Consider the following 144,179-nt stretch of genomic DNA (forward strand, 5'->3'; position numbering starts at 1 on the left):
ATGTACTTTTTATGTGATAATATCCTATACATACATCAGAGTTGAACCAGGGAGGTGGTAAGTGCTCCCGGGTACGTTGAATTTTAACTTATCGCTCTTAACAATGTGCCTTGGATGCCATATGCGTATGTCTTCAAACAATGAGGAAGATAAATGTGATAAGGGGCTGCAGTGGAGGATGATGGATGGAAAGGGCGACCCCTTCCGTTGAGTTTCATTCAATGTTAATAACAGAGAGTCTTTGACCAGCACGGAGGAGAGATAGAGAGAGAGAGAGAGAGAGAGAGAGAGAGGGGGGGAGAGAGAGACATCGCTTTACAAAAACAAGGAATCTCGTTCGGAGTCATGAAGTATAAGTTTTCAATAACGCAAGAAAAATTGACACATAAAAGCTATAGATGATGATGATGATGAGAAAGACTTAAGGAGAAGAAGAATTAAGTAGAAGTAGAAGTAGAAGTAGATGATGAGGATAATAAAGAAAACACACACTTCAGATCACAATTTTTGACCTAGGCCTGTAGGCCTATACTATACTACGTAGGCCCTAATGGCTAAAGTAAACTTTGACTAACAACTTCAAGGAGATATTAGACTGCAATGATACAGTATTCAGTAATTTTCAGAAACAATCATGATTTCTCTTTATACATTGTACACCCAAAGCAAGCAAACAAAAACAAACAAATGAACAAAACACACACACACACACACACACACACACACACACACACACACACACACACACACACAGAAACAAGAGAAACCAAAATGTTACATGTCTTCATAAATATGTTATTCATGTCAGATTTCAATCTATTCAGGGCCAGCGCCACGTTTTTAAAAAGTTTATATTTCTGGTGCCACTTCCGGGTTTCATCAGCTGACAAGCAAAAAAACAAAAAACAAAACAAAAAAAAACAAAAACAAAAAGTTCGGGTGGGGCGAGCTAGCCTCCCCCACCCCCCACCCCCACCCCCCCCCCCCCCCCCGGTTGCGCCGACCCTGCTACTAAGAGCTTACCATCAAAGATGTTCATAATGTCAATGAGCAATGAATAATTTACCATAATTTCTCATATAACATGTAATCATGACACAGATATACTAGTAATAAGGAAAACAAAATACAGTCAAACCTGTCTACAGCGACCACCGTCTATAGCGGCCACCTGCCGTATGCGACCACTAAACACAATTACCCCAGAAAAAAAAGCCTTGTTAATGACCTTGCCTGTAGCGACCACCTGTCTACAGCGGTCACTTTTCGCTTCCCTTGGGTGGTCACAATAAACAGGTTTAACTGTATTTGGTCTAAATAGAAACAACACCAACGACAGAGGCTCTATTCGCTGGTTTCCGTGTGGTGAGCGTGTCGCCCGCACACATAAACCCCCACCGTCGATCGAGTCTGCCATCGCCACCGCCAACACAACATAACAGTACAGAGGGGGATCGTACGCGTACGGTACATAAAAAGGAGAGATGCACGCCGCTGCTGGATTGAAAATAAACGAGAGAAAAACAATCGTACGTAGTTGCTCGGCTAGCTAATAGCGCGGACGTATTTTGGTGGAGCTGCATCGTTACGAAAAAGTTATTTCTTTTCTATGTGAACTCGGACATGATTTTTCATCCCCATAATTAACCTGTTGCAAAAAGCGGATCTTTCGCTACTCTAAAATTTGTTCTATTCATCTACAACTCCATCTTGAAGAAATTGCACCACACCGGCGCGGCAGCGACGCAGCAGGTCTTATCATCGCCGGTACGCTTACCTCTCCCGGGCCGCTGCCTAGGGCGAGGCGCTAGGCTGTGGCCGTCTGTGGTACTCCAGCCACCTGGCAGCTGAGTGTTCAGCAGTTCGCGATTTGTTTTGGATTAGTTTTGAAGTTGAAGGAATCATATTTACCACTTCTATCTTCTAGCTTGGATTTGCAGGTACGAAACGATGGCCAGCAGAGGAACGTTCGGAATTTTAGTCGGACTTTTTTGCCTCGCGATGAAAGGTAGGACTTTAACAGGAGTGATTTGCCCCTTTTTTATTGTTTCATCTTTGCCCTGACTTCAATTAAGCTATTGCTAAGGTGTGATGTGGAATGTCAGTATGGTGTTTGATCTATTGACATAATTGATATGTTCGCTCTTGTGCGTACCACCGCCTTTCTTCCTGGAAAGAATGAGAGAAAAAAGTGGTTCAATCTCACTATCAAAATGAACCCTTCATACTGTAGATGATTATGATGATCATTCGTAGATTTGTGTTTTATTCTGTTCCTTCAAACTTCCCAAAATTGGCAAAAGTGGCTGGATTACATCCTGGTTAGCTGGTGTAGTGACAGAAATTCATTATTGATATTTGAATGGCTTAATATTTCTCCAGCATATAATCAAATGCTATCTCAAATTGTGTCCACTTTTAAGGCATTTCTGATATCAGTGACAGTGTGAGGATGTTGATACTATTCTATATGTAGTGGACTTGTACACTATGTAGGCCCTACACGTATATAGTATAGAATTGTAAATTTATGAACAAATTTGTAAGCTCAGACTCTGAATCTTACATCAACAGCAAACATTATAAGTTTTCTGTTTTTCCTTAAAATTCAACAAGACAACCAGAATCAGTAGAAGTTTTGTGTCCTAAATTGTCATCTGGATGTTGACTGTATACGTAAGTCGTAACCATGTCCATGATCAAACTCGCAGAGATGTAAAAAATGACAAGCATTTGTAGTCCTGAGTATCACACAAGCAATGTCACAATACACTTCAAGATGTCCCCAGGACACCCTCTGCCTCTGGACTTGGCATTGAGAATGGTTGTTTAATATGCTCTTAAATTTCTGTTGTATTTAGTCAACCTTGCAGTGATCTGATAAGGTGTGACTTTTGTCGTTGAATAAGAGGGTATGGTCCTCTTTCAGACCTGGGGACCCCACTGGGGGAGCCATTCTCCCTGGGTGTGTTATGAGACGGGGGTCTTTGAGGAAGCTTTACCTTACTACTTATTGATGAATCATGGTGGTTCTCTTTTTATTTTATCTCTGAATTGCTCTTGTCACTTTTTCTTCTTTTTTTTTTCTTTTTCTCGTGTTTGCTGATTGATGATTATTTGTAAATATTGTGATTTTATGTGATTTCGAAATAAAACAAATAAAAAAAAAAAAACCTTGCAGTGATGTGCTGATGGTACCATGTTGTTCTCTGTCAAAATGACTTTATGGTATTCAAATTAGGCTAGAGAAGTTTTCTCAAGAGTGAGTAACCGTATTTGGCAGCAGAGAAATTGTGTATTGATTGTGTTATATTAACATATTATAGGCATAGGTGTGAATTTATAGTTTTCCTGTCAAATGACAAATTCCCTGTAACATGAAACAATACAGCAAAATTGATCATTTTTTTTTTCAATTGTTTTTTCTTTGTAAATTTATGTGCTCTTAAATGTTTTGATACGATCATTGAGTAAATAGCAGAAGGAAGTTGATAGCAATGCAAACTATTATACTCCTATTTGTTTTACATGTTGGAAATGGTATCATTGTTTGTCTTTTAGATTCAGATTTACCCACGTATGAACAAGAAGAGGAACACACAATGGTATACTGCAACCACGCACACAAACAATATTTACACACAATGTGGATAACGACACTGAGCTACTTTACCAATGATAACGTTTGGTTAAAATGAGATTTGTACAGTACATTGTACAAATGTTCTTATACAATAGATTGCCATTTTACAAGAATGATAATAAATGAATGCTGTTTATCAAAATTTGCATCCTGTACCACCAAAGGTGATAAGGCTGCAGTTTGATCCAGTATCTCACCATACTTGCAGGATGTTCAGTGGTAGTCTTCTTAACATACAACCATTTGTGGTTAGGTATTTTTCAAGAATGATGTTGCTCTAGGGTATGAATAATAGCATACAATGTTGATAAAGTCGTACACTACTCTTGACCGAATAATAACCATAGGCATGCACCAGCTCAAGACCGGTGCTTCTGCCATTGATCAGTGAGTGCTGCTGCTTTACAATGAAAAGTACCGGTACCGTATGTTTAACAAATCAGCTGAAAGATCATTATCTTTTTGGAAGATGAGATGAAAACAAAACCAAGCTAGTGAATATTCCTCAACATGATTTCTAATGATAAGATGATATCAACTAGGCAATGGACAATGTGGGCCTCTTCAGTCCAGACTGACCAGTGACTGTGTGCATTACATGCAAGTCACAAATTAATTACCCGCATCCACTTGCTAGGTTGTATTGATTAGTATCTGGAAATGCATGAAAACCTGACAGTGCTGGCTTAATACGTAACTCCCTGGCATTCAGTGCTGACTACTGAAATGAGAGCTCTGTGTCAGTGGAGTCATATAGACTGGTAACTGATCTCATTAGGGATCACAGTTCTTGTATAGTATCCCATTGGTACATAGGACAGGAGGAGGAGGAGGAAGAGGAGGAGCTGAGAGGAGTGAACACAGGTCTACCAGACCCATGTCACAGCAGTGTACACATTCTACACAAGTCAATCACGATAGGAGGCAATATCATTTCATCTCGGCCTCTGATCTCCTGGCATTTGTTCCATTTGATCAAGTACCCGTGCGCCCTTCTGCACTCTACCCACGATCTCTATCTCTGACAGGCATTAAAAAAAAAAAATTCACATTTACTTTGTACTTCACTGTATATGCTATCAAATTTGTGCTGGCAGACATGCTAACATAATTTGCGAAGGAGGCCGGAACTTGAGGATGTAGACTTGCATCAGCTGTGTGAAAAAGGGGGAAAAAATCACTGAATGGATGAAATAAAATGCATTGTGCCTTTTAGGCTCCAAGACAGATACAGGAAGTAAATTGACATGTGTGCATGCATTGTTGTTCAAGACAACAATAATTAATTGCTGAGCACTGACATTTTATCAGTTGAGAGTGTAGACATTGATTACATTGTAGTTAATAAAAGAAAAGAAATTAATCTTGTCCTTTCCTAAATATGATACATTCCTGCTTTTCATAAGTTTTCAATGTTATTCTTTTATTTACCGATATTGTTTTGATACAAATTACAGTAATATAGATATCTTTTTCTCCAGTCCACTGTTTATTTGTGTAAACAGTGAATTTTTGTACAACAAAGTGCTGTGCATTTTTCTGTTTGGTTATTCAGTGTCCACAAATTATTCATTTGAGAGTCAATACTTTGTAGATGGGATCTACTAAGGTGAAATAAACAAAACTCTAATTAATCCAGACTGCCTTTTTAATGCGGTGGTGTGTACTCGAAGTACTATGACTGTTTGATTCATGCTCCTTTGATTTATAGTTCATGACATCCTCCGTCAGTTCGCTCCTTCCTCAAGGCCCCTTCGCCTCTCGGCAGTGATCCATCCAGTAACGTCTGATTACTCACCTTTCTCTGAAATTACAGCGGGCCACTCCATGATGGCAAGAGCCACAATTATCTCCGCTGGCTGAGGTGATTGCCGCCATTACGTGTGTGTGTGGGTCTCCAAGATTCCCCCCTCCCCGCAGTTTTACGCAAAGAAATTGCGCCTCGTCAGTGATGTGTTTGTGTGATGATACAACCATTGACAACGCATCACTATGAAGTTTGAAGAGGTTTTTTTTTTTTTTTTTTGGGGGGGGGGATGGGTTGGGGTGATATTCCTCAAGTAAAGAGTGTGTGATGCACAGTGATGAATGTTTCGTCACATTGATGTATGTTGCTATTACATCATCATGTTACATTGTACTGAGAGAGAGAGGGTAAACTTTTCCTGACAAAGACTCATACAAGTGAGTCAGGTACGTGAGTCACACTCTCTGTAGGACGAGCACTTTCCTTCAAGTGTAATCATCAACCTCAATGTTATCCTTCTATACAAGCATTGTTTGCATTTTAAAGCTCACAGTTTACTTATAGCCTTCCTGATGAATGAATCTTGAATTATCATATGTATGGGGAGGGAGCAGTATTGGGAAGGGGGCAGGGTTAAAAGGAGAAGAGCTATGGTGTCCAAATTGAAGGGATGGGGACTTCCTGCTGTTGTTGAAAATGGAGGGAACTTACAAGAATGAAAATCTTATAATTTAAAAAGAATTTACAATTAGATGTTGATACAAAGTTTATTGCAAAACTGAAGTCTAGGTTTCAACTAATTTGAAACAAAATTCCAGATTTTATGAAATGTTCACTGTACAATGTAGTTTGTTAAAATTGAAAATCACCTTCCCGTCGCTTTTGCCCAGGCACGGAAACTCGGGTCCGAAGCAAAAATGTTTGAAATTATGTTACAAACTGCTCAGGTGCCGAATAAGTCTCCCCACCAACAGCAAATTGTAAATGACGTCCCATACAGCAGCTGTGTATCAAATGCCATGACCTGTCAATCAAAATATGTGTTCCCTGTACTGTAGATTCCCAGTACACTTACAGTGTACTTGAAAGTGTACCCTTCATGCATGCGTACACTGTACACATCCTAGAGTAAAGAGTGTATGTTCGCAAAAGCGAATGTACAGTACCGGTATGTTAAAGCAAAGCTCTGCCCCATACAAGTCAAATAGAGGTCCAACCTCTTGAACTACAAAAATACACACCCAGATTTAGGCAGTGGTCTGGAAACAGAAATCCATATTTGTTGTTTGCTGTCAGACACATACACTGTACGAAACTCCATTTATGGAACACGCTTCTTAACATATTTATCAACAAGTTACAGCTTGCCTGTTTGGCTCAATTGTACTTACATGTAAAATGATTAAGTGTGAGAGTACTGAGTGGATACATGAAAATCATGTGGATACATGAAAATCATGAATATACATTGTGGTGTATGGGCAAGTGGGAAAGATAGAATTATTATATCAAATGGAAGGAACGGGACTGATCTATCAGACATGAAATACTTGTGCTTCCATGACACTTGAATTTTGTTCTGTTTTCATTTCTTTCAGTTTGGGTAATACAGGAAGGAATAAGAGATATCTATGACTTCCTGTTCATAGTCTCAGCTTACTTCTTGGGTAAATTATCTTGTTTTGCTGCTTGATCTCAGGCAAATATTGCAAAATCATCTATTCTAGGGGTCTCACAGCTCACTTTTATTTTCTTTATAGTTGTGTGCCTGTGTAGTTGCCTTAGAGTTAAAGATATGATTTGCCAAATGAATGATTTTATGGACTCCTTCTCATGTGTATTATTATAGCAAGAGATATTATGAAATAGATTACTTGTGTTGGTCTTTCATTTAAAATAGAGTTTTAAAAAATGATCAATGAAATGATACCTCACTTTGTGAATTGCATTTCAGGACTGAGTAACAACTATGCTTTTTTGTACTGAATGGTTGGAAGATTAGCAATGTGATAGTGAAATCCCCAAATAGCTTGTAGATGTTAGAAGAAGTGTGTGCGTGATAAAGGTATCCTGTTCCTGGTGCAGCTTAAAAAGCTGGGTGCAGCCGTGCTCTTGAATTGACAGGTTCAATAACTGGCCGACTGATAATCAAAATGGAGGCTGTGTGAGACGGAGGGAGGGGCGACCCCATCAATGTCGCTCTGCAAAGTTGACACTGATTTTTGAGCTCCCGCTCTGTGGCACACACACAGCGAGCATTCTCAGCATTGTTTCCTCGTCTCACTTGAGAGTCTTGGGGCATCCGTGGAGTTCTGCAGCGATGAGATATTTCCAGTTCTGATGGGATTCAGGAAATCTGATCCTGGATGAGAGGAGTTTCACATTTACTGGGAATCATGTTTGTAAACATTTTCTAGACATACTTTTGCGTTGTAAACATGTTTAGAAGCACATTTCATTGCAATTGAGTACAGGGGAACTTTGTAATAACAAGCCACTTGGAAGCACTGAAATTTCCTCATATCAGGAATCTTGTATCAAGGATAAAAAGTAAAGAATATAAAGAAGATTGGGACATGCCAAATCATCTTGTTATATCAGGTACATGTATATATCTGGCTTTTTGTGCGACCTCATCATAATGAGGTTCCACTGTAATTACTCATACAAATCTGAAGGCAAAGCTGAATCACATTTCTACCAAACAAGTGTTTCTCAAATCAAATTTTGCCAATTGTGGTTAGGGTGTGAGATGTTTTCCAGTCAAGTTTTGCTGAGTCTGGATGAATGTTTATCTTCACAGAGTAACCTGCAGTGAATGGTTGCCAAGGCAACTCATTTCTTTGTCTAAACACTTGCAAGTCAAAAATGCTTTATGAATAACAAAGGTTTCAGAAACATGATTGGGCAGACAAATTCATCCGCCAGTCAGAAACCCCTCCCACTGAGTCTAATCCACACGGAGGGAGAGATTTTATCGTCTAGGAAATGTCACTCGGGGCAGGTTTATATCACTGGCTTTGTTTTGGAACCAGCTCTCCACAAACCCTCCAGAGAATCAAATGGATGGGACTGGGGAAGTTCTATCAGGAATTTTGTCTGGCATTATCATCTTGAAGGATGAATGATCTGTTTTTAGACCTCTATGTGCTTGCTGTATTAAAAGACTTTGATTTACAGTGTATTTGTAGCTTTGCGTTATAGATAAAGGATGCACTAACTGAGGTGCAGGTATCAGTACCTAAAATAGTTATTCAGGGGAAAACTGCAGAAGATGAGACCCATACAGAACAGTGTCTAACTTGCATCAGCTAACAAAATATGGAAATATGTGGCAGTGAAAAAGAAAGGAAAAAAGAATAAAATCTGGGTTTTTTTTTCTGAATTAAATCCTGGCCAGTCACTTTCTTCAAAAGATTCCTTTCGACTTGAGAAATGACAGTGACAGCAGCTGAATGGTAGAATCAGCATGTAAAGATGCATCCTTGTTGTCTAGATGTTTTGATTAAATGTACCAAATATCTTAATGTGTCTGACTTTGAAGGATAAGAATTTCCATTCTGTAATCATGTGAAATGTGAGGTGATGACACTGCTATGCATGTCATTGTGTATACATATCATAAAATGTGCATAATGCCATTGCACTGTTACCAAAATCATGGTATTGTTATCAGCGTGAGACTTTAAAGTTCACACGACTTTCTTATTTCTTATGCAAGATTTTTAATGAAACTTTAGTTCCCCCTTTTTGGAGAAATACATTTGTACTCCATTAGAATTGTACTTCTAAACAAGTACTGACATTTCACCATGTAAATGCAGGTGCCATCACCTTTGCAATTTGCAAATATGATGTTTGAGGCTGTGCTATGCAAAACCTCCCCCTGCATGTTATCTTGAGAAACTGTATCTTAAACTCTCTTTGTTTTTCCATCATATTAATTTATTACATAATTCATGATCCTCCCTCTTACATTATGGGAGTTTTGACATTTGGCTCGTATGGCTTGGACCTTCCCAATCTCATCTCAAATCCTCTGGGGAATTATCTTCCTAATGCCCATAAGTCTTCTGTCTATTAAAGACAAATCTGTCTGCCTTCCCACTAATTCCCTTCAGCCAATTACATCTGACTCTGAATACCAGTGATGCGGCTCCCCATCAATTTGGGGGCAGCGAGAGTGTCTGAAGTGCATTCATTGGTCTGGTTTATCGGTGCCCTTCCGCGCGAATCCTCTGCCCCTCAAAGTTTTGAAAGAGAGTGTATCACGTGCCTTGAGAAAGTGAAGTCTCATGAACAATGAATTGATTAGTATAATCAAAATGAATAAAGTATCAAACATACATATAAAATGCAGGATGGTGATGGTATAAATTGTTTGATATTAGCAATACATTACCAGCTAAATACATTTGATAAATTTCATGATTGCTCAATTTACATTCTGAAGATGTTAATAATTATGTGACATACATGCAGAATGTACTCTCTTAATTTCTAGGACTTAAATTTTAAATCTTTCTTACGACTTAAAATATTTTAAGTCTTTAAGACTTATTTTAGGTGGCTTCGATTAAAAGTTGAGTGTCGAAGCTGTTCGCAATCTAAATCTAACAAGGACTTAAACTTTCAGCCAATCAGATGACTTGTAAATGACGTCATGCGCTATCTTGAACCGCCTAAAACCGGAATTGGCGCTGGCCGTCATATCATGCGATGCTAGATAGCGTAGTCATACACACACATTCAGTGCACAATATGTGTATGTACAATTGTACTTGTACCTACCATGTTTGCAAACAAACGCTATTGACTACTCGAACAGTTGAGTTGGTCTTGAAGGCAGAAGTCATGCAGGCCGGAGTTTTTTGAGGGCATGATCTGACGGAAGCTTGACCAAGTTGCTTAAAGGTGAGCATATTACTGTATGAATGCTTAAGAATGTGTTTGATAACTCTGGGACTCAGTAACCAAAGATAAAAGATGTTCAGATGTGCACTAACCGCCCTACATTTTTGGCGAGTTTGAGCCTTGCCGCTGTATACAGCGCTGTCCATCCCTGAAGCGCCAGTGCTAACGTTAGCTGTTCATGGCTAATTAGTAATGTGTCTATCCAAACATTGTAACAAGTTACATGAAGGCTAACGTTATACTAGTATTGTGGGGGCTCTATTTCGGTGAAACTGCAAGTACAAGTGTAATAATACAGGGACTCTTATAAAGCGCCCACTCTACCTAATGATTTACGATGTTGGTGTCTTGACTGAAAGGTAAAGCTATGGCCTATGGGCATAACAGGCTACTGTAGCGTAGGCCTAACTGTCGTCTAACACTGAGTAACAGTAACAAGTTAGTGTCAGTTCACCCCTTCCTACACTCTTGTAAGGTTTAATTTATCAATTTCTACGTAGAAAGGCACAGTTCTAGGCCTTATCATGCCCTATGCTGTGATAAAATGTAGGGCATATGCTGTTAGATGGGTTTTATTTTTAACGTTGTGTTTAGGCCACCAATAGTACGTAGACCCTATATGGGCGCTACAATAGAACTGCGACCAGCCCAAACACGAAGCCCCTAGATGTGTGATGAGCGCCCTAGGGTTTAGGGCGCCAATGTTGCAATGCCAGTGCAGTGGCGTCAAGCTCTGAACTTTAAAAACTTCTATCGCATGGGCCATATTGGCTGACATCACCAATTTCTATTGACTCCCATATTAAAATAGGGGGTCTACAATTAATAAACAGTTTCTGTTCCACTGCATGACTAGGTCTACTGAGTCTGATGTCACAATGAACAATTACCTTTGGCGTGTGCACTCAACACTCTTACTATCAAGCGTGCATCATGTCACTCATTTTACTGGAATAATCAACTTCAATGCTACTTGCACTCGGCTGCGTACATGTGTATGTAATGTGAATGTGCTACTGATTTGCATTCCATGAAAATACTTCTACTATTATTACTACCACTCAGTAGTACAGTAGGCCTGGACACCTAGGCCTTATGGTTGCCATTTCTGCACTGAATTCAAGACTCTTTCTTGAACTAGTAAGTCTGTTAGTGTTATTGTTGAAGGCGTTGTATGAAACAAATAATGTATGGAATTAACTCGTGCAATGGAACAAGATTTCGCACCTGGATAAAGGTAATCTACTCCAGTCTTTCTCTTTGTAGCATAATCAATGTGGTGATCTGTGTTTGAGTAGAAGGATCTAGACTTAAAAATTCTACAGATCTACACTTCTGGCTGAGATGTATGCATTAAGCATCACATACACCAGTGAGAGAATGTAGTGAAGTTTTACAATATATGAGGCCTTTTTTTATTTTTTACTTTTAATATTTTTTAAGATAAAGGGAATGCAAATTACCTGTTATTTGTATAATTTGTACTCCAAGGAGTACTCTGTCAGGACTATCCCTTCTTGGTGTTTAGATATGCAAGACATCCCTGGTATTTCTAAAAATTGATTTTAACGATAACATCTGAAACAAAAATCAGAGATATCGGTCTCATTTTTTCCTCCAGCATGAAATACAACCCTCGAGACCAATAAGAAATAATCAATTACATAAAAATCTAGAAGTGTGGCTATGACGACCGTTTATACCCCGAAGCATATTTGTTTTCTTCCTTTTTTTTTGTCAAGCGTTTCTGTTTTTCATTTTCCACTTCCTTATCACTGATATTTCACAGTTTTTGTGTTTATTTTCAGATCAATGCGGACTTTGCCCAGTTGTACCGAGAAAAGTGCAGGAGATGGTGAACAGATGGGGGCCATTTTATGTCAATAGAATCTTGCACTTGCCAAGCGAAACCACCCTTAGTTGCAAGACATCGTAAGAAGATGTGAAGACATGGATGGAGACAGTAAGTCCTTCCGCCAATCCTCATAGATCTTGTGGCATTGATTATAATTACTGGAACAATTTCTGTCCAAAGTGTAAGAGGAAAACTTACTCATTTGTTTATGCTTCATTGCTATTACACATTTCAGGAAAGTGAATGTGCACGAGTTTGCTCTTCATAGACTGATATTGATAATAAGTCGAAAACTGAATGTTAGGGATTGTCAGAGCTGATACAATACATCATATCTAATATGTTAAAGAGAATGGGTGAAATACTTAAAGTTGAAAAAAAAAATTGTATTGTGTTCCATTCTATAGGAATTTTGTGGAATGTCACTACTTGCAGCGATTCTTCACAGACCCAACATCCCCATGTAGAAGAAAGGGAGAGGACCTCTCATGCTCCCGAGGATGCCCAGCAGTACCTGGTGCAGAATGACTATGTGCCTGTAAGTACAGTATATGCTTAATGTTTATAGACTTGAAATCAGTTCATGATCAAATCACTGAGCTTCCAATTTTGAGAATTATCAATATGCATGTTTCATTGGGCTTTTAAGTACCAGCTCATGTTTAGAGAAGAATATTTGAGCTTCGTATCTTACAAAGCAAGACTCGTGTAGAATCTGCATGTACTCAGTAACAGGTGGAATTTAAAAATCTGAATTTCTCATGCTGTCGTGAGAAATGCAAAGTTTTCTTCTCTGATATATCAGTGTTTTTGAAGCGATTCTTCTCAAACAAACTTTAGAACATTCAGCAATGAGTATTGTGAAGGGGTATCTACCGTGTTTTGACAGTTTTCTTTTAAATTCATTAAATTACGGATTAAAAATGCATGCTGACTTCTATTGATTTGTAATAATATGTACATCAAATATCTTATGACTCTGGAACATGTAAATATCAAGAAGGCCCCACCCCGATGATGGCAAAAAGTAATCTGATTTCTGGGAATTTTTTTCAAGGCTTTGAGGTTTACCAGATCAGTGAGACAAAATGTTTTAAAATAATATGTTCCGAAATATATCAGAAATATTTACTTGTACATCACAAACTAAAAGTTATGTGATGAATATGTTATTAGTACATTGTATTTAAGATCAATATGTAAAATTACATTTTAATTTTTTTCCCTCCAGAGTGCCCTCTCACTGAGAACTTAACTTCCCTCTATGTGATGCAAAGTTTATTTGATAATAATTGCAGCCTTTGTCATTTGCTCAAACGATTCAAGTGAAATTTAGTTCGAAATATCAGTACTGCTATACATGTTTAATCTCTTTTCAGGTAGGAACCAATGTTCATGGCATTGCTGATGCAGAGACTCCATCCCCAGCCCCAAGCATCTTCTGATCTGGAGATTCTCCCACCTGAAAGCCCTAACAAACGGGAAACGCCAAGTTGATCCGCGCGAAACATATACATCACGAGCGAGAAGCGCAAAGTTCAGTGATGCTAAAGATGCCACCTTCAGCCAGCCCTGCTTAGTCAGATAAGGGAGTGACTAGACGTACATCCAGTATTTTCTCATCCTGGACAAGACCATACTAAGTCCAGGCTGGAGATGACCGGAAGCAAGAATTTGACAGACTCTTTAAAGCCCACTGTGTCTTCATCGTCAAATATGCTTGGGTGCTTGAAGCATTCTTTGATTTTGTGGCGGCATATTCATGTACTGCTACAATCCCGAGTGAGGGCTTCGTTCTGGGCATTAGCCACGAACTTCAAGAACACGTCAGTGTATGATGCTAGTAAGATTTTCCGACATTGTGCCACAAACCCATGCACACAAGAAGCATAAATCTGACTTGCCCTGATGTGCAGCAAAGTTTTCTTAATTTTCGGTGAATTCTTAAATCAAAGTAACACAGGTAAAATGCTGCAATGTTTCCTTTGAAGATACTATCATGCATAATGTTTGACTCATGGATATTGAGTTATGTTATGTGTGCCTCACTTTTCCATTTATATTGAGCTACAAATCCATGCACACAAGAAGCATGTCTGTCATGCCCTGGTTGTAGTAAAGTTTCCTTGTAATTTTTTTTTGTGTGCATTTTGAAATGAAAATAACACAATAAGGAAAGTTAATGCCGCAATGTTTCCTTTAGAGGTGCTATCATGTATGTGTGTGCCTCACTTTTGCATTTGCATTGCTACGTGAACATTTAAACAATATTTCAAGTTTTTATACATGTCCAGTTTCAATTTATTTATTGTTCATCTTTGGCTTGTTTTCTGTATATTATGTCTGGTTGATGATGAAAAAAAAAAAAAGTAATGCCAGATCCGCATTGATTTAAATTGAAAGAAGAAAGTTTAAGTTCCCCTGAACAATTTTGTAATTATTCAACGATTACCTAATTTTCATCACTCCCACAGTGTTGTTGAGCCATTGTCCATCACATTTATTGAGCGCTGATTTGTTGCTATTTTCATTATGACATTGTGGCTAAACACTTTAATATGAAACTCTCTATTTATAAAGAAATAAACTTTGGTTTTCCAGCCAAAGTATGTGCTTGAACCCACGAGGAAGGATAGATTCAGTGCAGATGGGCACCTTAAACAAATTTAGAGCATTTGACTTGAAATTTGGCACACATGACCACTATGGTATATAGATATGGAAACAATGTGGTGAGCAATGCGTTGCCATGGTAACAGCTTTTTTTAAACCAAAAAACATACAAAAATATTGTGGATTCAGCTAACTTCCTTTAGTCTTCGAGCATTTAGCTAGAAATTTGGCACAAAAGACCACTGTGGTATGTAGATGTGTAAACGTATTCTTTCGTAAGTGTCGATCAATGTGTTGCCATGGTAACGGCATATTTTGAATGAAAATCATACAAAAATATTGTGGATTCAGTTAACTCCCTCACTCTTTGAGTAATTGGCTTGACATTTGGCACATGCAACAACTTTAGCATATAGATGTGCAAACTTAATCTTTCATCAACGGTGAACAATGCGTTGCCATGGTAACAGCATCTTTTCACTAAAATGCTTACAAAGATATTGTGGATTCATGTAACAACCTCAGTCTTTGAGCATTTAGCTTGAAATTTGGCACACCTGACCACTATGGTACGTACATGTGCAAACTTAACCTTTCGTCATTGTTGATCATTGTGTTGCCATGGTAACAACATAGTTTGAATGAAAATCATACAAAAATATTTTGGATTCAGGTAACTCCCTCAGTCTTTGAGCATTTGGCTTGAAATTTGGCACATGCAACCATTGTAGTTCAGAAATATGCAAACTTCATATTTCATCATTAAACAATCTGTTGCCATGGTAACAGTGCATTTTCCATGAAAATCATACAAACATTTCGATTCTCCTGTCTCTGTTTAGAGCATTTTGGCTTCAAATTTGGCACATGTTACCTCTACATTACCTAGATGTGCAAAAAATCTTTTGTCAGTGTGGAAAATGTGTTGCCATGGTAACAGTATATTTTGCATGAAAATGATACACTAATGTGAATTCAACTAAACCCCTCACCCTTTTAGCATTTAGCTTGAAATTTGGCACGTATGACGGCTATGATATAGGGCCTATAGTTGTGCAAACTTCATTTTTTTCTTAATGTCCAACATTGTGTTGCCATGGTTACACAATTTTTAGTAAAAACCATAGAAATCGTCAGTTTATCTATCTTGCTCACTCAGTTTTTGAGCAATTGATTTGAGAGGTGGAACAGTGCATTGCCATGGTATTTTTTTTTCTTTATTAAAAAGTAAGAAAAAATAATCCTGGTTGAGCTAATTCCCTCAATTGTGGGTGGGGGTATATTAATCACAATGAGTGATAATTCTAGTTAAAAATTCAGATTGCATCACTTCAACATAGTGCTTTGTTACGAGATATGACATCAAAGTAATTAAGAAACTAGTGGTCCATCTCACTTGAACAGTCTCTTGAGATGGTTCCCTGTCATCAGTTGAGATTGATTCTTAAATATCAATAGATTAAGCAGGAATTTGTATATTCTTTTGTCAAACATTTTGTCTACCAAAATGCAGTATGGAAATGTACTTATGTAAATCCATTTCAGACAATCGATATTCAAGGAATTTTAGAAGTAAGTTTAGAATGTTAACTGTTATTTGAGCTTCTTAATGTTTTAAGGTGAATTTACTTCAGAGTTTACATAAATCTTGCTCCCTACTGTTATATGCAATACAGTTTGGATTCAATTGTAAATTTTCCCTACGGAATAGTGGAAAAATTAGGGAAGTCTGGTAAGAAATAAGGAAATGTAACACGTTTTCAGAAAACATTTCTTGACTAGTCCGTATGAATATGCAAATACATGCAGGTGAAAAGTGTAAAAATTTTGAAGGAATGACATCAATTCCCTCATTTGGACGTTCATAAAGACTGGACAAGATCTGTTTTCTGGAAATGTGTGAAATTGAAAAGAGGCATATCTTCCTTATTTCGTAGCTGATTTTCATAGTCTTTACACCATTCTGTGTAGGGAAATTTCTTCTCTTTTCTAATTTGATTACACTAATTTTGGCCTTTACTTCCCTCTTGATTAAATTTATACTATGCATCATTCCAAAAAATCAAATAATTCTTTAAATTGCATGCATGGGACGTACAAAGCGTGTAAATCTAAACGTCAACTTAATGGAGGCTGTATTGTTTATTACACAGCATCATTTCTAAAATTTAAGTTATTAGAATTCATATATAATCTTACATTTGTTCATAGTTTCCATCTTACGACTTAAAGGGACTGTACAGTACTGGTTGAGGTAGGGATTCATGTTTTGAACATTGCTAAGTGAGATAATGAAAAGCCTCTTATGAAATATGAAAGAGCATGTGATTTTAAGAAGGATTCAACGTTTATTTGATGAAAATTGGTTTTCAAATGGCTGAGATATCCAAAAAAGTGCTAATAATAAAAGGCGACATGCCCCAACTTTATTAGTATCTCTTTGTTTCACCTTGTTTTTGGATATCTCAGCCATTTCAAAACCGATTTTCATCGAATAAACTTTTGATACCCCTTAGAACTGCATGCTCTTTAACATCTCATAGAGTGGTTTCTGAATATCTCACAAAACGTTAAAAGCTAAATCTTCACCTCGACCAGAACTGTACACACCCTTTAACGATGCTCACCAGGGAAAGAAATACATAAAATGAAAGTGAATCAAGTCGTATGGAGTCATCTTGCAAGATTTAAAAAAAAAAAAAGTGAAAAAAGTAATCTATTTGGCAATGAAGGTTCCAGTCGTCTAGTAACTTGTTTACAGAACACAGTGAAAGAAGCATCAGTAACATGAATGTGAAGATGTGACCATCTGAGACTATTGCAAAATATGCTCTGTTTTCATCATGTCGTATTTCATTTTTTCTGGAGCCTACATGTGTATGACAATCATCTCTATATTTTGTAACTTATCGATGTTTGTGAAAAATGCATCAGTTTGATTTTGTTAAAATAAATAGACCTTTACATGTGAAGAAAGTGCATCAATTGGCTGTCATTTTCAGTAGTCTGAGTTTAAATCCATGATGGATTTATTTGAAATAAATCCAAGGAAGGCTTAAAATAAGTCTTTTATCGTTTAAATCCAAGCTGGATTTATTCTAAAAACAAGTCTAAGAAAGATTTAAATGTAATCTAATAAGACTTAAAAAATAAATCCTATAGACTTGAAATTTAAGTCGAACATAGACTTAAATTTTTAAATCCTAGCTAAGACTTACTTTTAAGTCCTAAGGTTTTGTCCGTATCTACAGTCCGCTAGGACTTAAAGAAATAAATCCTTAGGACTTAAAAATAAATCCTAGAAATTAAGAGAGTATAAACTTAAGGGCAAGACTACAAGTTGTATGTTAATTTGCACACCAGTTCTTTCTCCATCATGTTAATTTGACAACCATGGTTTGAGAAAATATTCAGATTTCCTTGAAATTTGATATCATTCCTGGAGTTTGGTCCTTTCACCAATTTAACACATTTGAATTTCTCCACCATTAAGATAAAAATAGAACTTCACTTGCCATTTTCATAAATACTATTCTAGAGCTGTGTTACAGCTACTAGAGTGTATAGGGATTACTTCATCAAGATTTAAGACTTCAGGAAGCAGGGGAGTAATAATTGGCCCATAGTACTATTATCAAGTTGTAGGAATGTGCACTTTTCTTACAAAGATTATCTTTTAAAAAATCTCTTTTATTTTGTTTATATCACTACCATATACTACCCAGCAATGATGGCACAGGGAATCAACAAAAACTTCGACATTCATAACTTCAAATGGATTGTATGATTTTCTTGAAACTCACTAGTGTGTACTAGATAAAAAGTTGTTTTCATTGAATCCCCCGGGAAAATGCTTACCAATTGGTATAGATGCTACGCTGTAAACACTTGTATATATGTTGCTGATATGATTCAGGTTACATCCATATTTGTACCTCAGACCGTAGAACCTAAAGTTGATGATTACATAATATACAATATATCACAACACATCAGGGCTCATCCACAAATACAATGTAGGTTGAGAGTTAGGGTTAATGTCAGTACATGGAGGACATTCATTGCAAATCTTTAAGTACTACATCTACTGTACATGAACAGGCATGCTTTATCCATGGCTATGAATGCTTCTTTCTTTCTCAATCATAATGGAAATTGATATGTCCTGGATATTCATCACATATTTTCACAAATATTGCAACACGACGTGTGTAGCAAAGACACATGGATGTATTATGGACAGGACTGTAATTAGGTTTTGTTGTGATGGAAATTAAAAAAAAAAATGAATTAATTTCAAACAACCCAAGCTTAAATGTCATGTGTATAATATGTATATCTCTCATAGGGATTTATAAATTACCTCATATCGAATCAGATGAGGTTCATGCAGTACACAGTATGCAAAGTTAGTACAATAATCAGCATAACTTTCTGCTTTCTTTAAATGACAGTCATTTGTGTTCAAGTTTTGCATTCTTAATTATTGCTGGTAATGTTGTCATTGGTGTCCATTATCAAAGACATTCATATTCTGTCTTTTAAGACTTTACACACACAATACTGACATTTGTTGTTGTTGTTATTGCTGTTACATTTGCTCGCATGCAATTGACAGGCAGCTTTACAGTGCCAGATGTCAGACCTGTTTACGATTGAGAATATTGTGCAAAGTCTATAATGTGCATGTCTACTATGTATTGTGGTATGCGTATAGCATTATACGTATTTGTACTTAAAGGCACTCCTGCAAGCAGGGTTTATGGCATGTGAAATCAAACATGTGGGTGTGTGTTTGTATGGGCCCTACCTGTTCATTTCAATATCCTTTTGTCCAGCACAATACAATGTGGAGGGAGATAGAAAAGGAAAGAAAGATAGAGACAAAGAGAGAGAGAAGGAAAGAAGAAAAAGAGAGGGAGAGATGGTAGAGAGGAAGAAAGAGTATTGATTTGAAGTAGTCTCAAAAAATATCAACTGCTATTCAGAACCCTTTAGTGGTGTCATGGTGAATATTAAAATTCAGTGTGTTATTTTCCACAGCACTTTCAAAGGATTATTTCTTCCAAGTATGAGCTCAGAGGAGATCGCTTTTTATGGTAATTTTTTTGTTGTTGTTGTTGTTGAGGGAAATGTTTTTTGTCAATGAAAAGGAGATCAGGTTGACCCAAAGACGACAAAGCGTGGCCAGACGAAATACAGACTTGCGGTATATGCCCCAGGTGTGTGGTATGCCTCCTGCCGAGATATTCCTTACTTGCGGTTTCAATAAAAAATTGTTCTTCAGCCACAAGTATTTTCCTGACCTCATTTTATATGCATCTTCACAGAATATCTCCAAACAGACAGACAGACTGTGTTCTGCGTGTCATCAGATTCATTTATTTTCTATTTTCACTCGTGAAATGGTTTAGAGCAACAGCATAATAAGCGCAGTGTAGTATATATCCAAAATGCAATGAGATTTAGTTTTGCTGAAAAATAGAATATATATGTGCCATAAACACATTCCTCATGTAGCCTTATTCCAAAATAACTTTTGATATTGTCAAGTCTGTTAGGCATGATGAAAGTTGAAAATGACACATTTTATTGTTTGATCAATTTGATTAACTTTTCACCCATTGAGGACGGGCTGATTTTGCTACAATGTGCATTTTCCATAGACACCTCAGGACTCGTCCTCAACAGGATGATATAAAAGATATGCTAGTGTAAACAATCCAAGAAAGTCATTATGCCCACTACAAAGGTGGAGCAGTATACCTTTTAAAGGCAGAAGCTCTCTTCGATATACTGAGTATAGTGTGGGAGGATCAAACAAGCATCAGACTGAATGTGTTCCACAACTCTTGTCGATAACCAGCATCGAGCTCATGGTTACCGTGAGGTCTACAATTGTATATTTATCTGAAAAATCAAGGCCCACTTTTCTTCTTGTGACTAAGTCATTTCTATATGAAAGCATTGAGCCTTTATGTGCTTACTCTGCAGACACTTAGCTTAAAGGGATGATGTACATACATGTATGTAGTTCTGGTTGAGGTAGAGATTCAGGGTTCACTTTTTGTGTTATAATTAGACATTACTTTATGAAATACTAAAGGGCACACAACTCCAAGAGCAATGAAAAGTTTATTCGATGAAAATCAAATTTGAAATGACTGAGATACATCCAAAAACAAAGTTTTTAAGAAAGCAAAATGTTTCTAAATATGTGGGATCCACCTTTTATTAGGACCACTTTGGTTTTGGACATCTCAGCTATTTCTACAAGTAAGTCAATTTTCATCAAATAAACTTGTAATTGCTCTTAGAATTGTATGCTCCTCAATATATTTCATGTAGGTGTTTTCTAATTATCTCACAAAAAGTTAAGACCTGAATCCTCAACTCAACCAATACTATACCATCCTTTTAACTTACCAAACTTTTTCATCAGCATTCACTGAATAGTGATCCATCCAAATTTGGCCTACTTACAGTGTAGCTTGTGGATTAGCAAGCCCACTCACAGGAGTGGCAGAGTGCCTCTGTCAAAACATTCTTATTCAGGACATGGTGACACGATAAGGATTAAGGGTATTATGCATGTCCCAGTAGGTAATATCTATCCACTGACAAATTTGTTTTCAGACATCTATGACAATCTGTGAAGATAGCTTTCCAGTATGTGTGCAAATTGGAGAATGTAAGGCAGCAGGGGTTTACCAAGAATAAAAGGATTGATGATAGAATTGGTATGTAAATTATTTCCTGACAGTAAAGGAATTTATAAGATAAGTGATACATGTACATAAAAAAAAACAAGAAAAAATGCGAATCATGATTGATTTTCTCATTGCGATGTGTATTGCAGGAGTTAATAATGTTTTCTGTGTTTCTGTGCAAGAATTAATGGCTTTCGCATCATATTACATAAAGTCAAGTTTCAAAAACCTGTAATTTACTAAATGTGTGTGAAGGGGACTTCTGTCTCCCATGAGTCTGTGACATCCCTAATTAGCTTTCAAGAGGATTCAAGAAGATGACTGATTTCAAGAAGATGACTGATTTAGATTTTAAGAATTTTTAATAGAGAAAAGTAATTCTGAATCACATTCCACCAAAACTATTTCTCAGATCGTGTGTAGAGAAATCAACATATGTGGGTGGTTTCTGATTAATGCTTTCTTGAATACCTAGGTGTGCAATGATTATAGTCTGAATAGATTGACCTATAAAATAGAACCATGAGGGCAGATCTTGGCTGAACTTGGAGTCACTTTTGCTATTAAGGGCATGCATATTCTTTGTGTACAATTGCATGTAAACTATATGTAAAAAATGTGTATTTTGAATGGTAGGCCATGATGTTTATGACTCAGTTTGTGATTAGAATGTCATATGCATAACTCCTAAATTCATTTCAAATTATATTTCAGAAACATGATTGCGATGTTTCCCTTTAAGTCAGAAACCCCTTGTTGTCACATGACCAAGATACACATGATTATGTACCTCTGCATTTTCTACAAGCCTTCAGCAGGATGTTAACTTTTGTGCTGATATTAGTCAGTTGGTCATAATTATGTATTGTTTGGGTTTGCTCAGATTTTTACCAATCTGTTGCTTTTAACAAGACACCTGCCACTCCAGATACACTAACAGTCTCCTCAGAACTGGTTGAAGTTTCCTTTAATCCTCCCATCTTCAGCAAGAAGTAATAGACTGATTAAATTCTTTCCCAGTTGGCAGTGAGAATTGCGGCCCGGGGCAGCGATGCAGCGAAATCTTGCCCTGAAAAATAATCTCAAATCTGCCCACACGTAGAACTGTGTAGTTGTTCAAAAGATAAAGTCAGAGGTAATTTGACGGAGACCGATGCTTGCATCTTGCCAATTTGGAAAATTGGTGTGCTCGATTAGATAGTACAGTGCTCACTATCAGCCAATAGCAATTGCTCAGTTCTGACAGGTCTTCTTTCTCGCACTTTCTAAAAAAAAAAAGAAAAAAGAAATACTGTGAATTCAGGTCTCGATATCATTTTGGAGAAAAGGCTTGGAAATATCTTGTGTTTCATGAGCCCACAATGTTGTAGTGGGCGTAGTGCACATGAAGAACATGCAGATACGCATTGTTAGCAGCAAGTGTGTCAATTTCACCGAGGGGAAGAGCTACCAAAGGTCATAAATTTCGGAGCAACGATGGGGCAGAGCAATTACAAGTAGCTTCGGTCCTGACAGAATGATGTGTATCCCATCAAGCACGGTCTACTTCCTGAATCCTGACGGCTCCCGCGGGAATATTCGGGCTGGTATGCAATTTCTGACTAGATTGGGGAGGCGCAAAGTTCAGAATCGGTCAGGATCAATGCCGGGTGCACAGGTATGCCGATATCTTTTTTGGGGGGACCCTGCTGCAATTCACGGACAGACTGCTCAATTGAAACTCCCCACGTGTCTATGGCAACCAACTTCTGGAATTCCACCTGCACCCATTTCAAAGTCAAAGACAAAGAAAAAAAAATGAAATAGAATATGGCCTTACCCTTGAGAGTGAATACATGAGGTCATGCATCTCGGGTACTCAAATTCCAGCCGTATTGTGTACACACATTGTGCAATGACTTCCACTGGAGTAACAGTAGCAGACAACTTCTCCAGATTTGTTACTCATATTGAAAACTTTCGGTCATCTGCGAAGCCGCGCTTCCGCGCGAACGCTACAACACGTAAAACGGGTCAAAAATCGACGCATTTTCCCACAAAATCTGCCATAACTTTTAAACTATTTAAGAAGCAAACTTGGGGCGCCCGGATTCTGAAAGTGGACACTTTAGGGATTATCTATGTGTATATATCATTATTGTAACATTTGTAGCAGTGACGCAAATTTGATCAGAAAAGTACCTTATGAGTAGAATTGTCTATGGCGAACAGTCCAAATTTGACGAATTTGAGCATATTTTGCCGTCTTGCAATTCTTCCAGACGGGATATCTCGAGAACGAAAGGTCGCACAAACTTGGGGCGCACGGTTTCAGAAAGTAGAGATTCTGCCCATTTTTGTGATATAAGAATCTTGTTCATTGGTTGAGCAGTCCTGACGCAAATTTGCAGTAAAGCTAGACTACCCAGTCACAATTGCTGTCATAGGGAACGTGTACAACCCATACAGAACTATCACGTAACGAGACTACCAACGAAAATTTGAGCCGTTGACCTTCACTGTCTGCCGTCGTCAGCAGTGTAAATTCCTGTGATTTCAAGCTTTTGTTTCTCGCCAAATATCATTTTCAACGCAATATCCAGATACAGTTGTATGTGAGACATTATCTACATACGTAGCAGCCTTATTAACAACATAACTGTTAAGTTAGGGAGCAAAAAACAACCAAATATATTCCACATTCCGTCTCATTTTTCGATGATGGCTCTAGTCGGACTGGTGCATTTCCTTCGGAGGTGGTAATAATGTAAGTAGTTGCAATGGTCGCTTGCCACCGGGCATGCTGTCTGCAATCGGGCGCTTATATACATGTGTTGTACAGAGGTAATCAGCTGAAATAATGTTGTAAAGGAATGATAAGGCCATAGACTATATCATAATCAACTGTAGATTTAACCTGATTTCTGTCGCCTACACACACACAACACACTACGCGTGAAATTATGTGAACATGATGTCCCTCCACGCACGGTGCTGCAGGCCACCCCCATTTAACGTGTCGACTAGCCACGCGCCCCACACGCACTCACTTTCGCCAGCGTCTGCTACCTCGGATTTTCTGCGTGAATTAGGGCGAACGTTTTCAATATGCATGCTGTAACATTAACTCTGTGAAAGTAGGAATTCATGCTGAGCTACAACTGTTCATACTAGCAATAAGTTTCATGCAAAGTGTATCCAGATGTATGCAGTAACAATATGGGAGATGCATGGTTTTCAAATTCAGAAATCAATTAAAGAAAATAATCGAGATCATTGAAAATTACTGAAATCATTTACAGTCTGCCAAATGTATCGACTAGCCTTTAGTTACGTTCAGACGGGAGCCCTTAACCTCAAAGTTAGGAAACTTCGAGGTTAGAGCTTGTAGTTAGGGACCGTGAAGATGCACTCGTAGTTAGCAAACCTCGAGGTTTGCTCGATGTTTCGAGCCACGAGAAATCTTATGGTTAGCGCTCTAACCACGAGCCGCGGGGGGTCCCCACTCGTAGTTGAGCACCGTGTGGACACAAAAAACAACGGACTCGAAGTTAAGAGTGACCTCGCTGTAAACTCCAGCCCCCACAATTTCCCTCTGCTTCCAGGTCAACCTCCCAAACGTACACCACAAATACACTACACGTGAAAAACATATGACGCACGACACAACAACATCATCTTTTCTTCCCATGCGCTTGATCTCTGAAACTGAACACGTCGAACTGGCTACATGTATTCTATATTTTTCCCCGACGCTAAAAAAAAATGTTTTCCACGAATGTCTTCATAAAGGCATAAAGTCATCAGTGCAGTGCTATCTCTGCATACCATGACAGAGAACAAGAGTACCTGTAAGCGAGTCCGACAGGGTTGGACTAAAGAATAAATAGACGTCTTGTTAGCAGTGTGGGCTGAAACTTCCGGTTTTGTGATCGCGTGGGACCCACTCGTAGTTACGGGGGGGCAGAAGCTTTACCTCGAGGTTTCGTAACCTCGAGGTTAAGATTCGTCGTGTGGACACACGTCGTAGTTAGGGGGCAAGAGCTAAACCTTGAGGTTTCCTAACCTCGAGGTTAGGGCCTGCCGTCTGAACGTAACTAATATCAAGTCTTTCTGTGTCAGTCAAAAAAGAAGTTGTGATCCTTGGATCATTGTGTGTTACCTCCCATACTGTATTTCAGAAGACATTGAATAACATTTTATATTTTGTACTTTAATGTATGTTGCATGTTTGACTGCTTTTTGAAAATACAGCTCAGTTTTCAGGATAATTAAAAGGCAAGAGAAACATCACATGAGACATATAGGCCTATGCAAACAAATGCATAATGAGAAAATCACAAAGGGAGCAGTATCTAGTAACAGATTGCTTTTCCATAAAATGTAGCAGATTGCAAATTATCAAAATCATTTGACCACGACGACATTACTACAAACATGTTTGCATGCACTCTCAAAGCAAAGTAATATCTAACTTTTCTCTTACCTTTTGTCTTGTGTGTGTGTGCATGTGTGTGTGTGTGCGCGCACTTTTTCTCATTGAGAATAGAAGAAAACTTACACAATAGACCATTCAAAACAAATTGCGCCAGTCTCTCTTGGGGGGGAAAAAAAAATTGTTTGGCCAGTGAAACAAGACCGAGGCTTTAAAGGGTGCAAGTGCAGTAGCAGTCTTATTAAAGGCATTGGGATATTAAAGGGAGTAGCCTCAGACAGACGTTCAATCACAATGCAGTTTTGCTCTTCAAAACTGTGGAATCAAAGCATTAAGTAACCCAGGGATGTGATATTTGTTTATGCTGTTGATGCTCAATGCAGTGAAACTTCCCTTGTTATGAAGAGGTTGGATATAACAATACCCTCTTATAACAAGATGATTTTGTGGGCCCCAACTCTCTATATTTCTTTGTTTTTGTGCCCTGATAGAGTGAGAAACTTAACCCGTTCTATACTGAACTCTGAAATCCCCATAGTCTTAATACACAGGCCACCAGGTTCAAGTATGGAACGGGGTTAACAAGAAATTGGCATGGTTTTTACATCCTCATTGCAATGAGGTTCAACTATATAAAAAAGTGACAAGTGAGTGAAAGTGTGAACAGACAGACATGGAGAGAATGTTGACCATGAGAATGTTGGATGTGAATGGGTCAATATAGAGCAGATTTCATATGGGCACTTTGGATGGATGGTCTTAGACATGTGACCATGGCTTGTATTTTACAAGCTTACCGTCACTTGATCGGTACCTAAAATATCGCAAATGGTATGTTTTCTAGACGGATACATTTTTGTCATGACACCCCTCAAGACGTGGGAAGAACCAGAACCCAATTAACCCATTGAGGACGTGTCCCAAGCATACTCGGGCAGGTGTCTATGGGAAATGCTGTTGTAGCAAAATCAGTCTGTCCTCAATGGGTTAAAACATCCAAGAAGATCAATGCAGATTTTATTCATCTTATTTTTGAAACACACTTCTTTTCAGTGATGGAAATTCACCTTCAGTACAACAGTCAATATCTGTGAATCAAAATGTTCCACTTTAGTTTGATACTTTATAGTTGTGCATGCTGGGAATATGCCTTTGATATTGTGTAGAAACAACAATTCTGGGAAAAGAAGAAGAGTTAAGTAAAGGCAAAAGTTCGCTTGCATAGTTTGTAAACATTGAGCTGTTTGGAGTGTATTTCTATGTCAAAATATTCAAATTGAACATGTCATTGCCCGTGTTAAAGACAGAAGAACCTGTATTTAACACACCAGAAAAGTTACCGGGCTCTTGTATGTGTGAAATTGACTGATATTCTACACGTCGGAATTCACAAACACACCACCCGCCAAGAGAGGTTTGTGTACATATTTGTTCTTTACGGGGACACTGTTGTCATATTTACTTCTGTAGTGTTAGATTCCATGTCAATTCATAGCTCATCTACCTGGTCATCTGTCAGATAACATGGATTTTAGAACTAGCCAAACAAAAATAAACCAACATTTAGTGCTTATTGATTGATACCCTTGCTTCCGATCTGTAGACTTCATGCCCTATAACTAGGCAGGCTCTGTAAAAGTTCAGTCAGTATTTGCCAATCTGGAGGAAAAAAAAAAGATTTTCCCCTTTACAATGTGACTGTTTTGGGGGGAGGGGACATGTAGGTAGGCATGACCAGCTAAATGTATATGATTTGATAGTCTCCTTCCAGACTTCTCATAAATGTATGTGCTTGAATAGTCTCCTTCCAGACTACTCATGAATGTATGTGATTGAATAGTCTCCTTCCAGACTGACATTTTTCCCTCCTGGAATTAACGTCCAAGTGGAGGGGAAAAGAATATCAGCATGGTAGCCAGTCTATTATGTGAGCTGATGATATCACCACACTAATGTTCTTTGGGTATGCCATCCACAAAATTTTATTATCACTCTTTTATGGCAGTTTGACAGGTTCTGATGATAGCAACACACTTCTGCAATGATTGCTGATGATTAACCTGATTACAAGTATTGAATGAGAAGTCATGGGATAGACGTTGATGTCACAACATGCTGGGTGGCATGCAGTTGTGCATTCTGTGGCTGGAGTAATACGAAACTCATGATAAGTAGCAAAGTGTTATGTGTCTATGCAAGCATCATAGCTGTCGTGGCAACCGACTCCATAATGGAACCCATATTTCTTGATTGTTTTGTTCACAGTATGCATTACATGTAGAGACCAGAGCATTTTGATTCAGTGATAGAAAGTGCCGATCCGTCAGTTTTCTTTGTTTCCATTATAAACAAGCCCCTTCGAAACTTCAAGTCTCGGTGTTTAATTACCGAGTGGACAAAAGCTATGAATATGATCTCAGCCCTCATCCACAAACACTCCGTCAGATTAATCCTTTCAGTACTAGGGGCCACTTGTCTGCATGCAATCCTAATGGTTATGTGTTGAGGTGATGGTCTTGAGGGGTTAATATCCTTCAGGATACCATGTTACAAAACAACAACATGAAAGCTTAAATTCATGGACTGATATATATATATATATATATATGCCTTTTTGAAATTATTTAAAGTGTAGTTATCATCAAGTATAGAAAAAAAAAATCAAGGATGCTTCACTAGTTACAACAAGAAATATTTTTGAATATGTTAGAATTGCAAAATTATCATATACATTCTGATTACATTCTTTATTTTTCTGCAAATTTATCAAATTGCAATGTTTTCATCAATATATTGGTTTTTGCATTTGAACTATTCATTTCATCATCATCATCATCATCAAATTTTTGAGCTTCGACCACCCAACCGAGCCCATTCAAGTGTGAATTTGTGAACTGTGTCAAATCTTAAATTCCACTATTGTGTAAAAAACATTTTCTTCCAATTTTACAAGTGGAAGTATAGATACTAAAACCATTGAGATTTGTCAGTATACTTTCCCGTCTGAATGATCCGTGTCTCGTTTGACTCCGCTGAGAGTGAAAACTGAGCTGGCATCGGTGTGATTGACTCTGACTCATTCCACAAGGGATTGTTGAATGGATAATTGCTTACAGAGCCAATCTTCCTAGGAGACCAATTTCAAAGAAGTCTGATTTGTATATTTCTGTCCCCCCAAAAAAGGGGGAAAATGGGACAAAGGCAGAGAAGAAACTTGTGGAGTGATGAAATTTATTGATATTATTTTTGTGTGTGGGGAAATGATTGAGGAGGTTTAAGCCAGCTCTGTACAAACCAGACAGGAGATTTTCATCCTGTGTTTGAGCGTACAATAACCCTTCTCCTGGTTTTTGACATCGGAAGGGCATATCAAATTCCACCGCAGTTGAAAGTATTCAAAATGAACATGAAGCTGGAGGCAGGGGTTGCTATAAATGGGAAAAAAAATGACAAAAAGTTGATTATTAGCCTGTCAAAGTTCCTCAATGAAAATCAATCGGTATTTTGCCTTCCCATCATAAAATGTTTTAGCTATGCATGCACTTTTCCTTCATAGTACATCAGTGGAACTTTTCAGTTTAGGTTAAAGTTCCACCATTGAATGGGAACTTCTGTGCTGTCTTTATTTGTGCAATAACACTCACAAAGGAATTTTTTTCAGACTTTAAATTGTGCCTTTTGGCAAATTTCTCATGTTTCTGTTTGACGCGTGACAGAAGGTTTTCGCCAAAATACCTCTCTGCCTGTTGTTTTTTTATATATATATCATAATGCGTGACCACTCATATTTTAACTACACATGTAACTTGATAGCATGATTGCTCAGTGTCCATATTTTGTGTAGAAATATTTTAGCCTTAAATTCCAATTTTTCTCTATTGCGCAGTTCATGCAATTGGCATTGACCCGTCACTCGAGGTGGACTTGATTGAGGGAGTCTACATGACTGCGATGAATTCGCCTGAAGCCACACAGGTCTCCGGTCACCCCCACGGCTCTGGGCCGGCATTTTATTTCGAAGGTGAGTAAAAGCAAGACTAGCTTCTTCTCACACACAGTGCGAATCCTGCAACTACCGAACTTGTATCCCTGGCGGCAGCCGGATTCCACATAGAATATGTACAATAAAAGTCATCAAATCCTGTGTTGTTTTCACATTTTTGACATTCTCAAAACTAGTTAACAGACCTCAAAGAATGGGTATCCCCTCTGTTAAAAAGCCCACCCACTCTGCACCCAAGTTTGTCTATAGTAACGCTTCCCTCAGAATACTGTGGAAGTACACCCGACCCATTTGTTGCTGGGAAATGTGTTCTGAAGATTTAAAAAAAAAAAAAAAAATTCCTATTACCTACTTAAAACATTCACAACACCCTCCAGTCACTTGGGATATTTTCCCATGAATATGAAATGGAGAATTGTATTTTGTGAACCTTGACTTTAAAGGGATAGTATAGTATTTGTTGAGGTGAGGATTCAGCTTTTATCTTTTTGCGAGATACTTTAAGTTACCACTGTATGAAATGTTAAAGAGCATACAATTCTAAAAGGAATTCAAAGTTTATTTGATGCAAATCAGTTTTGTTATCCAAAAACAAAGTAAAAAAAAAAGAAATCCTAATAAAAGGTGGCTCCCACTTTTTATTAGCCCGTTGAGGACGGACTAATTTTGCTACAACACGCATTTCCCATGGACACTTGCCCAAATATACTCGGGACTCATCCTCAATGGGTTAAGATTGCTTTGTTTTGGATATCTCAGCCATTTCAAATCCAATTTTCATCAAATAAACTCTGATTTTCCTCTTAGAATTACATGCCCTTTGATATTTCATGAGAGGTTTCTCACTATCTCAAAAAATCATCAGATCAAAAAACGTTGAAAGCCTGAAGCCCCATCTCAATTGAAACTGTACCATCCCTTTAATCTATGATGAAACTACCAGCACTGTGTCTGCGTGCCATAGTTCTCATAGGGATGTCTGGAGTATATGAAAGGCAGTCTGTCTTCTTTGACAGCATTGCGTGACTAGTGTAGCTAATGTCTTGATTTCTGCTGGTACAGTTGTCTAGAAGATAATAAAACAAAGAATCTTCATTACCTTTGGTCTTGGCACAGGTATTTTGTGGATTATCTCCACATGGATATGTTCAGTCCCTTACACAAAAACGCTGTATATACTGAACATAATGAACATCAGAAAAATGATGTTTGAAATTAAATGATGCTGCAAAAAGATGCAGAAAATCTTGTATTCGACAATCAATGGTTTTAAGAGTGTTTTAAACGTTATTTTTTTCCCCATTTGAACTCTTCAGATTAAAGAATTTAAAAACTGTGATGGAGTTTTCGGTTGTTCATTCTCTTTTGGTCACGATTCTAAGTTTTACTTTTGACAAACTAAACAACAACAACAACAACAACAACAACAACAACAACAACAACCACAACAACAACAACAACAACAACAAAGAAACAAACCAAGAATGTGTATAATGAACAAACAAGGCGTATTTGTCTTTTGTGTGCTCTGAATAGGAGAAACAAGAATGATAGAGGTCAATGAGCAGACATACCAGAAGTTAAAAAACCTGCTGTCAAGTCCGATGCCGGAGTTCACTTTCATCGCCACAGTGAAGCAAGGAAGGAGAAATAGTGGGAGCATTCTGTCCATCACTGTGGGTAGATCACGGTAAGTGTTGTGTGTTTGTGCTTGGTTTTAAGTGTAGACCCTACATATGAAACAGTAGAGCAGTGATAAAACAAGGGCTTGATCCTAACTTTATTATCTAGCAACCCGTTTGGGACACTTAAATCTTTTAGTTTGAAAATTTGGTGGCCTGAAAAAAGAGATTTAGTTGCTCAAAATAAAAGGAAGTACACAAATTAATATAGAATTTTAGCTGCCCGATTGGGCCACCAAAAGATAGCCTTTTGGAAATTTGGTGGCCCGACATCGATTTTTAGTGGCCCCAGGGCCACTGCCAACATCTAACCCTGGTGATGCATTGAATTAATGGGTACTGTAAAACCAGAAATATTTGCGGCATTTTTTAGCAGGATGAATTTTTTGCAAATCGCCACTGGCATTTATTCAACGAATATAGTGTAGACAAGAACTTTGGCGTGCATGTGAATTTCGCGAATCTTGGCTTGGGAAATTTGAGAAATTAAGATTCATGCAAACATTTGTGGTTTTACAGTAATCTGCTGTCTTTGGTGGCAAGCTCAAGAGTGAGATTTGAACAGAGGAAAGATCATTTTCTTCAGGATGCACAGGGTGGTGTAGAGTTGAGTGTTAGTGTAAGTGTGACAAAGGACATACTAAGGGTAGGTTATGTTGAGGATAGTATGCTTGTATTGATTTTTGTGTGTGTGTGAAATGTGAACGATACTATTAAGGGCAGGTTATGTTGAGGATAACATGCTTGTCTAGATTGTTTGTGTATGATGTGATATCAGTACTCAAAGAATAATTTTCTTGGTATCGCATAGCAATTCGCTATGCATTTTGGTGTGACTGCTATACAAAATGTAATTTGCATAGCAGTTTCATTACATAGACTTGTATACCATTTTGTTGAAAATGTATGTCCATTGACAAAAATTGCTTTTCAATTTCGAGAAGGAAATTATTCCCTGGTACTTGTAGTAGTGTCCAACACAACTTGCAATGTATGGTCAGTGTGTGTATACCAGTGTAATTGAAGTTAAGGTGTCAGATTGCAGTTAATTACAAGTCTGTACCTGCAGTAAGTATTATGTAATACATGTACTTGTTATAACATGCTATTATACTTGGTCAATGCCCAACTAATAGTACTATTACATCAGCAAGTCATGAGTGTAATGAACCATACAATGATTGAATACTGAAGAGAGAAATGGCATACCAAAAGTAGGGTCTTGTGCCTTTGACACAACTACTGATGGGTATGGTAGCTCTACTGTACATCGACCACCCTTTTTTAAACTGACAGCGTAGTTTTGGCACACAGAATGCTTAGTACGCACTGCACTGCGCGCAGAGCACATAAAAAAGGATTGGTTTTGACCGTTGATGAGGATGTGTGGGAAAACGCGAAAATTCACTGTTCATTAATGGTTTTAATCAAGGACAAAATTTCGAATGAATATTTTAACCGAATCGTAATGTAATGTCAGTGCATTTTCTAGAAAGCTTCGTACAACATGCAATTCAACTCGGTTTGTGTGCATTGTCAATGCAAAAACAGTGATCGATCTCAATAAGGAGCGGCATCGCGGGGAGCTGAAACGAGGCCATGCAAGTTCGATAGCGATATTTTTGCACTGAAACTTCGAATTGAAAAGGGAACAACAGCATTTGATAGTGCTGGATTTTCTCAATCGCTTAGGTCAAGTTTTTACGTGAATTTCAGGGTTGAATATTCTTATCAAGCAAATAAAAACTAGGTGGTCGATGAGTAGTAGGTCCAACCATACAGAAAAAGCACTACACTTCTCAACATGTGTAAAGCCATATCACATGTTTCAATTTTACCCCTGTATCAAATGGATGCAGGTATATTAAAATGAAAGCAAGTGGTTCCGGTTTAAATAACTTGATTGTACAAGATGGTGTCCTTTGTGATTTTCAGAAACAGGCAGGTGAAGTTGTGGCATTTATGCTTTTGTGTGTGTGTGTGTGTGTGTGTGTGCGCACCCCCTTCCTTTCATTGTCATTTTGTTTTCGTATGGCAAATATAGTAAACTATACATGTAGGCTAGGTCACACAGAGATAAAATAGAGAGAGCGATAGAGATTCATTCTGTATGATGCAAACATAAACTATGTTCTTTTTGTCTCATTCTTTTGATAACTTTTTATAGGCTTTGTTTGTGTGTGTGTGTTTTTTCTTAAGGATTGTATTCCTAAGAATTTTGTGTGACTTTTAGCACTATCGACCATAGAAATGCTTATTTTCTTTGATGAGAGCAAGAGGAAGCTTTGTGAAAAAAGATGATTGGTCGTTTCATAGGATGATCTTTATACAGGGATGGTATCATTTTAGTTGAGATGAGGCTTCTGGTTTCGAACTTTTTTTTTGTAAGATAATGAGAAACCTCCTATGAAATATTCAAGAGCATACAATTTGAAGAGGAATTCAAAGATTATTTGATGAAAAGTGATTTTGAAATGACTGAGATGTGCACAAAGAAAGAGATCCTAATAAAGGGTGGAATCCACCTTTTGTTACGACCACTTTGTATTACTTTGTCTTTGGCTATATCTCTCATTTCAGAACTGATTTTCAGCACTTAGATTTTGAATTCCTCATATAATTACATGCTATTTCATAAGTGGTTCTAATCATCTTGCAAAAAGTTGAAATTTGAATCTTCCATCTCAACCAAAACTAAACCATCCCTTTAAAGATCAAGTTGCCATTTTCACCCACGTTTATCTATCCAGCATGTTTTGCTATGGAATTTGCAACAGGACAGGATTCACATCATAAAAGTGCTTGTGGACAAGAAGCATGTGTATAATTGATACCCGTGAGAATTTGCCGAGACCTAATTGGTGATCACATGACTTTGTGAAGCCTACTCAGTACTCACACAGCTGCAAGATAAGGAACCGTTTCACATTGGCAAAGATCTCGTTTGTGAACGTGTTTACAAACATGTTATCTTTCTCCCAAGCATCTTTCTCATATCATGTGTGGTCAATCATGATCAGGTCTATACCAATCACACTCTGCTCTTCGATTATTTGGGTGTGTGTTTGATAATATGAACTGTTTGACCTGGAAAACATAATAGATTGGGTGGAGTCTAGCTTGACCTTGTATTCACAGTTTTACATTGGCCCATGTGTGCCTATATAGCAATAGTATACAGTTTGATTATGTAGGTAACCATCATTGTACCAGAGCGTATGTTACGCAGATGTTGTATTGAATGTCATTTGCTGATAGTGTGGATGGCAAAGAGACCAATCAAATGGCCTAACACTCTGTAATTCTAAACCTGATTAGAAATGTGTTTCTGAGACATGATTACAAACGAGTTCCTGTATCAGTGTGAAAGCCCATCAAAGTTTTTCATTCTCTACTCATTTGCAAGATTGTTGATCATAATACTCCAAGATGTAGGCTTATCAAAGTCGGTTTTATAACTCTGTGTTTTGCAAATTTTTCAAATTTTGACTTGGTTTCTTTGTTTGTGTTTTGCAAGTAGAATGTTTTGTGTCAAGTGGCAAGATACTAATTTTTTGCTTTACAGGAAAGTCAAGAAAACTAGTGAGTAGTATTTAAAGCACAGGGTGTCAGTCTGAGGTGCTTATGACTGGATGCTTAAAGGCCATAAATTGTGATGTCACAAATACGAGTTGAATTTCTGTGTCGATGGCATTTGTAGACCGAGTACAATGATGCACACGTGCCAGGATCACATTTGCAGCAGCTCTTCATCACTCAATTTCTTGAGTTTCTATGATCTATCTTCTTGAAGACATTCTACAGATCAAAGCCTGGGATGACTCATCTCACCAATTAATAGGCTGATTCACTGAGCCTGTGATATCATTCTATGCATTGAGTAGAATCAAGCTGAAAAGAATATACATTTCATCATGGCAACGGGCCTTAATAAATAGCAGACAATGAATACGTATAACACATCATTTTCAGGCGTTTTAAATGATATTCTGAATTTGAAAAATAAGCAAGTACTCTTAGAGTACAGTGATGTACACAGAGTTGATTATGATTGTGACACCAAAGAGAAGGAGAGATAAAATGAAGAATAGGATGGAGGGAAGTCGAAGGGAAGAGCAAGGTAGTGATGGGAAGAATGTATGGAAAAGATGAAAGGATGGAAGAACACTCAGTCAAAAATGGCGATGGGCACATGATGCAATATTGTAGAAGTGGATATTTTTGTCAGACAGATTTTTTGCACTTGACTGGGTTAGAAGAATTTTGTTTGTTTTTAAAGGGACTGTACAGTACTGGTTTAGGTGAGGATTCAGGTTTATAACTTTTTTTGGTGAGATAGTGAGAAACCTCATATGAAATATTAAAGAGCATGTAATTTCAAGAAGGATTCAATGTTTATTTGATGATTATTGGCCTTGAAAGGGCAGAGATATCAAAAAAAGCGATGCTAATAAAATTGACAGGCCACGACTTTTATTAGGATCTCTTTGTTTTACCTTGTTTATAGATATCTCAGTCATTTCAAAGCCAATTTTCATCAAATAAACTTGTGATTCCCCTTAGAATTGTATGTTCTTTAACATTTCATAGAGTGGTTACTAAATATCTCGCAAAATGTTACAGGCTGAATCCTCACCTCAACCAGTACTATACAATCCCTTTAATTACGCGGAATGAAGACACCAAGGACAGGAACATATGGCAAGCAAAAATATTTGCATGCTTTTATTTTCGCGCTGGTTTTTGGTTGCGCGAAATGCAGTACTGACTACTGAAATTTGGCAGTGCATGACATCAAAATTTATAGAGTTGATAGATTAGTTCCCTTTCGTAGGGAAAAAGGGGACAAATTTGCAAGAATATGAATATGTATTTTTGTATACTATAAAACCAGAAATGTTTGCAGCATGAAATTTTTGCGAATTGGAGCTGACGGCCTTTTTCGTGGCATGAAATTTTCGCAAAATGCTACTGGCATTCATTGCATATAGTGTAGAGTATAAAGGACTTCCACATGCATTTTTTTTTTGTTGTTGCAAATCTTGACTCCTCGCAAAATTCACAAAAATTTTATGCACGCAAAAACTTCTGGATTTATGGTATATATGGTCAACCAGTGTTTCATCTCGTTACTGTGTGCATTTTTGCCTTGAATGGTCATCACACATGGCCTGGTTTCGGTTTTCTGTGACGAGCCATTTTAGCACGACCTTATCGTATTGCCTTCATTAGCCTGTGGTGTTTTTCCTGTCTCTCTTCCTGGTCTGCTCGGAGATTTTTTTTTTTTAAATTTTAATTAAAAAAAAAAAAAAGAACAGGAAGAGAAAGGGGATAAAAACCAACAACACTGGTACTAAAATCTGTGACGTGGGTGGACCAGCCTCCAGTGTGAATCCCAATTATCTAATTGATGATGTATATCAGGAGTTTCTGTCTGATAATCTGTAAGAGCGATAAAACAAAACAAAACCAAACTGGATCTTGAAAGGGGAGCAATTTGAATAGGGTATTGGTGTGTGAAAGTGCAATTTTTGCAAATGGCTGTCATAAATCTCTTGCAAAATGATTGCATTAATAATTCAATCCACTTAAAGGCAGTGGGATCCCAGAGCTGCTCGGGTTGGGAGTAGAAAAGCTTTCCGTCGATCTGTGTGTGCGTGTGTGAGGGAGGTGCATGCTGTTTGTTGACTTGTCATATATTTTTATGTATGTCATCGACACTAAGCACAAAAGCAAGATTGCACATTTGTATCACATTTGTTGGATATTAGGTGGTGTTTTTTTTTTTATTCGCTGAATACCCGCAGGTAACCTTTTTAATGGGCTGTTTAACCTGCATGATCAAATATTAGTGATCGGCGAATACTTTGATCTACATTTGTTGTATACCGACACTACACACGGAAGTGGGACAACAAGTGCCTGTTTAAAGATAGCGTATTGATAATGTACAATCACAGTTCATACAACACGGGTAAAGTGTCCATCTGAAATGCCCCTATGTAGAAAGGAAGTCTAAAATTACTGAGCAGATCTCTCTCCCCCAACCCCCATTTCCACTCTCTCTCCCTTTTCTATTCTTGCAAACTATTTCTTTCCCCAGGTTCTTTTTCTTTCCTCTTCTTTTTTCTCTCCTTCCCCATCCCTCCTATCTTTTATTTTTTCCCACTCTTATCTTCTTACAATACCTCTCTGTTTACCAGTATCTGTTCATCTTTATATCTCTGCAAATATTGATCTATCTCTCTTTGGTTTTTTACTTTATTCTCTCATGAATTCCCTGCCACCTGTGGCTGTAGCAGTAATCTTTTGTCAAAAGAGTGTTGATACTCTTGTTGCATCGATCAACACCTTGAATGAATCATCAAGTACTCTTTGCTCCACGTTTTCAAAGAATGTACAGGCACTTCAGGCAGCTCCAAAAGGAGACTTTGAGTTGAGACCTATCAGTTGAAAAAAAAAAGTCACAGTCCAAAAATAAAACTAGAACAAAATAGAATGTCCTTATGGAATAAGTGCTTTAATACTACAATGTTTTTTCTCAATCAAACCCTCTGTCTTGTTTTGTTTTTAAAGTTAGGTCTAGTTAGACGAACAAAATGATTAAATTTATGAAATTACTAAATTTACAATTGAGAACTGCAAGGGTGTTGCCAACGAAAAAAATATCTTGTAGGCAGTACCTGTACACAGTGCTTTCATGTATTGGTTGACATCGATTTTGCAAATGTCAATCATTTTGTGAATTACTTGAAATTGAGATTACAGCAAAACATATGGTGCATTATCTGTTTTTTAGACATACAGTGGATGTATGGGTGCGAGAGATTATGTCCAGCAAGAATTGCTGTTGAATTTGTACCCACTCAATAGTTTTTTGGTTTTTTGTTGTTGTTGTTGTTGGTTTTTTTTATACCCCCGCCAAACGAAGTTTGAAGGGGGTATATAGGAATCAGCGGACGGTCGGGCGGTCGGTCGGTCGGGCGGTCGGTCGGGCGGTCGGTCGGGCGGTCGGGCGGTCGGGCGGTCGGTCCGTTGCAAATCTTGCGTCGCGAACTACTTCCTCAGTTTTCAACCGATTCCCATAAAACTTGGCACAGATGTGTGCCTTGGGTTGTAGATGTGCAAGACGTATTTTTTGACAGTACCCAAAAGTACGTTGCCATGGTAACGGCATATTATGGGCAAAAATGGGTACAAATCTTGCGTCGCGAACTCCTCCCACAGTTTTTGATCAATTTTTATGAAATTAGGTACAGATGTTCATCTGAATATGTTAATGTGCAAGACACATATTTCCGCAGTGGCAAAAAGTGCGTTGCCATGGTAACGGCATGTTATTGGTAAAATGTAGGGCAAAATGCTTCATGGCAAAACTGCTTCATCAGTGTTCTTCCAATTCTCATGGAATTCATATTGAATGTTTGTCTTAGGATATAGGTCAGCATGACACATTTCTTGACAGTGACAAAAAGTATGTTGCCATGGTAACAGCTCACATATTATGAGCCAAAATGATGGAAAATTTTGTGTTGCAAACTACTTCCTCAGTTTTTGCCCAATTTCCATGAAACTTGGTACAGATGTGTGCCTTTGGTTGTAGATGTGCAAGACGCATTTTTCGACAGTACCCGAAAGTACGTTGCCATGGTAACGGCATATTAATGGCAGAAGATCAAGGAAAGATCTTGCGGATTTAACTACTTCCTCAGTTTTTTGACCAAAGCTTATGAAATGTTGTTTTGACCAAAGCTTATGAAATGTTGTTTTGCGGGGGTATAACCAGTCGCTGTAGCGACATTTCTAGTTTTTTTTGTTTCCAAAAGCAGAAGGGACATGAAATAGTCATCTTTAATATGTTATGACTGGTTTCTGACCAGACTCGGTGACAAGTATTGCGTCAAAAAAAAAAAAAAAAAAAAAAAATGCATAAAATTCACAGGTTTATGATTTTATGTTAGGCAAGGAATCGCTACTTAAGAGAGCAGCTCCATGGATGTGTGGTTTCAATTAAAAACTCAATACCACTTGGATTTGATCTCCCATGTGAATAAACAGCTGTTTGCTACGTCAGAAAGGATTAGAATGTCAGCGAGATTAATTGATTGGTAGGATTTGCATTCTGCTTAAAGTACTTAATCCCATTAGCGGTTCTCCGAATTTCAGTCTGTTTATGAGGAAATATCTGTAAATATTTCATGTCCTAATCGGGGCAGGAAACTTCAGAAAGATGATACATTGTATGTGGGCCTATACTTGTTTTGTTGTTGTTGGGTTTGTTGTTTTTTGTTTTTAGCTGCAATGATGCGCATAATATCAAATTATTTACTACTCCCAAGCAAGTTTTCAAAAAAAACCCCAAAAAAACTTGAATTGAATTGTGAATGTAAATTTTATGTTCATATGAAATGTGAGTAGGCCTATGCTGTGGTGAATGATATGATTGTAGGTATGGGAAAAAAAAAAACATTCTGCACGTATGAATTGCAAAGTTGATGGCAGTAATGGGCAAATTCTGTGTCAATTCTGCACTTTGAAAGGTACCTGGAGGTGTTCACCAGTACAAGGAATGGGGAGTTCCGCTTCTACTACACCCACGACGGTCACATCCAGATGGAATCAATACCATACCCATTCGTGGCTGACCAGTGGTTCAAGATAGCCGTGTCGGTCAGCGGGCCACAGCTGAAACTGTCCATCGACTGCCAGGAGAACACCACCAGGCAGATCAGGATCCCAGACCTGGACTTCAGCAAGCCTGGACTGACCTTCTATATCGGTCAGCGTGCAGACCGCACTTACTTCAAAGTAAGCATGAAAGAAGTGTGCCTTAAAGGAGAAATCCACCTTGAACATCAGCGTATCGAAAGTGAAGAGAAGGGGTGTAATGAGAGGAACAAGTCATTGAAAGTTTTAGCAGTTCTGATGAAAAGTAAAAAAGTTATGATTTTTTGAAGTTATGATCGATCAGGCATTTATATAGAATTGACAACTCCATGATGTAGCCTGTGAGCTCATCATGTATTTGCCCTGTGCATAAAATTCAATGAAATTTCTTTTTTTTTTCAGTTTTTGATGATGGATTATAGATGCAAAAGGTAGGTAGAAAAATATTTACCATGATTATATTGAAAGTGAATGTATGACTGGAAATTTACCCAAGTAGAAGTTTACTCGATTAGAAAACAGACATTTCTTACAAAGGTTTTCTTTTTTTCTGTTACTCTCTGTGAATAAAGATTGTGTGCTCTATCTGTATCATTGTCAACACCACGTGGGAAAAAAGGAACTAGCCTGGGATTTGAACCTGCATCACCTACATGTCCTACTATTTACCAGGCAGTGGCACTACCACTGAGTTGATGAAGCCAGTTCATGGCAGTGACACGATGATACTTGAACAAATACCCAATGCCTCTGTTCCATTTACTGTTTGTCCTACTGGAGGCTAAACTGAATTATGAAAAAGACCAAGAGAGCTCTGGTGTCATGAAAGTACTGTAAGTCTGTATAGATGAATACATAGCACAGATATATCACTTTGAGCATAATTGTGTTATGCAACTGCATTCTCATGAATGCTAATTGCACCCAACCTTAAGAATTGATTACTCTGTCCCCCCCTCCCCCCTTCCCCCACCCCGTTGCCGCAGGGCACCCTCCAAGACGTGAAGCTGATCTCCACGGCCCAAGGCTACATCGCCCAGTGTCCCATGATGGGGCGGTCGTGTCCCACGTGCGCCCAGTACCACACCATGGTCGACACCATCACCAGGCTAGAGAACAGACTGCACCAGATGGAGCTCAAGGTAAGCAGTAGTCTGTTTTGTCTGTTTCCCTGTCTGTCTCCCATCTGTCTGTTTGTCTTGTCTTTATGTCTGTCCATGGAGCTACTGTAGCTCCATGGTCTGTCTTTTTGTTGTTTTCAGTCATTGTGTATGTATGTGTGTGTGTGTGTGTGTGTGTGTGTGTGTGTGTGTGTGTGTGCATCCCCATTTGTCTGTCTCCCTGTCTGTATTTCTTTGTCTGTCTGTCTCTATAATTGTTTGTATGTGTGTGTGTTTGCCTGTCTGTCTACCTGTCTGTATTTCTGTGTCTGTCTGTCAATCTGCATGTCTTTTCTCTTTTTCTACTTTTGTTGAATATCTTTTATGAACTTACGACAGCGTCGTGCTTGCCATGAATGGAAGGTGCTTGCTTTGTATGGTACTTGAGACAGTACTTGAGATGTCTTTGCGTGGTCAATGATGTGATTTTGTCTGTCATGTCAAGTGCTATCTTAACCTTCGGCAAGAAGCTCTCAAGTGAGAGTCTGCCTCCCCCAGCCGGTAATGTCCCAGAAGATAACAGCAACCAATTTTTGCAGATGAGGTGAAACAACATTGTAAGAAATAGCAACAAACTGTTACCAGGTAAACAGACAGTAGATTCAGTAATGGAACCTCCAAAAGTGCAATAAAATGGAAAGAGGAAGAAGACACAATTGACCATTTGGCTGTTGAGGCTTAATAACGAGGAAGCATAATATTAGTCTTGAGGCCAAAGAAGCCAAAAATGGAGCACTGTTGACACTATCTAACATAATCACCATTGCAGACAAATCACAGGAGACACTGTGTGATGCACAGATGACAAGTAACCGACAGCGTGCTGCTACACAGAGCTCTGATTAAAGTTGTGCTGCATTTGAAGATGGGGATTATGTATAACTCAAAATGTTTGGTAGTATTTGATCATTCCTGGAAAAGAAGGAAAAGAGAAGACCCAAAGGATAGGGACGATGTGAGTAAAGAAGATGAGATTACGTATACCCCTTCAAAATCTTCAAGCTGTCCTTACCCCAGTGGAGATGTATCAGTTAGAATGGGCAAAAAAATGAGGAAGTCTTCTGGCACTCGCTGGAGAGCAACTTTTATAGTTCCCTTCCCCAGCACCCATGGCTCATGTATTGGAAGACCAAAAGTGGGTTGAACGAAGGCGAACAATTCTTACCCCATTAAGACACGAGTATTAAAATTTCAAGTAAATGTAAAGGTGGCTATTGTCATATGAACCTAGGTGACTACCAAGTAGCTCTGAGTTTTTCATCTCGTGTTGCTATGGCAACAACAGATTTATTTTTTGCCCAGTGATTGCAGTTCTTTAAATGTAAAGATAAAATCTTAATTCAAAATCTGTCAATGGTCATGAGAGAGCGAGATTTACTGTCTCTACGCTCGTGGGTCGACGATAAAATCGTGTACATGTGACGCTCCATTGACACAAATATGTCTCACAGCAACCATAATGGTTGGGAGCTGTAGACAATGTGATGTCACAACCGCTTCATCGCTATATTTCTTATATTTTCTTACAGATCACAACCACAAGACTAGCATTTGCTCAAAATGTTGTTTTTGTTGTTGTTGTTCATATAGCTGACATTATTGTGGATGGAACCCCTCTGATAAATTTACTTTGTAAAGTGCCATTGCAATTTAGAAAGAGAAAAAAAACATTGTTCAGCCGACACAGTGAAAATCATCTTCGCAGTCCTGCACCCACCTAGTTTCCTCTTTGCAGTTTGTCCAGAGTACGTTCATTTGAACATATGACACGCTTTTGTTCTTGGCACAGAAAGTACAAGGTTAACTGTTTTTCATGCAGCTATCATGCTAGCCTACTGCCCAGACCCTGGTATTTTATCTCCCCCCCCCCCCCCCAATCTCCATCCTCCTCCTTACGGTTGATGAGGGCATCAGCCTTGGAAGAGACTATTGGTAGTCCCTATCACAAGTCATGTCTATCTACAGAGGAAATCCACCTGTACAAAGAGAGAATTTCAATTTATTGACGGCATTCACTTTTAGCAAAATACCATGTACATTGAAAAGCGTGACCTATACAACCTGTAAACAAGACTATAAATATAATACAGTGGCCATCCCTAATTATATCAGGATGTAGAGTAATTTTGTGCCTGCCTGTGGGCGGTTCTGATGTCACTCTTTGTGAAGGCCATGTAAAGTTTGTTTGTTTGTTTCTTGTGAAAAGTTCTTTTTGACCCCTATCACTTAAAATTGTTTTAACCTCAAATATGAATTTAAAGGGATTAGTGAATAACATGTGTGTATCAATCATCACGTTTGTGTGTGTGTGTGTGTATGTGTCTGTCTGTCTGTCTGTTGGCCATGACCATGACACGAGTATCTTTCATTGTGTCCATAAAAATCAAATGAAGGTGAAGTGCATGCATGCTATTGCTGCATTACCCTTTTTAATTTCATGACATGTAATAGAAACGTTGAAGGAAGTACTGATGAGTTATTTATTATAGCATTAATGCAGGTTTCATGCTCTTGAGGGATAAATTATGGAAAATGCTGGCATAACAGTATACTGTTTGTATTGGCAGTATAAAGACAGAAACACTCAAAATACTTTCTGAAAAGTACACGTTGGAGTTCATAAGCATTTGATTAACCCTTTGTGTCCTTTGAGTGTCTGTTGGTGCAGAAAATTCTATAGCATTTCTGTATACACTGTCCAAATTTTCTTGCACAGAAAGGGTTAGTGTTTCATCATGGGCAAAGGATGATTATGTCTCAATAGGGAAGTGACTGTAGACAATAGAATTATAAGCAGCTGAAAATAAAAGTGAGATGCGAAACTAAACATCCTTGGTTTGTTGCTGTGGCACGCCGTGCAATGCTTCTTCCTTTTGATTTCCAGTTGGCTGTCAGGAAATAGGAATCTTTATTAGTGTTAATTCTGCTGGACGTAATTACAATTTAGAGGTCAAACAGTGGACTTTGGAGGACAGTCTTTTCTTTTAAAGTTGATTGATTACAGGAAGGATAAGCTACATTACATATATACCAAATGGCTGGAGAGGGAAGCCTATGGAGAGAACATACAGAATAATCGCAGAGAACGATTTGACATGATCAAACTTTATAACCAGAAACATTTGCAGCATGGAACTTTTGCGTATCGTAGCCCACGACCTTTTTCATGGCATGAAACTTGTTAATCGTCACTGGTGTTCAATGCTTTGTGTAGACAAACACTAATGGTTTTTCATTTTACTTTTGCGAATCATGGATTCTTGCAAACTTCATGAAAGTTTCTGGTTTTGCAGTGTTGAGGGAAGTTACAAGTTCCCAAGACATGATCGGAGGACTTTTTATACTTCCCTGACATAGCATTTCAGACCCTGCGATTGCAACATCTCGAATATTCCAGACAACAATAGTCATCATCTGTTATTGCACTGAAAAGTCATAACTACTTTGAGAGTAATGTACGCTTTCAATTGGAATTTTCTGTGGTATCCAGTGTCATTGATGATATGAGGGGGCGTTTCATAAAACTTGTCATTAGTGAGGACTGCCACATTTCTGTGACCAAATTTGCTCTCAGCCAATCAGCTGCAAGGATTTCAGTAGCTTGTCACATCTATGACAACTTGTCACTGATGACAAGTTTTATGAAACAGGCCCCAGATCAACAACCAGCCCACAGCTACACCATATGCACAATGGTTGAAAATCGGTGTCTTCGTAATGCATGAATGCACAGCACAAAACAAATTTGCATATTCAAAGTCATTACACTGCTTTCCACAATCACATTTCCATGTGCTGCAGCGCTAGTCACGGTATGCTCAGTTTTCAGCATTATGTGGAATTCCAAAGAAAAAAATACAGACAAACAATGTATTATATCGATGAAGCTATAAATATCTTTCCGTGGTATGGTATTGTTTGCCATTTGTTAACATATTCTATCCTTGAAAAGTGGTCCACAATCTTCACATTTTCATGTTTGACAGTATGTCCAGTCAATGACTGGTATTTGACTAACTTATAAAATGTGTATTAATTTGTAGATGATATGAAGTTTATACAAGTGTAATATATGTTCAGATAAAAGCTGATAGACCCTTAGTTTTATCAGTAGATCATGGAGGGGGTTTTCCTCCCTTGTGGCGTATAAATCAACGGCAGTGTATTGTCTGCAGCTATTAAATTGAGTAGGCGGAAATCAAACTGAGTTGCATAAATCATCAGTCACATATTTCCTGGTTTGACTATAGGTAAATACTTGCTTTGAAGTGGTAGAAGAGGACAATTTGTAAGTTTGAGGGAGAGGTGAGAGATTAAAGTTATACATTGAAACTTACAGAAAACAAAAACCAAAACAGACAGGCAGAGAGAGAGAGAGATATCAAGTGACTAGACAAGGGATTCTTTCCTTGTAGCTCATCAACTGCATTATGTAATTATTATTATCATTATTATTGTTATTGTTGTTGTTGTTATTACTATAATTATTAGTATTATTGTTGTTGTTATTATTACTTTTATCTCTATTATTATTATTATTATTATCATCATTATTATTGTTATTGTTGTTGTTGTTATTACTATAATTATTAGTATTATTGTTGTTGTTATTATTACTTTTATCTCTATTATTATTATTATTATCATAATAATTATTATTATTATTATTATCATCATTATTATTGTCATCATTATTAGAGACAAGCAGACGAACCAAAAGAGTGAAGGGGATAGAATGATAGTGAGGAGACAAACAGCTAAACAGAAATACTGACAGACCAACCAACAGACAGAACCATTGAGAGTTACAATGTACATAGCAGACAGACAGACAAACATATAACCCAACATACTGAGGAAGTGTACAGACAGACGTGTAATCTAACATATCATGACAAAATATACGGACAAATTAGGGAGATGTAGCAAACAGACAGACATTGATCCAAGGTACCAACAAAATATACAGAGAGAGAGAGAGAGAGAGGGAGAGAAGAGCAACAACAAGGGGGAGAGACAGGGTGAGAGAAGGAGAGAGGGAGAGGGAGAGGGGACAGTGATCGAACATCTCAAATTAATGTGTTGCATTGGTGAATTAGTTTAATGGTGATGTGTGGTGGTTGTGTGCTATGTGGGTGTGAATTGCTCTGGGCACACTCTTCTAAAAGGAGTTTAAAGGTATTTATCATGTTTACCAAGATCTTCTATCAAGGTCCTATCCTATCCAGCAACTTTGATATCCAGTGCATGGGAAAAACGAAAGTCAAAGTTGACAATGCAATTGTGAAATTACTTCAAATGGACTTAATTGAAGTGACCATCTCCTTATGTGTATTCTGCCAGTTTTCTTTAAATCTCATCTGTCCCTATCTGCTTTTTATGTAAAATTTTTCTTTTGTTTGTCTGTCAGGTGATATTTGTAGTTTGATGTATTGACTGGAGAACTAATATCACAAACATAATCAGGGGCCATGGAAGAATTTTTACCTGGTCAAAAAAGAAAAAACAAAGAAGAAGCAAAAACTTGGGGTACCATTCACCTTGACCCTCTTCCTGGGCCCACAGTCCCTTTCCTCGACCGCTGATGATTTGCCTTCAGAGGTACCCTTGATGATCTCCTTGTAGGCAGTGATTGTCAAAACTGAATCATTGTTGTTTTGATATTGACATTTATGAAATTAAATGAAGTGCAGAGTGAAATGAAATGAAATGAAAATGAATTTAAATGTGAGGCAAAGTTTGATATTGAAAAAAGGAGAATTAAATTGCTGTGAAAATGTGAAAAATGCAATGGAATTTGAATTGAAATGAAGTGGAATGAAATGAATTGGCAAATTAAATAGAATTGAAAGGGTATGACAATAATCAATATCACACGAAATTGGAATGGAATGGTGGTGAAAAAAAAATAATGTTCCTCTCTCTTGCAGTTCCAGGTAGCTAAAGCAATAAAATTAAAAACAAATTTGAGAAATTAAATGAAAGGAAAATGAATTTAAATGTGAAACAAAGTTTGATATTGAAAAAAGGGGAATAAATTGCTGTGAAAATGTAGTGAAAAATGCAATGGAATTTGAATTGATATGAAGTGGAATGAAATGAACTGGCAAATTAAATAGAATTGAAAGGGCAAGACAAGAATCAATATTACATAAAATTGGAATGGAATGGTGGTGAAAAAATAATGTTCCTCTTTTGCAGTTCCAGGTAGCTGATGCAATAAAATGAAAAACAAATTGAGAATTTAAAAAAGTGGAATGAAATGAAATTGAAATGATATGAATTGAAATTGATATGGAATGGGTGTGTGAAGTCACTTTGTTCTCTCTTGCAGTTTTAAGTGGCTGAGGTAGTTAAATGAAGAAAAAATCAAGAACTTAAAACATGTGGAATGGAATGAAATGAAATGAAATGAAATGAAATGAAATGAAATGAAATGAAATGAAATGAAATGAAATGAAATGAAATGAAATGAAATGAAATGAAATGAAATGAAATGACATGGAAAGGAATGGGTGTATAAAGTTACTGTTCTCTCTCTTGCAGTATCAAGTAGCTGAGGCAAGGATCAATGAGCTGGAGACATGTCACTGTCAGAAGGACTGCTTTGACAATGGACAAACCTACACGGACGGCCAGACGTGGGAAGACAATTGTATGACATGCACCTGCTCGGTAAGTAAACAGCAGAACATATGTAATTATGTAAAGTCTTTAACTGCCCTTTGGGGGTATTCAAAGTAATTTAAAAAAATTTCAGAAAGTGATTCAGTCTCTTCATAACTGCATTTGCATTGCAATGTACTCGATGACTTGAATGCTTTGTTTTTGTGATTATCATATGAATATATGATTTATTGATTGAAAGGAATTCCAATGCAGGTATGTTCTTACAAATTTGCATTCTGTTATTAAATTGTATGGTGGGTATCTGCCACATATATCTTTCTGACAAACAATGCAAACAGTTTAGATTTAGGTCAAAACCATAGTGACTTTAAGCTTTAACGTTTTTTGGGTGAGGACCCTTCAATGAAATCAGTCTACTGCGTTGCAACTTCTGCAGTTGTCAAATTTCCAAATAAGAGCAAAAGAAAAATGAAGATACTTCTGAGAAGTTCTCACTTTGGTATGGAAAAAAAAGCAACAAATAAACAAACTAACAGAAGTAGATACCAGTAAGAAACAAACTAACAAAGAGCGGTGAAAGTGTCATGGGATAGATGGCTGCCTGACGTGCGTTGGCGTGTTCATCAAGTAAAGTTAGTGTGGAAGACATTGAGAAGAGAGTGAATGTAGAATGCAAATTTTAAAATCAATGCTCTGAAAGTGTGCCGGATTTCCACCCAGTCTTGGGCAAGCGTACAACTCCTTACGGTGGGGAGCGATGATGATGCACACATACGAGAGGTGTGATGGGAGAACAAGGTCTGACAAGCCATATTCCTGTTTTTGCCAGCGATGCTCCAAACTCCTCGAACATCAGATATATACCAGCCGTACATCTTTTCTTTATCTCCTTTTTTTTCTGTTTGTTTTTTAATCTAAGGGAGAATGAGAAGGGAGTGGGTGTTCATTAAGGGAAGGAGAAACGCCGTTGGCACGCTCAAATCAATCTCGGTTTGCACGGCGTCATTAGGCTCCTGAGAACAACAAATAAGCCCCGTGGGATATAATTCACCCCCACAGAGTCGGGAGTGCACCTGCTAAATGGCACCAGGTATGCCGCTCGTCCCGGAGGGAGGAGTAAATTTCAGGAGCTAACGCCCACATTTTTCTCCCTCAAGTTACAGCCAGTCTTCGACTTGCTCTTATGCTCGACAGTGAGAGTGTGTTGTGATCTTTTGTATCTTTTTTTTCCCCTTTTAATCTGCTCCTGCATATTATTCAATTACGTATGTGTACAGGAGTCGTATATTTTTTCGCCATCCTTGTATATTTATTTGATGCATGAAGAAGATGCGGGGGTTCGACCAAGGAGCTTCAATTTGAAGCTCCTTGGTTCGACCTACAAATTACAAACAATGCATAAATGTTGGACTGTGGATCGAGCTTTACCTCAAGTTTTAGATCAGAGATCACATGGCATGGTAGGGTTTGAAAGTCGTACTCAATGTTATCCATACTTGGCTGTTTGTCAAAAAAAAAAAGACCCCCAAATTATGCGTTCGCAGAACAGCTGTCACCTCTTGGCCTGCCTGCAGTTCATGAAAGCCAAGGCTGTCATGAACTCAACATCTAGGGCAAAAGAGTGTTGGGGGGGGGGGGGGAGAAAATAGGGTGAGAAATAGCAAGAGAAAGGACTTTTTTTTATAATGTGTGCTAAAGGGTAAGCAAAGGGGGACTGTGTGCCCATGTCCCTATAGCAGAGCTCCAAAGTTTGACATTCTGGGCTTCAGTGAAGTTTATCATGAACTGTTTCAGTCACTTTCATGCAGCAATTGTTTTCCCAGAGCCAATAGGTTATAGTTAAATAAATAAAAGTGGACAAAGGCCATTGTATAGTTCTGAGTGAATACATTAGATTTTAAAAGAATCATCCTCTTGATTGTGATTTTTCAGCTTTCTTTCTGCAGAGAATAATTCCTTGTTTGTGCCAGCTTAGTATCTCAGCTACCTTGCCAAGAAATTTTGGCCCTAGTTATACAAATTTGAGCGTAATAGTGGAAGTGCACCCAAAGAAATAGGAATACAGGAAACATTCAATTAGCCTGTCATATGTAGTGTCAGGCATATAAACATGATCCTAGAATGTAACTTGATCAATACAAAACGTGAGAATGAGTCAGTTAAAACCCAAATGTTGAGGAGACTGTCATTAAAGCATGCAAAATGAGTATATTACATTGTAATTTCAAACATCTTGGTTCTTAGTAGAGCAAATTAACACTTTACTATGCAAGCCTTAATGATATCAAATTATTTATTTTCCTTGCTTTACTGTAAGCAATGAGAATCCATCCCCATCAAAACTTGCTGCCACCTCACTCACTCCCTTTACCGGGTCTAGGGCAATTACCCCTTGGGTAATTACCTGGACCCTTCCCCTATTAACCCTAAACCTAATCGCAAAGAGCAGGGTGACCCGGTGAAGTGGTCCCACCTCACATCCAACTGGACCCCATGGAAGATATATACCGGTATATATTCAGCCACATATGGTAACCCTCTGCTTTCACACACAAGAAAAGTTTCAGTTACAAAATTAACTTTCATAGACAGATTGCCAATTAAAATAAAAAAAGGGCTGAAAGTGGCAGGTTTTCTCCAAGTCCCTGCACACTCTCTATTCACACACAATTCAAATTGTTCTTTGTCTTCCCAGATATTACTTTCATTGAACTTTCATGGAATGACAAACTAGAGCCTGGTGTATACTTTCACTGTAACTCACTGATAACTTGAGGTACTGCGTACTCAGTTTCCAATCATGTGCGACAGTCACTCCCACGACTCCTCTTAATTTTGTATTAATATGGTAGGTCTGTTTGTAAGCTCTTTGGATTAACATCTATGTCATTCATGTGACAGCATAACCCATTAACCAACACAATTAAATTTCTTGCATACTGTAATATAAATAAAAAAACTTTGCCTGAGTCTTGTCAAAGGTATGCCTCGTATAGCAACAAGTAATATATATGCAATCTGGATTCCAAAGTAGGCCTATTACAAAGCATAAAGTTAGTGCAGGGCTCTATACTAATCTTCTTTTTTTTTTTTTTGTTTATCTAGTGGCCCTTTTGGGTCACTAAAAATTTTTAATCTGAAATTTTTGTGTCCTGCATAGGAAATGAAGTGGCCCGAAATAAGAGCAAACATAGCAATCCATTGTGAATCTTAATTGCCCAATCGGGCCACCAAACGATAACCATTTTCAAAATTTGGTGGCCCGACATGAAATGTTAGTGGCCGCGGGTCACTTGGCCACACCCAATGTTGAGCCATGGTTTATAGATGGTAAAGCTTTCTACTAAGTCTGCTGTGGAAAATATCTATGAATTTGCCTTTATACATTAGCAAACTGGTCATAAATCAAATTACTACTCGTAGCTGCCAATTTAATGGCTATTGAGATGGTCATCCTTACTCTAATGAAACATTATTTTCTTTAATCCATTTTCTTTTTTGACTGACATGTCAGTAGAGAATGTGCTTGAAAGGAATAGTTGATTCAATTGCATGCAGTTAAATGAATGAAATGATATCTGAGTAGCAATAAAGGATAAAAATTAAGCAAGATGAGAACACCATTTAGACACAAATATGAATGACAAAGTGTCATTCAAATAGCCACAGCATGTTTAAGTATTTGTCAGCTCCAAGTCAGATTTTCCGAGATTTTCTCGTCTTCATCAAAATAATTTTCTTGTTATGGTAGATTACTCTTCTAGGTCATTGTGAATGGGTTCACATTTTAAAAATTCACACGCAGACTGACCAGAATTTAATCACCGTATTATGAATTTATGATGAGTCAATAATCTCACCTTGGGTGTGCTTTAACTAAAACTTCCTCCCATTCTCTGTCTATATGAGAACTGGGCAACAATAAATATTTGTCAAGTCATCAGATTCAATTCTTTCCTCTTTGTTTCCTTGTGGCTTCTGTGCTCAATTAAAGCCGGCCAGGACCTGATGTGACCTACTATTGTATTATGTTGTCCTTGCTGTGAAAAGTTAGATATTTTACGGCTTATTTTGTAACATGCTTTTCTTTTTTCACTTCACCCCAATCCCTCCTATTCCCCCCCCCCCCACACACACAGGAGGGTCACGTCAGCTGTGAGCAAATTTCCTGCGCACCAGTGTACTGCAAAAACCCTATCTATGAAGAAGGAGAGTGCTGCCCCGTGTGCCGACGTAAGTTGTCAACCTGATGGAATAGAGAAGTAAACAGACAAATAAAAAACATCATCAATACCTACACGTACACATTTACTTTAACAGTCTTCATGCCCTGGAGTGAATAACACAAATGGAGTATGACAATGTTTGAAGTCACATTATACAAATTAAGTAAGTTACTTTTACAGTGCAATTTTTCAGCATTGATGCTCATGAAAGAAATGCCGCACAAATATGGAAGATGAATAAATTTGGTGGTATCCACTGAAGTGGAATTTTGGCTTTAATCATGCCGTTTTGATTGCCGCATGAACCACAACAAAGATTATAACATGAAATACCAATGGATCCTTCAGGGTATTGTTTACCATTGGGAGCAGTGATTCAGAAATGTTTGATTTATCACATTTGATGTACATGTGTAGGTCAGTTGCATCGCAAAACATCCTACCATATAAAAATTCGCAGTAAAGCCAGAAATATAACGAGATATCACTATTTTTACTCAATAAACTATAACTCTAGACGGCCTATTCTAGAAACAATTATATTATATCTATTGTTCATATTTTATATATTTGACAATACTTAACATTGATTATACTGATAAACATTTTACATCGAGATATCACTATTTTTACTCAATAAACTATAACTGTAGACGGGTCTATTCTAGAAACAATTATATTATATCTATTGTTCATATTTTATATATTTGACAATACTTAACATTGATTATACTGATAAACATTTTACATCGATTGTTTCTATCCCTAACTCACATTTTAGAAATATTTTGAAGCACTAATGCTGGGTTTTTGTTACATCTGCAAATGGTAAATAATGCCTTTAACTGAGTGAGAATTAGACTCCGCTGTGCCTTGTGCCAATTTGGTCTGTTTTCATCTACATTAGAGAAAATAATAAAAAAGTCTGCTGATATTTCTATGGAAAAGAAAAACTGGAACCATTACATGAAATATAGTGACTTTATGATTAATGATAACTCTGCAACCACTGGTAGCCAACAGTGATTTCTTAGCGTTGATTGGCTGTGGGATAATGTTGCTGTGGTGGTTACCATTGATTGCACAGATAGCTTTGATTGTAAAGTTACCATAGATTTATGCAATGAAGACCGTATGATTTTATGCAGAGCAATTTTATGCTGCATACACGTAAGTGATAAAAAAAAAATGATAACTCCTAGTTTCCTGGGGAAGCAAAATCATAACTTACAGCGTGGCTTGATGAAATGCTAAGGACTGAGATGAAACTGTATGTTAATCAGTCAGTCTTTCCCCCACATACACCAGGTAACTGCACTGTATCTGGAGTGACATATCACCATGGGGAAGAATACCAGGAGAAGCTGACCCGTGGGGCTTATGTCATCTGTATCGTCAAGCAGTGCAATGTGAGTTGATTCTAAGGAAGAATAAGCCAGTTTGTAATGTGGTGTAAACCTCGTATACACATTATAGGTACCTTTCTATTTTTCTCAGTTGGTTAGGCACTTCACTCGTTTTCAAAGAGGCATAATGCATAAGCTTGCCTGACATAACAATTTATGGAGTTCATGTTCAAACAAAAAATGAACTTGCGTTTAGACCACATGACCAGAACATAGTTCGTCAGTTGACATTTTAGCAGGCATCCATTTCAATTTTTTGTATTGAGTGCAATGACAACCCTTTTCTTTTGATATTGCCAAATACAAGGCTTGCTGTCAGGTGGATGTATTGGCAAGCACCATTTAGATAAGGATGACAGGGATAATCACATTACAAAAGCTTACCTAAGTGAGTTATGAATCAAAATGCCTGTTGGTACAAATTACCTTTTTCTGCTCATGCACAAAGTGGAATTACGAACTGGTCTATATTGCAAGAATTTGCCAGAAGTGAGATTGCCATCCGTTGTTTTTACCATCCAACAGTCTGCTCAGTGTCTCAATTTATCGATGCACGCTTTGTGGTTGATCAGTCAATCAGAATGTGGCAATTTGTTTTGGCCTGTGGTTACTTTCAAATTGCAACAAACTGTGTAAATTGTTGGAGATGATACTCAGAGGTCTTCTATAAACCTACCTTTCTTTTCATTTGCGTAATGGCCCATTCCATAACATTCAGTAATTACTATAACAATTTCTTTTGAAATGCAGTGACATTACCAAAACTTTGCATGACTTAAAGAATATGTGAAAGATACAAAAAAGTCTAAACAATTTCATTAATATGCTGTAAATTAACAAAGTTGCATTACCACACACACACATGCACACACAAACACAAATATTCTGAAATATCTGGAAATTGTGTACTGTGAAATATATCATGGCATTTATCAACTAAAGTTGCACACACTTTTGTTTGACATAGTAATGTATTTTCCTCTTTGCTTTGGACACAGAATGGGGGCGCTATCACACTTCAGCAGGAACTGGTCAGTAATCTCTGTCCCGACCCAGACTGTCCTGTGTCAGAGAGATTCACTGTCCCTGGAAGCTGTTGTGAATTCTGCTCAGGTAAACTCAAAAGTGACACTATTCTTCATACTGTAGATTTTGTGATACAATAGGTATATGCCGCCTTGGCAAATAAGACACAAGTGTGGAAAAAAAAACCCCAACAACTACAAAACAACAACCCACATGCTTTAAATACTTCATTACTTATACAAATACCGTACTCGTGTATGGACCATTTGCATCATGATCCCACAAGCTTTCCTTTGCTGATAAAAGTGCTGTGACAGCTGAAAATGTACAAGATTTTGTTTACTGGTTTATTTCTGCTTGTGTGTTTGAAGATGTAGATAGGACACACGAAGATAGAAACTGCAGGACAGGACATGTGACTGAAATCATCAAGGTAGTGAATGCTGCAACCGATCAGTGATGAGCAGCAGCAAAAAAAAAAAAACAGAAAAAAAAGGTGTTCATCTATTTTGTGCTGTTCACTATATAGGATTTGTTTTCGTACGGTGATACATGCTGTAATATTTGCATGCTTTACCTGATTTCGGGAACTTATTTCTCCACAGACAGTAATGAATGGATGGACAAAAGAATGACTGTATGAACACAGGAAGGAAAGAATGAAGGAAGAGGAAAAAGAAATCAGTACTGAGACACACAAGTAAAAAAAAAAAAAAAAATAGTATCCACAGAAGATGTAATTTAAGTGTGGTAGAAAGTACCGAGAACATGAAGAGTAGAGATGTTGTTGGATTAGATATCAATGTAATCTAGGATTAGTATATCAGAAGGAATGAAAGGGAATGCTGTTTTTCTATAAGGATAACAACGTGTGAAGATAAAAAGTGCATTGTTAAAACAACAGAAAATGGCTGACAAAATTGCAGCATGTCTTCAAATGTCTATTGTTGCAGGCATCGACTACTGCGACGCTCACGACTGCGTCCCTCCCAAGGTGTGTGTCAGTTCGCCGACCTCCTACCAGTGCTTCTGCCCGACCGGCTTCGTCGAGGAGAACGGAAACTGCACGGACATCAACGAGTGCGCCGTGACGGAGGCCCAGCCGGAGCACCATTGCTATGGTGGCACGGTCTGCGTCAACATGCCAGGAGATTACCGCTGCGACTGTCTCGGCGGCTACGAGAGGATCACAGACACGTCCTGCAGACGTGAGTGAAAACGTTGTCGTTTAACATAAATTTTGGTCTGGGAAGTTACGTCAACTGAGACAGACATTAGACATCAATATATTGTGAAACATGTAACATTTCTTGTAATAATTTTCCCTAGTCTTTTCAACAATTAAAAAAAAAAATCTTTTGTTGTGGCATACTTATGTGATAGTTTATGACGATGAAATTATATACATGTATTGTTTCTTTATAGAAATTGACGAGTGTGCAACTGGCACCCACAACTGTCACGAAGACGCAGACTGTACAGACACAGACGGCAGCTTTACATGCACCTGTCGTAACAGGTACCACGGCGATGGCACGTACTGCTTCCGTGAGTATACTCTCTGTGTGGAATGTCATAGAGATGCTGGGCTAAAATTCCAACAGTTCATGTACATGTACCTGTGATCATTTTGTCATTTGGCATTTTTTTTTTCTTTTTCAACCCATAGCACTCACTTACAGTTTACATACTCTTGCCATATATTTTGCAACCCTATCTTTAGTTGTAGGCCTATATATCATCACTGACATTGCTCATTTGTGCAGTTGTCTTATTTGTTGATGTCACATCTTTGTAATAATTAATTATGATTTTGATTGTGAATGAATATAGGTTATCATCATTATTCCTGCAGTTACTACAATTTCTATGGTAGCAGTCACTGCCGTGAATAATTTGACATTTAACATGCATGTAACAGTTGCTCTTCTTGCTATATGTTTTTTCCATCCACCATTATTGTCAATGTGTGTGTATAAGTGTATTTGATTAATTCTGCTATTTTGGTTATCAGGTGGCTTTCTAGATGTATGTATATAATTGTGTAGTTTTATCTTTTAATCGTAGACTGATTGTATGATTATGTATGTTACCATAAAATGAAATATTACATTGTACAAAATTCTGCAATTCAGCCATGTTCATGGTTGCAAATGAATTTTTTAAAATAAACCATTACCATTACCATTACCATTACCATTGTCGGTTTAATACGACATTGTTTGTTATTAGTTGTGCTCCCTTTCTTTCTCTCTTGCAGCAATCTGCAACAAGGTGTGTCAAAATGGAGGTGTGTGTATCAGCCCCTCGGTGTGTGAATGCCCTCCAGGCTATGAAGGCGATGCATGTGAGCTAGGTGAGTGGTATAGTCACATGTGAGGTGCTGAAAGGTGCTAGGCACATGTATTATCACACATGATGTCTTTATGGTGTGTTGTTTTCTCCTCCACCCGCCGCTACGTGGTAGAGTCAACTTCCATTGTTCAGAGTAGGCCATGCCGCGATGCTGGGTCTAGGCAGATCGTCTTTGCTATTCAAAATCACAAGCAGCTGATACCAAACCATGAAAGTTTTTCTTTAAAAAGATCAGGGTAGTCCTGTCTTTGTATATGCATGTATGTGAATTTCAGGAATTTTGGGATATACAAAGCAAGAATATAGTCATTTTATTTTTGTATAGAACGTCTAGCTAAATGAATTAATGTATTGTGTTGTCAAGAAAAACATAAATCAGTGACATCCTAGAGAAATAAGATTATTCCTACAAAAGATTCAGGGCTGGTTTGGAGAAAAAAAAAAGAGTCGCATTGATGTCAGTAGCATGTAGTTTATCATAGTTTTCCTCTCTATGTTTCCTGCAGACAAGGACGAATGTGCCACAGGAACACATGAATGTGTGGGTATGTCACGCTGCGTGAACCTCCCCGGCAGCTACCACTGTGAGTGTCTGCCTGGGTACGCCAGCCCGACGGTGCACCTTGACTACGGCATCACCTGCGAAGGTAATTAGTTTTATCGCAAAATGAGTAAACTCCATCCTTGCTAATGTCAGATATTTGTGATTAAAACTGCTAAAAAACAAAGAAAATGATAGGAAAATATGGGACATGTGCATGCATAACTTCTGGTATCACTGGAAAGATTTTATTTTGCTCTATCTGATGGTGGACGTACTTTAAAATGTTTAAAAATGGTACTTTGAAGCCCATTTTACAATTAAACTCTTCAGATGTTTAGAACAATTTCAAGGGTTGACTTGTGTGCCGAAGTAAATGTGTCTTTGTGCATTTGTATTTAAAGTGATTGTGTAAATATGATTCATAAATTTCATTTGGAATCAGAAATACAGATTACTGGAAAAATAGTATGTGGGTGTTTGGGCAATCAGTTTAGTTGCATGTTTTGTTTTTGTCTGTTTTGTTTTTTGCAACTCATCTGTTAAATGATGATGTATACTATTTTAAGTAATAATATGCTGAAAGTGAGGATGCCTTTAATACTGTTACTGAATTTTCTGCTGCTGCTGCTCCTGGTGATGATGATAAAAAAAATTATGTTAATATGAATATAGGAATGACGATGATGCTCTTGATAGCAGTGATGGTGGTAGTGATGATGGTGACGATATCGGTGATTGTATGATGATGATGTCAATGTTAATGATGGAGGTAATGCTTTATGATGACACTAATGATGATGATGCTGATGATGGAGATGATGATGATGGTGATGGTGAAGATGAAGATGGTGAGTAATGTTGGTAGTTAAAGTGATGATGGTGATGATGATTGTCATGGTGATATAGATTTTATCAGTGAAGATGATACATCATGGTGATAATGATTTGCATGGTAATGAAACTGATGATGGAATTGATGATGGTAATGATGATGATGATGATGACGATGATGAATGATGATCTGGACAGAGACTCTTGGTGATAAAGGTTACTCTGCATGAGATCTTGATATTGATAATAAAGATACTGATAATGATAGTGACTCCAGCAGACGAATATTTCTATCAGGCCACACTGTCTCAAAGAATGCATCTCTTGTCCTGTTTTCATGCAGATGTCGATGAGTGCAAGACAGCAAACACCTGTCATCGAACCATGCTCTGTGTCAACACGGAGGGATCCTACGAGTGTCGGTGTTCTGCCGCCAATAGCTGCTCCCATGCCTGCAACACCAAGGAGTGGGGCAAGAAGAACAATGGGGCCACGTGGGACACTGGCATGTGTCAAACCTGCACTTGTCAGGTATGGTGTATAGCTCTCCCATTGGGTCTGACTGGTCTTGGTGTACAACAGTGATTCTCTGGCGTAATGTGTGTGACAGTGATTTTGTGGTGTAGTGTTTGACACCAAGTCTTTGGTGTAACATGTGTAACAATGATTTTGTTGGTGTTGGTGTAATGTTTTGACTTAGCATGCTTGACGTGATTTGACCATGTATGCCAAAAGATCAAAAATCCTTCAAAAGTCTATAAAAATTTTCATGTATCACTACCAAAATTTAATCAACTTCTCCTGCAAGTTTCATTTAAATCAGTTTGCAACTTTTTACATTATTTTGCAAACAGACAAACCAATGCCGATGATCACTTATCTCCTTCCTTGATGGAGGTAACTGGTAGATTGGCTGATTAGAGCTTGTAAAGTCATTACTAGAAACTTCATTTCTTCTATGGACTTTACAGAATTTCATAGACTACACCTCATCAGATTGTATGCACATATCGATGGCTGAGAACCAGAAGGGCATTGTTGCGATTTTGGGGGATATTGAGTTAACGGTATCACATTGTAGAGCTTGATCCTCTGCATTGTGGTGTCAATTTCAAATTTATTTTCATTTTCAGTAAAATGTTCAAAATTTAAACCACAAGGGCACTATTTTTTCCCGATATTTGGAACAATGCTTATAATTCTATATACTTTTGACTATGTAAACTTTTTATATCATGAAGATTGTTTTGTTTTTACGTATACTCAAATTTTCGAATGCAATAGCGCCCTTCTGGTTGTCAGCCGACGATATCTGTGCTTGCGTGTGTTCAATATCGGCAGTTGATCACTGCGGGGCTGTGACAAGTACCATCATAGTCCCTCCCCTCCTATTCCAATTATGTAACACCCATTATAATGATTTTACACCAGTCCTTAACATTTGCCCTTTGCCCTCTGACCTTTGCCCTCTACCTGCAGTCGGGTGTGGTGTCCTGCCAGCCCAGGGAGTGTGATTGCAGTAACCCCGAGCTGGACCCAGTCTGTTGTCCTTCCTGCCTGCTGGAGATCCAGCGCTGCTTGCACCAGACCTCAGCCGTCGCCTATGAGAACAGGGAGTGGTGGAGGCATGAATGCCAGGACTGCCAATGTCAGGTGAGCCACAGCCAATAGTATCCTTTCAGCACAAGTGGCCCCCATTCAGGCCCAGAGAAGAGCCCTTGAGGACCCTCAATTGTAAATCAAAAGATCTTCTTCTCATCTGGAAGAATAACAATCGTGCTGTCTCCATTTTATCAACAAGTCCCTTACCCAGTTTTGGGAATTTTAGACCTGAACCTCACTGTACAGTTTTCATGGGGTTGAGTTGTTGTTGTTTTTTTCTAAATATAATGAACATTCACTTTGATGCATGTTGTGGCCACACATCCTCATCACTTTCATGATGAAATTCATCAGCAGCCCTTTGGCTGAGTATAAAAATAATATAATGTTTTAAGATGGAAGATAATCATGTAAACAGGAGAAGAATCAAAATCGGGCCATTACATCTTTTTCTGTTCTTCTAACCTCTACTTTTTTTTTCTGTTTTCAAATATAGGAGGGAAGCATCAGATGTAAAGCCGTGCAGTGCACCCCACCAAACTGTCTCAATACCTACACACCAATCGGAGAATGCTGCCCCCGATGTCAGCCACACAGCGAATGCGACCTCGCAAACCCCGACCCGCGACTCAAAACGACTCCGGCAGACTGCGTAACCAGCTCGGGTAAAGTCTACGCACACAAACAGCGCTGGGTTTTGGCCGATGACCACTGTTCAGAATGCGTTTGCAAGGTGAGTCACCTATTGTGTAGTGAATTCCTCCATTTCTAGGGATGGCCAAGAGTCGCCTCTTCAACATTCGCTGCAGTAGGGGTTTTTAAAGTCTGTATCGTGGGTTTGCTGACCATGAAGTTATGCTGGAAGAAATATCAAGTGATTGAGTGTCATCAATAATAAGTTTTTAGTGAAAGGATTAAGCCAGTTTTTGACAGCTTTTGGGTGGCGGTTGAGAATGCAAATCAAAACGACAGGAAAAGGAAAGTTAGCTAAGGGATAAAAATTGAATTCAGAAAAGAAATGCTATAAAACAACTGATGTAGATAGATCTGAATGAAATGAACCAAAGTTGAGAAGAAGCAGAGATCATTTTTTTTTTTAAAGTTTTGGTAGGTCATCAATTCATAATTCAGTTTTGGGACTGTCCAATAGTCCTACTTGCTTGTATGATAATTATGTCTTTTCAGTGCTGTTTGTCACATTACCTACACTAAAGGACAAAATTATACATGTTTATGATATGATAGCTTGCGTGAAGGAATAAACTTTCCTTTGCGTGAAATTGTATAGGATTATGAAGTTTCTGATGCAGTATATTAAACATGATCATGCAGGGAATCTTTTGGAAAACAAAAAATTTGTACTTGTGTTAGTTTTTTTTTTTTTCTTCTTTTATTTGTCTGTGTACTGAAGTGGAAAGTTTGTCTTTCTGAAATTTGATTGTGATGACATAAAGTATTAGGAAAATCCTGACTAAAGTAACCATTACTTAAAGAAAAAATAATAGATTAGTGCATATCATCACAGTTATTAACAAGCAAGCAAAATCAACCCTCATACTTGAAATATGCATATATGCATCAATTTCCAATAAAACATGGATGGAAGGCTGTATGGAAGTTATTATGAACAGTGCTTCAGGAAAATGTTCATGCAGGTGTGTAGTTGAAAGCAATGATGGAGTGGTACTGTATATTTGCTAACTGTGCATTTTGTTGGGTTACTACATTATTCTTTCTGGGCCTTGTTGCATAAAAGTCAAGATCAAAATAATGTAAGTCAGAAAATCAACTATAAACCTGTGAATACTCAATTCTGATTGGCTAATGAGTGACATATGTTTGATTTTCTGACTTCTGTTTGATTTCATCTTTTTATGCAACAAGGTCCAGAGGTCAGATGTATCGTATTTTGGTTATGCTTTGTTTCTCTCTGCATTACGTATGCTCAACCACATCTTTTTCTCTCTCCTTTGTCCACAGAATGGCAATATCTGCTGTGCATATAACAGCGCATGTGCTCCTTGAGCATCAGACGTCGGGCCAGGAGTGCTCGACTTGTAAATAGTGCAGAGAGAGCTTATATTAACGTGATCCAACAGTCTGTATGCATACCATCTGGAGGTAACTTCCCAACGTTTAACACAAGCTGGGTTGGGATGTTGCCAACAAGTTGACTGAGATTCTTGGAGTTATATATCTGGTGTATGAAATCAGTATGGTGATAAATACAATTTATGGTGAATGTAATTGCTATAGCAGAATGGTGTCAAACTGCACACGGAAATTGAAAAAAAAAATTATATAATTTATTTTGCAGGGGGTAATGATAATCATTAGGCAGTGGTCATCAATCTCAGTATATATAAAGTGCTTTAGTGTGCCATAATGTTTGAATACCCACTAGATATATTTTTCCCACTTCTGCAGAAAGTCACTTTTGTTACTACAGTTCCCTTTCACAAAGTTGTACTTGCTCAAATTTAGATGATCTTGCCACTAATATACCTCATTTGAGTGTTTGTAATTTCTTCATATTTTGCTTCTTGCATAATGCCCTTGTTGAAATAACATTCTTGTGTTTTATTGATACCACAGTAAATCACATGTGGAACTTAGCAGTCCACAGAATATTGCTGCATTAAGAATATGTAGGTTAAGACATTGATTTTTTTCCCCCAAATCCCATTCTTCATCAAAATGCCATGTCCAGGCATTGCAAATAGGGGACAACTCATGTATCTGGATTATACTGTGAAATTATGAATATGAGACTCACAGCGCCAGGTTGTATTGACTCACTTTTCATTGCACAGCAACAGTTTTCACCATATGTCTCAGGGTAAAGAAGTAATCTATGGACCAGTAGATGATATCTGCTGTAGTTGAAGGCTAAAGGAACTAACTTCAAATTTTGCATATGCAAGATGGGGGCTAAAATTATTGTAGGACCTTCGAAAAAGGTTGTAGCTTGAGTAAGTTTTGAAACGATCGTGAAACCATGGTAACTACACTTGGCTGACGATCATTTGTGGCCACTTTTTGGCCTTCCTAAACATTTTCATTATCTGTCAGTTTTTGTGCAGTAATGTCAAGGTCTTTTTTTTTTTAACACTCTGCATGAGATAGAGCTGGAATACACCTTCAATGTGTGTGGAGGTCTAATGTAAAGTCCAAACCATATCCATTTTTAGCAGTCAAAATTATGTGTAACTCAGTGGGCAAACATGAATTAGTAGAAATAAGTCGTGGTATTTTTTGACACCAGAGACCTTCCTGTACTCGTAGCAAATTTTGGATGGCCTTGTCATTTTGTCACTTCATAAAATATGGTCTTTTTTAATGGTAATATGTTTTATATAATTTTTATATGATTCAGGGAAAAGTATGATGTAATGTTTTCACTCAGTCATCCTGACAAAAGTACTCTGTATTTCTACAGTGATCTTTTGGTGCCAATGATATGGAAGTGAGTTAGAAGTAGGAGATTATTAAAAGGAGTTTATGCTGTAGGACATTCCAACACAATGAATTTGACACAAGTCTCAAAAGTCAAAAACCACCTCAATTTATACATCAAACTACATCTATGCATATATGTTGTCTATGTTGGGCTATACAAACTTCGGTCACATGTTGAATTTACTTTGAGACCAAGACACTATAATTATATAATTTAGTCTAGATGCGACCTGTGTCTTTTGACTGCATTGGTTATGCTGTATATAATTTGTCAATGTGCCATTTCTTTTGCTGTGTAGTGCCATTGCGTTCCTGCTGTAAATGTACAATATATTATTTATATCAAAATTGATTAAGGTATTTAAAACATATGTACATGTCTCTATATATATTTGGTTACGAATATATCCATGTATATGCCACTATATGACTTTAAGTATGCAAACACAGGGAGTCATTATGATACCCCTTGCATAGTATGCTAGAGTACTGTAGTACATTTCAGAACAAAGAGTTCTGTTGTGAAGGCAACATATGATAGTAGCAAAAAGGCATCAGTATTGTCGGTATTACAGGAACATTTGTAACTGCATCAACAGCTCATGGCACATCAGTTCTCAAACTGGCATTTTTCAAATCACTTCAGTTGTGTCTGAGCTGTAATTGTGTCTTTTTATCATACTGTAAGTTGTCAAGGGTGTGAATGAAATTCCAGAGAGGATGAAACTTATGATTTTCATTTGGAGAATTAAAAGGGTATCTGACAGAATGCGAGATGACTTGCCAATACTATTGAAGGGATACATGTTTGTTTGTTTTTTCATTTGTCATATCCACTGTTTGCATCATAGACTATCAAGGATATCATGACCAGTTTACTTTTGTATGACTTCATCATGAATTGTAATTCCATTTAAAAAAGAAATAATCTATTGCACAAATTTGAATGGATCTTCTTTTTTTCTTTCTTTTTTTACAACCATGAGTAATTGGAGTGGGAATAAACTCACTTGTAAAGAATTTCATATGTGGCACTCTTTGATTCCTTGGACATGGTGTGGATAAAATCCAGCAATGGTGGAATATGTGTTAGTGTGTTCATACATGGTGTATAGATGAAGGCAGTATTGATGGTCTTTATGTATGTGCACACACATGGTGCAAATGAATTGCAGTTTTGGTGGTCTGTGTGTACGTATGTCGACACATGGTGTACATGAAGGCAGCATTGGTGACGTGTGTGTAGAAAGGAGGGGTGTTTTAATTTGGCATTTAATGGTGCGCAAGTTAGCTAATAGCAGTTTTGATCCCGCAATCCCTCTTTCGTTTAAACCCACTCTTTGTTTTTTCTTCAAATCAGTGCTTACAGTTGAGGGTGCAGCTTTCATGCAGATGTGGCCTATAGTATGACAGTAGGTACAGTTTTTGTGTCTACACGTGGTGTAGATGAAAAGCAGCATTTTTAGTCTGTGTGTATTTGTGTTCAAACATGGTGTAGATAAACAGCAGCATTGTTGGTACCTCTGTGATTGTGGCTATAAATTCTTTGAAGAAAACAAAAACAAACAAACTGTTCCATGACTACAAACCAGCTTAGACTGTATGCAACTCTGAATGTCCTTGGATGCTGAATAGGTGCAATGAGCCAAAGATTGAAAGAGAACACAATAAAACAACACTTCTCCCATGAAGAGGTGTTGGATAGTTCAGGGTATAAATGCACAAAGTGGGTATGAATTTATGAAGTGCACGATCTTTTGTGCAATGTTTGCCCTTTGGATCCCTGGTTTACAGGCAACAGACATACCTCTGTATAGACAGGCATTGTGATGCAGAAAAACCTATGTCATGGACAAGTGAATGTTTAAAGGCCCCTATTATGTCTTGTTAGTATAATGTATGTGTGTGTGTGGGGGGGGGGGGGGGGGGGCAGCTAGCGGTGTGTGTGTGCACATTTGTTTATGGAGTTGGAGCCACACTGATCTACAGAATATCAGATCTAAAATCTACATAAAATTGTGGAAGATTGTGAATGCAAAGGTGGCAGCACAAGTAATCGAATCAAAAGGACAGAAAAAAAAAAATAATGTACAATGTACATGTGAAATTCTTGTCTTTATTAGAAAGTACGATGTGCATTATTGCCTGGGATCAACTAGTACTGGTTTGTGTACAATACATGTGGCAGTATATCAACACAGAATTCTGTAATATTGCACAGGGGAATATATATGATAAATACAATCATATTTAGCCATACTGAAAGAGTGGGGCTTTGTACACATTACAAAACTGTACCTTGTTTTTCACATTTGTTCAGACAAGGCATCACAGTGTCCCATTGTCCAAAATCTGGGCTAAGAACTTTGTTGCATAGTAAATCCAAGGTCTACAGCAATGTAGAGCTGCACATGAATTATGCAAAGAATTCACAAAGGTTTACTCCACGTGCCACAATCTAATATAAAAGTGGGTCAAAGAACACCTGTAAACTGTGTTTTTTTATATACCTCTTATGACTTTAGGGTGTGAATATAGTGATCAGAATATGGTTCATGGCAGGAAAATTAAAATGAAGTTTGGCACAGAGCAGACATTTCTTCTCTACTTTTGACTTGTCAAGATTTTGTTCAACTCAAGGTCTTTCTAGAAAGGGAGATTTCTTTTTAAATACAATATACAAACTATTTACCACTCATCAAAAAAAAAATATATATATACAGTATTACAATAATATCAGTGTACACAATATAGAAATGTTTGCTCACTATCAGACACAGGCAGCCCTGAAATAATGCTTGCCTAACCTATCAACAGCCAACATACTCTACAGGAACAAACTGGTGACAGAAGAAATCTATTGGAAATTGAATGCAGCAAGTTACAAGGTAGTACATCACATGAAATGTCAGTATGAGTTGAAGCTTATTTCCACGTATGTGTCACGACAAATGCATCTAAAGCATCTAGTGATCCCCTTGTCTTATCTATTGCACCTACAAAGGCATCTTAATGAACTTCTACTTCTACTGCACCTACAAAATGCATCTTTAAATGTACTTCTACTTCTATTGCACATTTCTAATGGCCATACGTGTCAACAGGCAGCACCTCTTTAGTACAGATAGATATGCATCAGATATGAACATTCAGGTTTCCTTAAACTATTGCCCCTGGCGATCATTGCCTGCATTTTTCAAATAGTGCTGGTCTTCAGAAACCCACAAACTGCTAGTATTCGGTAACACTTATCAAAATGAACTTTATTTGTTTGTTTTCATATTTATCTGACAAGATGGCTGGATAGCATTAGATTGAAAAGCAGATACTCTACCCATTGAGCCACCTTGCTGCCCTTGTGCAAGAAAGCACATTTGTCAAATGATCCAGTCATAACTAATATATATTATTGTCATTCCCATTCTAGTGTGGTATGAGAAAAGTACCGATATGTATGGGGAATTGAATGTACAGAGCACTATGCATAATGCACTATGCACTAAATCTACCTAAACAAAGTATTTCATTTCCAACCAATATGCAATTGCAAATAGATTGTTGTGACTTTTATGACAAGATTTGGTAAGGGTTGATAAGATTTGGCCTCCATAACGCCAACAATGAACATCTAACCCACCAAGCGTCTGTTCACATGTGGGAACCTACATTATAGTACCAATCAGTAAACATGATTATAAAGTGAAATGGCCAATCAGAAATCTCTTCCAACAACTGTCATGGCAGGCTGACGGTATGGTTAAAACTAGAAATGTCACTATGGCGACTGGTATGCCTCCGCCATAATGCATGGTTCTCCTAATAGGTCTATAGCACAATGTCTTGACAATGTGTGATGACAGTTTCACATAACTGGCAAAATATTAAAATGACAGGTTTGTCACAAATGCATTGAATGTTCACTTTCCTTGAACTAGGTTTAATAAGGGAGTTCACGGTTGCGATTTGCGCATGTGCAAAATAAAGGTCAAATGAGAATGTTTGTGTATTTGCCATTGACTTTCAAATGAAAAGAATCCTCAGGCAAATGAGGATTTGGAATGTTAAGTTGTGTGTTTCACCTTGTTAGAACGCACAGGTGAAAGTGATTCATCAATAATGTTTAACAAAAGCTGCACACACATTTCATTGACATTGATTACAAAGGTGGCATGCTTCAACAAAAACTGCTCTGTCACAGGTCCTTTCCATGTTATTTGAAAGTCTGTGGTGTAGGGGTCAAATGAGACATGCGCTAACCATGAAGTCCCTTATTGGATGAATATGGCTATACTGTCTAAGAGTGTAGGTATTTGGGGATTTGAGGATTTGTACCCAACTTTTGACCCTTTATAAGTTTAAAGAAGACGTGAAATTTAGCACATCCACTTGACCTTTGACCTTTGATCTTTTAACAAGAAACTTCCAAGAGAATCTGTATTGGGTAATACATGTATCATGCATACACTAAGTTTCAAGAAAAAATCCTGCAGGCATTGCATAGATAAGAGGGAAATAATTTTGATGAGTTGACCTTGACATTTGACCCCTGACCTTTGACCCATGACCCCTTAATTCCCTACATGATCACTGCCAGTCAGTACATGCATATATACTAAGTTCCATGAAGATACCTTGAAAAATTTGTGAGATATGGAGAAACTAGATATATCGCTACGGCGACTGATATGCCTCCGCCATAATGCATGGTTCTCCTAATAGGTCTATAGTACAATGTCTTGACAATGTGTGATGACAGTTTCACACAATTGGCAAAATATTAAAATGACAGGTTTGACACAAATGTGCTGAATGTTCACTTTCCTAGAACTAGGTTCAATTGGATGAATGATTAAAATGTCAGAGTGCAGGTATTTGGGGAACTGATGATTTTTACTTGACTTTTGACCCTTTTATAAGTTCATGCATTGAGTAATTTTCAAGGTATTGAGAAAAAGTATAATTTCAGTATCAAATGGGAAAATAGCATATAGCTAAACCTGACCTTTGACCTTTGACCTCACAGTTCCAAACAGAATCACTGTTAGGTTGAACATGCATAAATATGTAAGTTTCATGATGATACCTTGAGTTACTTTTGAGATATGGAGGAAAAAGTGCAATTCAGCACTTTCACTTGACCTTTTGGCAAGAAACTTTCCAAAGTAGTAATATTTTAAGGAGTTGACCTTGACCTTTGACCCCCTGACCTTTGAACCATGACCCCCAACTTCCCTAGACAATCACTGCCCACTGGAACAAGCATATATACTAAATTCCATGAAGATACCGTGAACCATTTGCGAGATATGGAGAAAAACATGAATTTTCAACCTTTTTTTTTCACAAAATAACCTGTGACCTTTGACCCCGTGACCCTAAAATCCAAACAAAGTATTATCCCCCCAGGATATACCCTCATACCAAGTTTGATGTAAAACCACCACATGGTTCAAAAACAAAACGGGACGAACATACGTACGTACGGACGGACGGACGGACGACCCGAAAACATAATGCCTCCGGCCACTTCGTGGGCGGAGGCATAAAAAGTGAAATTTTAACATTTTCACTTGACCTTTGACTTCATGACCCAAACTTTCTCTGGGGAATCTTTATTTGGTATTTCATGTATACACCAAGTTTCAAGAAAATGCATAGATAAAGGTGAAATAGTTAAATTTTGAGCATTTGACCATGACCTTTTGACCCTTGACCTTGAGCATGTGTGCCCAAAAGTTGATAGGCACAACTTCGCCCACTCATACATATACATGCTAAGTTTCATTATGATACCTCTAACATTTTTTTTAGATACGCAGTCCACAAAATTGATTATGGACGGACGGACGGACGGACAACCCGAAAACATAATCCCTCCGGCGACACTTCATGGCGGAGGCATAAAAACATTACTCCACACTAAAATCTGTACATTTTTAGGCCCCTCAAACCATGTAATTATGATCTATCTTAAATTAGGATCTTGCAGTTAACTTAGATCTGATCATGGCCTTGGGCCCAAGACAAATCAAACCTTTGAACCTTTGGTGGAGGAGTTACATCTTGTATCTCGCAGCACTGTTTTAAAGGTGGCGTTTCCTTGCAGAGTTCAAAAACAGTCTTACATTGCAACACATGCACAGGACTGTGTGCTCGTTGAAGAAAGCATCCTCGAGAGTCTAGGGCAGGTATGTATCACCGCCCTGCCTGCACTTCACACAGCAACATGTGACCTCTCCTGGAACCAATCAAGAGCTTGCTCTGACGGAAGACCACAACTGAAGAGGCAGATAGTTCCATACCATCGTCACTGTACATCTCAAATACCTCATACTTTTTGTGAGGAGAAGCTGCATTGTGATCAAACTTGACATGAAGAATCTGGTTAGTATAAAAGAAAGACAGAATGATAAACATTGGGGAGGTTAAGTGAAATATTTTTTTCTGCACTGGTATGCAAATGATCCAGTTAACAAAGAACAATGTAATCCAATAGAAAATGACAACAGAACACGGCATCATCATATACAATGTCTTTTGACTGTCCAAATGATTTTTAACTCTAGATTTTTATCTAAAGATAAAACATATCTGAGGATGTGGGACCAAGTTATGCACTGACCGCAATCTATATCATGTGTTCCCAACGAGCGCAGTCATGTATGATGGTCTAAATAGTGTCAATTGTCCCATCAAACTGAAAACCACAGAATATGCATATTTCACAAGGTAATTTCAATGAATATTTGATTTTTTTCTTTGATAGAAAAATGTTTTGTTGGAGTACTTGATGGTAGAAAATGAATACTAACAGCAAACCTCATGACACATGCTGTTACACATTCTAGGCTCCAAAGCCAAAGACCGCTATTTTCAATATTGACGACTAGCGCCCATCAATACTACAAAGTACTACTCTAGGCAAATGCCTGTATTCTCCAATTCAGAAACACACACGCACAAAGAACATCTGATAAATACACACGACATGATGAAACTCCAGTTTTGATGTTGATTAAGCCAATGAGCTTGTACTGTCTTCCAGGTATGCCAAGTGTTTTGTGCTAGGTATTTTTTTTTTTCTCATGAACATACAATGTAACTAGTTCTGTGAAAATTGCTTGACAAAAAAAAAAGAAAAAAAAAAAGAAGAAAAAAAAAAAAGAAGGTGCTTTTTGTAAGCCCCAGAGTGATAAGTGAACATGTTGAATCAGTCATCAGGTTTTTCACACAATGTCTTAAAGGGAAGATAAACCCCAAGAACAATGTGGATTGAGTGAAAGCAGCAACATTAGTAGAACACATCAGTGAAAGTTTGAAGAAAATCGGACAATCGATGCAAAAGTTATGAATTTTTAAAGTTTTGGTGTTGGAACCGCTGGATGAGGAGACTACTAGAGGTTATGACGTATGAGTGGACTACAATATCAAGATAATATAAAGAAAATACTACAAAAATCCATTTTTCATGAAAATTACAAATTCCATCAACTTGATATTGACATATGTTAAGGGTAGCAATTATTACCCCTGCTTTCTGAAAGCGGTTGGTCCACTGCTCTTTCATAATTCTAGAAAAGTGAATTTTTGTTGAATATCCTCTATATTTTCTTTGTATTGTTGTCCACTCATACGTCATATCCTCTAGTAGTCTCCTCATCCAGCGGTTCCAACACCAAAACTTTACAAATTCATAACTTTTGCATTGATTGTCCGATTTTTCTCAAACTTTCACTGATGTGTTCTACTAATGTTGCTGCTTTCACTCAATCCACATTGCTCTTTGGGTTTACCTTCCCTTTAAGAACCTTCAGGTCTGATATGTCATTTTCCGAAGGTGCTAAAACATATCAATCTTTCCATATAAGAGTCCTTCAAACCTGAAACACTAAGCTTTTAAAGCTGACACTCCGAGTAAGAAGGAAGCCCTTTTAGGAAAGTAGGCACTGCACCTGTGAGGGAGCCTTGTTTCTCCTGTCATCAAGGTGTGACTTCAGCTTGTGAGCGACTGGGTGGCTCGCTGCCCAGAGGTTTCCCCTGCCATCCACAGACACCTTGTCCACTAGAGAACCCAAGTTGATGACCTGGGCAGACTGTCCACAGAAATCAAGACGCCACACAAAAGTTTTGCTCATGGATTTTGAAATCCTACATTTTAAATGAAAACTCAATATTGTGCTTGTTTCATCAAGTTGGACTTCTGTATACACCAAATATTTTGCGAGGCTTTATATTTATTAAAAACACACAAAAATATCGACTCTGATCCCAATATGAATGTGACATACACATATACATTTCTTTGTTGAGTACAGGACTCCATTTGATTTGCGAAAAATTTAGACTTTAAATATATGGCATATACAGTATTAACCCGTTGAGGACGGTTTGATTTTGCTACAACATGCATTTCCCATAGACGCTTGCCCGAGAATACTTGGGACTCGTCCTCAACGGGTTAAGGTATGGAATTTTGAGCATTGCATGTTTTCACAAAACAGTGAAATTGCCTGCAATGACATTAGGATGTGTCACCCTCTAACAGAAACAAGTTCCCCATTTGCTTGCACATTCTCTACTTTCCTTATATATGATGACATATTTACACATGTATGGGAAAGAGATCACTTTCAGGATTTGCATCATCCCATATCATGGAATGGGACTGCACTGGGAAAGTGGCATATTGTTGTTCTTGGCCACAATACATTCCTCTTCACTCTCACTTCCTGATCCTACTTAAATTCTGCTCAAATACAGTATGTGTGAGTACAGGTTACAGTCTGCAAGCAGTATGCACCATGCAAACTGGTTTTGCACATTATGGCCAAACATGGTGATGTCACATAAAAAGATTGGATTAGTTATACCACAGAGGGCAGTATATGCATTTCTCATTGAATGATTGGATAAGGAACACTGAAGTATTGCACAAAGTAAATACTATGAGGAATACTGGGCTCACCTGAGCTGAAAGCAGGTTGTCAGAGGCATCACGAGAATAGATCTGGAGTCCCATGCCATACAGCATAGAAATGTAAATAAACCTGGAGAAGAATAACATATAGTGTGCATAGGTAAAAAAACTCCTTTAAGGGCAGCAGATCATTATCTTTTGTAAGAAGTTTTCAACTGCATTTTATAAAGCAACATCATCTTTACATTTTACAAAGGCATTCTTGTTTTTCTTTTTCTTTTTCTACAAAAGTTATCTTTCTATCAGGTCTTGTATAAAAAAAAAATAACATTGACAGTTGTAGACTTTATTTAGAATATGAAAACAACATCTAGATGTGCGCAAAACTTCCTTTGTTTTCCTACAAAGATATTCACTGCAGGACAAATCATGCTAGAATGAATCTTGAGTAGAACTAAAATGAACAAAGCACTCTGCATATTCTCATATTCGGAGTGAGGTCCTTCAGATTTTGCAACTTGGTGTCTGCCCAGTGAAGTTAGATAACATCATCTTAAGACTTCTTGGAGACAGTTCTTACTTACCGTCCATCCGGTGAGAGTTGGATTCCACTGGGCTCATAGAGAGGGTTGGATACCTGCCTGCACACATCGCCATCACAGTACACCACCCCACCCCAAGGAAACATCATGTAGTGCTCTATTTGATGCATGGGAAAGTCCTTGTGGTAGCCTTCGTTGGTGAAGTAGAACTGTCTCGGTCCTACAGCTTGCACATCACTCATTCTGACAAGGGAGAAAAGAATAAATGATACAAGCATATCACAGAATGTGAAGAACTTCTGTTCTGTAGCACAAATCATGAGAATCAATTATTATTAAAGAAAGTTTCTGCTGAATTTTATTGAGAGTGCACGCATATCTACACCAATAATCACAGTGACATGACATGTAATTTCTCTATCTCACCCCAATATAAGTATCAATCAACAGATAACAGAAAGAGAAAATAAACAGACAAAAATATTTTGTGTTCAAGAGTGTTTCTCAAGACAATTCCCAAACTCATGTAACACCTATGAATTTTATCATTTTCTAATAACTGTATGGATTTCTTGTTGGCACATGGTTCATCATGCCATTGGCTTAGCATACAAACACAAATATAAAGTAATCTTTCTGAAGGCGGAATAAGAAAAAAACCTAAATAGAATAAAAAACCAAACTGACGATTCTCAATTCTGGGCTTACCTTCTCATCTGAAAGTCCTGCATCTGTCTAAGGAATTTCAATTGCAATTTTGATGCATCCTGGTGTAAATCAAAGATTTCAATGGAGTCTTTAAACATGTTCTGGTTGACCACAAACACTTGGGTTTTGCCTGAAGACCACAAGAAAATAGGAAAGGAAAGAGATATTACTGTAAATTTGTTACTTTCTTATTCACTAACCCATACATAAATCTCTCCTACAAAGCCATTTACTGCAGGACAAATCAAACTAGAATGAATTTAGAGTAGAACTGTTCCAAAATGAACAAAGCCGGCTGCATATTCTCATACTTGGTTCCAGTAGTTTCAAATGGAAATATGCAATCAGAAAAGAGACATGAGATCCAAACAGTGCTGCTTTGACATATTTGTTTAAATCTGATGAGAATAAACAAAGATAAACAAAGATTTACTGAAAGTCTGACACACATCATTTTATGGTCATTTGACTACCTGTCTGTACATGATCTAAACGTCTGTTTTTTATCAGGGAGTAGAGCACTGTGTTTAAAGGGCTGACTTATATAATGAAGTAACCAAAAACAACCAAAGTCAAATGTCAAAGAAGTTATTTTGGGATGCCTATATAGTTACTTGTAGGAAACTCTTCAACTTTCCATCAGTTATGCTTCTGTGCAACTTTTGAAATGTTTGCTGATCCAATTATTTTTGTGTTCAAGTCTTCATTGCACATGCAACTTTTACTCCGGAGTTAATAATTTCCTACTCCTATATCTTATTAATTTCATTAATGTGTGTCTACATCTACATTTGTGAATACATGAATGATTCCACATAAGATAAATACATTTTTGATGACAGAATATTCAAAAGTGAATTAAAGATTAAAGAATATTTTCTTCACATAAACAGCAACAGCAGCTATCAAGGATACAAAACCATCTCAATAAAGGGTTCAAGATAACATGCATATAATATTGGCTGGCAATAAGCTGCATCTCGAGTTTGGAGATGAAAAAACAGAAAGAAACGCAAACTCTCAGTGATTTTGCTCTGATCAAAACTTCATCACATTTCTACACTATTTTTTATGAGAAACTTATGTTTTCCTGCATGTCGTAATGATATGTGTTTGTTTTATCTTATGTTTTTCCAAATGATACAAGGTGTATGTCGGGATTTTGAATGATATTTCTTGCGTAGAACCCTAATGTAGCGAATGACCCAGTGTGTGCCCAATAAACATTGTGAGGAAAAAGGCATGCATGTTTGCGTCTTCATGCACACACACTATTCAATAGCCAGGAATGTTTTCATTCACATGTGCTTCTGCTGGCACATAGGACTCACCCCAAATTCACTGCTTTATTTCTATCAAACATAGTGCACCCTTATCGCTGGCAATATTATGGTAATTAACAATACAAACTAAGTACCGGTATGATTGTCACAACTTTCACCTGTAGCCCTGTTGCGGTATTTGCTGAGGCCTATGGGGTGGAACTCTCCCTGAGGTCTGCCAGAGACAGCAACCTTGGTCAGATTTCCTGTTGTAAAGTTATAGGCCCGAATGGAACCAGTACGGCGATTCGTTCTGGAATAGCCCTGCGAAAAGTGCAAACAGGACAGAAATAAAGTCCATGATAAAAGAGATGCAGAAAACTCACAAGAATGCACTGGATTTCAGCAAACATGTTGCAAGGGCCAAAGCAGAAGTAATACCGGAGGAATTTTGACTAATTAATGCATACATACAGGCCACATTATTTAACACAGGTATCTAATCTCTTCAGCGTGAAAACTATTGTCCAAAATGACACTGACTTCGTTATTGGTCACACTGTCAGGTACCAGTTCACAAAACTGGGTCAAGAGGAACATGGAGGGAACAATATCTTGTCTATAAAGGTGAATGCACCAGGTGGGATTAAAATTTGAATCCAGACCCTCTTGTTTAAGAGCCCCGAGTTATATCCACGATACCATATTGCACCAAATTACTCCCATGATTGGTGCACAGACTTCCAAGTACATTCATCTCAATGTATATTACAAATTCTAACAAGATTCAAAGTACATACAAAATGAAACTCTGAATGACTGTGATTCTAGATATGCAGTATTCTCTGAAACTTACCGATGCTACTAAGGCAAAACCATCCAAGAAGACTTCAATGTCCTGCACCCCATTATCTGTATAGGGAGAAGAATATCCGCAAAATGTCAATTGTAATGGACAGCATCTGCACATAGGCCCTACAATTTTCACACCCACTTTCACACTGTTTCTGACACAAGGTAACCTATGTACTACACTTTCTTGCTTTCATATTTCATACTCTCATGTGATAAGGGTTTCTCTACCAGCATGTGTGTAGTAATCACGTATCACAGTTGATAAAACATTAACATGCAAAATAGTACAAAACAGCAAATTAAGTACCGGTAGCCATTACTGAATTAATTTGCATGTTGAATCACACAGATCCATGTACCATAAATTGCAGAAATGTTTTTAAAACACTCTCATCTCCCCCTTTATCTTATGATAAAATCATATGTAAGATAAGTGGTTGCCAGTTAGTGACAGGCTGGGAATTGCTATAGAGAAGAGGCCTATCTTTTGATAATCTAGCTTCGAATGTACTATGCAAAATAGCCTAAAGTCAGGTTAGTTATATGACATGAATTCACAACCAGCTCTATAGATTAATCATGCTTTGCTTGAACATATCTTTGCCAAACACTTGGAAGTCCAGCATGACAATCCAAAATATGTATACTTATGATGGATAGGTATCAACTGCTTCAAAAATATGGTTCTGGTTTTCATCTTCAAATGGTAGGAATGACATTCCTGACGAGAAATTTGTATGAAAGAGCTGCATTAACAGCCTAGAAACTGAGCTGTATAAAAAGGTGACATAAAAGGTGTGCTGTGTGTTTGTTTGGGGTGGGGGGGGGGGGGGAGGTACAATGTATGTGATTCGCTACAGATGTGTTCATCTTACCAATTCCAGCCAGCTTCCTGCAGTTGCCAGGACGGTGTTTGTAAATGTATTTGTGATAGCCCATGATGTACCTACAGATATAGAAGCAATGAAAAAAAAAAAGACAAAAGACAATTAAAGAAATCAAAATTATTTGGCATGCATTCAGTACAATGACTATTGAAATAAACCACTACCTCATCAGATAAACAATGTACACTGCACACTATGGCCAGAATAAAATCAAGCAATTACCAAAATTATACTCTTTCATCTCAAATATGGTGCTAATCAAACTTTGAAATAAACACTGAGCATCTTGATGTACAAATTAGCACATCTCTCGATACCATGCCCCCCCCCCCCACCTTTTCTTTCATTTTCAGGTAACAAATCACAAACACATGTAGCGTCTACCTTGAAATAGGATGTCCTTTGGCTTTGAAATTTGTACTTGTTTCAAAAATTGACAAAATATTGACAACAGTCTCTAGGCCCATTCAATTTTGGTGGTGACCAAGTCACCACCAAAATTGAATGGGCCTAGTGGTGTAGTAGAGTACCAACACTTAAAGTGGTAATCAGACGAGAGGTGATAAATGATATGCTTATACGTCACCCCTTCACAGTCACATTACTGACACCGTTTCGTACACAGAAAAAAAAGGAGATTGTTGTACACGGTATCAAAAGAGAAAAAGAAAATGTGGATTTGTGTCCCATGTGAATGGGACAAGAATTAAAGATGAGGATGACATCATACATCATCACACTACAACACTAAAATTCGGTGAAAACCACTCACTATCTAAATAAGCTATTTGTTTGTAATACACAATTAACGAGCTGTGGAAAACCTAACGTATGAAGTAGTAACAAGCTGAGCAGGACAAAGATCAATGTCAATGGTATCAAGCATCGAAACCCACTGGAGCGGTGGCATTTACCATAGATCTAGGCACAGGAGATAACTAACGGTTAGACAAAGCCTTGCTGATTTTATCACACAGCAAAGACACCTCGTCGGCATCACTGCGCCAGCGCCATCCCATCACGGGTAACACCGCAACAAAGATAAGGTGTGAGTCAGTTCACTTATATTAGTCGCAAATACTCACAAAAACGTTATTAGGTGCTGTCCCACAACCACAAGTAAGAAGGAAATTAGAAGAAACCTCCACATTATTGAGCCTCAAGGATAAGTAACCGTTATAGTCTAGCTGCTCTTCCAGTCTTTCATAGTTCATCTGCAAGGAAGGCAACACAATTCACAACTCCTCCGCTCCACATACTGAGTATACGGTACGCTCCCAGTGCATCGCAGCTGTGTGTTTTGTGTACTGTGAGAGGACAGCTGCGATGTCGTCTGCTTATGAACGTGCGCCTGTGCCCAGTCCCACGTAGTGTAAATAAAGGCATCATTATGGCGAACGAGTGCCAGCCCCACTCCTTGATGGTGACATATGCATGCACAATTTGCTCTTGGGACAGAATTAGTTTTGCATGCTCCCATCTTATCACACTTCTCCGTGGACTTAGGCCTATTCAGGGTTAGTGTTTAGTGTTAGGGTTAGTGTTTAGTCAATTGATGTGACTGGTGGGATCCCACCTCCCTGCTTTGATTGCATGGTGGGAATTACTGTTTCTCTATCCATTCTGGAAATCACATACATTTATGTTTTTTTTTTCTCTTAAATTTACACGATTGAAATTGCCACATTCAGGCGCAGTGAACCCCTCACACACTCTTGGGGTAGTGATGGAAACAATGATCATGTCAAAGAATGAGAGAGGGGTGTATTGTGTGTGTGTGTGTGTGTGTGTGTGTGAATGTGTGAACTGTTGGAGTGGGGATGGAAGGAATTTACGAGAAAGAAAGAGAGGGAGGGGGATGTTCACCAAGTAATACTAGTACATCACTGTGGCTCGGAGCAAAATTTGTGAACTTCAAGCACCTGTGATTGAAAATTCACAACCTCACGAAGTCTGTTATAGGGCCTATAGGAAGCCCATATAAAACTAGAATTTTTATGTGGGTTCAGAATCAGAAAAAAATGGACCACTTCCGGGTTTGATCAGCTGACAAGCCCATCCCCCGCCCCCGCGCCCCGCGGCCTCCCCCCCCCCCCCCCCCCAAAAAAAAGCGTCAGTACAATTTTCTGGTGGCACTATGGCAAGCCACCTTTTACACTCAGCAAAAAAAGAAAGTAAAAACTTTTTCCAGTGAATATTTTTCATAGAATAATTTCGATAAAAATCATTGTGTCATATACGTACTATAAGATGATTAAATTGGCTATCAACCGGGCAGGTTTATACAAAGAGAAACTTTACGCATGAGTGAACACACTCGTTTTTGTCCTCCAAGGCAGAAAAGTAAAAATTGCAGAAATTGACATACAAGTGTATTGAAATTCATTTGCAAATGCCCTCCAAGATAGCAATTATTACAAAAGACCAATTTAATGCAATGAGAGACATGCATAAAACAGCAGAAATAAGTTTCCTTTTCCTTGTTTCAGTTCAGTGGGGAAACTGAAGGTGCAGCGTAACCATGTTCTGTCAATTGAAACTTTAACTGACATAGAGAGTAAGCCGCAAAGGTAATAAAAAATTCATTTTACCTTTTGATTAGGAAATTTAAGAATGCACGAGACAAATTTTCTAGATTTGGAATAACGTTTCAAATTTAACTATCTTTGTAACCATAACTTTTCTGTTATGTCTTTTGACTACGGAGTTGACAGAAGAATCATTTTCGTGCATTATTTTTTGCCTTTCCTTATCTTTGCAAGGTTACAGAGACATTGTAGAGATCATAGGTTATTTTTTGCAAATTAATTTGCATTTCTAATGTTTTGAATTTGTCTTTTGTTCTAATTGTTATATGGAAGAGCACTTACGCTTGAATAACAACTTGTCCATTTTGGCAATTTTTACTTTTGTGCCTTTGAAGAGAAAAACGAATGTGTTCACTCATGCGTAAAATTAACCTTTCCATTGACCTACTAGGTTGATAGCCAATTGAATTACCTTTAACATGGTATATAAAACACCATTATCAGCCAGAGTCTATGAGAAATATGGACTTGAAAATGTGTTTGCTTTATTTTTTACTGAGTGTATTTTTTTCTTTTATTTTCTTTTATTTTTTTTATTTTTATTTTTTGGTTGGGGGGGGGGGGGGCTGCTGGCATAGGGGGGGGGGGGTGAATCCTAAACATCCCCTCCTCCCCTTACTGGCCTGCCCAGCGGAACTGAACAGATTGGAATGATGAAAATTATATTATGCATAGGGCCTATGCAAGCTCATGATTATCAATAGATGACATCAGTCACGACCTGTGCGAGTATATTCACTCGAGGAAGAAGACATAACAAAAACAACAATAGCAACAATTTAAACAACAACAAGAAGCAAACAAACTTTCATCTTCACCAGATGCGCCTTCAAAATTAATGGATGTCTATTACTATAGTTTGTGAGGTTTTGTATAGTAGTAAGGAAAATAACATGTATGCAGTATTCTTCTTTTATTTTTATTTTAATTGATCTCTAGAGAGGTGCGTAGTATCCAAATATATCGATGATATGTTTCTATTGATTAAATTCAATTCAATGTGTCTGCGTAATCATAATTGGATGTGACATCGGTATTTCAGTGGTAGACCTTATATAGGTAAAGGGTTTGTGATTTCAAGATACTGTACATATATATCGTGCGATTAGAAGTCCGTGCACATATTCTATTTTAGGGTGGTGAGTTGGCTCAGTCGGTAGCGCGTCTGCCTCACAATCCTAAGGGCCCGGGTTCGAACCCGAGTCTGGACTGAGCAATATTGTGTGTAATATACCGTCCCCTCTAGCAAGAGGCAACACTGTCTCTCGGATAGGACATAAAATGGAGGTCCCGTGTATGCGAGAGTCACAACTCATGCACGTAAAAGATCCCGCTTCATTCATTCATCGCAAAGAGCAGGGTGTTTAACCTGGTGAAGTGGTCCCACCTCACATCCAACTGGACCCCATGGAAGACCAGCTTAGCGAAGCTGAATATGGGCTATCCAGCCATCTTCTCAGATGGAAAATGAACAACAACACAGTTGAGAAATGTTGTACATAACGTATTTGGCGGCTGCAGTGCATTTATATGCATTCCTGTTTGGTTTGGCTTATAATTAATTGAGACCTATAAAACAATTTAAAACAAATAATTCCGAATACATTTATCTTGAAAATAGACACCGTAAAACAGTACATTGTAACCAGGTATATTAATAAAGAAAGTTGTAAGATTAGAAAACAAACAAACAAACAAACAAACAAACAAAGCTTGTAGCAGGGATTCTCTTCGTTTACGACACTGTGTCTTCATTATGTTTTAATGCAGGCACATACAAATATTCATCAGATTTTACACACATCATTAGTATTGTATATCATGAACTTATTGTTTTCCTGCTGGCAGAAAGTCATTCGAACAGTGTTCACGTTGCACCATGTCTCATGGTTCTTTCGTTTTAGGGGAGCCTATTACATTGTGCCCTGATCATCACTATTATGTGACCAATATCTAAACATATAATCTATGTCATAATCATTATGTTTCATAACAATTTTTTTTTCTATATACTAAAATTCAGATTATTTGGATTCGCAAAAAAAAAAAAAAACCCAACAAAAAACAAAAAACAAAAATTCCAAACCAAGATTTTGTCGGTGATATTATCTGCAAATAATACTGGTATTGTACAAAGTACTATTATGGTTAACAAAAGACAATGGAAAGCACCTTTCCCTAAACTTGACTGAGCATTACTACTAGTAGGCCCTATATTTCCCTTCAAGGTCTTTTTTTTAATCATTTCATAACAAGGGAACATGCAAGTCATGCTTAGTCTATTTATAGTTGCATTCCAATCTCTTTTATTAGTCATAATGCAGTACTTTTAGTATACATAAGCAATTATTATTGACAGATGATGTCTTCATTGACATGCATAATCTTGTTTGGAAGGTGTTTTTTTTTTTGGGGGGGGGGGGGGCAATTAACAAATTCATAGGCTTCTAAATGGCAAGTCATATTTACTATAGTGTTGACAATAGAATGGTGAAGAAACTTGCACTTTCTCCTCATATACAATCAGGTTTCAATGGGTCCATACACATTTGGAATACAGTACTGAGTGAATGGGTAGGCCTATACGTATGTGTATGGTATAGGCGGAACCATAATTACATGTATATAGGTACCTATTATGGCAAGACGTGTAACAATAAATTGGAACGAGGAAGGTTTACTTTGTCTGTATAATAGTGTGCGTGTGAGTGCGTGCTGTTCCATAATGTGTGCGTGTGCATTGCAACTTAAACAGAGAAGTGTAAAAGAGACATAGGCCCAACAAGTGCTGAACGGAAAAGATATACCCATTAAATACCAGGGAGAAAAGACGACCACGCACGTAAGAACCCATAAAGTTTTTGTAGAAAGACAGTCTTTGCAAGTGGTACAATCAAGAGAAGACGCAACGCCGATAATCACAATGATCTTCACATTGTGCGGTCGCACACCCGAACTTGGAAGACTGGAGTGTCATAGACGAATCCTAAACGACCTTCGAGTGATGAAGGGGAGGACGATTCTTCCACTCTCCTGAATGTGAATCGATGCAGGAGACTGGTAAAGAAGACAAACATCTGCTTCCGAGCCACTGACTCTCCAATGCAGATTCGTTTACCTATTGAAAAATAAACAAACAAACAAACAACAACAAGGTTCATTATCAGGAAACTTCTTGTTGGATCTTATATCACAAGTGACATATAAGGACGCTTATGTTTGACACCTCCAGGTTTGGTATCCCTACAGCATCAATAAACGTGACTGATTCCAAAACTTCTGGACCCAGAGTTCTGGACGCGATGTCCTTGATTAAAACTGTCACTGAAACACTTTAAAATCGATTTTTTTTCTTCATCTTTTGGTTCTTTCAATGCCGTGACTTCAGCAAAGAAGAAACCCATTAACTATAAACAAATTTCGATTAATTTTTTCCAAACAAGTCGACGGTACATTTACATCACATTTTGCCATATTCCATCCCACAAAATTTTATAAGGGGAATGATAGGGTCTACGTGTATAGGCTACAAGTGTATTTTCGGTAGTTTCTCGCTGCCGTGATTTTTTCAAATGGGTTAAAAAATGCTGCTGGGATCTGGAAACACTAATGACAAATTTAGAATAAAAAACAGCAACCAACAAGAAAGGTAAAGGCCCACCCACCTGTACAGAATGGAATCAATTCTTCCGGTTTGATGCATTCACCGCTGTCACTGAGGAATCGCTCTGGCTTGAACTCGTCTGGGATGTCCCAAACTCGGCTGTCTCTAGCGACTCTCCACATGTTGGATACAACAAGCGTTCCCGCGCGAATGTCATAGCCATCCACCTTTGTGTCTGCCCCACACCTGTGGGCTACGCCGAGAGGGGATGCTAGTCCCATACGCCGGATCTCCTGTAAGGTTGCTTCTGTGAATGGAAGACTAGGGCGATCGGAGAGCGTCGGAAGTCTGTCTCGACCAACGATTCGATCGAGCTCGTCTTGTACTCGTGTCTGGACGTCTGGATGGGCCACCATGTAGAGTATGCTCCACTTGAGGGAGGCGTTCGTTGTCTCCGTGCTGGCACCGAACATATCGCCGATGCAAACTTTGAGGTTGACCTCATCAAATGATGACGAACTGTCCTATTTAGAGAAGAATTGCATAAAATGCACACTTACTATAATGTTCAAAATGGTGCTTGACTGGCTGAAAATGTCTCAAATTTAGGACATTCTCTGCGTCACTTAGTTAAAGGCAGATGTTCACTATACAGAGATGTTAACTACTAAAAAAAAAAAAAGAGGAAAAGAAAAAGGTTTAACAGAGATCCATGACGATCAACGATTCCTCTAATCGAAACTAATGATGACACGGGTAATTTGAAAATGGAAGGGAAGTAGTGCCCCCACACAAACACACACACACACATCGCACATTATCAAAAGCAAAACAAAACCAAAACAAACAAACAAACAAACAAACAAACAAACAAACATTAGTCAAGAACAAAGCAAAACAAAACAAAGTAGGGTGTATACCTGACTCGTTCTCTGAATCTCTGAAAGGTAGAGATCAATAAAGTCTCCAGGATTCTTGGGTTCGGGCTGGTTCCGATGTTCGCTGACGATCTTCTCAATGACGCGGGTGAAATTCTCGACGCCTTTCTTGATCTTGTTGGCCGGGCTGAAAGGAACTTTCGCTAAGATTGGTATAAAGATGAAAATCCCACCCGACGCAGCTGTGGAGAATGGCAGAGACCAGAAAAATCGATGTTCACTTCTAGATCGCAAATTACACTGTATCATCCATTCGTTACTTTGTTTTTCATTCATATACTAGTAAATAAAAGTCAGCACGTAGAGGGCAAAGTACTACCGACCGCAGCCCGCACGATTGATAGTTCACAATTACCACATTTTGAGAGTATATTTACATCTACAGTGAGAAGTTAGAGTAGGCCTACCCAATGATGGGGAAAAAACAACAGGTGTTGGGTGTTATCGTAACATATTCCTGGATATTGTGTATGTGCGCCTAGTATATGCGTATTTGTGTATTATACGGGATGAAAAAAAAAAATCAGAAGTTGTGGAGTTAGACTTTGTTTCTTTTTGCTAACAATGGCGCAAAAAAAAAAATGAAAGCATAAAAAAAGAAAATGAAGTGCGGCTTTTTCAGACTTTCGTACAGTGATTTCTGCCGTCTTCCTATTGAGCAAGGCCCAAATAGCAGTACATAATGCTGTTATGATAATGGTCGGGCACTATACCCCTTTGAATATTATGATAATTAATATCAAAGGTCAATGGTAGTGACGATATAGAGGTCAAACGAGGTACAATGTGGCAAATATGCGAATGCATGGTTAACCGTGGGAAAAGAATGAAGCGTTTTCAGATCTCAAATGGCATGAAAAAAAAAGAGAGAATAAAAGAAATTGTGTGATTGTCTACTCCTTGGAGGGAGAGTCTTTGTACCTCAAACCCACCTCGAGACAGTAATCATACGGTATAAATAGAGCGAGATCTTCCTTCCCCATGGTCACCCTTAACATCTCTCATGGAGCGAGAAGTTTCTTTTCTTACTGTACAAAATGTGAGTTTAACAAGAAAAATAATAGAAGCATTCGCACATACTGTTTACATTTCCCATCACAGTGGTTTTAACGTTGGGATTTTCATGTATTACACCTTTTGCCTGGCGAATGAATTATACCAACAACTTTTTAACACAACGCATGTTCAAAAGAAAAAAAAAAGGTTCTATTATAATCATCTTACTCGGCGGAGTGATTTATACGATTCACCCTCCACGTACTGGAACAGTTTTAAATGTTTACGAGACTGCAAACAGTATAGATTTGCTCTTCAAATGTCTTAAAACGTAAATTACAGTCATTCCAATTGATTACTTTCTTTTATGTACTTTTACTGCATGTATATAGGCCTACATCTCAAATAATAATCATTCAGATTCCGTGGAGACATGTACACTGTGCAAAGATACCTGCGTACACTGTGTATCATAATGTAGCTACATGTACTTATAGTGTAGCGAGTTACAACGTAATGAATTAATTTCTTCCCCTGAAACATCAGTGTGTGTAAGGGGGGGGGGGGGAGGACTTTTTGGTTTTGGCACACAAATAATGGTTGTCATGGCGGTTTAACAGTAAAAAGTAGCGGTAAATAAAATAATTTTGTTTATGATTGTAACCCTTTTAGGTTGTTTTTTTTTTTCACTGCTATTTACCTTTGAACAGAGATCGTGGCAATATTGGATTTTGCAAATTTGGTCACCACATAGAGTGCCCTCCTTGAACCAAAAAGTGCCTTGCGCCCCCACTATACCTAGCTTGAGGTTTTCGTTGATGATCTCCTGGAGTTGATTGAATGCAGGCTCTGTGTAGTTGAAACTTTTCCCGAACAGCAGCACAGAAATCACGTTGGAAACGGCGCAGTTAAAAAGCTTGTGTGGATTGAGAGGCCGATCCTTCATTAAAATACGAGAGAAAACTAATGTATCAATATTAAACCTAAATTCTTTGGATTTCCCCTAGTCGAAGGTGATAAATCATTATCTTGGCCTATGCATTTTTTTTTTCAAAGTAACCGCACAAATTACAAAAGTAACAGTTCTTGGTTGCTTACCTATCATATAGCTTTGGTTTGTTTTGCGACTAAACAAAGTTTAATGCTGGTCCTAATAAGTACAGTGGCTGTAAATTATCATGACGGCTCTCGAAGTCACGGTAGAGCATACAACTATTATAATATTACTTTCCATTCTTTTGCCAAAAAGCAGGAGAAATTGACCATATCGGCCGGTTTGGTCAGAGAGACGACACTGCGTAAGACAAAAGCGCTTCAGCCATATTCGGCTATTTCAGTTCAAGAACATAAACTCAATGGTGTGCGTAGTGTAACATTTACGTTGCACATCACTCCTTGCTAGTTATTGCATACTTACGCTTCCAAACGAGTGTGGTAAAACGGAGTTCAACGAAAATGCTGATAATGATAATACGATAATGAACAGAATAATAACAATAGCCATCATCGTCATTATGATAAAAATATTAAGAAGAATTTTTGAGATGATCCAGATTATTCATTTCTTTCTATGTATCTATTCATGCATCTATGTATAAGTCACCAGAATTTTGGCCATCTCTCCGAGAAGCGTGTGAGCCTCAGCGTGAATAATATCGTCGATCGTTCGAGGACCACCGTTTAGCTTCCTTAAGGCACTGTGAACAAACTGACGATGATCCTTCCAAACTTTGCCTGAAGAGCCAGCTATGCCTGGCAGAAGGGAGATAGTGAGAAAGACAAGAGCAGTACAGCTGTGAGAAATCAGACAGAACAAAAAATGACAAAGTTAATACTGGTGTTGTTAGTGATAATAACGCAAGTGATACGACAGAATATAGAAATATCTTTAAGTTCAATAGTGCAGTAAAGCTTCCCTCGGAAGACGCTAAAATGAACCTTTCGTGGTCTCCACCTATACGCTAGTGTCAGCTCGAACCTCTTCCTAAAGGTATATACCAATGTCTTGAAAGTGCATGATAACAGTGACTGTCTCTATATTGACATGAGGCTTCTGCGGTTACTGATTTTGCCATTAGCGAGCTTTAATTCTGCGACGCGAATGCTATGACGACGCAGCCTCCATGGTTGAACAATATAAACAGCTATCTCGCGCATGTGCAGGACACCATTTTTTTTTATTTTTTATTTTTTTTGCCTTAATAACGTCGTCGAACTAAAGCTCGCGAATGTTAACTCGTAAACACTTGAATGTGAGAAGAAGGGAATGTGTCGGAATGCACGGGGGAAGAAGAAGAAGAATTAATGGTCATGATGAGGATGATTATCAGTAAAGTTTAAAAGGGCTCCAAACTTTTTTTTTAAAGATTATTAAAAACCTTATTATCTCACCAATATTCCTCCTGTTGAAGAAGTCCTCAATGGGGACGATTCGAGGTCGATCCTGAATGTTTGGATTCTGGAAGGCATCCTTTATCAACTCGTAGCTGTTGAGGATGACGATGTCCGTCGTGAATATGCGCAGCCTGTAGATGTCGCCGTACTTCTCGGCAAGGGCAGTCAGCAAGTTCAGAGGTGACAATTTAGAGCTGCATCACGAAAAGAAAAAAGGAAAACAAACACAAAAATAGGCAAATAAAACAAGTAAACGATGCCACCAAAAGCACATTACATCGTCGTAGTAGCCAGCTTGGTGCACTGACAGAAAAATTGCATTTGGAAGAAGAAAATCAGATTTTATGCACGATAGTATAGATTAAGGATTGTAATATTCAACAAATGATAAGCTCACAATGCCATCTTGACGTGCTTTCCCACTCGCAGTCAGGATTAGTAGCGTTTTATTTAGATTTGCTTCTCGAATCAATTACACATTTATACAATGTATACATTCATACGAGATGATTTGAAGGAGTAGCGTAGATATCCATGATGTCAGATCCTATTCTGAACACCATATCAACATTAATTCTTCTAAAAGACAAACTTGCTACTGCGTGGTTTTCCCTTTTGCGTCATAAAATCTTGCTTTTATTTTAATCTCTTTTACCTTCCATGCGATGTACGGATGAGTGGATTGAAAGCACCATCTGTGTAAGGTGAAGACTAGTCTTCTGCAAGGAATTTCTTTGATAATGATTGTCAATGAGAATAAAACCTGGCAGTTTATATCAAACGGTTTTATCTATTGCACTGTCTTCCCTAGTATACTCTTCAGAAATATTCATAAGGTGCATTATTATTTATATTTTTAAAAAGTGAGTGGTGAGTATAGATGGTGAGTTCATAGTACAAGCATAAACTTCAGCGTGAGCAAAAACTCATTTAGCAGCCTACACAATGTATTCTCCCCCCCCCCCCCAAAAAAAAAAAAATATTATTTACAGCGCTAAATGCATTGATGTATTTTTGGTGAAAATACACGAGCGAATAAAGGGCGATACATCCGATGACATCGTTTTCCCGGACGTTTTATTTTGCCAATCTTTCGGCCTATCTCAGCCTTTATCGCGGCTTTGTTACAATAAACGATGTCCCCATGATAAATCATAATCTAATCATAAATTAGTAAAACATAGCCCCGTCACTGGATGTATCGCATGGGCATCACGGGCGGGGGCTGAATAAACCCAGAAGTGGAATCAGAATAAACCCGAAAGAGAAACGCACCCCCCCCCCCCCCACCTTGAAAAAAGCTGGTGACGCCCCTGTTTCGCCCTTTTTTGCTCCCTTATACTAACGATGCCCATGCATCGTAAGTAAAAAATGATGTTTAGACACCTCACACTTTCTCGCAGTGAATTACCAGGCCTATATGTTTATCATAAGTAGACCTCTACCTAACTAAAGTCGGTATGTTGCCGAGCATGGGCCAGCTGGCAGGCCCGGGAGGTAGATTGACTCGAGTCCATGTCCGGCTGGCCAGAATCCATATTGCTGAGAGGATGACCGCGATGATGGTCAGTAAGAACCACGGGCTCGACGAGAGGGCGGTTGACTCCATGTTGTGTATAGCCTCTTGATAATGTTATGCTATCTGTCATTCATACGGTACAACAGAAACACGAGAGTTGTGAATTAGAGCACTGTCTACGTACGTTACAACCCGTGGTTACAACAGGAAAGCAGGTGCATCAAGAACAAAAAGTGGTATTAAAAACAACAACAACAACAAAGAAATCTGGGAGCTGGGCATGACCCGTGACGTCTGGGCTTGCTCATACTTTGTGACAATGCAATGTAGGGCCTATAGCGAGAGAATACCGAACGTTGAATCTGAAAGACACATGAGTTTTAGTCTCATTTTCTCCCCTGAACAATGAAATCATAAATTATAATTATAAAGGCCGTGTCACACCTTTCTGGGCAAGCCTTGAGTGCGACTTGCGAAGAACAACTTTTACTACCCCGAGGTCCCCGCAGATGACCCGTACATGACAGTACCTAGCACGTATCTCACCCGTAGTCGCTCGGAGGTGCGCACGCAGATCTTTTTACCCGCAACCATGTTTAGGCCCTGTCACACCTTTCCGGGCAAACTACGCGGGCTTGTTGTATGTGGGGATTTTCCAGCATACCGGACAATTATTTCTGAGGGCGGACAAGGATTTGGGCGAGTCAGTGCATATGTCTTACTTGCTGGACGCGTTCTACTTTCTATTGGCGGGCATTCTGTGTGACTTGCGTGCAAGGCGCGTGGGGGCTGACAATTACTCATCAGTGAAGGAATTCCTCTGAAGGAATGGCAGAAGTCCCACAGAATGTCATTATCTCGGCCGCATACGGGAACTGCGAAGTACCTGCGTGGGAGTTGCCTGCGATCGAGGTGCTGCCGCTAAGGGCCTCCTACTGGCGTTCTGCGTGGACCTCTGCGGGCAATCCCTCAGTACTTTGCAGTAAGTCTCGCGTAACAGAAAACGGATCGGTTTCAAAGCTCTCACGCAGGTCACACGGAATACACGCAAGTAGAAGGTAAGTAGCATGCGTCTAGCAGGTAAGACAAATGCAAAGCTCGCAAACTTTCTTGTCCGCCCGCTGAAAATTCTCCTGCGTGCTGGAAAATCCCTACTCGCAACAAGCCCGCGTAGCTTGCCCGGAAAACTATACGCCGTGCGACCTGTCGCGACACAATATGTGTACAGCGACAGGGATGTGTATAGTTGGCAAACAACGTGAAAAGCGCATGAAAGCATAATGATAATGGGGCGGGGGCGTTTTTTTTTTTAAAGACGGCACAGATTGGGGCATGGCGCGTGTTAAACCTATGGGAAAAACGTTGGGTTAGGGTTTATGGTTAAGGTTAGGGTTAGGGTTAGGGTTGGGGTCAGGGTTAGGGTTAGGATTAGGATTAGGGTTAGGTTTAGGGATAGGGTCCCCAATCTGTGCCGTCTAAAAAAGACACGCGGGCGGGGGGGGGGGGGGGCAACGTGGCGTGGTTGAGTAGGCACGTTCATTTTGAAATCTGAAAAAAAAAGCTGGTCAGGTCTAAAACGATATAAGACTACACCACCTGTAACAAACACTGGTATGGTATACAGATGGTTCAAAAGTAAACGAACAACCGGGTATTATTTTTCTAAACACGACGTCTGCACACACCGCCAACGATAATGCAGCGCATGCATGCATTCACGTGTACAGTATTCATTTCCCCCGAATCCCCCGAGACATGGGTACACGATATTTTCTGGAGCGTGCATAATATGCCCCTCGATTGAAACGTGGTCGGAACATTATGGTTTACATTACGACTGAAATGTGAGGTAGTGTTAGTTTAGGCTTCATTTCCCGTCATCCACCCACACATTCTCCTGACTTCTCACCTTTCTAGTGCACATGAATCCCCGTTTTAGACACCTTGGCATGCGGTTGTGTTGTAGCCTTGTAAACGTGCGTTCTCCAAGGCACTGGCAATGATACAACAGAGTGCATGAAACCCATGCAGCTTCAACAGCCAGAAGTAGAGGTTCGGTGAAGCATGGGATGGGTAAAGCAGGGAGGTGTGCTTATGGTGGCCCTGAATGTGTTGGCTGCAAAGGGTGCTCACTGATACCCACAGATTCTCACTTCGTTAGATTCTTGACCACCTGTGTAGAACTTGTGACGTGTGCACCCTTCCATTGCATCCTTCTGCTGCTAGAATCGCGCCACCGCGTCACTTGACACAATGGGGGTGCGTGTCTGGTCCAGGTATACTCGGACTTCAACAACAACAACAACAACAACAACAACAACAACAACAACAACAACAACAACAACAACAACAACAACAACAACAACAACGACAACAGCAGCAGCAGCAGCAGCAGCAGCAGCAACAACAACAACAACAGCAACAACACCAACAACAACAATATATATTTTTTTAATTTCTGTATTTGCTATTTTTCTACGGAGATGTGGCTTGTCATACCAAGGAGGTATGATACCTCATATGCACACTTTCACTTAACTTGAAAATGATCTCGTCACTGCGTATAATCATGATGAAATCCGTATAGGCGCACACATTTACGAAGACAAAAAAATGATGTTGAAAACCAGCATCAGTGACACAGGTTAGGAATGTTTTAACTTGGAGATTATATTATAGTATAGGAGTATTTAGATTTATGCATTAGAATGTTTTGCTTTAATTTTTCGGTAATGAATTGAAATGGATCGAGGGCTTATCCAACCTATCCGGAATTGCAGTCTCATCAAAGAAGAAAAAATAAAACAATGAAAGGAGCGTGTATATCGGATGGTTTCGTAGTTGATTACCGAGGCCAGAAAATATCCATAAGTCCAAATACATAATTATATTCTTCCCTTTTCCACACTCGGGCCTTCACACGGAAATAGTGCACCAGAAGTGTGCTTCCGGAAACGTTGTATACGGCAACAAAAGGGAAGACACTAGTCTGTAGTGTTGTCAGTCATCGTAGGAATGGAGGGGGGGGGGGGTATATAATAATACACTCGTTCCTATCGATATATGATTATGTATGCGGGACCGAAATACTGGAACGATCTGGAACGATCTCCCCCTTTGAACTCACAGGTTGTTTTTCACTATCATCCTTTAAATGCAAATTAAGACAGTATTTATTGAATAATTACATGAATTCAGCTCATTGAAATCTGTTTTGTGCTGTACAGGACTATCCCGCTGTACTGTACTCCAGAGTAGCTGTTTGTGCCCTCAAATTCTGTCACTGTGTTTATGACCTATTGTATATTCTTCCTTCTTTAAGACAGTTGGGCGAGGTAACAGCTGGTATTTTAATTTTCTCTGCCCTGTAACTGGTTGTTGAATGTCTTTTTTTTTGGGGGGGGGGGAATTTGCAGGTGCATTTGTTCCCTCCTTAATACACGCAATGTAGAAATTTCTAATGCTTTCTAAACCATATCATTGTTATTATATATTGAGTCATATTGTTATTATTGCCAGAACGACAATGGTTCATCCGCCTACAGCATGTGGCTTATCCGACCCCAAATCTGCATGAGAGAAGAATTTGCTATATAACTGTATAATTGTACTTGTTTTTTCCTTATGTTTCGGTCATTGTTGTACCCGTGCATGCTCCCCATCTTTAACTCGATCTTAATTGGGACCTACGCTCAACAAGCTCGCTTTTAAGTAGGTTCCTTCATATTTCTTTAGCATTCTTTCACAGATTCCAAACCTCATAGATCGACCGCTATATGTTTTATATATTTGCAATATTTTATGTATGTCTCCAGCTTGATATCATGTACTTCATTTAATTTTGTTATATTTGATGTATTTTTTCATCGAGAAATATGAAAATAAATTGAAATTGAAATTGAAATTGAAATTGATATTTCAGACATGAATAACGTAGTTCAATGAATTTTGTCGTCGTCGTCGTTGTTGTTGTTGTTGATGATGTTGAATTCTTAGTTTCCTGCCTTGAGTTCACAGAAAGAAACAACTTAGCTATGTTGGTAGATCATCACCTTGAATTGAAGGAAGTATTTTTTTTTCCAAACACTTTATATATTTGCGATGGTGTAAACACCTCCGCGGTTTACTACACGTTGGGTTGTTCTGCGCGTCAGTATACTGAATATCTTTAAAGTGTATATACCCTGCCAAACAATAACAAAAAGAGCCATCACCTCTCCCTCCCCCCCCCCCTCTCTCTCTCTACCTATCTATCAATCAATCTTTCGTGGGCAGCTATACATTTCATACCGCGTATAGAGTACCAAAGTATACATGATGTCATAGCCCTTCATCGCCATGGAAACTGGTTTGAAATAACCTCACCAGGTTCGAATGTCGTATTCAGTCGGTGTCAGTTAACACTATTGTTACACACCATTATTCGCACCTGGTTCCAACTCAACCTATAACAAAAGACTGTAACATCATCACCTTGGTACTCTATATAAGATAAATATGCCGTGAAGTTCAGAAATAGGACTGATATTTTCTCAAGTGTTTCCTCCTTGCAAATTTAATATGGCGGAGAATGTGAATATTCTTTCCTTTTTCATAAAACAGGACTGATATTTTCTAACATTGTTGCACCTTGCTATAGTTTTCCCTTCGCGTGTACTACGGCAGAGAGTGTGAATATTCTTTTCTATATCTGTGATGTCAGAAAAGTCTTGGGTTCATGTGTAGGCTACTTGGTATATAGAATAGGCGAAGGTAGACCTAATAATCATAACAACAACAACAACAACAACAACAACAACAACAACAACAACAACAATCAACGACGAGGACAACAAAATACGTTTTGTTTTAATGGATGTAAGTACAGTATTCATTCTTCGTTCAGTCTTCAAAATGACTACGTGATGACTGGTCGATTTTGCTGTTGTTCCAAACTGGTTTCGACAGCGTGTACTTGTAATGACTGCTTCACGACTGCATGTCCAAGGCACATCCGACATGAGTACAAATTCTATCGTGACTCTTTAACCTTTCCACGGTATGATTGTCAATGACTAGCAGCTTACACAATACATCTATATATACTATCAAAACTTAGGGATATAACCTACATTGTACACGGGCAGAACGAATTTCAGCAGATTCTAAATTGAACTGAAAAAGTGAGTGGTTGTTCTTTTGCCTAGTATAACTTGAAATCAACGTACGGGGAGTATGATTATGAATACACTAGAATAAATGCCAAAGCAGAAAATCAGCTTTTGTAAATATAATTATGAATATCAGAACAAATGCCAGAGCCTGAACTCAGGTCATTGCTCACGAAATGCAATAACTTCCATAGCTTTGGAAGAAAGACATTACCAGCTATATACCCTTCGCGATGCATTTCATCTTCCACGTATACTCGAACAATTTTCGTTAAAAAATATCGTCTATATCACTTCAGTCAATTTTCATTACAACATTATTTGTTATCCCAAGGTTCCACAATTATGTTCTCTTTTCAATTTTACTTTGTTTTGATTATGTGACCTTATTCTCTGTTACCAATGAAAGTGAAATGTTTATGTTCTTTTCGAAAAATGAAATAAAGTTTGAATTGAATTGAATTGAATTGAAGAAAAAAAAAAAAGACGATAATCCACCAGGGCCCAGATACTGGAGCGATCTCTCCCCTCGCCCTTTAAACGCAAACTAAAAGATTTTTTTTTTTTTTTTTTACTGAATGCATATCTTGTAGACAATAAAAATTGATTTGCAGCGTCTTATATAAATGTGATAAATTGCTGTACATTCTTTGCTCCTACTATCCATACCTTCTAATCAACACGCTGGAGATTGCAAGTTCATCTTGAAATTCATCATTTTCAATTCCGCAGTTTATTTCAATTCCGCATGTGGTTACTTGTTCTCATTTTATCACACACTGGATTATATGTGAGAAGAATCTTCTGTACCCCCGAGTATTAATAGTCATTCTCTTTTGTTTATCCTTTTTCTTGATTCTCGTTGATTGATTGGATTGGAAATAAACTATGATTGAATTGAATTGAACTGAATTGAATCCTTACTTTTGGTCTTTAATTGTACCCGTGCTCCCCATCCTTTAGCCCACACTAGGCTTTTGTTGGGACCTACACTCAACAAGCTTTGCTTTTCAGTGGGTTCCATCGTATTTCTCTTTGCATCCTTTACTTTGATTGAAAATGACACATCGACCGCTATGTATTATGTTTGTATTCCTATTTCTTTATGTATGTATCTAAGCTGGACATTCTGTATTATCATATTTTGTTATATATCATGTATTTTTCATCGAGAAATACGAAAATAAAATTGAAATTGAAATTGAAAAATCCCCCCCTTTTCTACCAAGGTCGACTGCACGCTACGTGCTCCTGATAATAGTGTCTGAATAATTGACCATACACTTTCTTGTGCTATTTATGCCGAATACTTACTTCCAATGTAACAACAGTCTTGTATATACCAGAGTGAACAATATACAATAATCACGTTTCATTCTGAAAGCAAATGAAAACTCGGTCACATAAAATCAGGTTTCACATAACTTGAGTTTAGTTTAGTTTAGTTCTTCTGGAGTGTCCTAGAGTGTCTATGTTTTGGAAAAAGATTACTGATTTTATTCAGTTCGCTTTTAGAGAAACAATTTTATTAAACGAGAAATTATTGATCATTGGAGTGGAATCAAAGAGTACAAATGTAACAAACATAAATAAGATATTGATATATGCGCAGTATGCAATTTATAAACAATACATGATGCATTTATTTCAAGGGCATTCATACAATAGTTTGAAAATATGGATTAGTTTTAGAAATGAAATATTGTTAGATAATGTTTCTGAGATAGTAACAAACATGATGAAATCATTTACTTGGTAACCAATGAAGAATCTGTACTTTTTGAGCATGTGCTCATTCATTGTTTAAAAAAAAAAGAAATCGCTTGACGTAAAGCTTTGGAAATGAATGAATAAAGTACCTCTGTAGAGGATTTAAAAAAAAGTTTAGTTTAGTTTAATTTAGTTAGGTATACCTCAATTCCTTTATTTGGTATTATCATTGATTTGGTCTGAACTTTCTTATCCGCACCCCATTTTTCAGTCACAAACAGGACTCGTAGCTAAACAAGTTTGATTCATGCATAGGTTCTGTCATACTTCCCCTTGTTCAACCCAAACCGTAATCTCAACTTCGATCAGTGGTTATTACCATATAATTACTGTGTGCATATATTATAGACTCAATAGAAAAAAAAAAATAAATCCATGTTAAAAACTCATTTGTTTCATTGAATAGTCTCATGTCTAACCATCTCTGAAACAGTATACCTTCTTCCCTTTTTTTTTTCTTTTTTTTCTGATAGCCCTTAGAGACATTTATAATGTGATAATGCGCTATACAAGTATTGTGAATAATATATATATATATGTATATATATATATATATATATATATATACATATATATATATATATATATATATATATATATATATATATTCTTTTTTTTGGTCACTGTTGACAAAGTGCAAGAACTTGTACTATTATTTTCAATTCAACCTGATAGAGAAGTATGAAATGAACTAAAACTGATACTGAAATATAATCACAAAAATTATATTGCGTAAACTCTTTCACGACCAAGATGACTACTGCAATATTGTATTGACATGCCATGAAGTATTATACAGTAGCAACGGGTGTAATGGGTGAACTTAATTTTTGTACAATGTGCAAAAAAAAATAAGGAAACGGAGTTGGAAGTCGCAACTCACTTGATAATGAAAGGTAAACACTCATACAGAAACAAATACATGAATGCAAGTGAGATGTTGGCGTCATGTTACCCGTGTGACGTCTGAATCAATAAATGCTAACAACTAATACAATATTTGTAATGGCGCTTTTTATGGGGGGGGGGGGGTGGTTCTCCACTTCATGTCAGACACGTTTCTGTTAGATTTCTTTCATTTACCTATAAGTCTATCCGTTTATGAGCATGATGAGTAAGTTTGATTAATCATGTACAGTTTTGTCACATCATAGTTAGATTGCTGTTGTTCCACTGCGTTTCTTATTTGTACAATAAATCATTGGGTAACATAAAACATACTGAAACTGAAAATGAAACGTCTTATCGTGACTCAGCATGGTTTAGGATAACATCTGTAGAGGTGTTATGGCTTGACGATGATAACAGGAAGTTGTAAGTTCCAGCACGAGTCTCGAACACGTGATTCACGGCATTTTAGTGAGTCTTTGTACTAGGATGAAAGTACTAGGATGAAAGTACTGTATTGTAGTCGAGAACACCATATTATGTCCCCCAGAATCGGTTTTTCGCATTGATAACTTCCAACATGATCAAACTGTCTGAATCTTATTTCAGGGTCTAAAAATGTAACATCTTATTTATACTTTGCAGAAAACCCCTTTCAATTTGGTTAAAGTGGTAGCACAGAAATGCGGATCGTTGTAAAGCATGACATGTGACTGATTCTTCCTAGTTTAACACAAAAAGTCATGGATTCTCTTGGAACTGCGTGAATGTGTGAACACAATGGACAGGTCTTGAAGGGAAGGGATTCCTGACAATACCATGTTCTACAAAAATCCCCATTTCTCTTTGACCAGTGAAGCAAATCGGATGAGGTTTTCTGTAAGATATGGGTAATAAGTTGTAGTTTCATACCCTGACATAGTATTTGGATTGATGCACTATTTTTAAAGGTATCGTTGAGGAGGCTCCCGTTGTAATTTTTTTTTTTTTGGGACATACGGTATATTATGATATAATAATAATAATAATAATAGCTGGTTTTTATATAGCGCATTTATATAGCGCATATAAAATAGGCCTACTTCACTGATAAATCCTCTTTTTCCGATCGGTTGAAATTTGAGGTGTTATTCAATAGTGGATGTTATCTGCAGATGCTTAATAGTACCGAACTGTCCGATAGTGCTAAATTGCCCCATAGAACCAAAATAAACCGCCCTCTTTTGGTTAGTTGCGGTACGTTCAATGTATACATGTATACTTATATGTGCGATCGCAATACAAACGTTATTTTCAGCGCAGAAGATAATCCACTTTTGTTCACAATACAGTGTGTAAGTTTTTTGTTTTTCCATAATCTTTTATTGATTCCATATTCAATACAATTTCATGATAAATCGAATCTCATGTATTACAGAATCCACGATTCAACAAAACACAATTATAATGAAATCAAACCAAGCTGTACTTTCAGCAGAAACAGTGCATTCGTAAAGAATATACAATGCACCGAAAAAACAACAACAACATACACTGCTTACTTACTTTCATTAAAATCAAATGGAGCTGTCCTTTTAGCATGACGGTGCATTCATAAGAAAAAAAGAATATTTACATTAAATGGAGCTGTACTTTCAGCATGACAGTGCTTCATAAGAAAAAAGAAATATCTAACACATCAATATACACCCAAATAAAATCGATATACAACCAAATGGAATCGATATTCCCTTTAATCAACCCCCCCCCTCCCCCTCCCTCTCCCAACTACCCTTCCCCTCCCTTCCCCCTTCCCCGTGGACATCTGGCTCCGGGTCTTTCCATACTTATTTTCAAATTTTCCCATTTACTGAAATGAATGGTTAAAGTTCCCCTCATTGATGCTAATTTCTTTTCCTCAAATCTATCCTCTAATATCTTATTTTTCATTTCATTATAATATGTAGGCGGCTTTCCATATTCTCTACTTTTAAAAATCAAATATTTAACCAAAATTAAAATATAATTTAAATTGGTTAGCAAGATCGATGTTGACCACGACCACGCAAAAATTTCATGTAATTTCATTCGGTATATAAAACAGATATTCACTTTTTTTAATCGGCACATTGTTGACATTTATCATTGCCCCTCGGCTCGGGAGCTCAAGTTAAACTCCATGCTCTGACCTTCGGAACCAGCTCCTCGGGTGATAGCATGCTATTATGCAGATCCCTCCATGGCAACACAACAAGTATATAGAACAATGGCTTGAAAACAGTCCATGTCTGTATTATACTATTTGCTATACAATTTGTATTACAGTGATAACTGAAGGTTGGATATCTTGATAATTAGTGAAAATTGGTGTATTGTCGCTTTACCATGCATAACATTTGTGTATAACAACGATGTACAAAATGTAGGCCCTATCATCCCGGGATAGCGACAGTCGTATAATAAAAGAGCGCGTCAGTCATTATTTTACACTGGTCGATTCTATCTGCAAATGACACCACGTCCAAGACGCTGTAAATGTGTGGTTTGATTTTGTTGCACAAAACTTCTTAGTTACATCAAGTCTTTTCACGACATGAAATTTCACGCTTGCTTATTGAACTGTGATTGTAAAAAAAGAGCGCGTTGAGAATATGCGTCAGCGTTTTGTCGCATTCAGGTTGAAAGAAGTTACACGGACCTTCATCGTCTTTGGCTAGTAAACGTACCTCGATCTGTGATCCTATTGGTCGGTTGGTTGACTGTCGTCATTGCTTATCGTAAAGACATGCGTTTCTTTACGACGCTTCATTGTAGTTGGTATGTACGTACGAAAACACGTGACTTTTGTTTTGTTTCGTCGCGAATGATGGATCAAAGTTGTTGAAATGAATTGCAATTGAATCGGGCAGCGTGTCAATCTTTTTTGACGTCAATGGTGCTACAGATCGGGTATTGATGGGACTGAAAGGAGGATGTATATTATATGCGGGTAGCTGGTATTATTTCACATTCCGATTTTGTGGAGGGACAACGTCGCCTACAGACCTAGTAGTGATTATTATTGAGGGTTACTTCCTTTGGCTTGAACGTGAAGTACTCTACCGTGGCGAGGTACTTCGTGCGCACTTATTGTGACAATATCGATTCCTAGCTCTTCCAAAGTCGGGAAAAAATTAAAACTTACAGAAATCCCACTTCAGCCAGCAGATCCGTGTCTAATGAGTTCCTGTGTGGTCTATTGGAATAGGAAGAACACATCATGGAATTATACTTCTTGTGCGATTTGCGGTATGTATTGATGTCGACGGTGGCCGTACTGTTTACATCGTGCCTGGTGTCTGTTCTGGGTGGAAGGAAGAGGAACTATCCGCCCGGGCCGCCCGTCTGGCCGCTGTTGGGGAGTCTCCCTTACCTCGCCAGGTGAGACAAAATTTAATAATTGACTACTCTCAGCATACACCTGTCTCCTCATAGAGGTGGAAGTTTCTCACTAAAATCCGACTCCGATCCAAGCTCATGATTTGTGTTGATTATACTTCCTAGTCACATGCGGAAATTTACTGAAAACATAATACTGTAAGTATCAGTTTCATACATTGTATAACGTTCCCATATGTTATCAATTTCACTTCTCTTCGTCCTACAATCGTCATGTATGTACACTGAAGCATGTTGGTAGGACAGTTCGGTTAAAGTATTAACATATACGACAGTTCGTCTACTTTTGTATGGAGAATAATTGTTTCTTCCTCATGTGGGTCTTGTTGATGCATTGCTATGAATGACGTTTACGAAATCTCGAGTCATTGATACGTAACGTACGACATACCATGCACATCGAATCGTGTATTCTATACATATGCCTAGCTTTAAATCGAGGCGGTGCACAATAACAGGAATGAGACAACCAAACTCGATATTCTGCCTGATTGCCCTCCATGAAAAGGCCACAATGGGTTTGAGCAAGTACCTCCTTGGTTTGAGTAAACAACGTAGCTTGCGTGTGAAGATTCCTTTCCTGAACGAGACCAGTCAATCGTTGATATACTGTACTTCACTCCCGTTAATATTCATTCCCAGCTTCACACTTACTTTGTCACGTCATTCCCATCGTGCCATGGGTATGTGTAGCAACGAAGGCGATAATGTCTTATCGTTTTGGGCAAAGTGCTTTTCTTTTGCTGTAAAGAAAAAAAGCACAAGAATAGGTAGATGAATAAAATAACACAGATAATGTGATAAAAATGAATGATAACGATAATACCATCATGATAGAAAGTATATATAGTGAATACTTATGTTGTGATGAAATAGAATGGCAATGTTGACAATTGAAATGATGATGATGATGATGATGATGGGGATGATGATGACGATCAATTGAGTGAATAAGTTCATTATTGTTACCGTTGCAATTGCTGTAATCCAAAAATGCCATGATCAGTAAAACCTTGAATGGTAGCAATAACACATCGATGATAAAGATATTAGCCATGACATTATGTACTCGATCTCGGATGCGTCCGGGAAATACAGTATAGGCCCTATTATTATATACTAATAGTACAAAGATTTATGAGATATTGCACGCTTTCTAAACCTGATTGTTTTTCAGTTGTATCACTGGAATCTGAATATGTTTGATAGGGTAGTAATATTGATATCTTTCTTTCCCGGTAACCATTCGTTTCCTGGTTCCAGCCAGAGACCAGCTTGTGAAAAGCAGAAACCAAATTCGAAAAAAGCATTGCATTTTGTATAGAAACGGGCGAATCACAATAGCTATTCATTGAACCCTCGGTCACGTAGAATTCATCAAAAGGAAAGGTAATCTCGTCCTTTGTAAACTTGGAAAGCCTGTTGCCATATGTGTACATGGGAAACATTTCATGGTCTATACTATAAATCCACTTACGAAACCAGGTTTATTGCCCGTGACACCGCAAACAACAATGGGTCGTCGAAATGTCATCACATAGTTGGGGGCGGGGGGGGGGGGGGGGGGGGGCTGGCGCCTTCACCTATAGTCAAAGCCAGGAATTTTCTGCGCTACTTCACATGTTACTTGAAAATTTTTTAAGTCAGGTATATGCTAGTTCGTTATTAGCTCATTATTCATATTGGTATAATTTAATGACCTTTCTGTTTTTCTCAGTTGGTTATAGGCACTCGACTCGTTTTCAAAGCGAGTCACGCACGCAACAAAATGATTAATCTTCCGAAGAGTTTTATTAAAACACTTGGGAAAACATCCGTGCCATTTTTCTGAAGTGAGTGCATTAACAAAATAATTTTTATTAATAATGTTGAATATGTTAGGCTTGCTGTCAGGTGGGTAAATAATGAATATATTGGCAATCATCCTTAATATGGCATACATGAATATCATACACCATTCATTGTTGGTACAAATTACCATTTTTCTGCTCATGCGCAAAGTGGGACCTGAATACGAACTGACTTAAATACATACATAACTATGGTGCACAATTATTGCAGTCAAACGCGTGACACCAGATCGGAATCATTACGTAACCATGCGGAAAACTGTAAGAGGTGAGGAAGCGAGGTGAGCTATTGCAATCGTGGAACTTTTATTGGCCATCAGGATATTGTTATGTGAAGTGGAAGTGTAGGTCCTACACTTTACGCGAGCAGCATTTTGTTCTTACGCTCGGAACTTTCAATGACAAAATTTAGCATGGTGATATCTGTATAGCCTAACCAATTAACCATTTAGACTCATTCTTTGCACCATCACGCAATAATCACGTGTAATCAGAATCCCACAGAATCCACTTTATTTTTTTACAGGATTAATGAAAACATAGCACAAAGCGTAAAGTATGAAAAGTATAGTTTTGTCGGCATAGATCATGGACCTACATAGGTCCATGGTATAGATGAACGATTGTCGTGTGACATTGCCTACTCGTATAGGCCTAAATCCTGCAAGGTCATCCACGAACGTAATAGGATTCTTCAGCAATCTCATGGTATCATGTCCTGTTTGCTGGTCTGCAATGACCCGAATATAAAATCTTCCTCCCACGTCTAACTAGTGAACTCTCCCCCCATGGTATCACCGGAAATCGTGAGACCGGTTCTTCCGTCACTGACGTCGCCCAGTTTTTGGCATGATCACGATGAGTTTGGAGGGAGAAACTTTCCTGAATTGCTGAGAAGCGATTGCAATATTCTTCGCTGCATGTCCAACCCCTTGAAAGTTGAAACGGTCACTATAAGCTCCCAACAGATCAAGTCAGATTCATGTTGTTGTTGTGTTTAAAAAACACGCCTGTTGTTTTGTTTGAATATGAAGGGGTTTTTTTTTGTTTTTTTTTGTTTTGTTTATTATAACCATACATGCATATACTGCAGTTTCCCTTCAAGCCTTTTATGTATAAGATCTTTTCCTCATGATTTTATTTACACGAATGATTATTGATCCAGACATTCTTCATGTGAATGTTACTTCATGATATTGTGTCAGATCCTGTGATCAGGGCCCCGTTTTATCAAAAGATAAAATCGATTTTAAATTTCCTTACCACACAGTCTGCCATAGACTTACAGTTGAAATCAACTTTATAATCGATTTTAACTCTTCATAAAACAGGGCTCAGATGATATGACCTCTATGTAGGCCATGAGATCAAAATTAATGTTGACATGATATAAGGACAGAATTCAACTGTCCGTAACTTTGTATACATGTTTGAAGGGGTCGGTGCAATATAGTGCTAACTCACACTTTTGTCAAAATTGAGTTACATACATTTTCATAATCCTTATCCTTCACTCTAACCTCCATGAAAATATCATATTTGAATTCAACCAATAAGATGGTAAAAATGCATGCATTCATATTATGTTTTATTAATGTACAATGTATGGACTTTCCAAACTTTCAACAGCGATTATCTCAAAATGACTACTGTGTGGGTTAGCACTATATTGCACCGACCCCTTCATTTATACACTAGTAACTTTTAAACACTTCCGGAAACATCATGACCCTTCTTCTTCATCATCTACAGTACTTCTTTTATTCTCCTCTTTTCTTCTTCTACCTCTACTACGAACTCTATCAATTCCTTGTTCCTTTCCCAATTTTTTCTTCATTGTGATTTCACTTTATTGGACGTCTCTAATGCACAGCTTACGACTGCCGCATTTACAAGTGCTGACAAAACTGGCTGAGGATTACGGAGACATTGTCTATCTCAGAATCTTCGGCTTTGACATAGTCGTTTTGAGCGAGTACAGTGTCATCAAAGAGGCTTTTCATCGGGCCGACTTCTCTGCGCGGCCCGTTCCAGTCTACTCCACCGTCGCTGGTCGCCGAAACTTCGGTAAGGCTGCCAAAAATATCATTCCGTCATTATGACTTGTTAAGAAAATACAGGATTCTGTTACTGATCAGCATCATGGCAACCGAGTAGTCTGTCAGAGTCAGACTTCACAGCCCCTGAATAGCTTAATCTGCTTCACAGGGGGCCGAACAAGCAAACTGAAGTGAAAAAGATTCATCGAGTCATAGGTCGTTGATATAAATCCCAAGTCACATGATAACGATGTAAAGCGACCATTGTATGTGATCGTTATAAGTATCTTACCCTAAAACGACATTTTCATTATCATTTCGCCGCGCGATTTTTTTTCTTTTGACCGCGCTGTTCGCTGACTTTTTACTTTCAAGTCTTGCATATCTCATGACACCGCTTTCGCGAAAATCAGGCATACCGTTACGACGCTGCATCACCGTTTATTGATGCTTGTCAGACCAAAAATGGCTCAAAAACGTGATTTTGTGTACAAAGTCTATGCAAATAGAGTTTTCTCACCTTATTCAAAAAGATATAATCATTTTCACTTTCAACGACTGAAGTCAATTAATCTTAGCATAATTATGCTCAAGATAGGTACTCTATTGTAATAGATTTTGTGGAAAAAACGACAAAACAAAAGGTCGAAAACAAAGAAATACATAAGAAATTCATAAAACAATAGAATACATAAGAAATTGATTTTGATACCAGATTTTTTTTCAAGCACATTGTTAGGAATGCTAGAAAGGATAATATCACCGAAAATTAGGATGCAAGTAGCTTTAATATGCTTTGAGTATGAGCAAAATATATGATTTCACGCATATCAATTGATATAAAAAAAAATGAAAGATTAACTTTTCCTTTCATAATTTGGTAGATTACGCGGCAGGCAATGTATGTGCCAATTTTCATGGCGATTGCCAGGTCAACGGCCGAGATCTAAGGGGGTTGAATCAACCCTCCCCGGCTACAGAACAGCCCAAAAAGCCCGGCATGGTTAGGGTTAAAGCGTTATGTGCAGTCATTTCTTGCTGCCTTGTAATGGACGTATTTCGATAAACGTCTTATTCGGATTATTTCCGTGGGGTAATTCAGAAGACAAGCCCTAACCTCAAGGTTAGGAAACCTCGAGTTTAAACTTCTGCCCCTTTGGCCCGAATTCACGAAGGTGGTACAAATGAAACCATGGTTTAAACCATGGACAAAAACCATGGAGCGCCAAGTGTCGCGTGGAATATGTCGTTACGAAATCAGTCATTTCGTCGATGAAATGATTATTTTGTTACGAAATGACAATATTTTTCAACTAAATGAACATTTCGTCCACAAAATGAAAATTTCGTTAACGAAACGGTCATTTTGTCGACGAAATGAAAAATTTCGTAACGAAATATTCCGTGCGACACTTCGCGCTCCTTGGTTTTTGTCCATGGTTTAAACCATGGTTTTTGTACCACCTTCGTGAATTCGGGCCTTTGAGTTCGTTGATTTTGTGTCCACACGGACGGTGCTTAACTGCGAGTGGGGACCCCCCACCGGCGACTCGTGGTTAGAGCGCTAACCGTGAGATACCTAACCTCGAGGATAGCTAACTACGAGTGCGTCTACACGGTCCCTAACTACGAGCTTAACTTCGAGGTTAAGGCTTGTCGTCTGAACGTAACTTCTGTAATTCTGCAATGTGATAACCCCGCAAACCTCCAGATATGCTGACGAGAGATCATTAATCGTCTGGTGCAGGTTTGGTGACTTCCTCGGGCGAAGTCTCTCGCGAGCAGCGGCAGATCGCCCATTCCTTCTTCCGCACGTTTGGGGTCGGCAAGACGAGGTTCGAGGAAGACATCAGAGCAGAAACGTCACACCTGTTGGAGGAGTTTCAACGAACAGAGGTAATAATATGGTACCCACTTCAAATTGCTTCCATTATCAATAATAATGCGCCAAGATACAATTGTATATATTCAAACACACGAACATAGGGCCTATACTCTCCTGTCAAATCTAAATACTTTCTTGAAGTGTATATGGGTACCAGAAGTTCCCTCTTGAATTTTAAATGAGAAATTTCTACAAAATTACTTCAAAAGCATCTGAAATAGTTGGTTGATTTGTTTTTCTTATACATTCAAATGAATAGCTGAATGTGATATTAGGCCCTATGTATAGGTCAAATGAAAAATCTTTACTGACAGAAATATGCTATTCACTTCAACCATTTGTATTTTTAGTGCCCTTTGGCCCGAATTCACGGGGCGCCAAGTGTCGCATATTATAGCCCATTTCGTTACGAAATCAGTCATTTCGTCGACGAAATATATGAAATAGGCCATGCGACACTTGGCGCCCCATACAAAACTACGGTCTTTGTCCATGGTTTAAACAACGGACAAAGATTGTACCAACTTCGTGAATTCGGGTATTTGAGTCTGTTAGGTTACTGTCACACACACACACAAAAAAAACTAGAGATTGTAATTTGTCATCACTGACAAATTAAGGTGATCCGATTTTTTTTTTTTAATCAATGATTCGAGTCCTGATAGTGCAAAGTCTCAGCTACAACATATGAAAATCTGAGAGAAATTCACCGAAGCATAAGTAAGATAGTGCTCGATAAAGAGAGTCATGTCAATTTTCACATCTAAAAAAATTCCCTCCCATAGAGATAACAGTCATAGCGAAGATAGAAAAAGAAGTACATATGACCTTTGACCCCACTTTGCACAGACAAGATGGCATCTGAGCAAAAAGTGGTTATTTTATGAAATGATCCCTGTAACATGGTCTTTACGTGTGCAAAATATGGGAAAGATAAGACATGTATTCACCAAGATACAGGATGAAACATCTATGACCTTTGACCCTAATTTACATACCCAAGATGGCGTCTGATCAAGTAGTTGTTATTTTATGAAATAATGTTCGTGACATGAACTAAACATGTGCAAAATAATTATGGTGGTGATAGGGTATGTTTTTCTTGAGTTATTGTACATAAAGTTGTAAAAAGAAAGAAATATTACAATACATCGAAGATAAGCTTTAATTTCAACCAAGTTTTTTCACGTGATCCCGACAACGTATGAAAAAATGAAGGGCACACTACCGATAGGCCTACGTCTCAGCTACAACATATTAAAATCTTAGAGAAATTCACCGAAGCATAAGTGAGATAGTGCTCGATAAAGATAGTCATGTCAATTTTCATTTCCATAAGAATTGCACTCCCATAGAGATTACACGTAAACTGGTCAAATTTGACAGGGTTACCTTCAATCCATTTTTTCGAGGTGATGTCGTCATCTAATCAAATTTGTGTAATACATTTATGAAAGAACATTTCATAAGCTACAACATATTGAAATTTAGGTCAAAATTGGGAAAGGATAAGTGAGATACGCTCGAGTAAACTTGAAATTTGATGACATCATTTTGAAAATTTACTTTTTTAACTTTATCTAGAAATTTGATATCTTTTAATCACTTTGTCAGCATAGCCAGCCCATGAAATGACATGTACAACTCATCAGCTTTCAGTATATGTCAAGAAAATGGGGGGTCACCGTCCATCCTGACGAGTAAAATCCGATTTAAAATTTGCGGTTTTTTGGCATAGTTGCACTGTGTATCCCCATTGACGCACGCGCGGAATTTTGAATTTGACGGGCCTGTATGACGTCATATTGAATCGGATCGACTTGAAACTTGGTAGAAATATTCCTTGACATTTCGGACATCCGATCCGTGTGAAAAAATTGAAAATTTCGATTTCATATTAGCTGTGCTTGCGAACATGTGCGCGCGCGTACGCGTCCGTCCAATTTTTTTAATTTTTCAAAAAATGCTCCAAATGGTCTGAAACGTGTGCAAAAAAATTTTGAGCTCGATTTGAGCATACAAATATTTCAACGCGCGCGTACGCGCGCGTTTTGAGATAAAAATGAATTTTGAGAATATGAGTAGAATTCGCTTGACTTGAAATATATGTGACGTAAATTTCATTGAAATATTCCATTCCATTAATGAGATATGCATGAAAATGTGTTTTCATATAATGACGTCATAGTTACGTCATGGTCTACTGATCACTGTGATGTTACTTGCGCTGTCGTCTTTGCGACATGATACATATATGGTATAAGTTTGACATTGAGAGGCAATGCACTTTCTGAGCTAACCTCTGCACAACTTTTGAGGAGAAATAAAGAAACAAAGAAAGAAGAAAGATTCAGTACAGATACAGAAGGTGATCCGAGAGGATACTCGGATCACCTAAAAAAAAAAACTTTGAGTTTTGTTTCTGTAAAAATAAAGAGTTTGGCGAACAATCATCGTTTGTTTGAAAAAGAAAAAGCAAGATAAAAGAATGTCCATGGTATATAAGCAACCCTCAACATTGATGACACTGCGCGAAGATTTACCACAAGACTTCAGTATAGGCTAAGGGAGCAAACCTGTGGAAGTAATTACGGAACTGTATCATAATGAATAAGGAGTGAACGCGTTGCCATAGTAGCATCTAAATGTATGATGGGCTCGTTGCTGCAGTATCACGTCAAAGTGAAAAATAACGAGTTTTCCTATAAGGAGTGCAGTCCATACTCTAACTTATAAATTGTGCAACTTATCATACGGAAATGTATCAGAAGAAAAAGAGTGAACGCGTTGCCATAACATCCACATGTTTGGGCTGAGTGCTGCAGTAACTTGTCGAAGGGGGAAAATGACGATTTTCCGTGCAAGGAGTGCCGTCATGATACTGTGCAAATTGTTACGGAACTGCATATCAGAAGAAATAAAGAGTGAAGGCGTTGCCATAGTAACATCTACATGTTTGAGCTGGCTACAGCTGTAACATGTCGAAGTGAATGTAATCATGACGAGTAAATTTCGAAAGGGGTGCCACCGTTTTAATTTGCGTCACTCGCGGCGTTGGACAGGAACTTGACGAAATCAACTCTCTCTTGGCCGCACCTATAGGAGTTGTCACGAACTAGTTTCGTGATCGCACCTTCGTGATGTTGGGCACGGCTACAGAAAAAAAAAAAAAAAAAAAAAAAAAAAAAACAGACACACGGTAGAGACGACTGCAGGCCAAAATTGGAAATGGAGAGATAGGAGGAGGAGGAGGAGGAGGAGGAGGAGGAGGAGGAGGAGGAGAAGAAGAAGAAGAAGAAGAAGAAGAAGAAGAAGAAGAAGAAGAAGGAGAAGAGAGCGAGAGACGGGGATATATGAAGAGGATGAGAGAAGAAGAAGTAGAAGGAGAAGAAGAAGAAGAAGAGAGAGAGAGCAAGAGATGGGGATATAGGAGGAGGATGAAAGAAGGAGATATAGAGGATGGAAGAGATAAACAAAATGAAAAAGTGTGGGAGAGGGGCAGGCAAAAACATTTATCACATGTATAACATAAAAAAGAGTAACTGAATGACAGAAAAAGAGAGAATGAAACTCATTGTTATTGTCATTGCTGTCAAAGTGCACTGACCGTTGATAATCATCTATCTTGTCACTGACACTGCAGTTTAAGAGGAAGGAGAATACTCGTCATATTGATTATGACGATAAGTCAAATTAACATTTCTAATAGCGAAGTTTTGTGTCTGTCTGACATGCCTTGAGGGTATATACCCCGCAACCCATCGGCGACTGACTATCACAGATAGAGATCCTAACCCTGATACTAACTGCTCATGCGTGGTGTGAAAGTCGTGTATACTGTAGCGTCCATGTTAAGATCGTCAACCTTTGAAACGAATAAGATTATGACCCTATGAAAATAATGAGCTTTGTAGCCTCATTCAGAAAACCAGTTCGTCGCAAAGGACAGCCTCATATCGTTAGATTGGGAAGTTGGACTATTCATTCTTTTGGTGTTGCTAAGAGAGTGACATGTGTTATTGTACATGTATAGGGTTACCCACCTCTTTACATGGTTAATTCCAAGCGACAGAGAAATTTGACAAGGTTATGGCGTACGCTATATACCACCAGCCAAAAAACAATTACAATTACGCAACAGCCTGTTCGACAAACAAAGTCAGTTATTAGGGAATCATTAAATTTCCTGACGTTCAAAATTTCAGAAGATGTAATAACAGAACAGTATACACGACATGACAAAAATGGAACAAACTGCATCTCAACCACGCGTAGAACCAACTGCGTATAGATATATCGCGTAAACTAATGTTGAATGACCTGCATTGAGTTTCCTTTCATGAAGTTTATACAACTTTAATACGAATTAACTGTAGGACGTCAACCCTGTGATATCACGGCAATCAAGACCAGGAAGCAACAATTGGAAACGAACGCGAATTCTTTATCTCATCTCTACAGAAGTACGACAGATAATCTACTTTATAAAGGGCAATCTCTCAATGCAAATCCTTCCTTTGAATCCGTTTGCATTGTGGACATCCCTATTGTCAAAGATGACGTCATCAGTGGCTTTTCCGCTGGTTCACATTCACAGTAAGAGAAGAAAAGAATTTTGGAAAATCCGGACAGATATGAACGATCACTGATAGTATTATGTCCCTGACGACCAAGTAATCTTCTTGTTGGCAGCCTACAAGGCAATGCCTTTTTTGTAACTTATAGACGTATCTACTGCCACTAAGAGTCTCGGCACCCCCACTCCAAATCAGTCTTAATTTGGTCCGGGCAATTCAGTGTGTAATTAAACTTTGGGAGTAAGACAGCTTGTAGACTTCATTGTATAATGGAATGAAATGAATTGTGCATTTTGCTGTGTCGGATGTATCAGATACAGGATGAAGCTATACAACAGTATACATCGCTGCTTCCCTGTTCTTAGATCGCCTCCTCAAAATACTGTAGTGACACTGATACCAAGAATCAGATGCAGTAACCACAGTCAGATTGTAGCAGATACACCTGCAGTCAGAATGATAGAGATGATAATTTGATTTTGCACTGCTTTCATTTCTCAAGTTATAGCTACTAATGTACACAAGAAATAAACATATTATCGCAAAATGGGTTGAGAACCATTTTCAAAATTTTCGATGTCCAGCATTACAGTCAAACATGTCTATAGCGGCCACCCAAGGGAGACGAAAAAAAGTGGCTGTTATTATAGACAGGTGGATGCTACAGACAGGTTACCCAATTTTGTGTGCATTGCCTACATGTACATATATCATCGTTGCAGACATCTATAATACTTACATGTACATGTATGTGCGTAAGTATGCACACGTGTGTTTCATACATTGAACAATGCCGGTGTTTATGAAATATTGTTGCACAGTAGCATGTGTACAGTCGTGAAGAAAGCTGAACACTGTGCTATGACTGATTAGGCGTTTTCACATCAGCCCGATAAAAATCCAAGCTCGAAATATTTTTCGCGATTGCGAATTAAAGCGCTATTTCATTTCTTATTCACATCAGCCCGAAGAGAATTAGTCCGCATTTTTTTTTTCGAGCTAATTCGACAGCTGAGTATGTGCAAACAGCATCAGTAATGTGTGTGCCCTCTCAAAAATTCCTCATGATTTGTGTGCAGTTTGCCTCGATCGATCGGGTCACACAAGCTAAGCATGATGGGATTCATCGCGCTAATTTCTCGAGTCGTTTTCACATCAAATAGCGCGCTACTATCCCGCTATTTCAGAAATTTCCTGAGTTGGAGTCGAGAAATTTTCTCGATCAGAGCGATACAATTAGCGGGCTAATTTGTGTTCACATTATCAAATAGCGCGCTATTTCGCTATCGGGAAAATTTCTCAAGTCAGAAAATAGCGCGCTATTTCGAAACATCGGGCTGATGTGAAAACGCCTATATGCAGCAGTGACGATCACTGCACGTTGCCCAGGAATAACTGGCACGACTACAAAGCAGAAAAACACACTGAATTACTGGCTCGGATACGGCTCCATCGGGTCTGTGGCCGCTATAGACAGGTTAAAATCTACCGCGGGAATCAAAATTTCTGGCCGCTTGCCGCGTTAGACAGGTGGCCGCTATATACACAGGGTCTTTAACAGGGCTTTACTCTAGGGAGATTTTTTTCAATGGCCGCTATAGACAGGTGGCCGCTAAGGCAGGTTTGACTGTATATGCCTATCCTGCACATAAAACCTTTCCAGTGATACCTCACTTGTTGCGAACAAAGAATGTTTGTGAAGGTGTAATCAAAATTATCTCAAATTTTCTCGTCAAATAAAATTCTCTCAAATTGACAAGAATTGAGTTTACTCGTTTTGCCACCAAACTCGTCATGTTATATTGCGAGACAACTGCATCACCAGACATTGATAGTAGATATTGATATTCAATCGCAACCTCCTTGATCGCAACAAATCATACGAATCTCTTGCGAATCTTTGCAACGCGACTGCATGGTGCCTGTACAATTGGTAAGGGTTTTGTTTCCCTTTGTATACCGTCAGTCTCGATGCAATTTAGTTGCCATGGATTCGGGCAAAGAACTGAACATTATTGTCATGATTGAATACTTCAGTTGGCTCGGGTCAGACATGGATGACATTTCAAGCAATCACAATAACCATGTGCGCTCTTTAATAAGAGAACATTTCCTTGTAACTTTTTGTGTAGGAGTGCGATAAATCTGGAGCACGATTACTTCCCCCCCCCCCCCATCAATGTCGATGACGGGATGATACGCAAGAGACCCAGCTAATATGGTGTGTAGTGTGGAATGGGGATGCGTGTGGGTGAAGGTCCAAGGATATGATTCCTAGTATCCTGTATTTGTATTCATGTATACTCTAGATTTTTTTGATTGTGTAGCTTACGTGGAAATATTGTTTATGACTTGCATATTTGTGGGAATAATGTAGAATCAATAGATAGCCTAAATGACTATAGGAGGGTATTTTTTACAAGTTGAAATGCCCTCACATCTGATAATATGTGTCTGTGTGAGTGTGTGTGTCTGTCTGTGTGTGTTTGAGTGGGTGAGCGTGACAGAGAGGGAAAGAGAGGAAGAGAGAGAAGCTTTTAAAGGGGTCATGTAAATATGATATAGGCCCTATACAACGGACAAAAGTAGCTTGAACTCAAGGGTAAATTGCTAAAAAATGATATCTGGCAAATCCGAGGGAAATGATAGTAGGAAACGCGTGCAGCCTTGTGGGGAAAACATCGTTGTTTTTAGACCTGGAATTAAATGCTATAATAATGTACTTTTGTCTATTTCAGGGCAAGTCATTCAACCCAAAACGAATAGTAAACAACGCAGTGTCAAATATCATCTGCGCAGTAGTCTTCGGTTCCAGACACGAGTACACAGATCCCGATTTCAACGAGCTGCAGGACTCTGTCAACGCAAACCTGAAAATAAGTAAGTTCGTTTCACTCAAACTATAGTGTTTTTAAACACACATGCCCATTCTTCTCTTATTTCTACTTTTCCCCACTTCATGTATCAGAGTTGGGACAGCCGTCATATTTACTGATTCGACAGAGAATGAGAAAAACAGAAGAAAACTACAATATCGTTAATTAATCTCCAAGGTTAGATAGCATGCATGTGACCAAATGCAAATATAATATAGGCAGACATCTTTCGTGCCGTGTGTAACGATGTGTTTATGTGTGTGTGCGTGTGTATTATGGGGTGGGGTACTTTGTCACAATAGTTATGGTCGTGACGTCTCTTGCTCTACAATCTAATATAGTTTGAAAGATACAAAGAAGATCTTTGACGAATTTTGTCAAGTTAATACCATGTTTCATATATATCTTATGTCATGGTGTGTATAGTAATCAATACAAAATACAAAAATATCCGAACTATCCTGCATGCACATCTTTTTTTTTTTTTTTTTTTAATTGGAATCTAAAAACTATAGGACTACCAGGTTACAAAACCAGGAAGCGATATAATCTTTCAATGCAACACTATTCATTTGGAGTCACCGGCTTTCAAATCGTAACTATTCTGTCCAGATTATCATGCATTTCGCTGGTAACTTTCCACACTCTGTATTCACTGCGTTGATTGTTTTTATTTCTTTTTGTTGTTTGTTGTGAAAATGAAAATAAAACTGAAAGAAGATAATTCTTTTACAAAAGCATTTCGTGACTATGATAATAAAGATATTGTTTAGTCAAACCGAAAGCCTTTAGTACTGTGGAAACTCAGCATTTATTTTGTAGAATTTACCAAGTGGCAAGAATTGATTCTTTCTTTACATCCCGCAAACAACTTTCCTTATCGAATGTAAGATTTAAGTCAGACTTTAAAGGGACTGTACAGTACTGGTTGAGGTGGGGATTCATGTTTTGAACATTCCTAAGTGAGATTATGAGAAACCTCTTATGAAATATGAAAGAGCATGTAATTTTAAGAAGGATTCAACGTTTATAAACGTTTATTTGAAAATTGGTTTTCAAATGGCTGAAATATCCAAAAAAAAAAAGTGATAATAATATTAAAAGGCGACAGGCCACCCTTTTATTAGGATCTCTTTGTTTCACCTTGTTTTTGGATATCTCAGCCATTTCAAAATCGATTTTCATCAAATAAACTTTTGATACCCATTAGAATTGCATGCTCTTTGACATCTCATAGAGTGGTTTCTGAATATCTCACAAAAAAAGCTAAATCCTCACCTCAATCAGAACTGTACACACCCTTTAAGACAATGAAACGACACGCTTTTTGGCAGGTCAATCGGGTGGGCTGTTCTTCTTTCTGGAGAAGCTCGCTCGGATCCCTCGGACTCCTGGCTACCAAATTCGACAGAATGTGTCCCGCATCATCGCCCAGCTCCGAAAGTTGTTGGCTGATCACCGCAAGGACCACATCCCGAACAACCCACGTGACATGATCGATATGTATATCGATAAAATCACCGAAAATGAAAAGGTACTGCATACTTATCTAGTAAAAAGACAAGTGACAAATTTGTATATGTCCAGGGACACAGCAATTGCTATACAGGTAAAGTTTTTACGCTATTCATTGCAATCACGAACTAAGCAAATGGTGATATAATCGTTTGTCATCGCTCTGAAAAACGTTTCATCTCATAGGCCATTGATGGGAATCAAAACTAGAAATTGTCTCACAAAAAGTAACCAGCAATAACAATCGATCGATCGATTAATTGTGCCTTGCGTGGTAATAAGCCATCCAGAAATAACCAGTGTATCGACCATGACCAGGAAATATCTACAGAGGAAAAAAGTGGAAGGAATTAACCTTGGAGAAGTTCCGCCTCTGAACCATCGGCGTATCAATATACAATGGCTAGACTCCGAGCAGGGCCGCTATTTCTCGCTCCCTTCCGCCAAACTCAGCCAGCCATTCTTTCCTTCATTTTTCTCACCCTGCTTCCCTTTTGAAACACGCTGCAGTGCCAATTAAGCACTTTTGCGTGCTTGTAATATATGGTACGCGAATCGAGGCACCCGGATGATTTCCCCCCTTTTATTTATTTATTTATTTATTTTTTTTTAACCGCGAAGCGCTGGCGTAGCGGAAAGTATACAAACTCCGAACTTTGCGAAAATTAAAAGAACTACTTTTTTTTTTCTCAACATTTCCTCTTTGCTTTTCCTCGATTCCATTACCAATTTACCATATTATCTTTTTTCGGTTCTTTCCCTTTCTGTGTACATGTACTCTCTGAAAAAAAAAATCGAGTGAAAATGTTCACTCTTGAAGAGTGAATAACAGAAAAGAGAGAATTTTAGAGTGAAATTGGAGTGGATTTTGAGTGAAAATGTTCACTTTCACTCATCTTAGAGTTTCCTCAGGGATCACTCCAAAATGAGTAAAAGTAAACATTGTCACTCAAAATTCATTCCAATTTCACTCTAAATTCACTCTTTTTTGTTATTCACTCCTGAAGGAGTGAATATTTTCGCTCGACTTTTTTACAGAGTATAGGCTCCTATACATAATATACATACATATCATGATAATCATGCGTATTGTTCTACTTTTCCTTTAACAAGAATGGAAACAGCCTGTCTTACGACGAGACCAACTTACTCTTCACTCTGGCCGACATCTTCAGCGGTGGCACCGAGACCACGACCACGGTGCTTCGCTGGCTGCTGCTCTTTATGGTCGCCCATCCTGACGTCCAGAAGAAAGTCCAGGCCGAAGTCGACAGCGTCGTTGGGCGCGAAAGGTTAGAAAAAAAACCCCCAAACAAACAAACACTGGACACCTCTTTACACTCTAAAAACGCAAATGTTGAATCAACATTTAAAAGGGCCGAGGAGTGACAGCATTTTTTGAAGTGTTGCATCCAACTTTTAAAATAACATTTTAAATGTTGAATCTAGCAGGAAAACCAACACTTTGAAAATGTTGTCACTCCTCGGCCCTTTTAAATGCTAATTCAACATTTGTGTTTTCAGAGTGTAGAGTGACGTCACATTTTGGAAATCCTAATCAAAACTGTTTCGCTCGGGTCCACAATGGAAAGCGTCACCTTTTTGCGGGTGACTATCGTGATCAGGGAAATTTAATATGAGTGAAGTTCTGTAACCGATAGGGTTGGTGGCGTCGCGTCGCGTTGACTGCCGGAAACCGACCAGTGGTCCAAAGCCCCTCGGTTTCACCTATGGAAAGAGTGGGATCGTGTCGACTTTCAAATAATTTTTCTAGTCCAGACAGATAGTAATAACAATAATAGTAACAGCAACATAATAATGTGAAGAAGAAGAAAAAAGAGAAGATGAAGAAAAAAAAAGAACATGATGAAAAGGAAGATGATGGAACAAAAAAAGAATGAGAGGAAAAAGAAGAATTATGTTGTTATTCCCATTATTTTTCATTTTCGTTATTTTCTGCAGCCACACTCGTGTACTCCTGGTCGGATTCGATTTGTGTGTGTGTGTGTGTGTGTGTGTGTGTGTGTGTGTGTGTGTGTGTTTGTTTGTATTGCTGTGTTCCTGAGCGTTATCAAAACATTAATATATCAAAGAAAAGAAAGTAACATTAACTGTCATGGCAGGATATCCGAGAGAATCCGGAGTACACTGCGTGGTCGTTTCCGCCTTCTATTGCCTTCAAAAGTGATACCAGTCAATCATTAACTATCGTAGGTACCTACGGTCTCGTTATAGCAGCTGCTGCAGGACTTTTTTAATACTGCAGTTAGCTGAATGATAATGATAATATTTATGAATAATTAAAATGTTGAGCGCAGAAATATGTCTATAGGCCTATATTCTATTGCTGCGCTGCAAGAGCCCCTGTGTTGATGCACTGTTCTTATAGGTAAGTATCAAAAGAATATAAAAAACCATAAACCGTTCTATTCAGAGTCGTGACGTATTTAACTCAATTTTAAGCTGTCCACTGTGTCTTCTCCAGGCAAACCACGTTCGCGGACAGGCCTAAACTGCCCTTCACTGAGGCAACCATCCTCGAGGCACAGCGGGCCAGCATTCCCGTACCGCTGGGGGTGCCGCATCGATACACAGGCAAGGGGATGTGCAATTTTCATGGTTACAATATCCCAGAAGGCGCCATCATTCTCGCCAACAACTGGAGAGTATCACGTGACCCTAGGCTGTGGACTGACCCGGAAGACTTCAAACCCGAGCGTTTTCTGGACGTCAACGGCAATTGCGTCAAACCGGATGAGATGATACCGTTTAGCATCGGTACGTATAAAGTCTCTTTTTAAGATTCTGGGATATCTTTTAATTTGATTTTCTTCCCTCTGTAAAAAATGAAATCAAGAAGAGATGATATCCTTGGCATTTAATCATGTTAGTGTCTTAACGACCTAGCATTACAATTGATATTTCATCAAGTTCGGATGATCTTCGTTGTTGAACTATAAAACACTGATTTGTGATACAACGTATAATGTATTAAAGAGTGCGAGTCTGTAAGGCTATGATCTCAGTACCTGACCAAATGTTATCCCCATTTTTCTGATTGTGACTAAACGTTTTTTTTTTCTTTTTTCTTTTTGCGAAAGACAAAATCAGCTTCAGAAATCACATTGTACTGTCTCATTCTTTGTCAGAGTTTAACGAAACTTTCACTTTCTCTGTGTTTTACTCTACTCTTCTTTTTACAGCCAATTTAAACGTCGGGTTTACGATTTCCTTTAACTTCCTTTGTGAAAATGAAAATGAAATGGTTAAGGACCGTTTTCGATCTTTTGTAGACATGAAAATAGATTAATACAAAATGTCAGACTTTGCCAATATTTTTTTCAACATTTGCATCCTTCGCAAATCATTTGCGTGCTCCGAGCAGCCCTGTAATCCCCTTAAGCACCAGTAAGGTATACATGTCCTTTGAAGTACATCAATCTAACCGGGTATTACATACCGTGAATCTAAATCAAACGATCTGCGTATAGAGATAATGCTCGTATGCTTGACTGCAGTCATTTGAATAGTCATGATTCAAAGTTCTCTCCTAAATGTACAGGCAAGAGTTCAGACCGCAATCCTGAACTTCGGAGATAAGCTATAACTTCGAGAATAAGCTCTATGGGGCACCAAATGTAACACGGTCGATTTCGTCGACGAAATGACTGATTTCGAAGAGAAATCGACCGTGCAATACTTGGCGCCCCGTAGAGCTTGTCCTAGAAGTTCGCTTATCCTCGAGGTTATAAGGATCAGCGTCTGAACGTAACTATTGGTGTTTAGAATTAAGTTGAATTTTCGCTTGAGTGCGGTGATCAGAGATGTAGCCTATATGTATAACTGGAACGTTAGTGTTATCTTTCTGTAATCATTCCAACGTTGTTTTTGAAGGTAAGCGGGTTTGTATCGGCGAATCCCTGGCGAAGATGGAGCTATTCATCGTCTTCACTAGCCTTATGCAGCGATTCTCCTTCCAAAAGCCCGATGGCGTATCGTCGTACAGCACGGGTGGAGATCTCGGAGCAGTTTTCGAGCCGGAGCCCTACACGCTTTGTGCGATGCCGCGGGACTAAACCAGGATGGCCCGCTTTTGATTCGCCATCCTATTAAACACAGCGAACGGAGTCGTCTTTAAAGGGACATTCCAGATGATTTTCATAATTTCACATCATGTAGTACATAAATCGACAACTCCATGTATAGATTTGTGGAATTTATTGTGGTTCTTGAGCAGAAAAACAATACTATGAAAAACTTTAAACAGATTACACTGAACGAGGATGATGACATAGGAGGTTCACATATTTCAGAAATGTAGCAGTGTAATTTCATTACAATACCGCTTGCTTGCGAGTTCACCTGTGTATAATCTATGCATGCCTTCTTCTTTTGTTCTGCTTCCACGAGCCCCAACTCATGCATTCTTATGGTGACTCTGCCATGTCATCATCCTGGTTCATTGCAATTTGTTCTAAATTTTGAAAATATTCTTATGCTTCATCCCAATTATCACACATTCTGAAACTCCGTCCTCAGTATAACTAATCTACAGTTGTTCAAATGTAAAAATCTGAAAATCATCCGGAGGTCTCCTTTAATAGTGGCCACTCTCGTGGCAGTCATGGCAGTACAGGGGGTGGGTCTTGAGGGGGGGGGGGGGGGTGGTTAGTGGGGGCGGGGGGGGGAGGACCAAATTAATTTTCCATTTTCTTCTTCTTCTTGAAAACACAAACCATGATCAAATTTTTCATCAAACTTGCCTGCATTGTCACCATGATCACCATGATACTCGGGTGAAAAATCATATTTAAAAGAAACTTCCGAATGATTTTTCAAACTTTTACGTAGATGAACAACTTATTGGTTGTACAGGGTACAGAGTTTCAGAATTTGTAGTGTCTGGGATGAGGAATAAGAATGTTTTCAAAATTTATAACCAATCACAATTAAACAAGGATGATGACATGGCAGCCTCACATATTAATATGATTGGTTGCTCGTGGAAACAGAACAAAAGACGAAAGCACGCATAAATTCTACACAGGTGAACTTAACATCCAAGTGGCACTGTAACCGAATTACAATGCTACTTTTCTAAAATATGTGAGCCTCCTATATAATAAATGTTATCATCCTTGTTTAGTGTAATTTGATTTGAGGGTTTTTTTTTTCAGAGTATTGGAGATGTCAATTTATGTACTACTTGATGTGAAATTATGAAAATCGTCTGGAATTCCCCTTTAATACTAGTACCCTAGAACCCCCATATCATGGAGTCTAAAAACCAGCAGGGGCGGATCCATAAATTAAAGGGGGCGCACCACCCCCCCCCCCCCCCCCAGTTTGGGTTCAAAGCGCTATAGTGGGATTATTAACATTCCTCTACGCTTTTAAGTCATGCTTGACACAGCAGCTCTAGCTCTTAGACGGTGTTTGGAAACACATCACATTTCACCTTTTTTTTTTTTTCACGAGCTAGATTTCAGTGTACCTTAATTTTAAACGAAATATACAAACTGCTTTAGAACAGTGTAAAAGGAATTCAAAGTTATAAATATTTTGTCTCTATAGTTTCCTGATAATCAAATCAAAATGAAATGAAATTTTAGGTCATCTTAAAAGCCTATAATGTTTTTCCATGATGCGCACATTTGTTTTAATCTGGAATGTATCGATCTTTGATCTTTCAATTACAGTACTCCGTGAAAGCATGTTGCTTTAAACTTTTGCAGTTAAATTGTCCATTTTACACTGCACTTTGATTCGCAGCTCCAATTTCTGCATGTAGTGTTCATTACATGTACAGTCGTGTATAAATTGTTGTAAAAAGAATGTGAACACGTACGGTGTATCGCCTTCAAATGGTCGTCCATTGTGTACTGTAATTCTGTCAGGATTGATTGTGATAGAATCTGATGTACCTGTGTAGAAACAAGCCGAACTGATAGAAGTCCCGAGATGACAAAATGTTCATTTCATCTGGACATGCCTTTGAATGGTGGCAACATGATAATATGAATTAAATGCTACTTGACACTCCTGTAAAAGTTAGAAATGGGAGCACTGGGTATGGTATACAAATAGTGAATAAGGATCGAGACTTTCAATCAGGCGGCCTTAATTCAGTTTGATGTTTACCCACATTGCCCTTCTTAACCATGTTGACCAAGGTCTGAAGGTGTAAAGACCTTGATAAATAGCTGTCAGTGCTGGAAACTGATGATAGCATGGCCTTTAAATTTAGGGCGGTACTTGGTACTTGGTAGGGATCCGCCAAAGGACACCAAGCGGAGTTTAAACCGGAGGTGGCGGCAGAGGGTTGACTCAAGTTGGGAAAACATATTTTGAAACAGCAGTTTTAAAAAGCAGTCTTAAAAAGTGGCGGTGCTGTAGAACTGAAGAGGCTGCGATAATATGAGTAAACCAGGCATCATTGTCATTACTTTACTTCTACATTGTACCGCTATTGGCACAATTGTCTAATAATCATGTGTCCAGAATGTTTTCGACCATTTCGCGACTGTAACGAGATTATTGGCCTGTAAGGAAGAGAGATTGAACTTAACTATCAAATGGCGAATGGGATCTACCATTTCCTTTGTACCGCTTTTGGTATTATTGTATCATAATCATACAATCGTGTGTCCAGTATATGTAAGGCTTTCTACCATTTAGCGACTGTAATATATCATTGGTCTGTATGATATAAGGAATGAGATTGAACTGAACTATATTATGTACATAGGACGTAAGGGATCTAACATTATTTTCCTTCGTGCGTTTCGTTGTATATAACATTTTGTAATTATATTATGATACATGTATTTTTCTTTTTTTTTTTCAAACATGTTAGTGGTGGTAGCATAAACGGGTATCATATTTGTACAAATCTATAGTCCACATTAATGTTAAGCTTATGTATTTATATGAATTATGATCATATGCTTGTAAATGCTGTATTTATATTGATAGTGAGAATAATCAACTTAGTTCAATAAAGATAATATCAGTCATTCATTGAATTTTGCAGAATAGTTTTGCAGCTTATAAAACATGTACATATCATTTTTGAAACAACGTCTGAACAGAATTTGTTTTCTTCTCAGTCTAATCATAGCAATCGCATCGATCTGCATCACGTGCTTTCCGTTTCTTCTTCTTTCTGTGCCCTTTTTCTTATATCCTTCTTTCCTTCTGTCTGTCTGTCTGTCTCTCTCTCTCTCTTTTTCTCAAGTATACTGTCAGTAGATTTGGTTATAATGTAAGCCAGTTTTGTAGTGTGTTCAACTTGTTGATATTTCCCTTACGAGGACCTAGTAACAAGCTACATACAATCCACTTGAACTCACTCCATGCAAGTATGTACTGGAAATCCAGTTTAGAGGCATTCGTTTTTGCTATATGTCGGGAAATGCTCGGGCAGGCTTTCTAATTTCTGGAACAACTTTTGTTGTAATGGTAAAAAATAATTATATAGATGTACAGTGTTTGTGAACTGGTCTTTTGCATCAGAATATCCTTCATTTCCTTAAGATTTTTGCAGAAGACTACAAAAGGGTGGAAATGGACACATACACAAACAAATAAACAAACAAACAAACAATCAGAAAACCAAGGCTCAATCTGCTTTCTGGATAATTCTCGAATGATTCAAGAATCAAAAATAAAAGTACATACACAGCGTCAAAACTCTGGAGAATATAATACCAATGATTAAACACACAGTTATGGGGACCGTATAGGACAAGATTCTAATTACTAAGAACAGTTTTAAATTCATTCAGCTTTCAACACATTTTCATGAAGAAAACATTGCAAAAATACAAACGGTACAAAACTTATGGAACTGCTTAAGTAGCGCTAATCGCGCCACTGAAAAAAAAAAAATCTACCAAAATAATGTATTTCATAAACGAAACCTATTGCCAATGAACCATAAATGCACAAGTTATTTCTAATAGCCAACAAAAACTACACATCTGCATTTCAGCGTAAATTCTAATTCGCCGTTGCAAAAGAAAAAAAAAATCTTCAATCGACACTTTACTGTGTAGATGGATCGAAACAGTAAAGGTTATTGACCCATCTGAGTTCTTACTTCTACACTGACACACTCCTACCGCAAGACCGAAACGCTAAACGCCTTCAACTTCTTTCTTGCTGTTTGTTTTGAACAAGTTAATCATACAGATTCCGATACCACTGAGCCGACATTTAATGATAGTCAATACATGTGTAGTAACGTTCAGATGGTGACTCTTAACCTTGAGGATAGCTATCTTCGATGATAAGCTTATCCTCGAAGGTAGCTATCCTCGAGGACAGGCTCACTCTCCCGCAACTACGCATGTCTACAAATTCCTATCAACAAGTTCTGTCCACACGATGCTTTAACTACGAGTGGGGACCCCGCATCTCTTTGATGGAGCGCTAACCCTGAGATATCTCGTGGATAGCTATGTTCGAGTTAACTTCAAGTTAGCTATCAACGAGTGCGTCTATACACGGCGCTTAATCACGACCTTATCCTCGAAGATAGCTTTCTTCGCGGGGTTTAAGGATCACTGTCTGAACGTAACTTAACTTGCCTCTATCATGCTAGTACATTCCTAGCATGACACTACAGTTACCAACGCACATTTGCAGGGGCGGATCCAGGAATTCTGTAAAGGGGGGGGGGGGGGGCGTGACTAATATTTCTGGTGCCACTTCCGGGTTTCATTTCATTTTTTTCTTTTTATTTCTTTTGTTTTGTTTTTAACCAAAAAATAAAGGGGGGGGGGGGGGGCGTGCGCCGGTTGCGCCCCCCTCTGGATCCGCCACTGCAGTTATTGAATTTCTAAACTACCAATACTCTCGGTGATTTTACGACAAAGTCAGTACATTCGCACACTCGTCAATCGCACTGGTGATAATTCTGAGTCAATAACAAAATTGTCCGAATCTTCATACGTTACATTTAAGTAACTAAACCTGTAAGTTTTCTTTACCGCCATAACGCCATAGGTACTGTACATTTAGTCAGGTGTTTTGAGTTATAATCAATGAGACTCTGTCATTATCAATAATCATTTAGCGATAGATAGCTTACGCCATAAAACTTAATCCACAAATATTTCAAAATAATGCCATGGTCAAGGTATCGATAATTCACCTCAAAACAGGCTCAACACTTTAGTTTAAAGCAGTTGCAAGATACATTAAGTACTCTGTTTCTTTAAATTTCATTTTGTCTTCACTAAATCTGTCCTGAGGTTTAGACTCATGAAAACTCTTACACCATTCCGCTTCTTCAGCCGAAAGCTGACGGATATTAGGAAAGCTTACATATGTGATTTTATGTTCCATTCACCGTCAAGCTTTAGTCTCAGCTCTTTTAAATGGATGGAACAGTGTTGGTTGAGATGAGGATTCAGCTTTTAACTTTTTGCAAGATGCTTAGAAACCACTTACTGAAATGTTAAAGAGCATAAAAGAGGAGTTCAAAGTTTATTCGACAAAAGTTGGTTTCGAAATGGCTGAGATATAAAAAAAAAGTAAAACAAAGCAATCCTAATAAAAAGGTGGGTCCCACTTTTTTTTAGGATCGCTCTGTTTTGGATATGTCAGCCATTTTCAACCAATTTTCATCAAATAAACTTTGAAGTCCTTTCACAATCGCATGCTTTTTTTTTTTCATATTTCATAAGAGGTTTCTCATCACCTCAAAAAATCATCATATAAAAACGTTGGAAACCTCAAACCTAATCTCAACCAAAAAGATAATATACGGCACTGAACGGGTTGACGATCTTGCGCCCTCTACGACACACGAGGAGAGGCAATGAGTCTTCCGGACAAACTTTGGGCACAAGTTGGAGGTGAGAGAGCGGATGCGTCTTTCGGCGAGCTCAGCGTCAGCCTCTGGAGGATGCGAGCGAGAAGGAGGAAACCAATGGAAGTAGCCATGCTCTCAGCTGGAAACACCCTTTTTCCTGCATAGTTGGCATGATAATGTATAGGAGAATTATAATTAAGCCTACATGATAACATCACAGAAAGGAATAAAACTTCTTGGCAATCGTGAAGAAAAAAAATATGCAAAGTAATTCTCAACACATGCTGAGTACGAGTCAACAATAATATCCTTATCTAAGCCATTGATCTGGAGATGATGGCGAAGTATCACAGTGTTTATTGTAATCCCTTTCTTCAGGGTTGAAAATCTTTTCATTGTTTATCTTATTTTGTCTTATTATGACAAACTTTCAGAAAAAGTATTCTTGTATCATCTTATACATAGGTTTATGCACTACAGTCCCTTTCTGATCTACACTTGGAGTCAGGGTACTAAAATAGACCCTACATAAGAGTTTGGGGCGTGTTAAGGTGGCCTCACACTATGCGTTTTTGTGTGTTTTTTTTTTGTGTTTTTTTTTTCGATCGCAGAGCTTGCGATCTGTTGCGGTTGCCAGATCGCAATCATCGAGTCGCATAGTGTGAGCGCAACGACCGCAAGGCTTGCGAAATTTCAGCCGGTCGCAAGGGTTCGCAGAGGCAACCGCAGACGATCGCAAGGTTTTGAACATGTTCAAAATTTGACAGCAGCCGCAAGGAGGTCGCAAGGCTTGCGGACGCCTCCAAGTCGCGAGAAGTCGCATGCGGTCGAGAACCGCGTGTGACTTCTCGAATCCGCAAGCAGTCGCAAGAAAAAACCGCATAGTGTGAGGCCACCTTAACACGCTAGTGTTCTCCTCTGATACTCACCACCCCCAAAGAACATTCCATCCTGATGCACTGAGATCGTGCCATCTGCCGCCAAAAATCTGTCGGGGTCGAATCTATCCGGTTCTTTCCACGCTTGCGCATCGTGACGTATGCGCTCTCCGTCGGCGACGACGACAGCGCCTTGCGGGATGTCGAAGTTCCCCACCGCAACATCAGCCAGGGCGACGCGCACCAGTGACCGGGGATTGTCGGGGCTGATCCGCAGCGTTTCAAGGAGAACAGCTTCGACCGCGGGAAGCTTCGGCTTATCGGCGGGAAGTGGACCATCCTCCAGCCCAATTTTGTCGGCTATGTCCTGCTGGAGTTTTGCCTGTACTTCAGGGAGAGTCGGCAGAGAAAGGAGGGTACCAGTAAGAGGTTGTGACGTCGTGTGCACTCCAATTCTAATCAGGTCGTAGCACGTCCACAGAAGATCAGTCTCGTCCAGTGAGCATACCCCATTATTTTCCTGGAAGCAGAAAGAAAATACGCATTGTTGCATAAATGCAGTGGCGAATCCAGAGGGGGCGCACCGGGAGCCCCCCCCCCCCTTTATTATTATTTTTTGAAATAAAAGGAATAAAAAGAAAAAAATGAGATGAAACCCGGAAGTAGCACCAAAAATATTCTTTGCGCCCCCCTTTACGAAAATCCTGGATCCGCCCTGTAAATGTAATGCTAGGATGCAAATTATATTTTTAATCTACCGTAAAAGTATTAAGTCTCATCTGATTTTGTGTATGTGCGTGTGTATGTGCCAAAGTAATTCCTGCAGATTAGTGAGTCGGCAATGAATTATCAGCATTGGATTTAACGATCACGGTATCAATAGAAGCTATGAAGCTACTAATAACAATTCGAATTACCCTGAAAAAAATATATATATACTGTCTTCTTGCCTATTTTGTTACATTCTGCGCTGGGACGATCACATAGTCACGTCAGTTCTAACGGATTTTCAGGTTTTCATCTGTCTGTGGTATAAGATATTGACTTGTGTGTAGTAAGCACTACCCTTTATTTTTTAACTTTTTCAAACTTTTATTGAACCTCTGAATCCCAGAAAGGTGTGAATATCACAGCAACTGGAAGAGAAATGGAACCAAGATGCATTCATACCACTTTGCGCCAGCGTTCGTCCATCTCCTTGCGATACACACTCACGAAGCAGCTGGAGGCGGAGGAGCCCGGCACACACTCGTTTAGCAATCCAGCCACAACTTCCACCACTCGCTTCTCCAGGTTGCGCCTCTGTCTCCCAGAAGTGAACGGCAGCTTGGCAAGCCACCCAGGCAGCAGGTGACAACCGAGGCCGAGTTTCTCTTCCACATCCTGCTGCTCGATGACGAGATCGGCGAACTGGCCGAGCGCCGGGTCGTCGTGCTCGAACGCCTTGCCGAAGAGCATCTGGCAGAGGATGTTGATCGACGACATGACGACGAGGCGGCGCGGCGCGAAGGGGGCGCCCTTCAGATCTTGGAGCGTCCTCACTAGTTTTGATGCCTCGTCTAGACACGCTTGTTCCATGTTGTCGTTGGTGGATTCTCTACCGAGGTAGACGGCCAGAACCTCCCGATGTTCTTCCCATGCATTCTCGCACGATGTCTCAATACCTGGAAATCATGTGTAGTGCCTTCCATTAACTTATTGATGTGCGAAACGCTGGAATCATGCAGGGATGAATCCACGGAAATGACACACTATCTATGAATTTCTTGGGGACTTTATTCATTATTATGTCAACATCTCCAAAATTGCTCTTTTTTGGAAGTTTTTATTGTTGCGAATTCAGGCATATTTATGATGATCAGATCGTTTGCATTTTTTTTAAACAGGCAGCAATGTTATTATTTTGAAGAAAATCATCAAAAAACAATGTGAAAACATAAGGTGTGATGTTACTTTTTTCAAACACATCATGTAATGACAATATCTCGCAATATTACAGTGTGATATAAAATGGAATTGTAAGGAGCCATAAATATTCAATGCTATCATCACCTGCCGTCACTCTCTTGGAGAGTTTAGCTCGAAACTCATCCTTCGGCTTCGCACACAGATCTGCATCATCGAAGGCCTTCTTTGCGAGTTCGCCATCTTGAATGACGACCACATTTTTACCAAACACGCGGTAGCTGAAGAGCGCGCCTTCGAACGACGCGGATAGACGCGAATGGAACACGCGAAGGTCAAACCCAGTCGCGAGAAGCCGCGGGAGGTGTCCTACCAAAGGCCACGCCCTTGGTCCTGGTAGAGGTTTGAGGAGCGAGACGGGGGTTTCGAACCACTGGGAGTAGAGCACGAGTACACCCATTAGAAGGCTCAACAGGACGTATGGGTTCAAAAGGTCCGCCAAATCCATAGTCATAGACAATCTGTGCTTGACAAAATATAGAAATTGAAAATGAAATAAATAAAAATATTTTTGTAGTAGTTTACCGCAGATTGACATAAAATTAAATCAAATTAAATCTACTCCTTCATTCTTTTTTTTTTGTCTTTGAGGAGTTACAAAAAAAAAAATCGCAGATAGGCCCTAAGTATCCGTAGCGGAACACATATAATTTCATTTACCTTCACCAGACTAAGGTAAACATTATAGTGATTATATTGATAAGGCGTTAATAGATTGATTAATTATAATAACGTGTGAAAACAACCCCCCAGCCCCCCCCCCCAAAAAAAAAGTCATCGAACTTAATTTAAATTGAATGAAGCGTGTATACTGAGTGGCAATTGAAAAAACGATTGGGGGCAGATTGCACCCAGACTCTATTGGGTTTAAAAACACGTTCCGAGGCCCCTAGCTACTATATGAAAACTTAGTTGTGTTTTTTTTTTATGAATTTCAAGCACAATTGCAATTGGCATCCCTATCTGCCTTCGTGTAGACCGCACTGAGAGTGAATCTACCGTGATCGTCGGAGAGATGTACATCCGAAGGCAGTTATAGAACATTTTGTGGAATATTTGCATCCTGCCGGGGCATCCTATGAAGACGATTTCTAAGTACTATACTTTGCCTTGAGAGATTCTGGTTAAAACTATGGGCAGAGGTGACTCCAAAAGAACTTTTCACTGAGGGGTGCAGCCCCAAAGTGAATAGTTCATTTGGAGGCACCGAGGCCTATAGTTTTAACCGGAATCATTTTCTTAAAGCAATATATTTTATTTTACATTTTGGATTACAAAAAATAAACAAAAGGAGGGGAAAATATGCTAGGCGAGAAGTGGCATGGTGGATGCGATATTGTGAAGGGACCCTACACTGATCCTTAAGAAGCAGCGCACGATTTCAGAACTGCTTTGTGACATCATTTCGCAAATAGTATACTACACGTATTTGCAAGATGTCTTCATAGAACGATTAGAAGTGCAAACAGTACTTCTTGGAGTGTCAAAGATGCCAACTTTACCAACAAATCTGGCTTAGCTGAAAAATGATATAATCACGTGAAGCCTTTCCAACCAATCACTTGATGATGAATTTTTGACCCAAAACAATAATATACCGTATATCCCCCCCCCCCCAAAAAAAAAAAAAAAAAATTGCAACGGGACCCTCCGCAATGATAACTTTAAAAATAGTGAATCAATCCAAATATAATTTCAAGATATAAAACTACAACTCATTGCCCACATCTTGCAGAAAACCCCATTAGATTTGCTTCAGTGGTCAAAGAGAAATAAGGAATTTTGTAGAGCATGTCAGGAATCTCTTCCCGCCAAGTTCTGTCTATTGTGTTCACACACACAAGAGCATCCAAGTGCTAAACTTGGATGAATCAGACTCATAACATGCTTTACAACAATCCACATTGAACAAACCAAATTGAATGGGGTTTTCTGCAAAATAGAGCTAAAATGTTATATTTTAAGATCCTGAAGTAGCATTTCGACAGTTTAATCTTATTGGGTGTTATCAAAGCGAAAATCTGATTGTATTTTTTTTTTTTTTTGAACGTAGGGCCTTCTGACAAGCTCCAAAAGTGGGACCTATAACGGAAATTCAACGTAGATGGCGTACTATCGTTTTAGCGTAGGGAGCGAAGAGCGTAGACTGTTGCAAAATGCCTAACCCAAGTTTTACAGTATACCATGGTATACATACACTTGTACCAGTCCTGGTATATGTAGCTCAAGCTGCATTTGAGACATAAAAATATACACTGTATTATGCATGTACATGTAACCCCGCCACCCCCACCCCGCACTTGGAGACAGTTGGAGTACGGACTTTACGGGACCGGTACCGAGCCTGCAGAGCACTCCAATTCCAAGGGAAGCCGCGGAAATCTTCTTCAGTACAGACCTCCCTGCTTTCACGTTCATGTTGCAGACTACTGACAGGTGGACAGTGGTGGACAACGCGAAAGTATTCACGCATGGCGGCGCCAGACCTGGCGCCAGTGTCGACAACTTTACCCACCAACCTGTTGGTAGGTCTCGCGCAAACTGGACGATGTGCATGTGTTGCGATACATATCGCACAACACATTCACTAGGAACATGTGTTCAGAAATGTGCATGTTATGCATAATCATAATGCATGTATAATACTCACGTTACACCAGAGAATTTAGGACAAGGTAGAAGTAGACACTGGCTTCCGGTTCAGATAATTCACCACACAGTGAGTATACAATGCCGGCGATGTTTTTGACAAAGTTATAGAAAAAAGCATGCAAAAACACCCTACTGGAATATAATAAGCCTACACTGTACGTAGAAACCGCTCAACCGTCATATTCACAATGGGCATAAGATACACACTTGCATGCTATGCACTCACTTCCTTATTCAGACCGAAATTAGATCGAGATCACACCCGGAACTGTCTAGTCTCCCCCCCCCCCCCCCCCACACACACACATACACACACATTTTTCCTCCCTGGCCCTCTCTCTCTCCCCTCTATCTCTTTACACGCACACACAAACACACACACACACGACAAAACAAACACGCATAAACGAGACAAGAGGTCATCCATTCCGTATTCAAGTTGACTCGGATAAACTGATAAAAATATTTAATCATGCGAACACTATATTTCTGGTCAATTATTGCAACTCAAATATCCCCTATATAGCAGCCGTTGCTGCTGGATGATTACACGACATAGATGTAAACGATACTCTGTTTATTTTCAGGTTTGAAAGAGGAAGTCTAGAGAAGATTTTGTGTCCAGTGCATTGAGAGACTTCAAGTTTTAGCTGATCACTAGTTATGCGTGGATGCGACTTAACTCCCTGATTTCATTTGTGAAGACATGGGAAACTTTAGAAGTCCATAACTCTTATCATAGACCTAAGTCCAATTTTAATGAACCCTCTGGCATTCTGTTTGCATGGACTTTTCCTCTCCAGCAAACTCAACACGGTGCATCGATGTTCGCGACTCTTCCTTATCACTAGCTGCCACTTCCGGTTATTTTTATTGCCCTGTATCAAACCAAGAGCAGACCAGGGACCTCCCGTACAGAATGGCTGATGATTAGACAGCATAAAATATGTCAGTCCAAGAGGTGACTGAGAGAAGAATATCGTTTAGACTGCCATATTACCTTCGTTTACCTCATTATTGACAACATGTTTTACTATGCTATTTGATACGTGGATAGACCAAAGTTTATAAACTTCAAGAATTCATTTTTTTTAAGCGAAATTGCAGTAAACAGCTGCTGCTTGGCAAACTACTACAGTAATAGTTCCAGGTGTTCTTTATTGCAGACATGCTCTAAATAATGATAACGATAATGAAATTATGTACAGATCATTTCTAAAGAGTTTTTTTTTTCTTTTTTTTTTATTATAGCATCATCTGTACACGCTGACGGTTTGATTTATTATAAGACCACGCAGCTTAGATCCCCCCCCCCTAAAATTGCGAATACGGGTAAGCAATACCTTTGACATACTTATTATTGTGTAATTATTCACTGGACACATCGCATTTTCAAGCCTATAATGTAGCGATCTATCTAATTTGATGAGATTTTTTTTTAAAGAGCTACGTTTTCATGTTTTCTGGTTTTAAAAATCATTTTCAGGAATTATACGGTTTGATGACGATTTGTCTCCAGGTACCAAGAGAGTTGTGTGGCGATAATGTCATCACGTTATCTAATTTCCATAATCTAGTGCTCCTGCCTGATATTACTATTTCAAGAGAGCAATAAGAAAAACTATTGAATGTCATTAACTTATTTATCTCATTATTTCCGACATTCAAGAAACTCTTGTGTTTTTAATGGAAATCTCAAATTTTGGTTTTCCCTGTATGGCGGAGTTATATGAGAGCGTAAAAAAAAATGTCCGATCCTTGCACATGCATGTTCCATGACATTTGCTCCTGAGGCAGTTGCTCCCATGAAATATCTGCACGCTAAGCCAAACATGAATTTTACCCACAAACATAATCCTAATCCTAATCCTCACATCACTAAACCTAATCTAAAACCCTATCACAACCCTGACCATAGCGAAGTCCTCGGAGAAAATAAAACTGGAACAATAGTTGCAAGTCGTGTCACCGCACCAGCAACACCTCATTTGAATTTATTTTCCGTTAAAAAAGTCACATTACATAATAAATATAATCATTGCATATACAAAAGAAAACATAAAATGAACGGAATTGTAAATATTGTATTGATGTAAAACGAGTTGAAATGAATTTTGCATATACGGTGCACTGAGATAATTAAACTTTTATACACCAAAGATATGATATGTTTGATGCGGCGAGATTTTAGAGATCCCCAATTCAAAATTTGATGTAATTCATGGTTAGATATATGTTTATATAAGGACTTATTTCAAGTATTAGTCTACCAGCTGTGTTTTGTAATTTCTGTAATCGATCAGTATATTTCAGGTGGGAGGAATCATACACTACATCTGCGTAGTCAAACAAAGGGAGAATTATTGTGCGGTAAATCAATTTCAAATTACGTCCATTGATATAAACTCGAAGACGACCTAAAAGATTAACCAATTTACTGATCATTTTACAAAGGTATTCAATATGATCGTTCCATTTTAATTCTTGGTCTATTATCACCCCTAAGTATTCCACTGCTTCCTTGCATTGAATATAATAATTTTCCACTTATATAAACATTCAAATTTTTGCGTTTTGTCAAAATTGAACGGGTACCAAACAGTAATACTCTCCTTTTTATCGACATTCAAGCTCAATTTGTTCAAACACATCCAATCATGTATACGTTCCAAGTCTGCGTTAAGAAAATGATATACAATTAACATCTTTGTGAGAGTAACACAAAATGGTATCGTCTGCATAAAGTTGTAGGTCGCAGTGTTCTACCTGCTAAACTATTATCGTCTATATAAAGAGTGAGCAGTAGTGGTCCAAGGATTGAACCTTGAGGTACGCCGTAATTGATATCAACAAACTCAGACATTTCTGAACAAAAGTAAGTACATATTTGACGATTGGTTAGATAACTTTCAAACCAGGCAAAACTATTTCCTTGCGCACCAGCACGCATAAGCTTTTTTTAGTAGAATACTGATGTCAACCGTATCGAATGCTTTTTTTTCATGTCAATTAGAACTGCTCCTGTGTGTTGACCATTGTCACAGTTGAGTGCTTTTGCCTGAACCCTTACTGTTTCTCCGAAAGTATACTACTAGATTTAAAAAAAAAAAAAACTCAGAGAATTGCTTGCCTGCAATCTTCTTGAGCATTTTCGAGACAGAGGATAAGATTGCGATTGGATGATGATAACAAGGTAATGTTTTATCACCTGATTTATGCAAAGGAATAATTTTTGCCTGTTTCCAGCGTAATGGAAAATTGCCTTCTGACAGTGACTTATTAAAAAGGTATGTAAGAAAAGGAACGATGGCAGGAGCAGAAATTTTAACAAGTGCATAGAAATTCCGTCTACACCAACAGACTTCTTGTTTTCCGTGCTTCTGATAAGATGACTAATTTCATCTTCAGAAACAGTTTGGAAAGAGAACTTGGGAGAAGTTTGCTTGGAAGAACTAGAGGAGTCAACGTGATATACGAGACTTGAGAAGGAGGGGAAACAGAAGGAATATCCGATGCTAGTTCTGACCCAATATTTGCAAAATATTGGTTAAAAACATTGGCTTCTGATCTGTCACTATTAGATCTATCATGTTGAGAACTGTTTGGGGACCGATGCGGGAGAACAGATTTTAAGATATTCCACATTTCACCAGATGTCTTTGCGGAAGCTAATTTATCTGAAAAATAAGATCGTTTACATTTCCGTACTTTAAGTGTAACATGATTTCGTAGTTTCCTATTATTTATTCCAAAGTTCCTCATGTTTTTTCTTCAGCTCGATTTTCGTAGACTCCTCCTGCGTCTTTAACAATTCAATCTTTACTTTACGTGCTTTATTTTACTGTTTGTCCCGAACTATGATTAATTCAATGATCTCTGGAGACATCCAAGAACAGGATCTGTTCTTTACACGTCTGTGCCGAATAGGCATGACTGTGATTGTTTATAACTTCCATAAATAATTCTTCCCATTCTTTAACGGCTTCCTCCATATTGTCTTTATCGTACACCATATGCCATGGTTTCGATCTTCATTGATCAAGAAATGTATTTTCATCAACATTTTTCATTTTTCTGTAAGATACTATCTCAGGGGCTTTAATACAGATATTGTAATTCCAAATGAAGAAACAGATTGAGCGATTTATACTTATCCCTGAATGTATAACACCATGAGACTTGACCATATCGCAAGAGTTTGTCATCATAATGATCGATTAGACTAACTGAAGCATCGGAGCATCTTGTATGCTCTCTTGTATTAATCTGAGCTAAAGAATAAATAGTATCTATTTGATTAAGATGCTTAGTTTCATTGCTTATTGGATCTTTCATAGTATCGCAATTAACATCACCCATATGAACATTTCGGCCGAAAGAATCAATAAATGAAATCAATGTTTATGTTCATAATAATCAAACAGACAAATTGGGCTGTTAGGCAGTCGATACCATGTCACGAAAATGAAAGCTCTTGAATGATCAGGAGTAATAGTAAGAGGAATAGCTTCTAAATAATATTCTAAGCTGCTGTGTTATACATGGTAGTGTATTACGCATATAGATTTATACAAGAACACCTCCCCCGTGTCTATTTCTATCCTTTCGAACCATGCGGTAACCGTTTATCTGAACTCTTGATCCAAAACTGTATCATCTGACCAGGTTTCATAAATTCAATTTTGAATTAACAACAAATGAATTTCAGAAAGATTTCTAGTTAAACTACGTACATTCAGATGTAAAATCCGAAGTCCTTTCTGTGATAATTCTTTAAACTTCAAACTATCATTTTTACATTTAACAGAAAAGAGGCACGAATTATTAATCAATAATTACTATTATTGGGAGGCAATTCATCTTGATCTACATAATTTGGTAAATAATGTAACATAAATTTAAAACATTCTCAATTTAAAAATTCATGACATGGATTGACACACTCGCTTTCAAAGATCCCAACACACTTGATATGAACCCAATTGTGACACTTTACACATTGTATTCCTTCGTGATTATTTCCTACTGGCTTTGAACAACTTACACATGGATAACCCCTTATGCACCATTGGAAAATTAAAAATCAGTAAAATATGTTGATAGAAATTTGACAGGTCATTAGACCACGGATTATCGCAAAGTTGAAACCTCATTATTACAGTCGAAATCGATGGTTATTACAGGTTTGTACATACCGTTTCTATTCATTTTGACCTCTTGTTTCTCTAAAATGTTGCTTTGTTTGTTTTTTTGTTTTTTGTTTTGTTTATTTCAATAACGGTTCAAAGAAAACCCACTATCAGCCTCAGGGCTATTTTTCAGTGAGTCCGTGTATAAGTTTGTATAAGTTTACAGCATACAAATCAACAAAATATGATACAGAAGCTTGGTGAATTGAGATGATTTTTAAAAATGTATTCTTCAGTACTCTTTGGCAACATAAAAGTTGTTCTATGGCTTCGCCATAACAATGTAACCAAAGATAAGGCATACCCACAGAACTCTCGAGTTCTGTGGGCATACGAGGTATAGATACTTTCGTGTTCCAAACAGCAGATGGCGCTCTTATGCCGTTAGCCACAGAGCCTTCTATGTAGCCACAGAGCCCTTCAAAGAGCTCCCGAAAGACTGCGGACATGAAGTTATCAATAGCAATATCCTAAGGGTGTCTTCGGTGGATAGCGACTGAATTCTTACTTGAATAGGGTATATCTTGCTTTTTAAATCAGTTTGATTAATCTTAGTTTCATATTTTAATACCAAGTTTTGTTTTTAATGATGAGGGTTCAGTTCGTGTGTCACTAAAACCTTTTCTGTGCTCAAAATTCTGAGTAATATGTTAACAGTGTATCGTAAAAATGCAAATAAATCACTAATCCACGTATTTGTATCTACTTTGTCAGTCGTAATGTCCTTTACCTCCCTGTTACATTGTGAGCGAAAATACTAAATTACAGCTGTATGTTATTCCCTGGCTCCTCATTCCTAATGTCAAAGATATTCCTTTGAGATTGAAAACGAATGCTGAAATCGATTTGTTCAGATATTAAAAGCGTGTCAGATTTTATCATAGATTGTAATAGACTTGAAAATGTGATATAATATAAGGTGATGATCATGTATTCATAAAGGGTACTTATAACAATGAGGCAGAAACTAATCCCAAAGAACGTAAATTTAATTGACTCTTGCCGCAGCGAGAGTAGAAATCAAATTCCCAGCATCGCTAACCCTTCCTCCGCCAAGGACCTTTAACCAGGGCACAGTACATTGCTATATGGGATTTCCTGTGCTGATTGGCATTCAAAGCACAAACATTGTTTAACCTGTTGCCCCCGAAACTATAGTTATGACCTGCTTAAAGGGACGGTATAGTTTTGGTTGAGATGGGGATTCAGCTTTTAATTTTTTGCCAGTTAATTAGAAACCTCTAATGGAATTTTTCAGAGCATACCTTTATTCTAAGAGGAATTCAAAGTTAATCAAATCATATAATCGGTTTTGAGATGGCTGAGATATCCAAAAACAAATCAAAACAAAGCGATCCTAATAAAAGGTGGGTTCTACCTTTCATTAGTATAGGATCCCTTTATTTTGGATATCTCAGCCATTTCAAAACCGATTTTCATCAAATAAACTTTGATTCCTCTTAGAATTGTACATTCTTTAATATTACATAAGAGGTTTCTCATTATCTCACAAAAGGCTGGAAACCTGAAGCCCCATCTCAACTAAATCTATAGCATCCCTTCATACTCTACGGGAAGTTGCCAGTATTGGAAGCAACGAATACATAATATTTCTTTTTTTTTTTCAATCATTTGTTATTTGTTCTAAAATAACTGCTCTAACGTTGCCGATAATAACCTTCTTCTATGGCTTCGTCCCGTGTAATGGAGCATGACGATCGCAGCCTCATGTACTCTTGTAACACGGCTGCCCTGTGCACGAAGAATTCTCCTACTTAGACATTAAAAATGCAATTCCACATCTATCAAAAAAGAGTAAAATCAGAAAATGCAATTTTGAGAAGGTGAATTATATGTCTCAGCACATCAAAAGTCTCCCATCGTCTTATCAAAAAAAAAAAAAGAACTATTAAAGTTGAAATACAAGTATGTGAAAAAATCAAATTACAGTCCTGTATAGTGTAGACTTCATTGGTTCTAAACTAACCCAGTCCACTGCCTGAATTGTGGTTTCAGAATCATCGTTCATCTCAGTGACGTACTGCCGTTGAGGGCGTCATCTATTCTGCCCCTGAAATGGATGAGAAAACTAGTATTATAGTTTTGGGTGAGTTGGGGGATTTCGAAACAAGGCTCGACACTAACGGTGGCCCGGTGGCCTGGGGCCACCAAAATGAAAGCTGGGCCACCAAATTTCAAAAAAGGGCAAATTTGGTGGCCCGCCTCGGGCCACCAAAATTTTTTGAAAAGTATGTCAATAAATTCGTAACTTTTTGCGCCGGAACCTTCAAAAGGACATAAAAGTAACTTTGTCTTTTGTGTTTTGAGAAATAGAAACACGTTCTTATAGCTTCTTAATTATTTGCATATAATCTGATGTCATTTATTTATGTTTAGATGTTGCTACCCATGTGCTTGTCAATGAATATTTATACTTAGTTTTCACCATTCAGCAGTTAAATTTGTTTACTGGATGGATGAAAAGGACTAAATGAGTGCCTGGGAGTGAGTGTTGCGAGTTTCTTGAGGTTTATTTATGAGTAGATATGTCCAGCTTCCAATATATTCTTACTATGATAAAACTTGAATATTTGATTCCTTCATAAAAAAAGGACTTTTAATGTTTTTTACTGTTTTTTTTTTTCGGGCCACCAAAAATTTGAAATTGATGATTTTGGTGGCCCCATCGGGCCACCAAAAAAAAAAAAAAAAGTTAGTGTGGAGCCCTGAGAAACCACTTATATGAAATATTAAAGAACATACAGTTGTTTATTATAAGAGGAATTAAAAGTTTATTTGATGAAAATCGGCTTGGGAATGGATAACATATCCAAAAACAAAGCAAAACATTGGTCTTTATGAAAGATGGGTCACAAATTTCGGGCGGACAACTTGCAATGATGGTCTGCAAATAATTCTGTCCCCCCTCCCCATTGCTCATCTTCCCCTCCCCATTGCTCATCTTCCTTTCACCTACCTCATTACCGCTCTGGTGAAATAAACAGATAAATAGATAAATAGATAGATAGATAAATAGATAAATAAGTAAATAAATAAATAAATAAATAAATAAATAAATAAATAAATAAATAAATAAATAAATAAATGAGTAAACAAATAAATAAACAAATAGAAAAATAGACTAGATATGTAAATAAATAAATAAATAAATAGATAAATAGGGCCTAAATAAATAAATTAACAAACAAATTAATAAAATAAGGTTCAAGCGCCAGAGACTCACATTACCCATGAATTGTGTTGACACCTCCCATAAAATGGTATAGGCTCTATAAACGTTTCCAGGGGTGTATCCAGGATTTTTTCTGGGGGGGTCGTAATCAAAATTTTTGGACCTTTACCTTTGCGAGGGAGCGGAGCGACCGAGCGGGGGGAGGGTGTGGGAGGGGGGTGTCCCCCCTCCCACGGTAGGGAGTTTTTGAATTTTGTATCTTAAAATGGGGCCATTTGGTGCATACAAAAGTGACTTTTTCGGCATGGCAGTGCGGCTTAGAAATAAGGTAAATTATGGCATATTAAAACTAAGTTACGAAATTTACGAGGTTTTTGACAATTTGCTGGAACACCGGTCACTTTTTTTCCCTGTTGTAGGCCTATATAGAGTAAAAAGCCCTCAAAAAAACAAAAATGTCTTTTACAAAAAGTGGACCTTTTGAAAATTTGGGGGGGGGGGGGGGGTCGTACGACCCTCCCGACCCCCCCTTGCATACACCCATGGTTTCTAATGATATTTACACTATCAAAGCACCCACCATTCACCGAGAAGCGGAAACCATTAAACATGATTATAGTGCCTGACATAACGTCTCCTTTAAAAGATATCATATTGTGCTTGGACTTTGGTCCCAAAACTATAGCTACAAAAACGGAGCATTCCTGACGAAGAAGAAATAAACTAAAAGTGCAGATTACACTGAGGAACATTGTATGGAATAAAGACAAACAAACAAACAAACACAAACAAACCCAGGAAGCTTGAAGCCAGTTGATCCTATAATTATAAACATAAAACCAGCAGTGAGTGAAATATTTATTGCTTAATGATAATGATGGTGATGATAATAATAATAATAATAATGATAATAATAATAATAATAATAATAATGATAATGATAATAATAATAATAATAATAATGATAATAATGATAATAATGATTATAACAATAATAGCAATGCAGTCTTTCAATGCGCGATGTCTGTCACACAGTGACACTCCTGGCATAACAGGCGCAGAAAGGATCCATAAGACATCCTCTCACATCGCTTCATTCAGGAAAAGACCACAATTGAAAGAAAGCACACAGTTACTGGAACAAAAAGGCTTCAGGTCTCTTTTTTCTTCTTTTTCTTTTTAGTAGAGGAGATAACGACAGTGATGTCAAAAAAGAAAGTATTTTCTGAATGGACTATGAGAAGAGGGAGTTAATCTTTTAGCTTCTTCACGCATGATTTGAGACGGCACCGTTTAATTCTAGGGATTCTTTTCATTCTTCAACACCCATTCATTCGCAGCGTCACGTTTGTAATGCATCCGACAAACTTTTCAGGGTCATGTTTTGTTGATTGGAGGTCGACAAACTTTCCTCAGTCGCTGGAAGAAGGGTACAGTGTTCATTGTAGTATTAGCAACGTTTGATATGCAAGTTTGTGAGAGCAAAAATGACATTTTTCTCTACACCTTCTACAAAAATGTAACAACAGATAGAGAATACGAATATCTTATTTCATATTACTTCGTATGTGAAAGTACACGCAGATTTTATTTTTTTTTTTACCTAGAAACCACTAAAAACTAAGATTTTTTTTTCGACCCAAACTTTGAATAGGTGTAGTTCCTACTCACTCCGTCCACGATTGATTTCCAATCGATTCTCCTCGCACGCGGTCTGTGCGTGCGTGTTGACGTGAACCTCAACGACGAACAAAAGCCCCACCTACTTGAGCGTAACGACCGCGTAACACGCTAGAGGAAAATCGCCCCTCATTTATCGCCCTGTATCAAGGCAATGCTGCCCACGATATCGCATTCACAAGTTCATATATTTCCAGAGGATGAAACATTCTCTTGCAACACCGGCATCTGCTTGAACAAAGCAAACACTGTGTATAAAGTTGATAACTCAAGCGCAATAAAATACAACATGATTATGCTACAGAAATCGTGCCGGTTGAAAAAAAAAATCTTTAACAAACAAACAAACAAACAAACAAACAAACAAACAAACAAACAAACAGACGACCCCAGTGTGTTACGAGTTTGTTCGCTGTTTTCCCCTGACAGCTTAAAAAATATCATGATAAATCTTGTTTCTAGAAAGAGAATAACTGATGAAACCAAAAATAACTCGTGGAGGATTTTGTTTTTCTTCAGGAATGAGATATTAGCTATATTACGATGGGCAAGGACTTCTGTGACATTCTATCATAAATGCTTCCAAGTCACTAGTCGCTTTATCATTCCAAGCACAAAGGAGAAATAATTATGTTTGGAGTGTTGTTGTCCAAACATTGACATTGGTTCCAAGCTGTTCCACACGCCCATGCACTTCTCCACACCTACACGTCGCATTCTTCCGCAAGCAACCTTCCACGCCTGTTGTTTTCAGTGTTGATTACTTTTTGTTTCTCTCGGCTCCCGAGGTCTCAGTTCACGTCAAACTATGGAATGCTTCGGGAGTTTCCTACATATTTCTCTCAAAGTGACTTGAATTAAATTGGATGTGAATGCGTGACATGCATGCAATGTCAATAGGCCTAACATCTTCAAAGGCAATGATTGCGATCATTGAGTCTGTGCAGAATGATTATTTCGTATAAGGGCCTATTTAGTCGAGTATTCTCCCATCCATAAATCCTATTCCATTCAGTTTATCTAAAGGCTAAATTCAGTTTGCTTTGTCGAGCTCTTACAATATTGACTATTCGATATAGGTATTAGGCCCTTTGTTACATTCAATTGGACTTTTATGGGGCCCGGCACAATCAAAAAGTGTAGGGCTTGGATGATTATTGAAACGTATCCTAATTTATGAGGTCACCGAAACAACTTCACGGTATAACCAGAGTTAATCATCATAGCTGATCATCATGATCTGATGATGATGTATGATGTATGATGATGATGATGATGATGATGATGATGATCATCATCATCATCACCAACATCACCACCACCACCACCACCACCACCACCACCACCACCACCATCACCACCATCATCATCATCATCATCATCACCATCATCATCATCATCATCTCCGTCATAACATCATCATCATCATCATCATCATCATCAGCACCACCATCATCATCATCATCATCATCATCATCATCATCATCATCATCATCATCATCATCATCATCATCATCATCATCACGATCGAGGGTCAAGGGGGGATTCGCCGGCTTCCAAGAATTAACTTTTCCACTTGGTTCCGATCTGGGTACGGGTTGAAGTATAGTACATGACCAATGGCCTATAATGTGGGCAATATAGGAGCCAGCTCCCTGGTTTGGACAGGGGGTCCATTACACAGGTGGGTCCAACAAAGCTTGCCAAATGTGTTGCTGGTGGGTATTACACTGTGGTGATAGGCCTATCCTCACGCTTATATGGAATATCATCATTACACTTATAGACTGTAAAATGATGTTACGTATATATTCGTTCACTGGGTTACACTTGTCGTTATTGTGTAGTGGGTACTTGGAGTTTACTCTTTCTTGATTTCGCCCAAATTTTCAATGATGCTTTACTTTTATTTCACATCAGATCACAACATTTTATTTTGTGCTTGTGGATCCATGTCACTCTGGAGATGCCCTCGACTTTGGATCCCCCTCCCCCCCCCCCAAAAAAAAAAAAAAAATAATAAAAATAAAAAATCTAGATTTGACCATACTAATCAATCAAACGAAGTTTTAGAAGTAGATTTTGCTCAAGTTCTTTATTTTGATTATACATACCATGATGACATGATAAATTATGATGCGACATGACAGCACGCATTTTTTGCATAAAACTTGGAGGGGTGGGGGGCTGCGTGCTCGCAGATGTTTTAGGGCGAGACATCGCGGTGAAAGTCGATAGTAAAGGGCGAATATTTTCTTGCGCTTCACCAACTCACGCGACATCGCAACAGGCCGAGATAAGTTCCCACAACGGTTGATACTCGTAGTAACGAGTGACGCACGCAGACCCTGGTTTTGTTGAATGTGAATAGAAAACCTACGGACGAGTGGGGTAAACTGTACGGATCGATGAGCGTCTGCTATTCGCCGACAAACAGGGTTTGTGTGTGATTTCAATTGTCTGTGGGCTGCCATTGACAAATAATTTAATGCTTAGCTATCATGCATGTCCCTCATTTTACTGGTTTTGACGTTACCCAAACCACGTCTTGGACATTTTAACACTTCTAAGAGACGTTGCTTGTGTTGTGAGCACATATTTTAGCTCCATCTCTCTCTCTTCAACCGTGTCCGTACATAACACTGCACTGCGCTGGTCATCATCACTCCATCAGCGCAGCAGCTACTTCTAGCTTCAGAATTCAGCAAATGTCGACTCGGTAAGATTGAGAAGTTTGAATGTAGCCTACCCATGTTTACGTAGGCCCTAAGTAACGTTAGCTAATAATATTCATGTGAGCATCACTGGTCCAACGCCTAACTTGAGTTTTGAGTAAGTAGCTTCTACCGAGTGCCAATGTCGTTAGTTCACACCACAGGAAGCAGTAAGTTCAGCCGTGAAATGCAGAGCCATTGCCATTGATTGGCAATGCCATTGATTGTTGCAATATTCATTGGATAGGTCCTAACATGGTTAGTCTGTAGATTTTCTCCATGAAACTTGAGTTTTGTCCCTTTTGACTTTCTCCGTGCAGTTAAAGGGGAAGGCTAGTAACTAATCAGCGGGAATCAGTGGAAATGCTGGGAGATGATTGTTCCAATCCTTATGGGATTCATTCAAGAGTACATTTCTATCATATCTATTGTAATAATTTGTATTGTTGTATGAAAACTATTTGCTTCAGAATGGTCTCATATTCAAGTAATGTGCAGTTTAATGTTTCCAGGTAAGCGTCCCTGGTCAGTGATGGGGCATTAATCTGCACATTACTTGAATATGAGACCGTTCTGAAGCAAATGATTTTCACACAACAGTAGATATATAATGTGCTCTTAAATGAATCCCACAAGGATTGGAACAATCATCCCCCAGCATTCGCACTGATTCCCACTGATCAGGTACTAGCCTTCCCCTTTAAGCTGTAAATTTCTAGATATAAGTAATGTAAAGCAAACCGCCTATAATTTGACCTTTAACGTTATAGCATTGTAACATTAAACATTATGTAAAGGGGATGGCTATGTTAACCCGTTGAGGACGAGTCCCGAGTATACTCGGGCAAGTGTCTATGGGAAGTGCGTGTTGTAGCAAAATCAAACTGTCCTCAACGGGTTAAGTAGAGCGCTAGAGCTGATCAGTGGGAATCAGTGGGAATGCTGGGGGATGATTGTTCCAATCCTTGTGATCAGGAAACATTAAACTGCACATTAGATCTAGGCCCTACTTGAATATGAGACCATTCTGAGGCAAATAATTTTCACACAACAATACTTAGGTTCCATATAATGTAAACTTTACTCTTAAATGAATCCCGCAAGGATTGGAACAATCATCCGCCATCATTCCCACTGATTCCCACTGTACTGATCAGTTACTAGCCATCCTCTTTAACACTGTCCAAAATTCGACCACGAACTAGAATCTTCATTTATCGCTTTTGTTGGTGTGTGGTCGAATTTTGTCATCACATGGCATGGGAGGTCGAACCTTGGTCCTTGGGTTGGTGTAAAACCCCCGGGGCGCTCCTTGTACTATACAGTTCTACTGTGGGAGCATTCGGCGTTCGGGCTGTGTTTCACAGTTAGGGTTGGTGCAGATTTTCTAAGGTTAGTCTAGATCTAGATCATTCATAGATCTA

At 38.4% G+C, this 144,179-nt stretch overlaps 5 protein-coding genes and 1 long non-coding RNA gene across 7 annotated transcripts; 3 read left to right on the forward strand and 3 right to left on the reverse strand.

Annotated features, from left to right (window-relative positions):
- Positions 1 to 1,574: 1,574 nt before the first annotated feature.
- On the forward strand, positions 1,575 to 64,492 carry LOC140229126 (protein kinase C-binding protein NELL2-like). The gene is made up of 17 exons (XM_072309392.1): positions 1,575 to 2,008; positions 29,783 to 29,917; positions 31,436 to 31,589; positions 40,122 to 40,389; positions 41,235 to 41,390; positions 47,955 to 48,083; positions 52,178 to 52,271; positions 53,573 to 53,673; positions 54,669 to 54,783; positions 55,650 to 55,904; positions 56,122 to 56,244; positions 56,957 to 57,052; positions 57,558 to 57,698; positions 58,770 to 58,957; positions 59,906 to 60,079; positions 60,525 to 60,761; positions 62,009 to 64,492. The coding sequence occupies exons 1-17, from the start codon at positions 1,951 to 1,953 to the stop codon at positions 62,051 to 62,053; spliced, it is 2,469 nt and encodes an 822-aa protein (XP_072165493.1). The 5' UTR covers positions 1,575 to 1,950; the 3' UTR covers positions 62,054 to 64,492.
- LOC140229125 (uncharacterized) lies at positions 10,223 to 12,649 on the forward strand. The gene is made up of 3 exons (XR_011901269.1): positions 10,223 to 10,304; positions 12,113 to 12,267; positions 12,567 to 12,649. It is a non-coding gene; the product is annotated as an uncharacterized lncRNA (long non-coding RNA).
- Positions 64,493 to 69,571: 5,079 nt separating the features above from the next.
- LOC140228545 (serum paraoxonase/arylesterase 2-like) lies at positions 69,572 to 77,677 on the reverse strand. The gene is made up of 9 exons (XM_072308778.1): positions 77,634 to 77,677; positions 76,647 to 76,717; positions 75,773 to 75,828; positions 75,096 to 75,240; positions 73,655 to 73,784; positions 72,989 to 73,189; positions 72,453 to 72,534; positions 71,440 to 71,580; positions 69,572 to 69,868 (listed from the first exon to the last, which is right to left on the reverse strand). Exons 1-9 carry the CDS (start codon positions 77,675 to 77,677, stop codon positions 69,683 to 69,685), a joined length of 1,056 nt encoding a protein of 351 aa, XP_072164879.1. The 3' UTR covers positions 69,572 to 69,682.
- A 4,301-nt stretch (positions 77,678 to 81,978) lies between these two features.
- LOC140229127 (cytochrome P450 2U1-like) lies at positions 81,979 to 90,886 on the reverse strand. 2 transcript variants are annotated; one of them, XM_072309394.1, is made up of 8 exons: positions 90,607 to 90,886; positions 88,624 to 88,820; positions 87,176 to 87,372; positions 86,388 to 86,530; positions 85,583 to 85,724; positions 83,771 to 83,970; positions 82,912 to 83,374; positions 81,979 to 82,364 (listed from the first exon to the last, which is right to left on the reverse strand). In XM_072309394.1, the coding sequence occupies exons 2-8, from the start codon at positions 88,785 to 88,787 to the stop codon at positions 82,177 to 82,179; spliced, it is 1,497 nt and encodes a 498-aa protein (XP_072165495.1). In that variant the 5' UTR covers positions 88,788 to 88,820; positions 90,607 to 90,886; the 3' UTR covers positions 81,979 to 82,176. The 2 variants fall into 2 exon arrangements, with proteins under 2 accessions (XP_072165495.1, XP_072165494.1); XM_072309393.1 differs by having other exon boundaries at positions 86,388 to 86,536.
- An 8,857-nt stretch (positions 90,887 to 99,743) lies between these two features.
- On the forward strand, positions 99,744 to 118,781 carry LOC140229128 (cytochrome P450 2U1-like). The gene is made up of 8 exons (XM_072309395.1): positions 99,744 to 99,904; positions 103,646 to 103,839; positions 105,559 to 105,707; positions 113,012 to 113,153; positions 114,484 to 114,683; positions 115,778 to 115,956; positions 117,150 to 117,442; positions 118,559 to 118,781. The coding sequence occupies exons 1-8, from the start codon at positions 99,744 to 99,746 to the stop codon at positions 118,738 to 118,740; spliced, it is 1,500 nt and encodes a 499-aa protein (XP_072165496.1). The 3' UTR covers positions 118,741 to 118,781.
- Positions 118,782 to 124,468: 5,687 nt separating this feature from the next.
- On the reverse strand, positions 124,469 to 130,112 carry LOC140228547 (cytochrome P450 1A1-like). Its single transcript, XM_072308779.1, has 5 exons — positions 129,978 to 130,112; positions 127,415 to 127,788; positions 126,533 to 127,026; positions 125,414 to 125,882; positions 124,469 to 124,641 (listed from the first exon to the last, which is right to left on the reverse strand). The coding sequence occupies exons 2-5, from the start codon at positions 127,779 to 127,781 to the stop codon at positions 124,469 to 124,471; spliced, it is 1,503 nt and encodes a 500-aa protein (XP_072164880.1). The 5' UTR covers positions 127,782 to 127,788; positions 129,978 to 130,112.
- Between the last annotated feature and the right edge of the window lie 14,067 nt (positions 130,113 to 144,179).

Source organism: Diadema setosum, chromosome 5, assembly GCF_964275005.1.
Source record: "Diadema setosum chromosome 5, eeDiaSeto1, whole genome shotgun sequence".
Lineage (NCBI taxonomy): Eukaryota > Metazoa > Echinodermata > Echinoidea > Diadematoida > Diadematidae > Diadema > Diadema setosum.

Excerpts from the sequence above, each read along its gene's own strand:
- LOC140229126 (XM_072309392.1), top strand. The coding sequence starts at position 1,951 with ATGGCCAGCAGAGGAACGTTCGGAATTTTAGTCGGACTTTTTTGCCTC. Across the intron at positions 56,245-56,956 it reads CGATGGCACGTACTGCTTCC|CAATCTGCAACAAGGTGTGT; the intron begins GTGAGTATACTC and ends TCTCTCTTGCAG. Across the intron at positions 57,053-57,557 it reads AGGCGATGCATGTGAGCTAG|ACAAGGACGAATGTGCCACA; the intron begins GTGAGTGGTATA and ends TGTTTCCTGCAG.
- LOC140228547 (XM_072308779.1), bottom strand. The coding sequence starts at position 127,781 with ATGACTATGGATTTGGCGGACCTTTTGAACCCATACGTCCTGTTGAGC. Across the intron at positions 125,883-126,532 it reads ACGAACGCTGGCGCAAAGTG|GAAAATAATGGGGTATGCTC; the intron begins GTATGAATGCAT and ends TTCTGCTTCCAG. Across the intron at positions 124,642-125,413 it reads TGGAATGTTCTTTGGGGGTG|GAAAAAGGGTGTTTCCAGCT; the intron begins GTGAGTATCAGA and ends CCAACTATGCAG.
- LOC140228545 (XM_072308778.1), bottom strand. The coding sequence starts at position 77,677 with ATGGGATGGCGCTGGCGCAGTGATGCCGACGAGGTGTCTTTGCT. Across the intron at positions 73,785-75,095 it reads ATACCGCAACAGGGCTACAG|GCAAAACCCAAGTGTTTGTG; the intron begins GTGAAAGTTGTG and ends TGTGGTCTTCAG. Across the intron at positions 69,869-71,439 it reads GAAACAAGGCTCCCTCACAG|ATTCTTCATGTCAAGTTTGA; the intron begins GTGCAGTGCCTA and ends TATACTAACCAG.
- LOC140229128 (XM_072309395.1), top strand. The coding sequence starts at position 99,744 with ATGGAATTATACTTCTTGTGCGATTTGCGGTATGTATTGATGTCGACG. Across the intron at positions 114,684-115,777 it reads AAATCACCGAAAATGAAAAG|AATGGAAACAGCCTGTCTTA; the intron begins GTACTGCATACT and ends TCCTTTAACAAG. Across the intron at positions 117,443-118,558 it reads GATGATACCGTTTAGCATCG|GTAAGCGGGTTTGTATCGGC; the intron begins GTACGTATAAAG and ends TTGTTTTTGAAG.
- LOC140229127 (XM_072309393.1), bottom strand. The coding sequence starts at position 88,787 with ATGGAGTCAACCGCCCTCTCGTCGAGCCCGTGGTTCTTACTGACCATC. Across the intron at positions 86,537-87,175 it reads CTTCAACAGGAGGAATATTG|GCATAGCTGGCTCTTCAGGC; the intron begins GTGAGATAATAA and ends CCCTTCTGCCAG. Across the intron at positions 85,725-86,387 it reads GAGAGATGGCCAAAATTCTG|GATCGGCCTCTCAATCCACA; the intron begins GTGACTTATACA and ends ATTTTAATGAAG.